The sequence below is a fragment of the Triturus cristatus genome, chromosome 10 (assembly GCF_964204655.1).
Source record: "Triturus cristatus chromosome 10, aTriCri1.1, whole genome shotgun sequence".
Classification (NCBI taxonomy): Eukaryota; Metazoa; Chordata; class Amphibia; order Caudata; family Salamandridae; genus Triturus; species Triturus cristatus.
The window spans coordinates 326,737,522-326,881,700 of record NC_140593.1 but is presented as its reverse complement, the minus strand read 5'-3'; positions in this window follow the sequence as shown (position 1 = coordinate 326,881,700).

Here is a 144,179-nt window from a genome sequence, read left to right as displayed (position 1 = left end):
ATTTGGGGCCACATGTACAAATATTCCCATTTGTGATTTTCTAGTAGTAAGTTTTTATGATTCACCATTAGGAAATCACAAACAGCTATGTGTGTTCAATACTGTTTGTGATTCCCAGTTGGTTGCAATTGACCTACCTCGTTAATATTGATGAGGTAGGTCAAAATGTGCAACCCATTCAAAATCAATAAAAATCACAGGGATGGTGGCCTGCTGGGGACAGCAGACCACCATGTCTGTGTTTGCTTTACAATAAAGTAAAGTTTTTTAAAATAAAAATGCATCCTATTTTCCTTAAAGGGAAATGGGATGTGTTTCAAAAACAAAAATGAAAAATTTTCTTTTAAGTTTTTTAAAAGAGTAGGCAGTATTCCGTGGAACCACTGACCAATATGTGTTTGTCAATGCTTTTCTTTATCAATAAAAACTTTTTTTTTTTAAAGGAATAAAATGTTTTTGCATATATTCGCAACAGGGAAGGGAGTCCCTCGGGGACCCCTTTCCATTTGGTAGTGGGCTACCACCAACTTTAAGTTGGTGGTACAATGCAAATGTTTTGCGACCGCATTACGGTTGCAAAACTCTCATACATACTAACCCTGGGCGGAGCTGGCGGAGCGGCACTACATGGAGGTCCATGGAGTTGGGGACCAACTCTGTGGAGCTCCACTCTGCTCCCCTCTGCCTCCCGCCTCCACCCCCCCTACTAAGAATGAAATAAATATACATTAAAAGTAAAATAATAAACACTTACCTTGCCTATGGTGTCCCCAGGCTGCTGTCCGCTTCTTCCTCAGCATTTCACAGAGATCTGCACAAGTGCACACGCCCGCGCATTTCTCACAAGGAATGCGCATGCACACGTGCATGTGCAGATCACCATGAAATGTCAAGGAAGAGGAGGACGGCAGCCCTGGGATGCCGCAGGCAAGGTAAGTGTTTATTATTTTACTTATAATGTATATTTATTTAATTCTTACTTGGGGGTTGGAGGCGGGGGCTGGTCAACTCTGCTCCACCGCAGAGTGTACAGAGATTTGTCACCTCTATGTTCTCCGCGGAACGCGGAGTAGGCAAATCTCCTCATACTCCGCGAGCGGAGAGGAGTTCTCCGCCCACAGTTAATACACACCCTTCTGAGTCGCTATTAGGAAGGGAAGCCCTTAACACACCACTTTCTAATACCAAATCGCTAACCCATTTAGCGATTCGTTGATAGATTACAGAATCGCAAAATAGGGTTTGTACATGTGGCTCTTATTCTTTAAAAATTCATATTGACTTCTACACATTGGATTTTTATCATTTGGTCTTGTTTTATTTATAAAGTCATAATCAATTTTTTTAACCTGGTAGCGAGTCTTTTTGTGGTGTTTTCAGTGTGTTATTGTATGAAGTGTTGAACAAATAATGTTAACATTGCCTCTTGAGTTAAGCCTTGCTGCTCTGTGCCAAGCTACCAGAGGGTGGCAAACACAAGGAGATGATGGACGGAGCGCTGAAACTTTTTAGACACTCACCCCCAGTCATGGATGTTATGTTATGTTATGTTATAACAATTTATATAGCGAAACAGCTGCCCCAACAAAGGGGCGTCCCGGCGCTCCTGACAAGGACTAAGCCCTCAAGACACCTTCCAACACAGATTAGACTTTGGGGAAGAGATGGGTCTTAAGGGCCTTCCTGAAAGGCAGATAATCCCTTAGACCACGAATAAATGCTGGGAGAGAATTCCACGACCTGGCTGCCTTATACCTAAAAGATCTACCGCCTGCCCTGGTATTCTTAACCCGTGGCACCTTCAACAGGTTTTGGCTAGAGGATCGAAGTTGGCGCGTGGGCTCATAAGGCTGGATCAGGTCTGTTAATATCTGTGGAGAAGCCAGCTTCCATGCCTTGAAGACCACACAAAGTGCCTTGAACTCTATACGTCTTTCCATAGGCAACCAGTGTAGTCTTCGAATTGCATCCGAGGCAGAGCTAGATCTAAGTAGACCTAGCAACATTCTAGCCGCAGCGGTCTGGACTCTCTGTAACCTGTGGACCTCAACCTTATTGGCCCCCAAATAGAGAGTCGAAGCATAGTCCAGCCGTGACAGGATTGTGGCTTGAATAATCAGCTGTCTAGTAGGGGCATCAAAGAACTTAAAAATAGACTTAAAGCTCCTAAGCAGCCCAAAACATGTGCCAGCCACCTTCTTAGTCTGGGTTTGGTAGTTAAGATTGCTATCTACCCAAACACCGAGGTTTTTCACCACCGTCTTTGGAGGGGGGCATGTCCAAGGCTCTGGGGCCACCAATCATTACTCCAAAGACCCTGGTCTTTCCCTGTCAGCAGAATTTCCGTTTTCACAGCGTTTAGCTGCAAACAGTTGATGGTAAGCCAGTCCGCCACTGCTGCCAAATTGGTGCAGAAGCGAGCGGCGTCTAGGCTATTACCCCTAACGGTATTGCTAGACAGGGCTACCACCAACTGTGTATCGTCAGCATAAGAGACAAGGGTCAAACCACGGCTCTTTGCGAGAAGAGCCAGTGGCAGCATGTAGATATTAAAAAGCAAAGGGCTCAAAGATGAGCCCTGAGGTACACCTTGTCTCACCTTGAAAGTCCCTGAGGAAAACAGGGGCACAGAAACCTCGAAAGTCCTATCCTCTAGGAAGGATGCCAGCCAGCGTAAGGCCAAGCCATTGATCCCAACCTCCTCTAATCGTCTCAGCAAAATGGCGTGGGACACGGTGTCAAATGCGGCACTCAAGTCTAGCAGGATTAAAGCCGCAGTGTGCCCATTATCCAAAGATGCCAAAAGATGTTCTGTCACGGCCAACAGTACTGACTCAGTGCTGTGACTCCAGAATCTTCGATGCCCAAGGTAGGCGGGAGATAGGCCTATAGTTCTCAGGACGATCTGGATCTAAGTTGGGTTTCTTTATTAAAGGCAGGACTTTGGCAATCTTCCAAGCAGTGGGCACGATTCCTGTGGTCAATGAAGCATTTAAGATGTCACACAGAGGGCCCTGAATTGTAGGAAGAAGCTTAAGAAAATGACCTGGCCTAAGCGGATCAAGGGGAGAACCAGATTTTATTTTAAAACAGAGTGCCTCCAGCTGGGCAGGCACGATCAGCGGGAACTTATCCAATAAGCAGGTCGTTGCCTCTACCGAATCAGTAGATTGTATTGACGCGGGAAATTGTTTATAAATCCTTTCCACTTTGGAAATGAAATATGCCGCTAAATCATCGCATTGCTTGTTGGATGAAATAAAAGGCTCCGTAGGAGCTGTCGCTAATGAGGCAACTAAGGAAAATATACATTTAGCCTTATTCCCACTGACTGCAAGTTGTGACGCATAGAAAGTGGCTCGGACCACCTGGATCCTTTTTTGGTAGTTCTTAATGGCCAAACGATATTTTCTTTAGCCATCAAGTCGTAGTCCCTTCTCCAAGTGCGTTCAAGTTTTTTGCAGTCCTTTCGCAATACGGCAAGTTCTTCGTTATACCAGGGGCTGTAGCTAGATTTGCGGGATGGTTGCCATTTTTCCGGGACTAGCTCGTCCAAGGGCTGTCTGATCCAGGTAGAAAAGGCAGTATATGCCATGTTAGGGTCCGCATTAGACATGGGGCAGGAGGTCCCCAATTTTTCAGCGTAATTAGCCCAGTCGAGCTTATGCCATGCTCTCTTGCATGTGAGTTGGCAGCAATCCTTAATTCTAGCCCCTTTGATTGACAGATACATCATGATCAAATAATGATCAGTCCAAAGCAATTTTAATGGGGCCGCTACAGACAAGAAGTTCAAGTTGGAGAACACTGGGTCTTGAAGATGACCCGCTATGTGAGTAGAACCTTGCACCAACTGAACCAATTGACAGGCCCAAAGGTCTGCTATAAAATTAGCTATATCAGGATCTTCTATATTATCTAGGTGGAGATTTAAGTCACCCACAATAGTAAAATTGGCCCACCCAAGTGCCAATCTGTTCACGAGCTCTACACAGGCTGCTCTAAATACGCTCAAGCTCCCTGGTGGTCTATAGATCAAGAGCCCCGCTACCGTATAATTTTGCGAGATAGTGATTTTGAAACTTGCACATTCACTACCCGCCAGAATTTGTTTCTCCAAATTACAAGTAAGGTAAGATTTAAAAACAACCGCTATACCCCCACCCCTGGTCTCTCTATTCACGGTCCTAATACTGTGACCAGCGGGGAGCGCTAAGAGAGTTTCAGGCATGGTACTATCGGTAAGCCATGTTTCTGCAAGAAAGCAAATATCGGGTGAATAGTCCTCCAAAAGGACCAAAATGTCCTTGTGGTGCTTAACCAGCGAACGACAATTAAGGGAAAGAATCGCTATCTTCCTCATCTTTTCAGCACGTCTGATATTAGTAGGACAAAAAATGGCAGTACAATGTCTGTTTAGTGAAGTATACCGACAGGCCCCGCAACTAAAAGGACCCTCATGTGCCTCTTGCCCAGAGTGAGTGCACGTGTCACCGATATCTCTTAGTGCTAAAATAGATTCGCGCCCCAAACGTTTCCTTACCGTAGTAGCTTCTACAGCATCTCTGGCACCTGGCAGCGGTCTGGCGCGGACGGGCGCAGACGGGCTTGCCTCTGGCGCGCCTCCTCCGCGCTTGCATCTGTCTCAATAAATATCTGAGGCCGAAGAAACACTAGTGCGCTAGTGCGATGGATCTGTGTTGAATCCATCATCATTCTTTAGCTCACTTCGCCACCTCTGTTCATACCCAGATATATGCAAATCAGTCTTGACCCTGTGCCTCATGGGAACAGTCCAGCCTGAAACTGCCAAACCAGGTCTTCTCTGACCCGGAAACAAGCATCTTGGGACAAGATAATTTAAGGCATGTTTTGACTGACCCTCACTAGGATTGTGGTTCTTGCTTGGACAGGGTGCATACCTCTGCCAACTTGAAACTCAATTTCTAACATTGTTGATCAATGGTGAAGATAGGACTTGTGTTTGTGCAGTGCCATATAGTAACTGAATGTACACTATCCAGCCACATTCAAGACCATTTTAGATTTGCCTTCAATTTGTCCCTGTTTTGCATTTTGATTCATCCTCTACATCATGTTTCTGGCTGGTTCTGCAACTGGAACCATGGTGTTTGAGCTGGTCAAGCTGAAAGATTACACAGCGGCACAGCTGAAAAGCTTCTGGAAGGAGATGGTGTACATACCCCAGGAGACACCAAGAAGGTTGAATTTCAGAAGGCCTTGAGGGCCTGGGCAGAAGCCCGCTCCCAGGAGAGTGATGTGATAAGAGAAACAGAGAATGGTTCTTCTGAGGAACCAACTGCAGCATTTGAGGATGACACCCTTGGATTTTAGATCCCTGTGAGAGCAGGAAGCAGTGTCCCCTCCCTTAGCCTATCCCCAGAGGAGCTGAGAGAAAGGAAGGAGGAGAGAGAATTCAAGCTACAGATGGACAAATAAAAAATAGAGGCTGAATAGAAAAAGGCTGAGAGGAAGCCAACAAGGCTGATGCTGACAGAGGCTTAGCAGTGAAGAAACTACTCTTGGCTCATGAGCTGAGTATGAAGGAGCTGGACATCAAGGCCAATCAGTCTGATTCCAGCAGTGATGGTGGCAGCATACATGCAGTACCTGATGGAAACAAAAGGTTATGTTTACCCAAATATTTGGTTCACAATTATGTGGTGGAAGATTACGTTGATAAGGTGTTTTCTGCTTATGAGGTTGCACTCAAAGGGTTCCTGAGGAGCACTGGTGGTGGGCGGTTGGGGGTTCTGTGAAAACACATGTCTACACATGGGTGGGACACACTTCCGACATTAGAGGTTGGGGACCAAACCAAGTACACCCCTATGACTGCCATTTTGATTGCTAAATGTGGGCCGACTCCTGAATAGTATCACCAAAGATTGAGGGACAGCTAGAAACTCCCCAACCAATCCTAGGTAGATGTTATTGATTACTTCAATAAGGCACTGTATGGCTGGGTGAGGGGCAGCAAAGTTATTGATTTTAATGTGTTGCAAAATTTGACCATGAGAGAGCACATGCTCAGTATCTGTTTTACAGAGTTGCATCAGCACCTAGTTGACAGTAAACTAAATGATCCCAGCAAGCTTGCTGAGGAGGCGGACCTTTGGGCTAGCACCAGAGTGTCCAAAAACCTATTTGGGGGGACACCCACAAAGAGGGTAAGCGTATCCAACAGAAGAAAGACGGGGGAGAAAACTTAAAAACAAGGGGTTCTCAAAAGGTCCTCAAAATAATAAAGGGAGTAATGCTAAACAAACCCTGTCTGATTCTAAAAAGAGAGGTTTCTATGATGATAAGACAGGGAGGTTTGTACCCCAATGTACAGGTGCTAGAGGGATGGGCACAACAATGGTGACTCCAAATGTCACAAGATGGCACAGTCCCACACTAGTGGGAAAATACCAGGGTCGGCGAGTGCAGAGCTCAGGAAGGAGTTAGTCCCAACTAGGTTAGGGGAATAGACAGAGGTAACCCTAGTTTCCCTGGGGGATATAGAAATGGTACCAAAAGCCCACAAACCTGCAAATACTTCAAATTATAGGCAGTGGGTCACCGTTAATGGACAATGGGTGGAGGCTCTGCGAGACATATGAGTCAGCTTGACAACTGTCAAATGTCAGCTGATGTCTGCAGAGCAGATCCTACTAAACACATTCCACCAAGTCACAGTGGCTGACAATCGTGAAACCCATCTACGTGCAGCTCTGGTTCCCTTTGAGTGGGAGGGGGAGTTTTATGTTCTCTAGAAGTTGCAGTGAGCCCTACCATGCCTGTGTATTGTCTATTAGGCAATGACCTGGAGCACAGCCATGGCTAGCTGGAAAGGGAGTCAAGGAGGTCTGGAACCTGGAACAATGGCCAAGACAGCTGTCAAGGTGAGGGGCAAGGTGTCCGGGAAATCAGCCCATGAAGGTTCCATGGTGGCAGTTGATGGGATCCCTGAGAAGGAAGCCCCCAAGCTACCGGGGAAGACATTGCCACCCTAGGTGACCTACCTGAGCTTGCCAGCTTGCAGTTTGAGGGTGGGCCCTCCAGGGCAGAATTCTGCCGAGCGCAGCGAGAGTGCCCAACTCTTGAGGGTTTGAGGCACCAGGCCTCAGCCCATCCAGCAATTGGAACCTCTGGAGATCACCTGAGCTACTGGGAGAACTATCTCTTTTACAGTGAGCCTAATGTTCCTGGTGTTGGGGCCCATGTGCTGGTGGTCTCCCAGTGTTACCAATCCTTCCTACTGGGCTTGGCTCATGACATACACCTGACAGGACATTTGGGGCAAGACAAGACCTTTTCCAAGCTTGTCTCCCACTCCTGTTTTCCCTGAATGAAGACAGCCTCAAATACATTTTGCAGGCCCTGTCCCACCTGGCAGGCCACTGAGAAATAAGGGAAAAAGCACAAAGATCTCCTGGTCCTACTACCCATAATTGGCACCCCCCTTGAAAGGGTGGGCAACCAACGTCATTGGACCTTTGGACCCCAAGACAGCCATAGGCAATTGGTTTGTCCTGGTCTTGGTGGACCATTCCACCCGCTACCGAGAGGCTACCCCTTTGACCTCAGTGACTGCACCTGTGGTGGCAAAAGCTTTGATGGGGATATTTTCCTGTGTTGGGTTCCCAAAGGAGGTAGTGTAAGAGAGAGGCACAAGCTTCAGGTCAGCGTACATGAAGTCTATGTAGGATGAGTGTGGTGTGACATACAAGTTCACCACACTCTATCAGTAGTGGTCCGTGGTGGGAGTGCTGCCGGGCGCTGACGTGGTGCGGGGGAGGGGCAGGGTGGGGGGTAGTAAACTACGGATTACGGCCAATTGGAGGTAAGTAAACATATAAATAAATAAAACATATTTTGTCACGCGCGCTGCATCGCATTTAGCGTTCATTGGCATCATTGTTACCCCCTTAACTGTGCCTACTTCTAAGGAGTAGCCCAGATTGGTGATACGGACAGAGGCTTGACAGAAAGACTTTGATTATCTCAAGGAAGCCTTGTGCACTGTACCTGTGCTCAGGGCCCCTGATTTCATCAAGGAATTAATCATGTAGACAGATGTTTTGGAGCATGGCATAGGGTAAGTCCTAGCACAGCTGAACGAGGAGGACCTAGATCAATTGGTAGCCTTCATTATTAGGAGGTTACCTCCACAAAAACAGAGAAGTGTTTGCTGTGGTCTGGGCACGGAAGCAGTTGAGACCATGCCTGTTTGGGACTCACTTCCTGGTTCAGACAGATCGCAGACCTCTCAGATGGTTCATGCAGATGAGGGGTCAAAATCCCAAACTGTTTAGATTGTCCATTCCCCTACATGAAATGAACTTTATGGTGAAGCATTACCTGGGGTCTGACCACGCCAATGCTCCATATTCTTAAGCCTTAGCGAAGAGAGCTCCCAAGAGGTTAGGTAGCTCACCCCACTTTCAGCTGAGGGGGGAGGGGGCATATGTTAGAACTGACAGCCTTACATTGGTCTTCCCACAACCTTTTGCCTGCCTTCCTCTATTTTTCTGAATTTATTTTTGTTGGTTTTAGGGCTCTGCACACTTTACTAATTGCTGAACAGTGCTAAGTGGTTGTGCTCTCTCCCCTAAACATGGTAAAACTGGCTTATTCCCAATGGGCATATTGAATTTACTTATAAGTACCTAGTAAATTGCACTACATGTGCCTAGGGCCTGTAAATTAAATCCTATTAGTGGATTTGAAGCACTAATTGTGCCATCCACTTAAGTAGCACTCTGTTCATGGCTCAGGCCTGCCATTGCAGAGCCAGTATGTGCAGTTTGAAAATGCTACTTTGACCTGGCAAGAGAACACTCTTGCAAGGCCAATACCTTCCCTATTCACACATATAATTCACCACTAAAATACTCCCTGTCTACTCACAGGGCAGGGGGCCATGTATGTAAAAGGCAGGACATGAGTTTTAAATGACTTGGTAGTAAAAAACTCCCAATTTTTTTTTTGCACTACTGGACATAGGGTAACATTGGGATTACCGTATGACATCTTTTCAATGTAATTTCCAATTGTGAAGAGGTAGACTTTTCAAGTTTAGGTCCATTAAACTCACAATTTAAAAACACAATTTATGGTGAATTTGGATTTTAAATTCCAGTTTAGCAAATGCAACGTTTAGAAAGTTGGCATTTACTTAGTTTAGACATTTGGTGCCTTCTGCCTGTCTCTGGAAGACACGCCTGGGGTGGGTGACAGCTGGCTTACTGCATTTTCTCTAAACAGTCAAGTAAGTATAATTTAGTATCTATGAGATTATAAAACAGTTGCTGTGGTAATCCTATGTATATATATTTAATGTCATTTATAGCACAAAACCACTATCCCACTAATCACTCAATAAAGTTATAAATGTAGCAATATATTAGAATATTGTCAATCAGATTTTAAGAAAGGCTGTTGCTGTTACATAAAATTCAAAATCACGTGTTGAAAAAACAAAAATCTTTACATTAACAGTAAGAAAAACCTGAAACATCATCTGTGTTAAGGGAGCATAAGGCAAAAAACATAACGCTGTACACCCTTACATCAGAGAAATCACCAACTTAAGACTGCAAATATCGCAGCTAAGACACAGGACAAAAGGAGATGATGAGAAGAAGATAGCAGAGAGATGGAGCGGTGAGACAAGATGGTCGCTCGATAGCGTTCCTCCTGAGGTGCTGAGGACTCTTTCGCCGGGAGGAACACTATATTCTTGTCAATGCTCCGTTCTGACCCCTTAGATGAAGTTGGAAGCTCCCTGCTGCCATTTTAGATGCTTTGCCCCTTTTTTTTTTCTCCTCAGGATGGAGTGCATATGTCTAAAACTTACCAACATTGGCTAAACAAGTTGTGCCTGATTCCTACATTGGCATATTTTACTACCTTTTCATTTATTTAAAAATGACTTTGCCTTCTTCTCCATAGGTGCTTAGATTTCAGTATACAGTCATATGAATATACTGTTTTGCACTTTCCACCCATACAGCGTCTTCATATGTTTTGCACTTCGGTTTTCAATGAATTCAACTATCAATGCACATTCTGCCATTATTTGACTGCCTTTCCTGACTGCATAATAGGTTACCCCCAGCAACTCCTGATACTCATCATGCAGTTTTATTCTTTCAATATGAACTAACTTATCTGAAATAGCTGGCCTCACTTTCTTTGCTGTGAGTTTCTGCTACCAAAAACTCTTGTTAGCTTGACTCAGATGGAAGTTTAACGTGTCATATCGTTTCTGCTACTCGTTAATATGGAGGCAGCGCAATCGTCCAAATCACAGGCTTCTACTATCCCTAATGTTAACGGACGCAAAGACACTGGCGGCAGTGTTAATAAATGGATTAAAAAAGACCCATCTTCTCCTACTAAATCACCACTGCCTCTGACATTAGATGATATTATGGACGAACTCAGAAATATGAGACCATTTATGGTGGAGACTAGTGTGGCACTTCAGGGAATTGTGGGGAAATGGTCTCATCTTGAGTCAAGCCTTACAGAAGTCGAACAGCGAGTTAGTGTTAGTGTTAGAGCGCAGGATGTTGCTGCTAAAGTTGACTTTCTTTCCAAGGAGGTAACTCAATTGAAAAAGTTTACGGAAGAGCTTGAAACTCAAACTCTAACAGTCCAAGAGGAATTATTGCTTTTTTTCTTCAATATTTCGATCTAATGATGGTTCTTCCAGCAGCTAAACAACGTAAGCAAATGCTCTGGTCTGGCCAAAAGATGTTTTTCAGTCAGGATGTTTCCTGAGCTACTCCTACTCGTCAGAAGGAATTCTTGGATCTCAGACCAACGCTTAGATCTATGAGCTCTCGTTATGCCTTATTCATCCTTGTTTCTTCATGGTTACTTAAAAAGACAAATCAACAACTTTCGAAGACCCGGCCGAACTTAGGAGATTCAGACACATTCATAAAGGAGAAGATATGGAACTCATTAAATCTTAAAATGGTTTCTGTATAATTTGTAACTTTTTCTCTCGCTCTTTCATACAGGTCCCCACTCTTCCCTTGTCTAATGGATTAAGATGTTGTGTCTTCTAGTGTCTTTTTTTTACCAGTGTTCACTTTCTGTCTATCAACTATCGTTACTTTTAGTGTTTGGTAAGTTCTCTTTTGTAACATGTTAGAATGGTCTTAGTATATTTTCCTTTTTGTCTTCTCTGTATTCATTGTTCCTCTATTAAATGTTCTCATTATATTTTCAGTTCCTTAGTGGTTCTTGTTGAGAACGGCTTATTTGTTCTCGCTCCCACATTACAGCAACATTATCATTATCCTTGTTGTTCTTATTTATTATGTCTAAAGTCCTGTGACTTTTCATCATCTTTCCTCTTCTTTTACTATTGGGGAGTCTTTTTACTCCCCATTTTCTTCTTTCCTCTTTCTTCACTTTTATTCTTTGCTCTTTCTTCAAATCTTTTTATCTATTTTTTCATACAGCTTCCTCTTCTTTATGCAGCTTTGTCCATTTTCTCTTTCACCAGTTTTTATTTTATACTTTATTCATGGTTAAGTGTTGTCTATGTTATAGGTTTATTTATGCTTGTTGTTTGATGGTTTTTATATATTCTTCCAATGAGTAGTTTATGTATTGTGTCATGAAACATCAAAGGCCTTTGCAATCCAGTTAAGAAGCAAAGAGTGTTATCTCACTTATCAAAATTCAAATGTCACATTGCTTTATTACAAGAAAAGCACCTTAAAGAACAGGAAATCTCTTCCTTCTGTAGACAATTGGTTGGGAGTATCCTTGGCTCTCCTGTTGTAAACAACAAAAATGGTATCATAATACTGCTCCACAAATCTTTATGTAGTCAGTCGTTGAATGAATTAAAAATGATGTTGGAAGATGACTTTCTTTCCAAGGAGGTAACTCAATTGAAAAAGTTAACGGAAGAGCTTGAAACTCAAACTCTAACAGTCCAAGAGGAATTATTGCTTTTTTCTTCAATATTTTGATCTAATGATGTTTCTTACAGCAGCTAAACAATGTAAGCAAATGCTCTGGTCTGGCCAAAAGATTTTTTTCAGTCAGGATGTTTCCAGACCTACTCCTATTCGTCAAAAGGAATTCTGGGATCTCAGACCAACGCTTAGATCTATGAGCTCTCGTTATGCCTTATTCATCCTTGTTTCTTCATGGTTACTTAAAAAGACAAGTCAACAACTTTCGAAGACCCGGCAGAACTTAAGAGATTCAGACACATTCATAAAGGAGAAGATATGGAACTCATTAAATCTTAAAATGGTTTCTGTATAATTTGTAACTTTTTCTCTCTCTCTTTCATACAGGTCCCCACTCTTCCCTTGTCTAATGGATTAAGATGTTGTGTCTTCTAGTGTCTTTTTTTTTACCAGTGTTCGCTTTCTGTCTATCAACTATCGTTACTTTTAGTGTTTGGTAAGTTTTCTTTTGTAACATGTTAGAATGGTCTTAGTATATTTTCCTTTTTGTCTTCTCTGTATTCATTTTTCCTCTATTAAATGTTCTCATTATATTTTCAGTTCCTTAGTGGTTCTTGTTGAGAACGGCTTATTTGTTCTCGCAACATTATCATTATCCTTGTTGTTCTTATTTATTATGTCTAAAGTCCTGTGACTTTTCATCATCTTTCCTCTTTTTTTACTATTGGGGGGTCTTTTTACTCCCCATTTTCTTCTCTCCTCTTTCTTCACTTTTATTCTTTGCTCTTTCTTCAAATCTTTTTATGTATTTTTTCATACAGCTTCCTCTTCTTTATGCAGCTTTGTCCATTTTCTCTTTCACCAGTTTTTATTTTATACTTCATTCATGGTTAAGTGTTGTCTATGTTATAGGTTTATTAATGCTTGTTGTTTGATGGTTTTTATACATTCTTCCAAAGAGTAGTTTATGTATTGTGTCATGGAACATCAAAGGCCTTTGCAATCCAGTTAAGAAGCAAAGAGTGTTATCTCACTTATCAAAATTCAAATGTCACATTGCTTTATTACAAGAAACGCACCTTAAAGAACAGGAAATCTCTTCCTTCTGTAGACAATTGGTTGGGAGTATCCTTGGCTCTCCTGTTGTAAACAACAAAAATGGTATCATAATACTGCTCCACAAATCTTTATGTATTCAGTTGTTGAATGAATTAAAAATGATGTTGGAAGATGGCTTTTACTAAAAATTAAGATTAATGATGCCCAGTTTTCTCTTTGCAATGTATATGTCCCCAATGGAGTAGATCCATTATTTTGGAATCAGTTTTCTACTCTTTTATCTTCTTGTTTATCAGAAAATCTTACAGTAAGTGTGGATTGCAACCAAGTGATGGATCCCATTCTCGATTGTCACTCTCAAGTAAAGTTAATTTCCAATAAAATGCACAAAACTTTTCAGAACACAAAGCTTTTCAGAACACAAATGTAAATATAGGGGTTCCACTGTTATTGGATAAAGTTCCCAAGTCAGGGATAAAGCAATAATGTATGAAAAACTACTTAAGCAACAACATAGAATGGGGGCATCAAAGTATAAATACAGGAACCCAGATCACAAATGACAATAGGATCTTTTATTTATATCATACAGAGTAAAAAATAGTCATACATATACATTTCAATTTATATACAGACAAATTAATTAAAAAAGACTTTCATTATTGATATTTGACGAAACAACCCTATCGTTCAGTCATACTTCTTCATTTAGCCTTCAATATTGTTAAACTGTCCATAGGATTTAGTATTGCATAAATATAACATGAAAAATTTCACAAATCTATTAAATATTCTCTTTCATTTCTCACGTAGAAGATATTTTCTTCTATATTTTCATATACTTGTAGTAATAACGTTTTCTAATAGGATAACAGATATTCTTATGGATTTGTTGGCAATGAAAAAAATCTCTGTTGTTTCTTCAACCGTAAGAATTGTTTAGAGCTAATTTTTCATCTTCATAATGGCTTATTTGCTCCCATCACACCACGCGCGTTTCGGATTGGCAGCCTTTATCAGGAAGCCATGTATCCTTAGAACCCTTTTTGGAAAAAATTTGCAGATCCCAATATTTTTCAGGTTTTCAATTCATGCATGTGAATATAAAATTCACAGCTTATGCTGATGATATTTTGTTATATGTATCTGATCCTGACAACACACTTCCTGAGTTTTTTCATTATTAAATAAATATTATGCAGTTTTAGGATACAAGCTTAATATAGATGAATCCGAAGTCTTGTCCTTGAATAAACATTGTCTTCCTGACATGTTCTAAAATACCGACTTCACATGGAATTGTAATAATATTAAATGTCTAGGTATTCTATATTGAAACACCATGAAGGAAACCAATAAAATTAATCTCACTGAAGTCAACTAAAAAATGTCATCTTTGGCAGAGGGTTGGTACCCTTTATACTTGTCCTGATGGGGTAGATTGGTCATGATTAAGATGATGACGCTACCAATAATCAATGTTTATTTGTCCATGCTCCCAATTGAATTCCGCTTACATTTTTTGAAACCATTAATCATTCTTTGATCAGATTCCTCTGGAACAAGCGTAAATCACGAAGTTCACTGGCAAGACTTCAGCAGTCCATGGGTAAAGGAGGGATCAACTTTCCGAATCTTAGGATATACCACTCTGCTTTCACACTTAAGCACATCTGGACCTTCCTTTGGGCTACTGCTCCTGATCAACTGTGTGGAGCCAATTGGAGCAGGCTCAGTTTACACCATTTTCATTCAGGGAAGCAGTCTATATGTATCAACCCCTGAAGGTTTTGTTTTTCACCCATACCAGCTCATTCTATTTTCATTGCTATACCCTTCATTACTAACTTTAATTCCCATTTAGAAAATATTGCACAAACTCCTATTTGGTACAATAAGCTCATCAAATTAAAAAATAGAATTCTTTCATGAAAAGAATGGATACATTAATGAATTACAACCATAGGTAATTTACTCTCTAATGTATCCTTTTTAGATTTTCAAGAAATTCAGCAAAAATAAGGTATTTCTTCTTATTATGCCACTCAATATCAGTACCTTAAGACTTCTCTTCTTCAGTTTCTCTCTCAATCTTCTACTCCTGTATCCCATACACCTCTTTTCCTTCAGATTTTCAAGTCAAATGCCAGCTAGCCACCATTGAGATATGTCTCCTGGTGGCTACTAGACAAAGATAAACAAGAATTACTGCGCTGGACTCGTAGGTGGTCACAGGAGAAAGGATTCAAATGAGTGATAGTCCATTAGACAACAAGGCCAAAGAAGCGGTAAACTTTGCGTATGAAGACCAGCCACAACAAAAGGCACTAACAGCCAACAACCTGACTATCCAAGATTTGTATAAATCCCTCAAGAGATGACCCAGTATTTTTCCCTTGACCTCTGACCATTCTATAGTCACTACAATAGGAAGTCTTCTGATGTCAGCGCATCATGTTTTCACTTGTTCAAAAGATGTGTAGTCAATATAACTTACAGTTTGACAGAGATCCAACCATTTTTCAATGTACTCCCATGTTACTTTTACTGGAAAACATTTTAAAGACTTCATGTGGCATAGGCTCTAATGGAGATCATGATGCAGAACCAATAACTAAATAAATAAATACACATCATCTCTCCCCCATGCACTCACACAGATACACTGAGGGTCTTTGGGTCAACCCTCTTTATTTCTTGGCCTATTCAACTGCCATTCACATTGTGCTTAATCCCACCACAGCATACAGCTTGGGGCAGTGGTTCATCCCACTTCAGTCATTGGCTCTTTTGCAAAAGGGATATTCTCCAAAAAGAAGTGTAGTGATGATGGGCCAACACTTTACTGTTCCTCATAGGCGGTCGCTCCCCTTCCACTGCTGCTACCTGACGCCTGCCTGCTGTCACCGCTGACACCCCTGACGCCACTTACCTCATCCGCCGCCGCTGACCTCTGCCCCGCCACTTCCAGGTACTGCCCTCCGCTCGCTGCCTGCTCTGCTGCCCATCTTCGCGCCAGCTCACCGCCGCCGCTGCCCCGGTCACTCACCTTCCTTTTCCCGCTTCCCAGTTCCGGTTTCCCGCCACTGACCCCGCAGTCCCGCCTCCCCTTCCTTCCCATTGGCCACCCAGCCTCCCGCCTCCCAGCTGACCCTCCCTCCCGGCTCACTACTTATGACGCCCCCTCAGCGACCGCGCAGCGGACGCACGCAGCGGGAGCGCCGACTGAGCGCCGAAGGTGCGCCAAAGGTAAGCCCGTCTGCGCCCGTCCGCGCCTGGCCCGTGCCCAGCGCCAGACCCCCTGGCCCCCGCGTCCGCCACCCCCCCGCAGGACCTACGATGCCACCACACTCATCGCACTCAACACCGCCCGAACCCCCGGGTGCCACCAAGCATCCCCGCGACACACCCATGGACCCTTCGCCTGCCGATCCTGCAAATTCTCCTGCCTCCGCACCGGCACCGCACCCACCAAGACGGACAACAGCAACCACCTGAAGTGCATCCTGCTCAACACCCGCTCCGTCCACAGACACGCCGTGGAACTCTGGGACCTCCTCGACACCGCATCTCCTGACGTTGCCTTCCTCACGGAAACCTGGATGAACGCCACCTCAGCCCCCGACATCGCCATCGCCATCCCGGACGGCTACAAGATCATCAGGAAAGATCGCGTCAACCAGACCGGAGGAGGCATCGCCATCGTCCACAAAAGCACCATTCGCATCTCGACTGACTCCACCGACGCTCTCAACGCCGCCGAATACCTGCATTTCCAGATCCACCTCAACCCCAAGACCACCCTCAGAGGCACCCTCATCTACAGACCCCCGGGACCACGCACACAATTCAGCGAAGACATCGCCGACTTCATCAGCCCGCACGCCCTCCCCTCCGCCGACTACATCCTCCTCGGGGACCTCAACTTCCACCTAGAGAACAACAACGACCGCAACACCACCACCCTGCTGGACAACCTGGCCAACCTCGGGCTGAAGCAACTGGTCAACACCCCCACCCACTACGCCGGCCACACGCTCGACCCCGTCTTCTCATCCAGCAAGCACGTCACCTTCAGCCACTCCACCGGACTTCACTGGACTGACCACAGCTGCGTCCACTTCAGCTTCAAAAAGAACACGGTCCACCACCACCCGAAGCAGGTTCCCCACAGGAACTGGAGCAATATCACCGTTGACCAGCTCGCCACCTCCCTCAGCCAGAACCCACCTGTCAGGACAACGGACCCTAACACAGCAGCCCTCAACCTCACTCAGTGGCTGACCTCCTGTGCCGACGACCTCGCCCCACTGAAGAACCCACTCACCAGGCACAGAAGCAAGAAGGCCCCCTGGTTCACCGACGAACTCAAGAACTCCAAGAAGGCCTGCCGCACCCTCGAGAAGGCCTGGCTCCTCGACAAGACCGCCGACAACATGACCGCCCTCAAACTCGCTACCCGCAGACATCACCAGCTCATCCGCACCACCAAGAAGAAATCTCTGGAGGAACGACTGGACAAGAACGCCCATGACAGCAAGGAGCTCTTCAACATCGTCAAGGAGTTCTCTAACCCCAGCACCGGCAACAACGACATCACTCCCTCACAGGAGCTCTGCGACTCCCTCGCCTCGTACTTCCACTGCAAGATCGCCAACATCCACAACAGCTTCGGCGTTTCACCCCCGCACCCATCGGTCGAACCTACGCACCCCGCCGCCATCCTCCAGACATGGACCAAGGTGACCCCCGAAGACACAACACGCATGATGAACACCATCCACTCCGGATCGCCGACAGACCCGTGCCCCCACCATGTCTTCAACAAGGCCGCCTCTACCATCGCACCCCACCTCCGAGACATCATCAACACCTCCTTCGACACAGCCACCTTCCCGGAAAGCTGGAAGCACGCCGAGCTCAGCGCTCTGCTGAAGAAACCAACAGCGGACCCGACCGACCTCAAGAACTTCCGCCCCATCTCGCTCCTTCCCTTCCCCGCCAAAGTCATCGAGAAGGTCGTCAACAAGCAACTGACCGCCTTCCTCGAGTCGAACGGATCCCTCGACCCATCACAGTCCGGATTCAGAGCCAACCACAGCACCGAGACCGCCCTCATCGCAGCCACCGACGACATCCGAGCCCTGCTTGACAACGGTGAAACAGCGGCACTCATCCTCCTAGACCTCTCCGCAGCATTTGACACTGTCTGCCACCGCACCCTAGTCCAACGCCTCAACGACACCGGCATCCAAGGGACGGCCCTGGAATGGATCATCTCATACCTCTCCGGCAGAACACAGAGAGTATGCCTCCCTCCTTTCCTCTCTGAGGCCACCGGAGTCATCTGCGGCGTCCCGCAAGGATCATCGCTCAGCCCCACTCTCTTCAACATCTACGTGAAACCCCTCGCTGCCATCGCACGCCAAAACAACCTCAACATCATCTCCTACGCCGATGAAACCCAGCTGATTCTCTCCCTCACCAGAGACCCCGACACCGCCAAAACCAGCCTACACGAAGGGATGAAAGACGTCGCAAAATGGATGGACATCAGCCGCCTGAAATTGAACACGGACAAGACAGAAGTCCTCATCCTGGGACCATCGCCCTCCGCATGGGACGACTCCTGGTGGCCCCCAGCCCTAGGCACCGCACCCAAGCCTACGGACCACGCACGCAACTTGGGCGTCATCCTGGACTCCTCCCTATCAATGACCAGACAAGTCAACGCCGTATCCTCAGCCTGCTTCCACAACCTTCGCATGCTCCATAAGATCTTCCGCTGGATCCCGACCGAGACCAGGAAGACGGTCACCCAGGCCCTCGTCACCAGCAGACTAGACTACGGAAACACCCTCTACGCCGGTACAACAGCCAAGCTTCAGAAAAGACTCCAACGTATCCAGAACGCCTCCGCCCGACTCATCCTGGACGTCCCCCGACGCAGCCACATCTCGAGCCATCTGAGAGACCTGCACTGGCTCCCCGTCAACAAGAGGATCACGTTCAGACTCCTCACCCACGCCGCACACAAATCCCTCCACGACCTTGGCCCAAGATACCTCAACGACCGCCTGACCTTCTACACGTCCACCCGCCAGCTACGATCCGCAAACCTCGCCCTCGCCGTCGTCCCTCGCATCCAGAGAACCACCGCCGGAGGAAGATCCTTCTCCTACCTGGCGGCTAAGACATGGAACTCCCTGCCTGTCCACCTACGACTGACCCTGGACCACCTCGCCTTCAGGAGACAGATCAAGACCTGGCTGTTCGAGCAGTAGCAGACCCCCTCCCTCATGCGCCTTGAGACCCTTCCGGGTGAGTAGTGCGCAGTACAAATTTCATGATTGATTGATTGATTGATTGATTGGCAATGCTTTTTTTAATTTCAATTATTTGCCAATAGAACCTTTTCTTTTCTCTAATAGGAATGATATTTTCAGGTTTTGGGAAATACAGCTAAAATGTTTTCACCCCTATTAGGGCTCATCAGTCGGGTATAGATTGATTCCAGTGGCTCAGTGTGCACTGGACCCATATCTGTGCATACCTGTCCCATGTAGAGCATCACACTGAAGAATAAAAAGAAGTGATAGATGGAATGTTAGACTCAATCTTAGCTAGTATAGTTACAAGGGGCTGCATTCAAGTCCATCTTGATTTTGCACACCATGCCACCTCAGTTTGGACCAAGCCATATGCAAATCAGTCTTGGCCTTGCTTCACTGGGAGCAGTCCAGCTTGAACTGCCAGGCCGCATCTTCCCTGAACTGGAACACAAGCAACCCAAGACCGATTTCACCCTTATTTGGTAGGGCTCATCCATCAGGTATAGCTTTGTTCCAGTGGCACAGTGTGCAAGGAACCCAAGATTGGGACCACCAGTCTCACCTAGAGTGTCGCACTGAAGTATACAAAAAAGTGATGGATGGAATGCTTGAATCAAATTTAGCCACTGGGAATTACTCAGGCCACTTCCCAGTTAATGGTTATTTTACACACCATGGTGGCTCAGTTTGAACCCAGCTATATCCAAATCAGTCTTGTCTCTGCTCCAATAGAAACAGTTTGTCCTGAACTGCCAGGCCAAGTCCTCTCTGGAATCAGAACACAAGCAACCCAAGCCTGGTTTCGCCCTTATTAGGATGGGTATACTCAGATGTGTGTCCAGTTCACACTGTGCCACTAGAACCAAGCTATACCCGAATGATGATCCCTAATAAAAGCTCAATTAGTCTTGAGTTGTTTGTGTTCAGGTTCAGGAAGGACTTGGCATTTAATGCTAAACTGGTCCCACTGGAGCGGGGTCAGGACTGATTTGCATATGGCCGTGTCCAAATTGAGGTGGCACGGTGTGCAAAATAACGTTGGACTGGAGTGTGTCCCAAGTAGTTACCAGTGGCTGAGATTAAATCAAGCATTCCGTCAATCACTTTCTCGTATACTTTTCTGAAAATTAGGCATACATTTCACATATAGGTTCAAAGAGAACTAATAGACTATTTCAATACTTCAGAGTGTGCCAAGATGCCCAAGACCACTGTTTCCTTCTGGCACCAACTCCTATACGATCTTATGAGACAAAGTGCTGTGTTCAGTGCACTATACTTGGTACACATCTTGCAAATACATGTGTGCCACTACTGAAGCAGTGCTGGGTTGTACGTCTGTATAATGAGCCACACCATCCGGATCTGTAGGGGAAGAAGGCTTTATCTCAGCAACCCTATCTGTGAAAACCGGAGGCCCGAACAAAATCTGACGGCGTTCACTACTACTTCAAATGTAAAATCTACACACTTTCCGGCGGAAAAAAAGCAGTAGGAAGGTCCATCTTAGCTACTTCTTTGTAGATCTCTGTTTACATTTCCAACCAAGCATTGCATACAATCTGTTGCTGCTCTTGCAGGGACAGGGGGAGCCGGCAACACAGAGAAAGGACACTAGTATCGTCCTACTTGCCTCGGACCTCTCAAACACCAATATTTTATGGAAACTGAATAAGGATGGCAGAAACATGATGGAATAATGACACATGTTTATACATTGCTTCCGCATTTCTAAGTGCTACAAATGGCAAGTGTTACTGTTACCTTATTTAATGGAACAAAATGCGATGACCTCAGAAAATGACAGACTGATTTGCAGGACCAACTCATGACGGTAAGTCACTGCTGATGTCAGTGGCAAGCACTGGCTTATGAGAATCTTCTCTGCTTCGCGAGTGAGACCCTAGGTGCAGAGGAAGCCCCTGGCCCTGTCTGTGGTTTTGGCCCCAGGGTTGATCATTGACCTAAACGGAGCTCATCATGAATGTCACTGTGATTGACCAGGAAGAGAAGGATGAGTGACCATCCGGGCATTGTACAAAGCCAAACAATGGGCTGTTCACCCCTGGAGACATGACTAGAGACTTGTTTTTCCATTGTTTTCTCTGGGGAACTATAGAAAGCAACCTTTCACTTTCAGGTCTAACAATCACACAAGTGATGACAGAGATGAAAACCTGGGGTTTTCCTATCCCAAATAAAGTTTGCACAGGAAAATAAAATCTGTGGCTGAGGTCGAAAATCTAAAATAACATGCCATTCAGAAACCATATTTGGGTGGTAAATATTAATTTCCATAGAGAAGTAAGTACTCTGTTGGTCTGGGAGGTGGTAATGGCAGGTGAACGTCAAGCAGTAAAATAGTACAAGATTTTGATACATTTATTTTTCGCTCTCGCTCCAAGTTATTTTGTGACTTTACAAAAAATGGGATGTAAAGAAATGCGATTTGCCACTTAATTCTGGTCAGTGCTGAAAGATAACCTTTCTTCTTCTGATGCATTAAAATACAGCGTTTAGTTTGGACAAAAATATCTTGTGGCTGCCATCTCCGACAGTAGCTAAATACGAACCTCTCCGCGTGACTCATAGAATGCGAAAAGCATGGGATGGGGTGTGACTTGCAGCTCGTGCTGTCTGCATGTCATGAATCACAAAAATGTCAGCAACTTTTTGCTCTCTTAAATTTAATTCTTTTTTGGAGTTATACCATTAAGTGTTTTTACTTTAGGAGTGTTTATTGAAGATAAACATCCATATGGCTAAATTTGTATCTTATGTATTGTAATTGTAATTGTATTTATATAGCGCTTACTACCGCTAACTAAGCATTGTAGCTCTTTATGGTAAGAAGCATTCTACTCCAAAACCCCCAGGGTTAGTGGTTAATTTAGTGGCTAAATGTTGGTTATTTCAATTAGTCATAAGCTCTCAAGAATTGATTAATGAGATGGATAGACTGGTAGACATTAGGTAATGCTAGGTTCAAGGGATAGGGTTTTAAAGCATGGGAAGTTTGTGATCTATGAAATTAGTTCTCAGCCCTATTGCAGAATTACAATAAGAGAGATTGAGGCAGACAGGAATAAGACTAATAGGGACTATACTCAGAAATAGAAAGCATGTGGAAGATGGGAGGTAAGAAGAAGGTCACTCTGAAGAAAGAAAGAAGAGGAATCAAGCTGAAAGCAAGCAAGTGGAAGTCAAGTTCAGTTTTTCCTTGTAGGGTTTCAGGAGTATAGTATTTGGAGGACCTTTCTGAGATAACAGGCAATCTAAGGAGGTAAGATGGAGGAAGCAATCTGAGGATGCAAGGTGGAAAAATAAAAAACATTTTACATAATGCTCCATATCCGGGGCAGACTGCTTAAAATGTGCAAGTTGAACTATACACATCACTTAAATATATAGGAGCTTATTTACAAGAAACTGACGCATCTGTCCAGATGCGTCAGTTTCCCTGTGCCTGCATGCGAAACCTTTGCGCCACCATGGATGCACCGTATTTAGAATGCAGCTCACCATGGCACAAGGATTGACAGATGCATCAGAAATGTTGACGCATCTGTCGGTGCAAAAGTTACGCATTGCTTAAGTCATGTCTCAAGCACCACACAACTTCAGCAATGCATGGCGAGCCCTATTACTAATACACTGTGTCACTCCTTATGCCTGCTCCAAGCAGGCGTAGGGTTTTCACGCAATGGAGTCCTAGAAGCGGCACCGTGAAATCCTGTAGATTTCCCTCCGTCACTTCTACAAGGCTTTTCCACTTGGGAACACCCACCCTGCATACATTAAACTTGACGCAGGTATAATGTGACGCAGGGCTTTACAAGGTGACGCATCTCCCTAGATGCGCCACGTTGTAAATGTGCAGCAACGTGGCGCATTGTTAATGCCGCTGCATCACAAAAAGTGACGCAGCGGTGGCGCAAAAGTGTCGCAAGGGGCTTGTAAATCTGCCCCTAAAAGTCTAGCATGCTGTGTGCCAACCCCAGAACAGCCCTTTTAAACATAGTCTGGAGTATGCCAACGTAGGTACAGGATCTGCACTATGCACAAGAGGATAGCGTTCTAAACATTGTTTATGGCCATCGAAACAGGCAGAGCTGTGACAAAGAGCCTTGGTTCTGCTTCTCTGAACCTGGCTATCATTGCCCACATGAGTTTGTCTCTATGTGCCAGTCTACTGCCCTCTATCAATGAAAAGTTTGACTCTAATAAGGCTTGTAGGTGCCAGCTTGCAGAAAATGCTGACATGCAGAAGTGCATCAGTATAAATATATGAGAAAGTACATGCTACAGTGGTTATATAGCTACACTGCCAGCCTCTCTCACAAATGTATCCAGTAGTATTTCTAGTGAAAGGTGATAAGTCACAAAACTCTCCTGTCGTCGGGGAAGGTATATGCATACAAGTTGTAGGGAATCGTGACAGGTACTCACCCCTATAGACACAGACTACAATATTAGTGTGGGAGCACTCGAACCAGTAAACAAATAAAATGTATGACCCTGGATGTCTTAAGATTCAAAGTAAAGCATTTAATGATATAACAATCCAAATATTACATAACATCTTTCACATAATCCATCCTCCTTCAAGTTCTAGCTGATTCAGTTTCTTGATTCTTAAATGAGTTGTCATAAAAATATTTAGCTTCTAATTGTAATATTATGTAACATGTCATTCCATATGTAGATAAAAGGATCATAAAATGAAGTTCAAAGTCATCTTGTTGTTAGTGAGTGAAAAGGTCCAATCAGCTTTCAAACGTGAATTGTTGTCCAACAAGCCATGTGAGTGGGATAGAAGGACAGACAGTCAACATGTTTCACTCTCTGAGAAACTTAGTGAGGGTCATTGAGGTAGATGAAGTAGAAAGGCATAATTTTTCAATTATTTCCACATGAAGGACGGGAGAGAAAGTGTCTAATAAAAAACATTGTCAAGACATATTACAAAATAATGTTGAAAAGATGTGCCGAAACCATGAGTTGGGTAAATGCAGCAGCCAGCATTAACCTGGCCGTTTGATCACCATTGAATAGCTGAGAACTTATGGATTCAGTGTGACTATGGGCCACATGTATGAACCTATTTTGTGTTCTCAAACAGACTGATTCGAGGAAGCGACCCGTTTGTGAATGCAAAAAAGGCTTTTCTCATGCATCAAACACTATTTTGCGATTTGGTAATCTGTTATTGAATTGCAAAATGGGTTTGCAATTCGGTATTTGGAAGGGCCGTGTTTAGTGCATCTCTTCCAAATACCAAATCGCAGCGCTATGTATGAATGTTTTGTGACGGTGAATGTGGTCGCAAAAGATTGGCACCTATTTGCGAATGGGAAGGGGTCCCCAAGGGACCTCTTCCTCTTTGGGAATGGTGGCAAAAACATTTTTTAAAGAGTAGGCAGTGGTCCCACGGACCACTGCCTGCTCTTAAAAAATGAAAAGAAAACTTAATTTTATTCTTTGAAACGCATCCCATTTTCCTTTAAGAAAAATTGGCGGCATTTTAATAAAATGTGTTGCTTTATTGAAAATCAATCACAGGCATGGAGGTCTGCTGATCTTAGCAGGCCACCATTCCCATGATTTTAATGATTCCTAGGGGGATCAAATTGTGACCTACTCATTATATTAATGAGGTAGGTCGATTTGCGATCCCCTATGAATCGCTAAATGAAACTCTTAGAGTTTCATACATTAGGAATAGAAATTACCAAATTGCGTTTCTCATACAATCGCAATTAGGTAATTGCTATTCCTAATGTTGATACATGTGGATCTATAAGCCTTTCCATGCACACAATCACTGTGCAGTTCATTTATTAAAGATGTTTTATAAGAAATCATCAAGGTGCGTTTGGACCGGGGTACAGGCATATCACAAGATATGCACTCTGCTGTCCAGCCTAGTTAGATAGACATTTTTCTCTGATGCACCCACAGCTTTGGAGTGCATGCAATGTAGCTGGGCATTCTGACAAGGGGAGGTCACAAATGACAGTGCTTAGACAGGCACTTCAGGTATGTGACAGTTAATGCTGTAAGCATCAGCTTTGGCTTGACTTTAGCCCTTGGTAGGTTGGGAGCAACAGGGAGTACTGCAGGATCTCCAACATGCCACGGTATTGCCTGGTGTCTCCAGGGGCCAGCCCAGCACTGCTCAAGACTATGACACTATTTATCATAAATATACTGTTGTGGAAGGTTCCTGTCAGTTCTTTGCCAAGACCTCTGCTTTTCCTATCTTCTCCCTTCTACTAGAATTTTAGATAAGTAACCAGTAAACATTCCTTCCATCCTTCCTGTCAGCATGCCCAACCCTATTGTCTTCTCCCAGGAAGAGCTTTTCACACCTCATCAAATTGCTTATTACTGCCACTGGAGGGAAGGGAGAGTCCAACAGAACTTGATTAATGAATGTACAGGTTCTCAGGAATAGACAAACCAGCTGCAATAATTTCTGCAATATAATTAAGAAAAGTCTTAATTATTATGAGTGATTGATTGATCTCATACCCTGACATAGCAGGGTTTTCTTACCAGAGTAAAAAGAATATCACAATCTATGCAGTGAACAGGAACTTTTTAACCTTTCAATGCAAGGACTATCATTCAAGATATTAAGCATGTTCTACGTTTGACCCTGTTCACCCCGAATTTGCAGGTTTCAAACAACTACCTTTAGAGGAATTAGTAAATCCCACAATATAGCCATAAATGCATGTAAAAACAGTTTCTGAGTTTCTTCAGTTGCCCTGCTCACAGCAGTGCTGCAATGGCAGTCCTGAAGACATCGCTATCACAACGGAGTGAGAGAGGCAATCAAAACAGTTGCACTCTCCCGCTGACAATACTCAAACACACGAGCAACTGATATTCTTGAAGAATTTCATCGGAAAGGAGAGGATGAACCCCTCTGTTCCAGGATGTATGTTCGCACCTCTGCAGTTTCCAAAGATATTGGAATAGACGCCTCACTCACTTACCGTGACATGCTTCATCATTGGCACCCATCCACACCCTGGTAGGATGGTACCACCAAAGCTGACTCAACCATAGATGGAATGGGAGTTCTTAGATAAAGTCAAACTGGACAAGCAGGGATCCAGAAGGGTCATTAATTTTTAGAAATACCTCTAGGTATACCCAAAGATTCTTCTTTATTTTGAGGGTACCTGGGGTATAGATAAAATCGCAAGATTGTGGGGTTTTATTGAATATAATCATTCAATCATACCCTCTGTGCCAACATGTTTTGGCCCACTCCAAGAGCACGATCGGGTCTGGGGCCTTCGTCAGGGCTGGGTTTTTTGTATCCCTGCTCTTATGTGAACACAGACCATGCACACTCATGAGGCCTAAAGCTCTCACCTGTCTTGGTCTTCTGTCCGGAGTTGTTTCCTGTAAAACAGAAAGGTCAATCAAAAAACACAAAAACAAGGTCGTTTAACTGAGTGAATTATCCTGAATTCCATTTGAAATTCTAGATCATATCTATTAATGGAAAAACAAACCTGTCTATATATATATGTCTATATATATATCCATTTTGACACTGACTATATCCCTTTAAAGTGATGATTGTGATGCTCCTAAGTGAACGTGAACGGATATTTACTTTTGTTTTAATTTTTATTTGCTATCACAAATGGTTGTTGCCTGGCTTTTTGAGACGTGGATCCAGTTTGGATAGACTTTTTGTGCTTTCAGGAATTTCTGCTAGGTGAACTGAATGATTCTGGAGAACCCACACAGTGTATCACACAAGTTTACAAGTTTTTTTCTTACCCTCTAGTCTTTTATGCCAAGGGTCATGCAGTCCTTGCGAGAGGCGCCATCTTATAGTCACACTTTTTTTTTGAGGGGTGGGGAAAAAGGGTGAAGACAGGGCACAAAAACATAAGTAGTGGGCAGTCCATTTGAGTTCATTAAAAAAAACAGCAATGTTCACTCTTACTTGTTGTTTGGGTGCAAACCCCTCATGCCATACTTGCGGTCCTTTCACTCTGCGTTTTTGCCGATCTTGGATAGTCCATCTCCATGCGACGGCTAAACTGCCAATGGTCATATCATTCATTCCATCACATGTTTATAGTGTGGGTGTTGTTTGTACACAGGCAGTTTTCGCTATTCACATATACTATACTGATCCCTCACGGGCGCATTCTGCGTCACAAACTGTAGTTCTTTTATGGTTACAATGTGTTCCCGTTATAGGGCTCATCCTGTAAACATATTTTGTTTATGGCCGTTTTAGTATATGCACTCGCCAGAGGATCTTTCAAATCATTGCAGTAATCTCTATGTTATCAGTATTAGCTGTTTATAATTGTATCCACTTGCATATTTTTCTTAGTTATGGGGTAAACCGACTCTCAATCCAAAATGCCCACACGAACGTGCTTAACAATGTCGTGGGGTATTTCTACACTCCTCCACATCACATCCTCTCTCGCATGTACATGTTACTTACTTCGTCAAAGATCGGACACCAAGGGATTACCTAGGTTCTTCTTCGCAGACCGCCGCTAAGTGACTAGATTCAAGGCGGTGGTCTGTTGTTACCGGGCATCCCGTTCCAAACCGGGGCTTCATGTCCTAATTCGTTGTGTTCGTGGCTAGGTCTTCAGAGGTCTTTTACACATGGAAGAGATTGGGAATAATCCCGGGTATATCGTGAATCTTCCAAAGATATTCCTTATATAGTTTTTTCATTGGGATTTGTACCTTTTGATCAATAGAGTTTCTTTTGATCAAATGAATCCGATCATGCAAACATGTCTCTTTTCCAAATAGCTGAGGGGTAAGATAACACCTCTGTATGGTTAGTCAGTACTATAAATCAAAATATGAGTGGTTACTCTTTTCTTGTTATTGACAATGGGGATAACACAATTAAATCAATAAAGTTTGCTTGTTCAAATGAACATGGTCATGAGACCCTGTCTGTTTCCAACTTTTTGGTGGATGGGAAAGTGTGTTTCTTCTGGGGATTCCTTTGACTTGGTTACTCCACCATTCTGTTCATTAAGGGGATCTCTTTTTAGTCATCCTTGGTGGTCACATCTCTTTTTTGATATTTACTGTATTTTATATCCACCCAACCTAAGCTGGGTCTTTATGATAATGATGTCCAAGGAATTTCTTAATTTAATCCCTCTGTGGTGCTGGAGACATACTTTTAAATTAATTCATGTTGGAGGTGCAAAACTACATTGCGGCCTAAATGTTCAGCTAACTTGTATGTCACTGGTGCTATGTCCACAGCATTATACTGTGGCCCTACATAAAAGTTAGAAAAGCCAATTGGGCCTAGCCAAAGGAAAATAAATATCACAGGGACTGTTTAACTGTTTCCTAGTGGTGCCCATGTCAACACATGGCAGTGCATTTAGTCCAGTAAAGCTGAAAAACCATATGGGAACCCTAAAAAATGTCAAGTTTCATAGCATTGTTTTCCTCTAAGCCTGTTACTTTGATGAACAATGATAAAGCTGAAGCTTTATTTAGCACGGGCTGCTGAGCCAAATCCTAAGAGAATACCTATACTCGGTTTCAATCAAACATTACCATCTATTTGGAACTGAATACCTCTAAAATGCCATTGCGTCCAATTGTAACAATGAAGTCCCGTAAATACCACATGATTTGTAGGATCTGTTCTTGACAGTCTTTAAGGTGCAGAATTTGTCTTTATATTTGCTTGAATGTGTAAACAAGCCAATTTGGCTTAGCCAATTGAAAATAAATACCACAGGGACGGTTTAACTGTTTCCTAGTGCCCATGTCAACACATGCCAGTGCATCTAGTCCAGTAAAGCTGAAAAACCATAGGAGAACCCTCAAAAAGGTCGAAAAGATCTACCTTATCTTAGACCTTTATTCCTCTAACCCTTTTACTTTGGTGAACAATGATAAAGTCTTAGGGCCTTATTACGACTTTGGCGCTCTTCTGCTGGGACCGCCACTGCCGTGGTACCAGTAAGACCGCCAAGGCTGTGGTGAGCCCACCCGCTGGTTTATGACTATAATCCAGGGTGGGTGGGCGGTGCTGCTGCAGTCTAACGGCAGTAGAATGTTAGGCTCATAGGAGAGTCTAACAATCACAGCGCCGCCGTGAGAGAGCCTGCCACACGTTCCTGTATGGCCCCCTTACCTGCATGTTTGGCACCCTTTTTATGGCAGGTCCCCGCCATGAAAAGGGTGGTGGATATGTAGGTTGGAATATGCCCCGTATTCAGGCCGTAATCAGACTGCCGGCACAGTGAGATCCTTGATCACGGAAGAGGCAGTAGTCTTGTGCAGTCCCACTGCAGCACTTGTACAAGGGTGGACGCGTGGTGGTAGTCAGACCGCCACCGCGAGTACTAAGGTCCCAGGACTGCCGTACTCGTAATAAGGCTCTAAGTTTGCTGAGCCAAATCCTAAGAGAACACCCGTACTCTAGCTCCATCAAACATCACCATCTATTTGGAACTGAATACCTCTAAAAAGTCATGCGTCCAATTCTAACAATCAAGTCCAGTGAATGCCACATGTTTTGTAGGATCTGTCCTTGACAGTTTTTAAGGTTCAGAATTGGTCTTTATATTTGCCTGAATGTGCACATGCCTACTTACCTATCTTCCTGATTTTAAGGATGGATAGTTCTAGGACAAATATCTGCAAGGTGTATGTTGGGCATACGCAGTACATGAATATGCTGTTGCCTGCCAATTTCTATCATTTTCTTTTTCAATAAAGAAACTATTTAGGAATTTATCAAGCACATTACTCCACTCCCTATGTACTATGCTATGCCTTAAATTACATAAACCATATCACTTGTAAAGCACAATTGGTTATATTTCTTATGGTGTTAAACACGAAAAGATGCTGGAAACGTTCCAGTCACCTGAAGGGTATGAGAGGTAGTTATAAGTAGAGTATGTCCTCCCTACAAGTAATTATATTCACAAAAAATACTCTAGATAACCACTTGATGGTAGGTGGTGCTAATGAACCCAAGAAAGGGGTCAGAAGGATTGAGGGGAAAAGGAAATTTTAAACACTCTCTAACAGAAGGTTGTGCCTAACCCAACCATGATTATGGGGAAAAAATGTTTTTTCTTTTAGTTACCCTCACACACCCTAGTGGTGTCATGCTTCATCATTGGGTCACCCCGACCCCTAAAAGTCGGGGTGGGCTCAACCACAGTGTTGGGAGCTCTTATAATATATAAATGACAGAGGGGGTTTAAATAAAATGCCTCAGGCAGATCCCCGGTTTCCCTTTATTATTGGTTCTGTCTGGGTAATTAAGATAATTTAAAATGGGTCTTTATTGGAGTTTTATGGTCCTAAGACCCTAGTGCCGACATGTTTCAGTTCAGAGTGGCCGTAAAGGTCCAGGACTTTCTTCAGGGCAAACCATAGACCCCTCTATGTGAGTGTGAGAAATAGGGAAGTCCCTATCCTGTCAGTAAGAAGGGGCAGAGTAGCTGCTCCGCATGAGATGTTTTTTGAAAAAAGTGTGTGTCAATTGCCAGGCTCCATCTGAAAAGAGAAATGGGGACAAACACCTAATAAAACATCACAGGCAGATTTGCTGCCGTGCTCACTATCCCCATGGGGTGTGGTGAATTCCGCATGGTGAACATGCCTGGATTCATATGCATGCTTCTAGTTAGAGGTAGATCCCCTCAATGTGCCACTCAGATCCAACTCACTGTAACATATTATTTATATGTGACAGGCCTACTGTGGTAGTGGCGAGTTTAATCGCATCCTAGTGTTATCAGCGTGAAGTCTGATTTTTTAAAACAGCGTGCACCATGTGTGATCCATCTCAATTGCACCAAATAAAGTCTATATTCAATTGGGTATCAAGTTTTTATCGGAAAATATCCGTGAGAAACAATGAAAACAAAAATAAATATAAGGGCAGACATACATGACAAACTCTCACACAAAATCTGTAATCATACTTTACCCAATTTGGGGAGGTTGACCGTATCACACAGGACCAGGAAGGCAATGAGGGAGGTCCTGGGGATGATTGTGAAAAGAGATAGTGTATGTGTCTAAATAGTAAAGATACTAGAATGTTATGTTTAGGAAAGATCCGGAGTCGTAGGATCACAGGAAGAAACAGGGGGCATACTGACGTGCCCTTGATTCATTGGATGAATCGGAAAAAACATATCAATGCGTGGGAGCGTAATGTGGTAATGCCAGAATAAAGTACTTACTACGATGAGATCAATCACCCAGCACGCTACCTATTCCGGTTCTGGTCCTCGCCTTTTTGCAAATAGAAGGTGCTGGTGTAGCGTTTAAATTTGAAAAAAGCGCAGAGTTTTGCAAGCTAATTGAGACACCCTCCCCGTGACTGAGGGAGGATGACGTGGAGCGTCTTGACATAAGCGGCGTAGGCCGTAGATGGGAATTGTAGTTACAAAGAGGATTCGAATGGTAGTTCATTGTTTTAGGAGTACTCAAAGTTCCGTATTAACTTCCTCGAGTATTGGAAAAATGCAAAGTCCATGCCGGAGATATGCTGGTGATATAGTTGACCAGATGAATTCTTACATTAGATTTTAGTCGGAAATTAGAGTAAAAATGAAGGGGCCGGTCATTTGTGCGCTCCGGGGCATATGATGCTTGACGTATTCAACGTTGGGAGGGTTGGAAGTGGCCGATGTTAAAATTACATAAGGTGTTGGTTCACAGGATATTTACTCCGTGCAGTGATGTTCAATAGAAGGGTGGTCAGCGGGCAGATGAAAGTATGCTCACATGCACTTGTAAACTGAAATGTGACTAAAACAGGTTGGAATGTGGATGCCAAAATGGGAATTGTAGGAACTGATGAAATAATATTCATCCTGTGAGTGTTTTTAGCAAAATTGTAAAATTTATTTATTTTATTTTATTTTGTATTAGATATTTTCTAATATTTGGACACCGTTGGACACGATAACTCTTGGAGATATAAGGGTTAGGTGTACTACAACTGGGCTTGTGATAAGTGCAATAGGACGGAAGAACATGCCCGTCTGGCCAAAGGATGAGAGATGGCCATTATGTAGTTGAAAAAAACATGGCCCAAGTCATACGGATTCAATTATTCCTTAGTGTGTGTATTAGAAGTGGCGTTATTGTACGTCTTGAAACTTGATGTAGTTGGCAAAGTGCGTTGTACTATTCAAATTTGATTATAAAAAGACTGGAACAGACATACTGACTGAGCGGGGGGATGTTTGTTATGTTCATCCATTTTCATCTATTCAGCTGGCTCCATGGTATGCCGTCATTGAGTCCCTTCTCGTGGGTTTTCAAACGATATACCCAATGCTGTTCTCTGTCAAGGAGTCTCTTCTGCAGGTTCCCGCTGCCATTGAGTTTCTCAATGATTGTCCATCGTAGGTCAGTGTCTTTATGCTGTTTCTCCATGTAATGTGATGTGAATCTGGTAGACGTGACCATACGTCTGATCGTGCTTCTATGTTCACTTATCCGTGTTTTGATTTTGTGGCTAGTCTTGCCCACATAAGACAACTCGCAGGGGCACTTAATGAGATAAATCACTGCTTCTGAGTTACAGTTTGTATGTGACCTTTGTTCCCACGGGGTGCACAAACCTAATTCGAGAGTCTTAGTGTGTCTAGTAAATTCACAGGCTACACATGATCCACATGGGTAGTGTCCAATTACTGGCGGTGTATTCCAAAGTGTCTTCTGAACGTCACCCTTAGTTCTATATGTGTCTGTGTGGACTAGGATGTTTCTTAAACTTTGATTTCTTCTGAAAGAGAACATAGGTTTTTCATATGTTAGTTTATTTGAGGTAAGTATGGACCATTTTTTGTTTATTATTTTCTTCACATCATTTGAAGATGAATTAAATGTAGTGACACAGATCATTTGTTGTGGCTGTTGTCTTTCCTGGGTTTCGAGAAGTGCCTCTCTGGGAGTATTTCGTGCTCTTTTCTTAGCTTGTTCAATGATTTTCATAGGGTAGTTTTTTTCTTTAAGTTTCTCTGTTAGTATTTTTGCCTCTTTTTTGTAGTCTTGAAGTTCGGAGCAGTTCCTACGAATCCGTAGGAATTGTCCCACAGGAAGGTTCTCCCTAAGGGACCGAGGATGCGTACTATCAAATCTCAACAAACTATTTCTGTCAGTAGGTTTTGTGTAGAGAGAACTACTCAGTGTACCATCCCTTGCAGTGATGTTAATATCTAGAAATGGGATTGTTTCTCTATCTTTGTTGATAGTGAACTGTAGGTGTGGATTTAATCCATTGATCCAGGTAGTGAAATTAGCAAGGCTCTGATCATCACTTTTCCATACCATAAGGATGTCATCAATGTATCGGTACCATTTACAGATGTTGTTGGTATATGGGTTAGCGTTCCATATGTGTAGGTTCTCAAAATGGCTCATGTATAGACATGCTATACTAGGAGCAAAGGTACTACCCATAGAAGTTCCGTGGATTTGCCAATACAATTGTGTCTCGAATTTGAAGAAATTTTCAGTTAGTGCCAGTCGCATCAGAGTGATGATCCAATGGCTGGGAGCAGTCCATTGCCAATCTTCATTTTTAAGTAGTTCATCAATGACTTCAATGCTTTCCGTCTGAGGTATACTGGTGTATAACGCCTCTACATCTAAGCACACCAGGAAGTATTCATTCGGGTTGTACTCAATGTTGGTAAGGAGGTTAAGGAGATGTTTAGTATCTTGTACATGTGACGGTATACGTCTAACAAGAGGATGCAGGAACCAGTCAGTATATTGGGATAGAGGTTCCAAGATTGACCCAATCCCAGAGACAATTGGTCTACCTGGAGGGGGCGATTTACCTTTATGGATCTTTGGGATCGTGTAGAACAATGGGATTCTTGGTTCATCTTGATTCAGAAATCTGTGTTCTTTCTTGGTAATCCAATCCCTACCAAGGGCATCTGATGTCAGTGTGTGTTGGAAACAGCCCTTTTTGCAGGGTTATCCCCAAACTTTTTGCTTCTTCCTCCTTTATTTTTTTCTGACCCGTGGTTGTTGGCAATAGGACCCTGGGCACTTTACCACTACTAATCAGTGCTAAAGTGCATATGCTCTCTGTATAAATTGTTATATTGATTGGTTATCCAGGATTGGTATATTTGATTCACCTGTTAGCCCCTAGTAAAGTGCACTGCGTGTGCCAGGGCTGGTGATCCAAATGCTACTAGTGGGCTGCAGCACTGATTGTGCCACCCACAGGAGTAGCGCTAAAAATGATGTCTTAGGCCTGCTTGCAGTGCCTATGTGCAGTCCAGGACTGCCATGTCGACCTGGCCAGTGCACCCACTGACCAGGCCTTATCCTTCCCTTTCTGTACATGTAAGGCATCCCTATGGTGGCCCTAGGTACCCCCCTGGGCTGGGTGCAGTGTATCTGAAAGGTAGGGCATGTACTGAGGTGTGTAACATGCCCTGGTAGTGAATTACAGCCATTTTCGTTTTTCACTGCTGAGAGGCTATCTTGCCCATAGGATAGAATGGGGAAGGCTGTTTACATGCCTATCTTCCCATAAGGGCAAGATAGAAAATCCAAGTTTGGTATCTCTGTGTTCAGAATTTAATTATACATCTTTTTAGCAAGATGGTTTTTAAATTCACTGTGTGAGAATAGCACTTTTTAGAAAGTAGCTATTCTCCTGTTTAACCTTCCTGTGTGCCTGTGTGCTGGTTGGCTGAAGGGTGTCATGTGATGGGCCAGGTGGCTCCAGGAGCCTGGATGAGTCAGCAGCATGGTGAATAGGGAGATCTGCTTTAGATGGGTGGGAGGAGTAGTCCCTGGGTTTGAATAGGGCTGTCCCTGCCAAACACAAAGCTGGCTCCACCCCCTGCTGGCCAGGCTGAGGACTCTGCCTCTACTGGCACAAAGAAGGCTCCAGGAACCGGTTTGAGCAGGGGAATCCCCCCACTGGAACAAAGAGAGACAAAGGCTTGGAGGGGTATAAGAAGAGGACCCCAGACACCTAAAACTTTAGATCACTTTGGAACTAAGAAGAAACCTCTGCCAAGGAGAAAGCTGGAAGAAACTGAAGAGGAGAAGACTGCCTGCTTGCTGTTTTGCTTTGCTGCCAAGGAGAGGGGAAGGACTTTGCTGTGTCCCCTTCTTTTGATTCTGATCTCCAAGGGCCTGAGAAGAGCTGGCTCCCTGTTAAGAAGTCCCAGGAACAAAAGGACTTCACCACCAGCTCCCCTGGAACTCTGCTGAGAGAGTTCTGACCTGCCTTGGAGTGCTTGCCCAGTCTTGGGGCTTCAGGAGGTCGTTTTTGCTGTGTTGAGGGAGCTGGGAAGCAGAAGCGTGAACAAGAGTGACTGGTACCCAACGCATCATCCGATTGCGTGTCGCAAGACGAGAGTGCGTGGAAAATTTCATCGCGGCACCATCGCAACACGCAGGGTCTCCGCATCGCCGAGTGCGTCGAGCATCGTCCCGAAGCGTGAAGCTTCCTGCCATTGCGAGGGTTGTCGCAGAACCAGTTTGCGGGCCGCACCACTGCCGGTGCGTGAAAAGTCTCCAATCGCTGCGTGCGTCGACGCAGAGTCCCGTTCCGTGGCGCATCGAGAGTTGCGGCGCCGGAAGGCAACACTGCGCTACGCATCGCACCACATCGAAGAGTGTCGCATCGAACCTGTGCGTGAAGCTTCCCCCTAAGAAACCTACGCAACGAAAGCCAAAGGTATCGCATCCTCCCCCTACAGATCGGAGCCGGCGCATCCACCTCTGCTGCGTGAAGCAGGGCTGCTGCAAAGCCTCCCCAGGATCTCAGGAGCATCGCATCGCCTTTGCCATCTTCCTTGTTATAGCTTTTGGGAACCTTATCGCAACTACAGGTACTGTTGGGCACGAAAGTGTCGCATTTTGTGCATTGAGAGCCGCATTGTGCAGGACACTGACTTTGACATCCTGGAGTACTTTCTGCAAACTCTTGAACTATCCTTAAAGTAACCTTTTTGAATTATATGTTGGTTTGTCTGTAATATTTGGTCTTGTGAAGTTTTTAGTAAAGATACCCTATTTTTCTAAAACTGGTGTGGAGTAAATCTGTGGTGTTTTCACTGTGTTACTGTGAGTGTTGGTACAAATACTTTACACATTGCCTTTGATAGCCTAGACTGCTCAGGCCAAGCTACCTAGAGGGTGAGCAGGGGTTATCTTAACAGTGTATCCCCCTTTCCCTGACTAGAAGCAAGGGTCCCTACTTGGACAGTGGTACCTACCCTGCCAACTAGAGACCCCCAGATCTAACATTGGTGGTCAGCGGTGAGGATTGAACTTGTATTTGTACTTGACCCACAGTAATTGGTGTACATCACTAGGAGTGCAGACCAATAGACAACCACATACTATATTTTTTTTTCTTGATTCTATTTTTGAGTAACTCTTCAAGAGCATCATGTCTCAGGTGGCAACAAGTGAGAAGGCAGAAGTGGAGTTTTCCATTACGGAGTTGTATTCGTACGGAGTGGTAGCACTCAAGCAATTCTGCAAAGACCGTGGTTGCCCCTTTAAAAGCGGAGCTAGAAAGGATGAGCTCCAAAAAGTCTTGAAGGCCTGGTGGGAGGCCCAAGAGGAGGATGATGCAGATGAAGAGGATGGTTTTTCTCCCCAAGATCTGCCCGTGGGCAGAACAGTCTCAAGGGCTGGCAGCTCCCATTCCAGTAGGGGGCTCACTCCAGAGGAGTTGGAGGAGAATCAAAGGGTGAGAGATCATGAATTGGAAATAATGAGAATGAAAATGAAGCAAATGGAAGTAGACAAGGCGGCGGAGGAGAGCAAGAAGATGTATGCCTTGGAAGAATTGAAATTGACCTTGGCACATGAATTAAGAACTATCCTTAAAGTAACCTTTTTGAATTATATGTTGGTTTGTCTGTAATATTTGGTCTTGTGAAGTTTTTAGTAAAGATACCCTATTTTTCTAAAACTGGTGTGGAGTAAATCTGTGGTGTTTTCACTGTGTTACTGTGAGTGTTGGTACAAATACTTTACACATTGCCTTTGATAGCCTAGACTGCTCAGGCCAAGCTACCTAGAGGGTGAGCAGGGGTTATCTTAACAGTGTATCCCCCTTTCCCTGACTAGAAGCAAGGGTCCCTACTTGGACAGTGGTACCTACCCTGCCAACTAGAGACCCCCAGATCTAACAGTGTGGATATAATTGCCCTGAGTCTTTGTGTAGGGTCTCGATTGATTTTCTTGTAAAATGTATTGTCAGCCAAAAGTGTGAGGCAAGCTGTTTTATAGGCAGTCATACTTTGGATCACTATTGCACCCCCTTTATCGGCGAGTTTGATTATCAATTCAGTTCTGTTTTTCAATTTGGTCAGGGCTGTTCGTTCTTTATTGCTCAAGTTGTTGTATGTGTTGAGTTTAGGTTGGAGTTCTTCTATCTCTTTGGATACTGCTTCCTCAAAGGCGAGTACCTCTGGGGGCATCACGCTTGAGGATGGATAGAATGTAGATTTCAGTCATAAATCAGTGTATTCACCATCTTCAACGACATCTTCTTTTTCATGGAAGAATGTCTTAAGTCTGATTTTTCTGAAGAATTCTCCGAGTTCGCATCGCAATTGGAATTTATCCAATTGGGTAGTTGGAATGAATCCGAGACCCTTTCCCAAAACTGCCATTTCATCTGTAGTGAGGGTTGTATCTGTTAGATTTACTACTAGTCCCTCATCATGCTTGTCCCCGGTTGTGGTTGATCCCTGGAGTTGCTCCTCGTATTCGGTCCCGGCCTGTCGTCCTCCCATTGTAATCTTCTGTTGCCACGCCTTCCTCGTTTCCCTCTCCTTCCGCCTTGGCCTAAAAAATGCTGATTAAATTCAGGTTGGAAGTAGGGACCTGATGGATATTGTGGAGGCCCTTGATACGGGACAGGGCCGAATGGGCCAGGCCATGGGTACATCTGTGGGTGTCCATATCTCTGATTGTAGCCTCCTCGTTGTGGTCTTCTAGGTTTATTTTGCCAGCTCCTGTAAGAACCATCACTTGACCAACCATCTTGCTCAGAATCAGATGATCCAGATTGGCCATTTCTTGAGGACCAAGAGTCTGAGTTCTCCTGTCCTTTATAATCATCCCTTATATAAGGGTATATTTTCTCGTGGCTGAATTTCTTAAGATCTTTTTGTTGTTTGGAGATCTTGTTTTGCATGAGGTAATCTTTATGTTCAGTGATCTCCTTATTCACCTCTTCAAGTTTCTTTTTATAAAGTGTTAGTTTAATTTCTGTAAGTAAGTGGTCCTCGCTGGTTTTAATTTTGATTAATATAGTATCTGAAAGGCGCTTGGCCGTGTTGATTATCAGGATTAATCAATCCCTAGAACAGCGCCATGCAATTAGTGACCACTCTTTCTTAAATTGGGGATCATCCAGGAATATCCTGGGTGCATTTGAAACCAACAAGCCTGTTGGTGCTGCATTGCCTCGGAGGTATTCTGTCATGATGGCTCCATGTAGGAGAATTCTCATCTGACAGCGTTTAAGTTCTTTTAATTCGTCCCAGTTTTGTGCTTGAGACAGACTTTGACTGATATTTGTATCTGGTAGCAGGGATGGTCCTGCTAGAATGGCAGATGCAATATCATCTGTGTAACCAATCCCCAATTGTTCAGCCATGGCAGGTGTGGAGTGTACATGTTTTGAACAAGTTATACAACTATATTTAGATATGACGATATTGGTTGCAAGAAACTAAAGGAAATGGTGCTGAGCTATTTTAAAAGGATGTAAGAGACAATTTGGCTCTCAAGTCAAAGTATTAGAACCCACAGCTGTGCGCTGCTCAAATACCGTTAAACACGCAAAAGATGCTGGAAACGTTCCAGTCACCTGAAGGGTATGAGAGGTAGTTATAAGTAGAGTATGTCCTCCCTACAAGTAATTATATTCACAAAAAATACTCTAGATAACCACTTGATGGTAGGTGGTGCTAATGAACCCAAGAAAGGGGCCAGAAGGATTGAGGGGAAAAGGAAATTTTAAACACTCTCTAACAGAAGGTTGTGCCTAACCCAACCATGATTATGGGGAAAAAATGTTTTTTCTTTTAGTTACCCTCACACACCCTAGTGGTGTCATGCTTCATCATTGGGTCACCCCGACCCCTAAAAGTCGGGGTGGGCTCAACCACAGTGTTGGGAGCTCTTATAATATATAAATGTCATGTATATATTATAAGAGCTCCCAACACTGTGGTTGAGCCCACCCCGACTTGTAGGGGTGGGCCAATGATGAAGCGTGTGTGAGGGTAACTAAAAGAAAAAACATTTTTTCCCCATAATCATGGTTGGGTTAGGCACAACCTTCTTTAGAGAGTGTTTAAAATTTATTTTTCCCCTCAATCCTTCTGACCCCTTTCTTGGGTTCATTAGCACCACCTACCACCAAGTGGTTATCTAGAGTATTTTTTGTGAATATAATTACTTGTAGGGAGGGAATATATTTCATACGGCTCACCCTCTTAAGACATCCCCTGCCATTTTCACTTGGTCCACTGAGCAGAAACGTGTAATCTATCTTTGGCAAATGCCTGACAGATACTAGAAATGCACTCAAATATCTGATCCCGTGATTGCCAGCATGAATACGAGTTTTACTTCAAAAACCATCAAGTGTGATATTTCATCCTACAGCATTATGAATGAAAATGTTTTTGTCACACCAGGTGCGTGACACTGGCAACACTAGCACAGCATCTTTTTTCTTAAGTTATTGTTACTTTATGCTGCTGTGAGTCTCTTTTACTCCGGATTTAATGCTAAAGAGACAAATAGCCATCTATGGGGCATATCAACAACAACCGGCGATAATTATCTCCAAGCGCACTTAGCGCTAGGATAATTATCGCCGGCTAGCGTGAATTTTTATCGCTGAGATAGCGTGCTATTAGCAAAGCTTATCTCAATAGCGATAAAAATCCTCACGCTAACAGGCTAACGTGAGATTATCGCTGGAAACCCAGCGATAATCTCACGTTACCTTGTTGATAGGGACAGGCAAACTTAGCCATGATATCCTCCTTCCATAGGATATCATGCCTAAGTCTGAAAAATACCAGACGTAAAAAAGCAGCGTTAACCGCGGTTAGCGCTGCTTTTTTTTGTCTCTAACAGGGTTAGCGACATTCTTGATACTAGGAGAAATGTCGCTTAGCGACATTTCTCCTATTATTTTACTCTGGAACGCCCCTTTGCATCTCATTAGAGATGCAAGGGGAAGCGTAGAGTAAAAGGGTGCTAACATGCAAAGTTGCATGTTAGCACCCTGTTGTTGATAGGGCGCTAGCTTTATCTCTCCTTTTTTGGCTTTTAAAGCCAAAAAAGCAGAGATAAAGCCCTTGTTGATATGCCCCCAAATCTTTCTTAAAATATTAACCGTGGGCCATTTTACTCTAAAATTCCACAGCTCCTTCTCGTCTGTTCTCTACTGCGCTTTGAGGTGGCACAGGAACACGAGTATTTATTTGTGTGAACCGAACTTGGATTTTTTTTCTTTGCTAAACTTCGCCGTTCTTCAGTTCCGTCTCCTTCCTGATGTTCGAGCAGCATTACTCAGCATTTAGAAATGGATTGGGATGAGTGATGGAAAATATGAAGCTTTTTTGGCAGTGATACCAGTATGAGACTGGATGGTTAAATAATGAAAGCGACAGTGATCCTCGTCTTCCTTCATTTCCTTCCTCATCGTTAACCTTTGCTCCAGATTCCTGAAATACGACAAGAAGCTGGCAGGAACAATGCGTGACTAAAATGCCCGACATTTCCAAAAACTCTGGTCTCTAAAGCGGAATAGGGGAGCTGAACATGTTTTTCATTTGTGTACAGTTTGAATATCCTGGTTTACAGGCTGTGTTCGCATCTAGGACATGCAGGATAACAGCTGGCGTTGGAGTGGAAAGAAAACTAACACAAAATTCGTGCAGAATATCAAATCAAATAAATTAACCATAATTAACAAATGCCAATAAAAGCAACCCATAGAACCAGAAGGCTGGTCACAATTAAGAGGCAACGTGATGCGTTGTAAAGATTTGGCAGATATATTCGTTTGCTGGGTGGTTTTCCCACCCGTGCGATTTTCAGTTTTCTTTTGATAATTGCAGGATATTAAATTGCATCGTCTATAAAAGACGCCCTTCGCCCATCATAAAGCTAGGCTGAAACCGAGCAGCCGGTCACAAGTTCACAACTTCTACTTAAGAAGTAGGATGCGAAGGCCAGCTCAGGGACAGCAGGCCAGGAGCCACCAGGGGGCGGGAGTAGAAACGAGAGTTATGTAGCTGGAAGCTAAAAGCGGTGGAAAACATTCTTTGCATAAATTACCTCCACCAGTAATCCCTACACGTCTGTATGTGGAAGTCGTGCACGTCAGTAGACTTAGTTCAATATTTATTGTTTTGCTACATTTAGCCAAACTTAACATTGCTCTTTCCAGATTCACAAATGTGCATAGTTCCTACCCTGACATTTATTTATTTGTAATGACCTCACTTAGGACTTAGACATCCACCAAAAGTTAGCGGATGCCCCATCTAACATCCAGCCTTTCCCCATCTCATGTAAACATGAGGGAACCCATCGATTGCAGGTAGCAGTCTCAGTAAACCTATATTTGATTTATTTAGACCTTTGGATAGCAGGTCATTTGCCATAGGCCCACCGGAACGTATGACCTATTTAGGTGGGGCTTTCCAGTCCTCTGTTTTCCTGTTCATGGTCGCCCTGCAAACCACGATTGGGAGTGTGAGTAGCCATGGAGTGGTTTATGTGGGCAGCATAGTGACATGCGCAGATGCGAGAAAGGTGCTCTAATGATGCCACAGTGGGCGTGGTGCTGTGCATATCCATACAGAAAAGTGCATGGTACATCGAATCACGCCTGTTACATTCCATCCCCGGCCAGTCTCTGTGGGCAAAGCTTTCGGTATTGGCTTATAAGTGAGATAATGTTATAGGTTCAGGTTTCTTTATTTTTGCATAGTTAAATAAAACCATTGCAATATTAATGCTTAAAACAAAACTAAAATTTTCAACAGACAGTCGGTGTGATTTCATCCATTTTTGCTGCCTTTTTGATTTTTGAAATTATGAAAGGCAATCTTCAGATAGAACCCAGTTAAAACCCAAAGGTAGAAACTTATTTACAATATAAAATCAGAATTAATTGTAATCACAATGAATGTCATTAAGTAGCTGGATGCTGTAAGTTGCAGTCTCATACTTTTTTAGCTCCAGCCATGTATTCCCTTTTATCAAGTCATAATAAGTATGTCGTTCAAAGTTGTCTCCACTTGCTACAGGGATTATGCCTGTACTGCTGGCAGTGTGTCCTTGGAGTGGTCCGTCTTGAGACATATTCCTGTCAAGAGAACAACCTGTGGTATCAAGGCCTGATAAAACTTTTGATGAGTTCGTGCCTTTTTTGTTCAGCCAGCATGAGGAATTTTACCGCTCTGCAGTTTAGTTGTATATTTTCTGGATATAAGCAGGCTAGCACTGCTTGCATCCTGGTGCGGATGCCTTTCTGTTTGAGGGGTTCTTGTACAAGCAGTTGCCGTGCTTGGTGCAGTTCCTAGCATAAGCAGATTAGATGTAAAATGACGACTTGCTTGGTGTTAGACAACTTGAGCTAATGTCCTCAGCCATGGTGGAAAATGCTGAGCACACAGGAAGATTCCCAATCTGTGCCTCAAAAAGTTAATTTTTATGGATTTAGGGTAACCATGGTTGAAAAATATTAGAGGAGCAAGTAATTTGTAAGAGTTGGCGGTCATGCAGGTATGAGATCTATTTGAGAAACGTGCCTTGTCCTCCACCAAGGAGATTTGTTTTATGGTCTTCCAAACTAGTTTTTTAAAGTTCGAATAGCCAATTTGCGTATCCCAGAGTCCCGTGAGTTTGGTATATTCTAGGGCTAGCTGAAGATAACTTTTAGCTTGGGAATGCTCCCTATGCTGTATATCATGCCACAGCAGATAGTTTAGCGTGTTTGTAGTGGCACTTCTGATCTTGTGCCAACAGATGATATAAGCACCATACCTGGCTAGAACTTGTCATAGAAAGCCAAACTCCAACCTTATTTGAGCAGGTGATGTAGAGGGCGGAAGGCAGAACAAAGTTCTATAGTCTTTGACCTGCGTGTTATCCAGCTCCTTTGCATCTCTTCCCCGCATTGCCTCACTACCATATGCGATAGAGGGGAGTAGTTTAGCCTGAACTACCTTCAGAAGCAGAGTCAGAGCCGGCCCCATCAATTTATTTGCAAGATTTTTCATCGTTAAAGCAATCAACAGACCTTTCCATCTTGCTTCCTCTTTCTGGTGCCAAAACGACCCTTTCTTATCGAATATGACTCCCAGGTACTTGTATTCATGTGCTGGGTCGAGTTTTGTGCCACCAAGGAACCAATTTCTCTGGAGGTTCTTTTTGTGGTTTATTGACATTGTCCGAGTTTTGCTCAGATTTATTTTTAAGTTGTTTTCTGTGGCGTAGTTCTGCATTTCCGTCAGTAGATGCTGGAGACCAACGTGAGTGTGACTAAGCAGAAAAACAGTCATCTGCGTACATGAGATTGGACAATGATTTTCCTCCTATCCTCAGTGAGTGAGAGTTGCAGGCGTCAAGCACCTTTGGAAGGTCAGCCATGAATAGATTAAACAGGGTTGGTGCAAGCACACAACCCTGTTTCAATCCTCTTGTTGTGGAAGCTTTCGAGGAGATGTGGGTGCCGCCACCAAGTTTTACTTGCACCCAGGTATCTGTGTGTAGAAGCTTCAGCATGTTTAGAATAGGATGTGGTATGCCCCGTTGCGCCAGTTTCTCCCACAGTCTACTCCTCTCTACATTATCGAAAGCAGAGCTAAAGTCAATGTAACATAGATAGTTTAGAGGCTTTGGCTGCATCGATTATTAGCGAAATTGTAAGGATGTTTGTAGATGTGCTGGCCATTTTGCGAAAGCCGGTCTGGTTCAGCGGTATTTTCAAGTTCGCCTCAGCCCAGTTTGTAAGCTCCTCTAGTATTGTGCCCGCAAAATATTTTGCTTCATTTTCTGTCAGAACTACTAGGCGGCAATTGTTGGGCTCAGCCTTGTCTCCCTTTTTAGGTCTCGGGACCATCCGGTTTGCCGAAGGCAGAACCGGAAGTCGAGAGATTTAATGACTTGGAGAAGAGGGGCTTGAACCCGCCCCTCTTCTCCCCTGTTCTCCATTGGCTGGCCTCTTGAATGCTGGCCAGCCACTGGAGAAGAGGTCAGTCATTCCGATCAGGCCCCGTCCTTTTCGAATCCGAAAAGGACGCTGCGTTTCTCCGAGGCATTTCTGCTCTGCCTCGGAGAAAGGCGATGGTGTGTTTGTTAGCAGGATGTCTCCTACCGCTACACCTCTCGCACTGCTTCTCACTGCCCCCTCGTATGTAGATTCCCCCTTGGGCCCTCCGCAGATGCCAGTGAAAGACACCCGCTCTGCCGATATTCTCAGGCACCCCCAACAGGTCGTAATGGCTCCCAGGGCCCTCTGATGGCCACGTACATTCGCAGCGCACACTGCACGATCCTCAGCACAGCCTCACCTCATATAGGTAGCAATGGCGGTGTCCCAACCAGAGCGGGTCAAGGTGGGCGGGGACTCCCGTGCAGGCGCCTGGCCTCACCTCCGCTCCGTGCCCAAAGCCGCCTGAGTGCTCGGGACACCTTGCCGCCATCCACACCTTCTGTCGCTGAAGCGTGGATGTGCCACTCCCCGCAGCCGCCCTGTCATCCACCGATCTCGCGGATGGAGGGACGCAGCAGCGCCAACCGGTGTGAGTGGCGGCTACAGGCCCAATTTCAGCGGAAGGCAGACCTCCGCACATCGTGCACGGCTCCGGCTCAAACATTCACCAGGGATGCAGCAGACAACCAGTCGTCACTGACGGCTACGATTACCACCTATGTTGTCTCGGTGGTGCGAATTTTGAGAGGATAATGTGGGCGGCTGCCGGAACACGCTCAGACTGCTGCCATCTTCGAGCCAGCCAGGCAGACCACCCCCCCACCTTCACTTAGAATTAACATTTCTGCCTCTGATGAGTGATGTGTTTATGAGAACATAATCACATGAGAGGATTCTACATCATTCCTATAACCGAGGCGCCTAGGAAGCTATCAGTGAAACAAGGGAGCCCATAGGCCAATCCACCAGTGCAAGGAAAAATGGCTGATTGAAAGCACAACTGATAGGGTCTCTAGTTTGTAACTATTTATTGCCCTATAGATTCTAGTGAAGGTTCTATGACACTAGAAGTACCCGACTCTGGCCACACGATAGCCTATTTGACATTTTGAGGTGGCGTTTGTGTACTACTCTTAACTGTATTCTGCTATGTTTTGTTTTTTTCCTACTCCCTAGCACGTGTATCCTAATCTATTTTAAAATATTCAGCGTATTCACAGTAACACTGTTGTGGTCCAGGGCTGCTATATATATGGTAAAATAAATACACTATAAAAATTCTTGTTGATCTCCTGTCTTAGTTCCAAATGGCTAAGTATTGATTGTTTCCCCTACAACAAACATAGAAAAGAACATTCATTTGCAAATCACAATAACATTGCAATAGGCAGCAATCGGGGCTTTTGTTCATGCTTCGTCGATACATCCCTTCCCCTCGGGGGTGTGAATAGTTAAATGCACAAGAGTTTCTTTATGGAGGTACTTAACAGTCATTTTGAACTCTGTTATTGTTCCCAAGTTGGTTGAATTTATTACATCACTTGATGCATGAATAGAAGAATCCAATAAACGTTTTTTCTTCAGTGAAATGCGCCGATTCGGTGAGGTTGCTTTTATAAAATTTATTTTTTAAAGCAGTGAAAACATAAACATTAATAAACAAGCATTTACAATGCAACGGTCTCGGCATTGTTAAAGTTAGAGCTATTGGCATTGCTCATGACAATGCCGTTTCTTTAAATGTTTTAAAAACAAAAACATAAACAAAAATAATGTCATGAGCAATGCCAATAGCTCTAACTTTACCAATGCCGAGACCATTGCATTGTAAATGCTTGTTATAGATTGGCACTATTGTCGAGCCCTTCCAAGATTCCGGTATTCTGTTTAGCCGCCTGACTTCCAGAAATAGAGGTTGCAGAATATCAGCCCAGTCTTCACTCTTTGCTTTAAACAGGGCAGGTGGAATGCCATTCAGTCCTGGAGCCCCTTCTTTCCTCCCTTTAGCAATCTGCTTTTTGATTAAGAGGGACAGGGGCAGCTAACTGCGCCTGATGGACTGTTTTCTTTGGGTGGAAGCTCCTGCTCCCTCATCTCAGTTATACTTGCTCCGGCTTGTTCTTCTGACATCCAGCTGTTGGCCATTTGTGTTCCAGCACTTTCTATTTGGTTGTTAAAGTGGGTAGTAAGGAATTTTACCCAGTTTAATTCCGAGATATATGACCCAATGCCCTTATGATGTGGATGGATAATTCCGTTCACAGTTTTCCAGAAGCGGGCGCTGTTTTTGCAGTTTGTGTCATGTAAAAGTTTTTCCCAAAATGCGTTCTCACGATCTCTGTTGATGTTTAATTTCAGCCTTTTTAATTTTGCCCTTTGGTCCTTCAAGGATACTCGTGCACTGGCATTCCCTGGGAGTCTTCTCAGCCTACGCAGAGTTGCATTTATTGATTTCTTGAGGTGCTTGAGCTGTACTCTTTGATCTTTCAGATTTTTGTTTTTTTCCACGTGCTTTCTGGGCGTTATTTTTTATAGCAAAGCTATCTGCCTGTTGTTCTAGTAGTGTAGCAGTAAACTGTTCCCAGCACTCTATTTTGTCTTCTGGACTAAATAATTGCGAGCTAAAGAGTTGGACTGCTGCTTCAGCCTTAGAGTTTGTATTGTTTATTGTACATTTGATCCTTCTTAGATTGGAGGTAAAGATAGACCCCAAAGCTGCATATGGCCTAATTTGTCTTGCTGCAGACACCGTTATATGAACTTCTTGAGGGCGATGATCACTATCGCCCTTGTCCCCCATTCTGTACCCATGAGATATATGGGAAGAGAGCGAGGCTTACAAAGGTGTAATCCAATATAGAACTTGTTGTAGGGAAATAATATGAGTCAACTGGTGGAGAGTCGTCCGGAAATCTTCCGTTTAATGCTCGGAGGTTTAGGTGTTCTAGATCTGCAAGTAGGCGACTGTTGCAGCGTTTCTTCTTTCCATAGAGTGGAACGCATTGTGTAGGAATATTGTAGATTCCACTTTGTATAGCTACTTCCTCTCCTTGTGGTGAGACTATAAGATATTGGTTTAGGTACCCTGTCAAGATAAACATCGGATTTTCCCTCTCTGTAGCATACTTTGCTACTTGGTTTACAAGTTCTATTGAGTCTTTTGCGTTGCGTTTGGGGTGGACAAACGAGTTAATTAGGCACACCTCCATTTCTTCGTCCTCGAGGCAGATGGTGATTGTAACTGCTATTATTGCATTTGACGTCGAGCCCATAGGAGTTGCTGAAGGTAAGCTTGTTATAGAGACGTAGGTGGCCAGCCCACCAGAGCAGTGGCCAAATCTACCAATCCTACTTGCTGGTGTAGTGAAGCAAATATAACCCTCAATGTGCTGAGGAGCCATAAGCCAGATTTATGTCAAAGGTTGTAACATACTGCACAAAGTCTGTATCCTCTATTTTTGTTGCTAAGCCAGTTATGTTCCACAAGCATAATCTGAGAAGGGTCTCCTTTACCCTACTATGGACTCTGTCTCACGAATCGCGTCAATCCTCCTCTGTGCGTGTAGTTATAGTGCGTGATATTGCTTCCTTGTTGAAACCTTGGCTTGTTCTAGCAACTGCCCATAAAGATAATTCTTGCCGGTCCCTATAACTGCTGGCACTCTGTTGACAAGATCTTCCCTGTGCGCCTCTAATAACACAATTTAAGTGTACTTGGTGTGTTTTTGGTCCAGGGCTTGTATTGCTTAGTAATGGAGATGGATAGGCTGTTTTTTTAAAGGGGCCAAGGTCGATGCCCCAGCGTTGAAATGTGCCCAGTTCCGCCAAGATTGTCTCTGCAGTTTTGCTTGTGTTCCATGTTGTTTTTGTGGCCTCTGGACATTGAGGGTTAGTGGTATTTATAAACTCTATGAAGAGTAGTGTGGAAATATGGATTTTTCTGATCAGTTATGTCCCCTATCTTGGACCCCAACGGTTTCATGTATGAATCACAAGTACATGTATGCTCCCTCCAGTTCCAGTTATGAAGATGCAAACCCATGTGCGTCCACCGTCAACATGTCCTCTTTCAGATCCGCCATGAATAGGCCGGATATTCCATTCCTAAGTATGAAAGGCCACCGGCTTTATATGGTTCACTTATGCCATTTTTCAGTCCAGGCAAGTAGGCCCGGATTCTGTCATCAAGCTTTTCTTGCTTTCTGCCTCTGAAGCTCCAGTCTGAGCCTGCATCTGTGACCATGAACTTTGTCTCATTCCCTGCGCGGCTCACGAAGCCTGACATCAGCCTGTTGCCTGCCAAGAAACTGTATTTTACCTTCGAAATTATCTGCTCCGTTCCCTGCCCGATGCATTCCTGTCTAGTAGTTTAAGTAAACATTCTTCCAGCTACCGAGCAAAGGCCCGGTTTCTCTGTCTTCATGCAAGTAATTCATAGCCCTGTTACTATGGAAGATTCCTGCCCTCGCATCTAGTGTAGACACTTAGACGCTTGTACACGCACTAACAGTCAGTATAGTCAGTATAGAATAAGATTCTACTCTAAGAGACCTCTCTTTTGGATAACATGGTTCTTTAAACATAGGATGTTAGATATGATTTGTGGATTAGGTTGACTTGACCCTCCAGACTTCTGTCGCCACATGTAGAGCTAAATGTCAAGTCCCCTTCACCCCCTAGTCGCACGTCAATCACACGTCATACTGCTGCGCGCGCATCTCTGACAAGTATTTCTGCTGACATTGCGAAATTATTTCATAGGTCCACCCATATGTGACATCATAACCAATGACGTTTTCCTTGTTACACCCAATTACGCCTCCTTCAGCTACGCATGTGAAATGTTATCTTTGCTATCAATTGTTACGCCTCTTGCATTGGCCTCACTGTAATGCCTATTGTATAAAAGTGAATAATTATCAATAATGTATGTACTTCACTTCCTGAACCTTCGTGGTGATGGAACCTGGAGCAACCGATTATAATCGACCATTGGAATAAAGCCCATTCCGAACCTCTAATACCACGGATTCTGCCTCTTATTTACTGAGCTATTTTATTATGTTTCTGTATCAAATTAAGTCCCGGTAATTAAATTATTTACCACATGAATGGCGCCCGAATAGGGACTCTTTCTCATCTCACGCGCCGGTGGTGCGTTGCAGGCCCGGTCTCCTGCCACAGCTGGACGGACAACAACGCGTACCAGCAGGATTTCCTGTATCTCCCTCCGGTCAAGCGGGGGCGACTGAGGCTGCGATCAACACCCAGACGAGGCGGTGAGAAGTGCGAAGTATCCCGACCAGAGCCTAGCTGAGAGAGCAAGATCCGAGGTATACAGAGGCCCACCAGTTTCCGAAGTCCCGAGTCGAGTCCAGTTTCCGAAGTGTTCGAGTCGAGTCCAGTCCGGTTCAAGTTCAGTTCAGTTTCCGAGGCCTTCCGTTCCGAGCTACCCGGTGAGTACCATTACTGGGGAGGCGTTCTGGCGTGCACATAAGTTGTGCCGGTCCAGACGGGTTTGGGTACACAAATCCGGTCTGCACTGTTTCAGCAGTGTATCTGTACTGTTTAGCAGTATATCTAGTATATCAAGTATATAAATTCAGAATAATTCAGTTCAAGTCGAGTATTATGTTTAGTGATTAAGTTTTCCTTAGATCGTCATCATCATTGTTGCTCAGTTAAAATGTTAAATGTTAAATGTTTTTAGTACGTTCTGCATATTGTGGTATGAATGACTGTTCATTATTGTGATTACTGTATTAAGTTTGTTCAAGATCAAGTATCAGATCAGTTCTCAATATGCCGCTCTTTTCGAAATTAAGACAGATCACAACTAGAAAAGGGGTACTCGAAGAAGCTGTTCCTATTCCTCCTAGGGACACTCCAGGGTACTTCATGTATCATAAACACGGCTTAGACGCTATATTATTTCTTGATTTATGGGTAGACTACACTAAGGAATTACCAGAAAGTCAGAGGTGGCCCGCGGCTGGGACCTGGGATGCAGAGTGCATCGTGAAAGTAGAGGAAGAATTATGGAAAAAGAAAGCTAGACAATCACAGAAAGACGCCATTGAATTATGGCGTAAAGAATCGTATAGACGTACAGAAAAAGCACGTAGACAGGAAGAGAAGAGTAAAGAGAATTCAAATGAAGTCCGAGAAAATCTATTAATTGAAGAAGGTGCACGAGTGAAATCAGAACAAGTAGACAGACAAAGACATGCCCTTATGAAGGGTATGTATCCCCTTCTGGCCGAAGGATTACCTAAGGCTACTCCGGGGATACCAAAAGACTTGCCACCCCCATTATTTCCAATAAAGATACATCCCAAGGGGCATCCTAGAACCGCAGACGATGTTTTTCTTTCCTCATATTTAGATGACGCAGCTCCCGAGTATGCTAACCCCGCCCCACATAGACCGTTGGCCGGGGAGGTTCAACGCCAAGATCCTGTATCTGTATCTCTACAGCACCAAATCCTGACACAAGTTCCGGCAAGCACATCTGTTTCCACATCTGTTCCTACAGCTACTTCCATAGCTGTGTCCACACCTATAGTTGCTGTATCGCGTTCAACGAATCCTTTCACGCCCGATACCCCAGATGGGGCTACGGGAGGTGCTACCAACATTTTTTCTACGCCACCCAGAATAAATAAACTTACTTTTCAAGAATCCGCACATTCACGTACCCCCAAACTCATAAATGCCCGTACGCTTAAGGAACTTCTTATAGATTGTAGATATGACCCTGTGCCCGGAAAAGAGGACGAAATGACCCTGGCATCATTACGTATCAGACGAGCCGCGGTGTATTTAGGGAAGTTACCAGGAATGATAATATATACCATTTTGTCCAAACAGGGCGAGATTCTGAATGTATTAACAGAGCTATGGAATACCAGAAAGTGGAAATACAGGGGGAACTGTTACGTTTCCTCATAAATTGTGTGATCAGAAATCAAGACCGACCGGGGGTAGACCCGGAAGCAATGCAAATTCTTACCAGATGGAGCCAGAATATATCAGAAGGGAGACATGATAAGCAAAACTGTATAATAGCCATGTGCCGAAAGATCCGTAAAGAAATAGAACGCCTACACGAAGAAAGATTAGCGGTAGACCAGTTTGAACAAAATGAGGAGGAGGAAGGATCAGGACTGCCCACAGGACAGTCAGAAACTATAGCCTATGTAGGTAGAGGAAGATCTTGTAATAGTACTAGATGTCTTACTGACCCGATACGTCCGATATGTCTAGAAAATAACAGGAATTTTCAAACACCTATAATAAATATAAGGTCCCCCGAGCATTCGTTCCAAGCCGCTGACAAATTACTGCGAGAACGAAGGGGTTATCATTTTCTCGATTCTATGGATGAACAAGAATTAGCCAGGTCAGCCGTTCGTTGGGTTGACAGTCCCGGAAAGTATGATGATGATACAGTAGCACACACATTTTTGAATCTCACCCCAGATGAACAGCGTTTAGCTGGGATTTATATGATTCAACAACTTCTTATACTATATAAAAGCCAACATTCAGATCCTGGTCCCTTACCTGATATATTGACTGAATTACTCACGAATAGATGGAGAGGTTCAGGTACTAAGCTAATTAAAGAAATACTAGAATCAAGAAAGCAGTACATTCTTTTTATATGCCCAGAACATGTCTCACTGCCCATTAAGGAAAGAACCACGTATTACATGGACAGACAGAATCCCTTACGAGAAGTACACCCAATAAAAGGCGAGGACAATGAGTTTAAACGTGTATTTGTATATACGCCCATATCGAAAATAGAATTGTTACAAATGAAGAAAGTGGTACCCAGTCATGACAAAGACCCAGCGGGTTTCCACCGAGAAATTAAAGACATGTTACTCATGGGAGAGTATACCTATCCCGACATTATGACCATATTAAAGGTATTGATGCCTGCTGGCATTTATGAAAAACTCAAGGAAAAAGAGTGGGAGGTGGGAGACCAAAAGATAGACTGGACAGCATTAGAAAATGAAGAAAAGGCCCGAGGTCCAGGTTCGGGGCTTGGGGACAAAACTAAAGCACTACCAGGTTTACTAGTACAGGTACTGCCACGTTTATTAACCACGAAAAAGGAAGACTGGGGTGCAATTTCAGCCTGTAAACAAAAGCAAGATGAAGACACTAGTGATTTCTATGCACGATTTGAAAAATGTTTTGGTATAAATAGTCCGGCGATCCTGGAGGCACGTAGGTGTTCAGAGCAGAATACCCGGGGCGTGATTGGCGCCCTCCGCCCCAGCCGATCCTTATCCGGTATAGCCTGGACCCATTAAACATTGGGTTCGCTCATAGGGACTCGAATAAAACGTGATCCCTATACTATGGACATATAGGATACATTCTGACCTATATCAAATTTTGTTACCACTTTCCTTTTGGTCCTGACGAAGCGCTACGGATCCGTTAGGGACCGCTGGGAAGCGCGAAACATGTTGACCACCCACCTCACGTTCTCACTCTCACTCTAACTTTATCACATACGGGTCGAGAGTAACAGAACTATCTACCTTTCCCCTACCTTTTTAGAGTGCTATTTAGGCACCACTCCCCGTTAGATTTTAACCAGACCCGCAGGACCCATTAATAAACCGTTTGGGGTTCCTACAGGTCTTTTTAGCCTCACCACACCACCCACCATCCCCACACACCCGCACGCACAACTACGGCTACTCCAGTAAAAAGATCTCCGACAGAGAGCCCTCCTGAAGGGCCCGTGAGGGACTGCAGCGCCACCCCCACGAGGAGCAACGCCCGATGATGATGCTTTGCACCCGCAAGGGTGTGTGAGGGCACTTGGAAATCCACCCAGGAGTATCTGGCCTACACGTTAGACATCACCGCGAACCTTCACAATCACCATTATTTTCCCAACCCCCTAGCAGTTCACCACTTTGGGACTGCCCACCATAGGAACTGGTACCATTTTGTGTATTTTGGTATAAATAGTGGCATAAAAGCAAGTAGCGAATCATACCCACATCTGTTTGTGACAAAATTAGTTGAAAATTCCTTGCCCCAAGTGAAGAATAGAGTATTAAAATTCGAGAGTACCTGGCAAGGTAACACCCCATCACAAATGTTACAAATGTTACAGTATCATCACAATAGAATTAGAGAGGAACAAGATCATGAACAAAGACGCATGAAAGACACGAAAATGAAAATGCTAGTCTCCCAGACAGTTCCAGCTGAAGGACATAAAAAGGGTACGACACATTCCGGTGATTCAGCAGGACCTGTAAAAGGGACATGCAACTATTGTAAACAACCAGGTCATTATGTACACGATTGTCCAGTCCTGAAGCGTAATATCGCCACAGGTATTACAAAAGAAAGACCACGGCCACTTAGACAGGATCAGAATGAACAAGGAGCCTTGCAGCATGCACAGTCCATGCCAGCTCCACAACAGTCTATACAGTTTGTGCCAGCTGCACCTGCGCTGCCTGTTGCTGCCACGCAAACCACGACACGACAGCTGTACCAGACCGCACAGTATGACTATCCTGATTACCAACGATATGCATGAAACAGCCTAGAGAAGGAAGTTGACTTACCCCTTATCGAGGTCTCTGTAGACCAAGAAGGACCTTATGTACATAGTGAATTATTAGGTCAAGATAGAAAATTTTTACTTGATACAGGGGCAAGTCGAACAACCATAAAACGTAGTGAAGTTCCAGGGGCACCCCTCTCAGGCTCACAGAATATTTCCCTTGGTTTTTCAGGAAAACCTATTGTTAATGAAGTATCACAGCCTCTTCCACTTACGATAGGACCTTTGACCCGAACTACAGATTTATTGCTCACTAAATCCTGTCCAGAAAACTTGTTAGGTATAAAAACACTGAAAGCTCTAGGAGCTATAATATGTTGTTCTCCGGAAGGAGTAAGATTGTTTTTACGTGATTTCAAAGGTCACTATGTGTCTAGAGACATGGATCCCCGACTGCAGACTTTATCTACACATCTATGGGCACAAGGCCCTACTGATGTTGGTTGCATGAATATTACACCATATCGAGTTACACTAAAGGCAGGAGTGGTACTACCACGAATGCGACAATACAAGTTACCACCAGATGCTGTAGTGGCTTTACTACAAATCATTGACGAGCTCATTGCCCAAGGAGTGGTTGTAGAAACAGACTCCAATGTATGTAATTCACCGATAATTCCGATTCTTAAACGAACAGATCCGAAGGCCTCGCCAGTATATCGATTGGTTATTGATTTGCGCGAATTGAACAAATGCATTGTGCCACAATTCCCTGTGGTCCCAGATATCTCGTCATTACTGACAGCTATTGATTCCGAAGCAACATTCTTTACTGTAATTGATCTCAAAAATGCCTTTTTCAGCGTCCCAATAGATCCGGAAAGCCAATATTTGTTCGGATTTAGTTTAAATGGACGTAGCTTCAAATTCTCACGCGCACCTCAAGGATTTACAGAAAGCCCCAGCATCTATAGCCAAGCACTGAAACGAGAACTCGACAGTATCCACATGCCAGTTAACACTGCCTTGCTTCAATATGTCGATGATCTGCTGATCACCGCTAGAAGCGAACCCGAATGTGAGAAAGCATCACTGACAGTTTTACGATTTCTAGCCGAAAAGGGGCACAAGGTGTCCCCTTCTAAGCTGCAATTCTGTGTCCAGCGAGTTGTTTATCTTGGACACTCGCTGTCCAAGGAGGGAAGGCAGCTTACACCCGACCGCATTCAGTTAATAGCTAACATGCCAATACCCAAGACACAAAAGGAGGTGCGGGCTTTTATAGGCCTCACTTCATATTGTAGGCAGTGGATCCCTCAGTATGCATTTCTAGCAAAACCACTCATTCAGTTGACAACACAGGAGGCAGCCACATCGACTGTTCTCCCTTGGACTCAGGAACATACACAAGCTTTTGAAAGCTTAAAGAAAGCTCTATGCCAAGCACCTGTTTTAGCAACACCATGTTACAGAAAACATTTTACACTCTTTGTTACAGAACGAGAAGGTACTGCTTTGTCAGTACTCACACAGGAACAAGCAGGATCACACAAACCGTGTGCTTATTTTTCTAGTACATTAGATCCCGTAGCTCAGGCTCTGCCTGCGTGCCTGAAATCAGTGGCAGCGACAGCTTTAGCAATCAGACAAAGCGATGCCATAGTGTTAGGACATCCATTGACAGTACAAGTACCACATGCAGTGGAGGTTCTTGTGAATCGAACGCAAACACAACATTTGACTATAGCAAGACTTACAGGGTACGAACTAACACTGTTTCAGCCACATATAGAAATCAGACGTTGTAACACATTGAATCCTGCCACACTTTTACCTGTAAATGGAACAGACCCACTAGCTCATGACTGTATTGATGTTATTACAATCACGACGAAACCCAGACAAGACTTGACAGATGTCCCATTGTCAGACCCAGACCTGACGTTGTATGTAGATGGTTCATGTATGAGAAAAGGTACAGGAGAACTAGTGGCCGCTTACGCAGTCACAACAGACACTGAAATCATTGAAACAAATTGCATAAATACCTTGTCCGCTCAAGCAGCAGAGCTCGTCGCTCTGACACAAGCCTGTATTCAAGCCACAAATAAAAAAGTCAACATATACACTGATTCACGTTATGCATTCGGAGTTGTACATGACTTCGGCGTGCTGTGGCGAGAGAGAGGTTATTTAACTTCTCACGGTGCCCACATTCAGCACGGACCCCTCATTCATGCTTTATTAGATGCAATACATCTACCCACTGCAATATCAATTATGAAATGTAAAGCTCATACGAAAGTTACTGATATCATTTCTCAAGGCAATGATTTAGCTGACAGAACAGCTAAACAGACTGCTCAAACTCAAACATCCGACATGACAAAGACAATAGTCCCGACGCCAACACATTGTATGACGGTTAAAGATCCTACTCTTGACGTAATTGATATACAGACACATGCTACACCAGAAGAAATAAAGAAATGGACTGAATTAGGAGGGATCCAAACGGATCAAGGATGGTTGATGAAGGAAAAGTCTGTGTGGTTCCTTCCTGATTCAATGGTCCAGGTTATAATTAACACTGTACATAGTCCAGCACATCTAGGAGAAAAAGCTATACTAGACAGCATTCAACACATTTGGTTCAATAAACATTTACGAGCTGCAGCCAAACAAAAAGTTTGTACCTGTATGATCTGTTGTCAGTTCAACCCAGGAAAAAGCGTTCCCGTAGAACAGGGTGGATTTCAGCCTCCTGATCACCCTTTTGAAGTCCTCCAGATGGATTATATCCAGATGGAACGATGTCGAGGATTCAAATATGTTCTCGTAGTTGTTTGTGCTCTTTCCCGTTGGACGGAGGCATACCCGGTTTCAGATTACACGGCCCCGACTACTGCCAAACAGTTAGTTCGAGAATTCTTCCCACGATACGGTTTACCACGTGTTGTTCACTCAGATAACGGCCAGCCGTTCTCATCCGAATTAATGAAACACGTTTCACTTTTGTTAGGCTATCAGTGGAAATTCCACTGTGTCCGACACCCCGAAGCAGCAGGTCTCGTAGAAAGACATAATCAGACCCTGAAAATTAGATTGTCCAAAATATGCAGAGAGAAAGGTGTCGACTGGGTAGTAGCGTTACCAGTTGCACTCTTTTACACAAGAATGGTAGCACACTCTCGAACAGGGCTATCCCCGTATGAAGTGATCTTCGGCAGACCACCAAATATGTGGGGGACACCTATACCACGCAAAATAACTGATATTGACTGTAATATGCTGACAGATTATTTGGCTTCCTTGATGTCTGCACTACAATCTTGTCGTTCACAGGTAGCTGCAGCTTTTCCTGACAACACTGAGGTGAAACCCCATGACGTAATTCCGGGGGATCTCGTTTTAGTGAGGAACTTTGATCGAAAGACTCAGCTGGATCCTAGGTGGAAGTCACCGAAATTGGTCTTGCTCACCACAAGGACAGCCGTGAAGATCGAGGGCAGAAAAGGCTGGATACATTCAAGTCATATCAAGAAATTTCATGGACTACCATCGGACGTAAACACCACACCTTGTGTGTCTTCACCCATTGACTCAAAACTTCCTTTTGTTGAAAAGAGAAATTCCGAACTTTATAAACTAAAACTCAGGTCCAATCAGTCAAGCAATTTGATTGTTTAAGTCCTCTCCGAGGTGAAGCGGTTGAATTGTCTCTGACATGTATCCCTTGGACCTGAATAGAGAATGCACCCGAAAAATGTTGAAACGACAGGCGTACTGTAAATCACTGCGTAGTCATTGTACAGTGACGTTATTAATTTTGTTTTCCTTAAGTCTTTTAATAATTACTGCAAGTATATTGTTGCATATATATTATCCTATTTTTAGACACGTTTATAATGTTACTGCTGAACATTCTTTTAGTGAATTACCTCCGCTTGAGTTGTCTTATAGATTTGCGCTGCGCAATAACACGTTTATTAATATGTTACATCATTCCCATCAGGTTAGCAATGCTACAAAATGTTGGATATGTGGCCGACTCCCTCCCTATCAGAATTATAAAGGAATTCTACCTCTCTTTCCATACCCGTTCACACACAACGGCTCCTGTGGAGCATGGTTTAGCTTAATCAATTCTGCAGTTTATCAAGATAACTGGGTATGGGGAAATTTGAATTTAGTTTTACTTAAGGTCTGCTATCCTAACAAGGAGGGATTTCCCCAGAGAACAGGAACTGATCTCGAAAATGAAGTGTATGGATTAGGTAATTTTACGCTTAATCTTATGATCCTAAATGTCGAATCCGAAGCTACTCCAATTTTGCCCGCTATGTCAATATTTCCAGTAAAAGGTGAATTATGTGTAAGAAAGAATGGTTCCATACATATGGGCCATAGTAGATGCACCACTGTAGTAGAATTTAGTGATCAAGGCAAGTCTACATTTAGAGCTTCCCGCCATTCCTATTTCATATGTGGTCAGACGGCATATGTACGTTTGCCTCTAGATTGGGATGGTACCTGCTACATTGGATTTCTTTTGCCGCCTGTTTTTCTAGCTCCTCCTGATTATCACAGAAATACTCATTTAGTATATACTAGAGTAAGGAGAGATCTCCCGATAGTTGATTACACTGAAACAGCATGGGAAAAATACACAGATTTCAATAAAGGTCTCTTTCCCTATATAGGTACAGTTACTAATAGTAAGCTGATACGTAGATTAACCAGAACCCTTGAAGCAGTAGTGAACGAAACTATTTCCGCCTTAGGCAATTTAACAGAAGAGCAGTCTGCTATGCGGATTGTTGTGCTTCAAAATCGTCTTGTCCTTGACGTCATCCTGGCCGATAGGGGCGGAGCTTGTAGGGTCATCGGATCAAGTTGTTGCATTTTCATACCAGAAAATTCGCCATCTGTATATAAAGCCATAACTCGCCTTCATAAGATTGTAAGCCAGATACACCAGAATCCAGGCACCTGGACTTGGTCCGTTTGGTTTTGGAATGTATTATCTACCTTTGGATGGAAGGTCCTATCCTTCCTAGGTATTGGCTTTCTCATACTATTCAGTTGCTGTCTATGCCTACAATGTGGACCAGCGATTTGTGGTCTGTGTGCCACATCGTGTGTCCCATCACCAAGATTTCATTCGTCCCAGAAGAAAAAAGAAGAACAAATGATGCTATATGAACAGATCAATGGATTGATGAAGATTGATATCTCTTGACGGGCAAGTAGGGGACAAGGAGGGAATGTGGAAATATGGATTTTTCTGATCAGTTATGTCCCCTATCTTGGACCCCAACGGTTTCATGTATGAATCACAAGTACATGTATGCTCCCTCCAGTTCCAGTTATGAAGACGCAAACCCATGTGCGTCCACCGTCAACATGTCCTCTTTCAGATCCGCCATGAATAGGCCGGATATTCCATTCCTAAGTATGAAAGGCCACCGGCTTTATATGGTTCACTTATGCCATTTTTCAGTCCAGGCAAGTAGGCCCGGATTCTGTCATCAAGCTTTTCTTGCTTTCTGCCTCTGAAGCTCCAGTCTGAGCCTGCATCTGTGACCATGAACTTTGTCTCATTCCCTGCGCGGCTCACGAAGCCTGACATCAGCCTGTTGCCTGCCAAGAAACTGTATTTTACCTTCGAAATTATCTGCTCCGTTCCCTGCCCGATGCATTCCTGTCTAGTAGTTTAAGTAAACATTCTTCCAGCTACCGAGCAAAGGCCCGGTTTCTCTGTCTTCATGCAAGTAATTCATAGCCCTGTTACTATGGAAGATTCCTGCCCTCGCATCTAGTGTAGACACTTAGACGCTTGTACACGCACTAACAGTCAGTATAGTCAGTATAGAATAAGATTCTACTCTAAGAGACCTCTCTTTTGGATAACATGGTTCTTTAAACATAGGATGTTAGATATGATTTGTGGATTAGGTTGACTTGACCCTCCAGACTTCTGTCGCCACATGTAGAGCTAAATGTCAAGTCCCCTTCACCCCCTAGTCGCACGTCAATCACACGTCATACTGCTGCGCGCGCATCTCTGCCAAGTATTTCTGCTGACATTGCGAAATTATTTCATAGGTCCACCCATATGTGACATCATAACCAATGACGTTTTCCTTGTTACACCCAATTACGCCTCCTTCAGCTACGCATGTGAAATGTTATCTTTGCTATCAATTGTTACGCCTCTTGCATTGGCCTCACTGTAATGCCTATTGTATAAAAGTGAATAATTATCAATAATGTATGTACTTCACTTCCTGAACCTTCGTGGTGATGGAACCTGGAGCAACCGATTATAATCGACCATTGGAATAAAGCCCATTCCGAACCTCTAATACCACGGATTCTGCCTCTTATTTACTGAGCTATTTTATTATGTTTCTGTATCAAATTAAGTCCCGGTAATTAAATTATTTACCACAGTAGATCCGTTGACCTTATGCCGGCAAGATTTGGAATTGACTCCATTAGTCTTAGAATATAACCTCAATTTAGTGCATCCTGCTGGCCCTTGGAGGTATATAGAAGATAAATACCAGAACCTCTGTATTCTTGTGTTTAATTTGCATTGCCGGCAGCTATAAGTTTAGTATGGCCATCGATTCAGTTTGAAATGTGCTGCTGGTTGCTTCTTTAAGCTGTGTTTCCACTTTGATACTTGATATTTCAGCCTAAGAGTTTCTTGGGATGAGCTTAGGTGTTCTTAACGTGGGGAAGGTTTGTTTTGTTTCTTGCCACCCGTGCTGTAACCCTTTGTCCGGGAACCTCCAGCTGGAACTGACGTTAGTTGGTGTGATAGGCCATTTGAGCTCTCTGAGCCATGACTCCTGGTTTGGCCTATCTGGCCTATCTGTTGTTCCACAAGCTTCTCTTCTGAGCCCATTGTTTGAGCTCGTATTAATGTTTTTTTTGCTTTATGTTGATCAGCTTTTGAGCCCGGGAGTTACACGCCTCTCCACTTGTCTCTTATAAATATGCTAGTTTCTTAGATGAAACCCCTATCTCAACCCTCAGATCTTGGCATTGTTTTAGCTGTTGGTTTTGGCCTCTGTCAGGTTTTGTTGTTAGAGGGATAGTTGTGGAGCCTTGTCTTCTCCCTTCTTTTGGTTCTGTGTTGGCCCCAGGTGAGAATCTTTGTTCATTTTCTTCTCCAGTTTCCCCTTGTGCCCTAATTGCAGATGTCTGGTTTGGGGCAACTTCTTGTTCCTGGAGATGTTTGGTGATGGTTGGAGATGATTGTGCTTGATTTAAAGAACTTACATCACCTGCGTTAATGTCCCGTTTGTTGTATGAACCTGAGAAGAAGGGGAAGTAAGCTGTTGCATCTGTGTGAAGCTTTTGGTTGCGCCTTTCCTTTTCTGTTGGCGGCGTTGCTTAGCATTAAGTTTTGGTAGTCCTCCGTTTCCAGACCCTCCCATCTTTCAGTGTCCCCATTGGCATTTCCTATATGCATATTACTGATTGTTGGATCATTGATTGTTCCCTCCGTGGTGTTAAGATTGCCCTTGGATTTTGTTGTTTTTCATGCTGTTACGCTTTTAATGTCCTTTATCATGCTACTTAGAACTGAGGGCAGGGTGGATAATTTATCAATGACCTGATCGCAGTTACAACTGAAGTGGGAATTAGATTGTGCTCTTGTTATCAGTCTATTCAAATTCCCCAATTTTTCGTTGATGCCAGCAGTCAAGACTGCCAGTGTGTTCAGTAGTGTTAACTGGATCTCCATCTTGTCTGATTGAAATTGCAATGCATTGACGGTCAGTTGTATAGTATTTAGTAGGGAAGCCCAAGCGCCAGCGTTTTGTTCCTTTGTTTGCGCACTCATTTTTTAGCTGTTTTCAATCTGTTCTGTGGAAAGTGAATTCCCAGAGAGCTCTTGGGGGATGTCCACTCTTTGTTCCTGTTCCTGATCTGGTGAATAGGTTGCGAGCATGTCCTCCCATTCTTGTGTATTTAAGTAAGACATAATCGCCCTCCCCTCTTCTTTCTGATTTAGTTTCGGTATCCCTGCGCCTACTACTGTTCCTCTTTGTTGTGTGAATGGGCTCCCTTGAGCAAGGAGTGGTGGGGTTGTTGGTGATTTAGTGCTTGCCGAATCAGTTATTTTGATGGGGGTACTATGGCAGTTGGTCATGATATTAATTGTAGGGATGAAGTTAATTACAGTAACTTGATCATCGTCTGCTCTCCTTGAATCTTCTTTAGTGTCGCTCGCAACCTTGATTATTTGGTGGACCGATCTCTGTCCCTGACTTCTAATTGTAGTAGTAGTACAGAGGTTTCTTGGAGCTTGTAATCTGTGGTAGGAGTCCCTTGAGTGCTGGCCTGTTAGCTTATTTTTATTGGGGACAATCCAAAATTCCCGGACACACCTGCAGGAGATGTAATTTCTGTCACTAGCATCCCTTGAGGTTGAAGCTTGAGTTGCTGGCTTAGTTGCTGTGATACCCTGCCTTCCTCTTTCGGCACTGCAATTGGAATAGATGCTTTGGGATTTCAGGGGTAACAGCGGAGATTACAGACCGTTAGGGGTTGCGTTGCTTGAAAAAAGGGCTGACCCTGGATTCCTTAGGAAGTTCAACTTTGTATAGATCTTGGTTTGGTTGGAGCATATAGCACTCATAGATTTTATCCGTTCTGTAGTGTCACTTTGTCTCTGATATGTTGTAATGAGTTTTGATTCAGCACTGTGCTGAGCTTCGGGGTTTTGTTTCTTGCCTTTTCTCCCCCTTGTCCTGGGCGGCATTGCCTCTCTCATTCTACCAGACCTCATTAAGCCTGTTTGATTTTGGACAACAGACAAATAGATCAGGAGCGGCAGCAGCAGATCTGCAGGAGATCTACAGCGGTGTCCAATGCGCAATGTCCAATATGCAATATCCCCTGTAGAGCGGTGGGAAGAGTGCGTAAGGGTCTGAGGCCAAAAAAGGGGGGAGGGGTAGGTTAATTCACCAAGCGATGCTGGCGCAGGCAACTTGCTGGCCTCGCTTCCCCCCTTCCCCTTTCCCCATACTCACCCGCCGCCAGTACTGAGCTCCCTGCCAGGGTCCGCCTGGATCCGATGGATTTACAGCAGGCCAGCAGGACTCCCCGCCGAGTTTCAAGCCCTGTTTTCAGACAGTACCCCCAAAAGCACCCCGAAGCTCCGGTTCCTAGCCTTCCACAAAGATGCATAGATGCAAAGGTGCAAGGGGCGCCACATAGGAACTGAGAAGCACTAGGAGCTCCTTACTTGCTCCCTGCTGTGAGCCCAGACATGCCGATCCGTCCACTGTGTGCTGTGCCCAGAAAGTCAGACTCATGAGCCATGGGAGCCACGGGAGCCATGGGAGCCGCGGGAGCCGAGACTCAGCAGAGACGCAGACGCGGCCGCACCAACCCGTAAGAGTAACCACCGCCCCCGCGGCCATTGACAATGGCAGATGGCAGAAGGCAAAAGTCCAGCGGGTCCGCGGCAGGGAACAGCGAGAAACCGGTGGGAGCTGCAAGCCGGTGAGACGCGAGGTGAAGCGAGGCTCGGCGTCCTCCTCGGTCTCGATGTCAGCTCGAAAACGTGGCGTGGAGCTCTCTCTGCTGCAGCTACAACTCATAACGCAACACTGGGTGAGTGGGGAGCGGAGGGGGCAGAGTTAGAAACAATCTATGCCCTGCCCTTATGTTATAGGGTAATCTAGGATGGACTGAGGGTCAATTAGTTGAGAATGGGCAGGTATTTCAGCTCTTTTATTTTGCAAGTGGTTGGGGAGGTTTCTGATTCTTGCTGGGAGAGACTTCCAGAGCTTGGTGGTTAGTACCACAAAGGAGATCAAACTAAAATGTAATGTGAGGAGTGGGCCCAGTTGAGCCTTCATTTATCCTAGATTTAGAGTTTGAACTGAAGGAACATTGGTTTTGCACTGAGAATGGACCGAAGAGCTATACAGAGTGCTTGCGGCGATGTATCTTGTCATTAGGAGAAATGAATAGCTTGTAGAACAAGGGTGATGACATTGTGGATGTGAAGCTGAAGTAGCTTTCCAGCAGCCATTTTCTGGAGGCTATGAAGTCTTCACTTCCCTATAATCTGTGTTAATAATCTAGTGAGAGAAATCTAAGATAATGCTGGTCTGTACCCTGTAAGTGATCCTTCCAGAACACCGTTGCAAGACTCATACATGACCACATCCACATCACACCGCACCTTAGGGAGCTTCACTGGCACCCTATTCACAAGCGCAGTCAACTCAAACTTCTCATGCAGTTGTTCATGGCCCTACACAACACAGCACCTGAATACCTAAACAGCCACATACAGTTTCACCAACCCAACGGACACCTATGCTGTACATCACTCTCACTCGCACACATTCCCCGCATCCTCAAAAGAAAAACTGGTGGTCACTCATTCTCCTACATTAAACCCAAGCCATGGAATAACCTCCCTCAGCACATCAGAGCCTCTTCCTCTCTTCTTGAGTTCCGCAAGAAGGTGAAGAACTGGCTCTTCATAAAATTACCTTAGGGACCACAAACCTACACATCTGCCAAAGTGTCTGGATACCCTCTCAGGTGATTTGCGTGCTATACAAATCAATATAACATAATCTAAAATAATGTAACATAACATCTAACACAGCAGTGCGACCAAAATGTGGAAAAAGACATATAATGGCAACATGATAAAGAAGAATGTTTTGATAACCTTATTTAATGAGTGAAAATGAGAGAAGTCGTTGTCCATTAACAAGTTCATCACTTTGCTGATCTGGGTATCACAAGCATGGAGTACATGAGGTTGACGGATCAATTGATGTTCGGAAGGGGTTAAGCTAAGTGTTTAATGGAGAAGGTGCAACAGTGGAACCTTGAGGAGCATCTGCATCAGCAAGGGGAGAAGAGAATTCAAACAAACAGAAGTAACAAGACTATATGAAACGTCTTGGAGAGATAGAATGAAATTATGTCAATGAAGCTATTGTATTCCAAGGTTACTCAGTCTCTGTAATAAATGCTGTATCAAAGTTAGCAGAGAGATCCAGCTATACGATGTCAGTACCTCTGTTCTAATGAATGGTTGACTTCAGGTCATTACTGTTGGTGAATAAGGAGGATTTAATGCTACCACCAAGGCATAGTCCAGTTTCAAAAGGTAATGATGCATGGCTTACTGGTCAGGGTTCAGCAGGCACAGGGATGTAATACTCCAAACCCGCTTGTGCCAAGATCATTTCAAAGAAGGAAAGGCTAGCAGTGTTCATTGAATGTAGATTCTGTTTGTCGAAAGGTTTTGTGTCTGTCATGAATGGCACACAAGAAAACAAAAATTTACCCGGAATCCTTAAATTCTCACATTGTTTAAAGATGGTGGTGGTCATCATGGATCCATTGGTACAATGTCCCTTTTTTCACTGTCTCTTTGTTAGTAAGACAATGTGTTCATTTCTGCCTAACAAGGTGGAAATAAATTCATTTTTTGTTCATTTGGAGAACTTAATTGTCACAAAAGACTACTGAAGGAGAGTTAGTATTTCAGAAAATTATTCAGAAATCAAGTTGTGTTGGGAGAAAAAAAAGTTGAACTCTATTGATCATTTGATTGTCATTGTTCCACATGAACGTCTTGTGAAGGAGCAGAAATAGTTTTTGCACTACAAAAAAACTATCACTCATGATATGTATATCTGATTACGTACAAGTTACAACAGATGTTTATTGAATAGTTTAGATATGTTGCCTTCCATTTGGAACACCCGAATATTGATGGCCTATCGATGCAGAAATCACTTATGACTTCAATCTATCATCTCCAGAGAGTGTGCATTCCAGATGCAGAAGGTAATTTCCTTCTCAGTAAAGAAAAAGGGGAAGTTAACATTCATGTAGTATTGAGTCTTGTTATGCTGCAGTTTCAGAAACATGAGCTGCAATTCAAGAACACAGACAGTGGTTTATACAGAGATATTCTTAAATTGTATCAAGTGTACTGTTCGGTTAGAAGCCATGCTCTTAACAACAGTTTATTAAAGATAGCCATTTGACTACAGAGATCCCTCTTGACCTGCAGACATCAGTGCTCAGTAGAGTGACAGGTCAGAGGGTGATGGCCAGTGTCTCTTTAAGCCATTCTGCTTTCCCCAATTCGGCTATTTGCCCTCTTATACTTACTGTGTGAAGTTGATGGCGGTGAGGGGCTAGGGGTGGACTAGACCTCCTGTTGGATTCTGAGTACAAGATCAGTGAGTGCTCTCTGCCAGATTGCCTACCACAAGCTTGTTCAACCTGATTGTCACTCCTTTGTCTCAGATATTGGGTATTGTAGCTAATTTAGAGGAGGCAATTCATTTCAGTTAGCATTACTAGCCTGTTCAACAAGAGATAGCTAGTATGTTAAGCCAGAGAAGAAAGGTGCTCCTCAAGAACCTTTACCTGTAGATCCCAAGAATGCTGATTCTTGGTGTTACCACTTCCATTACCAGAAACTACATTTCTTACACATCCCTGTTCTTTGCTGACTCTCCTATCAAATCCTCCTCATCAGTACCTCTTTTTACTTGGAGATGTGAGGGAGACCCTCCTAGATAACCAGGCTCAGACACACTAAGGGAGAGGAGAGATCCATCTTTGACCATGTGAGGTGGAAGAGCTAATCCAAATAGGACAGTGTCTAAAGAGCTGAAAAAACCCATGTTTGATGACAGAAAAGTTCTGCCATATTGAAATGAGGCATCTTGAGAAATCTTACAGTGAGGCAAAGAGGAAATGCTGAAAAAAAGAAGTGGAGGACTGCATAACGTTAAGATTTCTTTAATTGTTGACTAGTGCACTGGAAAATCTGGCACATCAACCATCACTTGTTTAGAACTTTGCTGTATGTGGGAAGATTACACCTGAAGAAGAAGGCCCCATTGGAAGAAAGAAGGTTACTGACTCCTGGTGGAACAAGAGACTCACTCAAGGACTCCTGCTGTCAAAGGCTCAAGTGGTTGGCCTTGTGTGTGCCTGTTTCAGGGGCACACAAAGTAGGTCTCTTGACTCCAAAAGAGTCCAGCAGACCCCAGAGAACTAGACCCTACAAAATTCCTGTCAGGAGAGAGGCCTAGAGAAGCCTGTCCTGAGAACGTGGGGCTGCAGGACTGACCAGAAAGACTAAATCAGGTGGTAAAAACATTTAACAGATTGACCCACTTAGTGTATATAGTCTCTGCTCCATCACAGTCCACCTGAAATTGCATTTATGTCTCAATCAGCTGCAAACTGTGATTTGTCAATTACATTTTACTTTTCCATTCACTTTTTAACTTAAAACCTAAGGAATTCAAATCTTCAGTTTCCCTTTACCAATTTTGATGATCTAGGTGTCTTTTTGCTTATTAAACTTTCCCCCATTGTATCTAAATTGGTTTGGGAATTATTGTGTTATGTATGTGACTTTATAATTGTTGGCGCTGGTTAAACTTAACAAGCTCAGGGGGACGTGTGCTGCCCGCTAGCTCCCAGAAGTTGAGCAGTCATCTTCTCAATACTGTGTTTTGTTTTAACCCGATTGTTTTTATTAAGTTAGTATAGACAACACATCTCTCAAATTACTAACCCAAATTCTGACACCTGTATTTAAGCAAACGTTTTCTGAGGAAGTTAAGGCCATTGATAGTTCAGTTTAGTTCTCAGGCCTGGTACAGTTTGATACACAGATGGTTTGTTTTTATCTGCTTTAGAATTTACCAAGACAATGTTTGCCTTGACATGATAGTTAACTCTCAGATTAAGATGTTATTATGCATGCCCTGGCTAATGATTGTTGAGAGGTTAGTTGTTTGGCTTCATTCAAATGTAGGGAGAGTCGTCTTTTTAAGGGGTTTGCTGGAACTTGTATGTCTCCAGTTATTGGTTCACCAACATTCCTACCCTCTTGTTATGAAGAGTTTAGTTATGATGTATTTGATAAGAAAAAAAGTAAATGTTTTACCTCTATAAAGAAGTTGTTATTGCAGATTTATTTTGAACTAGGTGTGCCAATGCTCTGTCTTTGAGTTTATACACTCACTGAAACAGAAACAGACTACCTTAAACTGTATTTAGATGAAAACCTGGCTAATGGGTTTACTGGGCCCTGACTGTCTTCTTCTTTTTTCACTGTTGTGTTTGATTGCCAAGTGTAAGAAAGTGGATTTTTTATTGGGGTGTATATAAGTCCACCACAAAGGATAAGCCACAAACTTCTCAGGGTAAACCATAGTTTAAATAATTTAAACCTGGGTTTCACCCCCTGTTAGCTATGGCACACAGCTGACAGGCATACTTAGGAAAATGTGTACATTATTTATGAGTAATGAAATACAACGCAATAAAAATCCTCCAACTAATTTAGAAACTTGGGAAAAAGGTAGTGAGTAAAATGACACCAAAAGAAGAAAATGTTTAAGAAAAATGTAATATGGGGAATTGGTGATATGTATTTTAATGAATTTGTAAAGATTTGAGTAAAACTAAAACAAGAAAAAGTAAAGCAGCAATCAGCAGACACTGTTCTCAGTTGACTGGGACAGAGATGAGATTTCATGCCAACTGCAATGGAGAGCAGGTCAGATACACCATGCAGGCTCTTCCTGGCCAAAAACTTTACCTTCTGACTTACCCTCCAAAATTGAAGCTGAAATCCTTCAGGAGACAAAGCTGAGGGCAGTATTTGACCAAGGGTCCGATTTATTTCTTGGCGGATGGTTCCAGATAGTTGAAAATTAACATTGCATCTGTCTGCCGTGATGAACCAGATACACTGCCAAATCCCTTTCGCTGACACATAAAACCGATTATGACACATCCGTGAGGAAAATGACGATGTGCACCAATTGTATTAATTATATGTTAAAGAATCATGAGAAACAAATCAATGAGAAGGCTTAGTTACTGAATCGTAAAAGCATGCAGATAAAGTGTATGGTAGATGGAAACATACAATCAATATCATAGCAACTCGTTTCAGTTGCTAATCCAATGTGTAACCATCAAAGGTAAATGTGAAGTATTGGGGTGTTAGAAGATTTCTTGACCATTCTTATCAAAATTAATAATGTGTGTGAAGAATTTAATGAAGCCTAATGTGATTTAGAGATATTTACGTGTGATATTGAAAGGTTTTATTTTTAAATTCCATATTTTGCATATGAGAAATTGTGCACCAAGTGTGAAAGGAGAAAAGGTTGGTGCACGTTTATACTAATGCCAATTGCTCTGAAACGTTTAGGGAATAATCTTCATATATGTACCAATATGAATCACCAGAAGCAATATTAATAGTTTGAAATAATCTTACACGTTGATAATTGGAAATGCAGTACTATGACATAGTTACATGTGCTATTTACAATGAAACTAAAATGCTTTATTATGAGTGCAAATAAGTTGAAAAGAAAGATATAAGGTCTCAAAAGATTCTAAATGAAATGTATATTTCCCCTTATTTTATGTTCTGTATTTCATGAGCCGAATTCAATTTAGGCCTGCATTTTCCGTACTTTGCTTGATTCTGTTCTCATGGAAGGCTCTGTAAACGTACAATGTGAAGGAAACTATGTTTCATTGGGGGAGTTCCCATTCACATACTAGGACTGTTTGCAACATCTGCCGTGAGAAACTGTTCTCTTGAGCTCACTCATGTGCTTTTGCCAAAGGACTATTGAATCTAGTACACACTGGATGGTTCAACAGTTTATGTGATCATAACCTTTTCTCTATAAAATGTGTCTTCTTTATACTGAATGACAATCACCCTATACAAACTGACCAATGGACTGAGTGGTCTGACCAGATGAGGTGACCCAGGAGATGTCACCACGGAACTCGAGGATGATATTACACATTGATGTAACTGAAAGGAAACTTCTTCCCTTGTTTTTTATCGTGGACTGAGAGACACATCTTTTGCTTCCTTGCGGACTGTATTGGCTTTCCTTGGCTAATGCATCTGCTGTGTGAGCTATGTCCAGACTTCTTTCCCACATGGGAGATTATGGGGGATGGGAACTCAAATAGAGAGATCTCTGGACAGCAGATACTATTCTGCATAGCTTTAACTGAATTATTAGCGTACATGATCTTAGTGTGACTGAATTTCTTCAAGAGATTTGGTCTAGCCATGATAATACTCTACTTGTATAGCTTAGTTCTGAGAGTTATATATATGCATCTAATTACCAGTTTGTAGGTCAGTTACCTAATTCCTGGTCCACATTGGATAACTGGAGTGGATCCCCTATGTCCAACCCCTCTCGACACAGAACAAGTTCCATTGGAGGACCAAGTAAATAAATACAAAGTGTAAGGATAGGAGATAAAAGGGTTTATAAAGACAGTGGGCCCAGTGGCGCTACAGCAGTTATTCTGGTAGCAGAGAATGCTTTAACTGCCCGATGAAGTTAGGATATGGGGGGGGGTCCCTACTCAGATTCCTAATGAAATTCCCTTCCCAAGGATTGCCCATCCCAGCTCAAGCTCAAAGTTCATCTTCTGTTGAAGGACACCAAGTGCCGGTACTGATGGAGGAGTACGACGATGACAGGTTAAAGCAATGGTGTAAGTATTAATAGGGTTGCGGTAATGTGAAATGGCTGTATGAGGTTATGCGAAGTAGTTTATATTCAGATTTGAGTGATGTGATTTATGCAGAAAATGTGAAGTTGTTATTGGGTACGTCGTGACCTAAGATCCTGGGATATACACCTACGGGTGGTCTCAGTGTGGCATAGACATAGTAAGTTGTCTGCTGTGTTTTGAAAGGACTGTTCGTGAGATGTCATTGGCAGTGAGGGATATGGTTGTCACAATTGTTTTCAGTGCACGGGGAACATAATGCATCTGCCTGAGTGAGTTTGCGCTGGTCGAGGTCTCACATGAAGTGTATGTAAGGGCAGATTAGATCATTGTATTTGGTTAGACTTCCTGTATAAATAGGATCTATCATTTCTTTAGTGGAGCAGACTGAGTTTTTTTAAATAGCTTGCATTGTGTAAAGGTTTTTGCTTAGAGAAAACGTGCATGAAGGATTGTAAATGAGAGTTAGCCGCTGCGAGGAGTGAGATTGACGTAACAGTGTGCCGCGCTGGTATTGGTTGGTTGTTGTAGCGCCACGATAGGGTGACTATCTCACTGTGCGCCGTGCTGGTATTGGCTGTGAAAGAACTAAATAAAGAATTATAGGAGAAATCGATTGAGGAGAGTAATTTGTAAAGGACAAAAATAATAATTAGCAAAAAGGATGAAAAGTTTGAAAATTTGAAGAGTTTGATGCAGCGGTATGCGCCTATGCCCACTCGAAGATGGGTACCAACACCACCCTAGGGTACACCAGCCTTGTACATGTCCCAAGTGAGAGGATATCACACATGTATATGGCTTGAAAATTGGATGAAATACACTGAAAATGATGGACTATTAGCTTTCCTGCAATATGGAACTTTTAAGATTAGAATTCTTTAAAATTTGAGTAGACAACTGTATGAGTTTAAACTGCCTCCTAGACCTATGCAGTTTGAGGCACTTAGTGAATGGGATCATATCGCCCTCCAAAAAGAGAAACAGAAATATCAGGGAAGGTACAAGAATACTTTAAACCGATATGTCGAGGCTAGAAAGGAGGCACAAGAAAAGGCTTGGACAACAGATATAGCAGAGGGAACAAGAATGTATCCCATGATTGTTTCAGAGAAAGAAGACAGAGGGAAGTGTAAGGAAAAGAAAAAAAATCTTGAAGAGCCAAAAACACTAGCTCTGGCTGGAGACAGTGATCATAAATTTGACTAATTCTTAAATTAATTATTATTGACCAGTCTACCACCTTGTAATGAAGATCAACCCCAGAGTTTAACAAATTCATACTTGGGGATAATTCCGGATGCACCTGCTGTGCCGGTAGACCCAACTCCACACACTCCCTTCACACCAGCGGGTGGGAATATAGGGATACCTAGGGGCCGATTCCGATCAGGGTCGGAAGGGCACCGAACGCGATCCGCCCAGAAAAACTAAAAGCCGTACGTGTGGTTTCCGGCCGACTCGTAGAGCTCTACGAGCGAGCAAGTACGATGCGAGCTATGTGAGATTCACCGACCGAGTTGTTTCCGGGTCCGAACCGCTCCGTACGTCTCGGTTGGAAGCTAACCGTGGTGTGCAATGGATGCGATTTACAACCGAGCCAGTACGATGCACGCGTCGGACAGCCTGTGCGAGCCGGAGTGTCCGGCTCGCAAAAGCTCCCGGAGTCGGACTTCGGGGGTCTGCGTCGGATCCCCTGACACCCGCAGCCCTACGACTCGGAAACAGGGGAAGACCTATGGGTCTCTGCAACACAGGCATGTACGGAGCGGATGGCACCAACGCATACCCACTGTAGGGGGCGCACTTGTTCGAGACGTACACATTCAGTCAATGGGAGTGCATGTACGCGTCGTACAACTGGCTCCCATTGACTTCTATGGTAGTCCGACCGAACCGAGTCCGACAGCATACGTGCGCATCGTACTCTTTCGGTCGGACTGTAGGTGTCCGGCTCGGTCGGAAAACACCCCGGATCCGGCTCGGTCGGAGTGCTTTCCGACCCAGATCAGAATCGGCACCCTAATGTGAATAATTAGACTCTTTTTAATGCACCCGATGCTTTGACTGTCCCATTGACCATAGGTCCTGTAGTTTCCTTAGAGCATCCTGGGCATAGAGGGAAAAACTTGCATATATTGTCTGTCCCTGCTGGCATAAATGGTTCAACTTCTACTCCTGCTGATTTGAGATTGGGACAGTCTACCCATGTGCCTTTGATTCCAATTCCAACTGATATTCCTTGTAGAGTTAGCGCTGGCTCAAGTGTACATTACACTCGATTAAATTCTTCAAGTGAAAGATCAGGACAGACGTAAACTTTCTATGTACCTTGAGAATGGTATGGTAACTCCACCACGGGTTACTCTTCTGATGGGAATGCCAGACTCTGACGTATCCCTTTTACATTCTACACCTATTGCAAGAATGAAAGGTCAGAATGAGAATGCTAAGAAATACAACAGAAGGACAAACAAGTCCTACCTCTCAAGAATGTGATGATTGGCTTAAAGGTACAGCAGCTCCTGTAAATAAGACAGGTGTTAGGAGAAGAAGTAAACAAAAAAGGTCACTATGCAGATGTCACCGGTCATCGAAGGTGAGGGAGTGAGGATGCTCTTTATGAGAGAGGTACCTGGAGGAGGATACATGCATGTTCTTTGGACTAGACCAGACATATTGTCCTTTACAAATGATTTTCCAAAATTGAGAGAAAATCATGTTGAATGGTACAAACAAGTTTATCTGTTTGTGAAGGTTGCAAAGGTTTTGCTGAAAGATTTGGATTCCTTATTTGACATTGTGGTCCCAAGTGATTTGTAGTCAGAGTGTAAAATTGCTTTTGACTGGCCTGACAGAACCAGCTAGGAATGCTTGCACAGGTGCACCATCTCCTGAGGTGATAAAGAAATATAACCTAGCCGCTAACTATTTGAAAGGCAAAATTTCTCCTAAAGAAATTTATTGGGTAGAAAGTGACAGGACAACTCAAGAATTGATGGTAACAGTTCATGCCTACTATGAGAGGTTGTTGCAGGCATTCAGGCAGTACAGTGGGATGGAGAATGTGTCTGAAAAGAACATGGGACATTTTATTCATCGGTTTGTGTATGGACTGAGAGCTGAGTTTAGTAGCATGATCCAGCAGCATTTAAATTGTTGGTAAAGTAAGCTTATAGATGAAATTCTCTAGTATGAAAAATATTGTGAGGACGAAATTGAATCAAAACATAATAAGCTCAAGGAGAAACTAATGATTGCCCAAATGAAAGCAGTTCAGAAGGGTCAAGGTGGAACAGGTGTTGATCCCAAGTATATGGTCCATAATGGTTATCATCAGACCCGAATGATGCGAGAGGTAAGGGAAGGACAACAGCAGGGTATGCAGCCCCAAGGTAGAGGTCGAGGTTTTTCAATTGATGTGTTGAAGAGGACAAATCTGTGTCACATTTGCGGCAAATTAGGGCATTGGAAGCGCAAATGTGGATTTAATCCAATTATTCAAGGAAATGGGGGTCAGATTCAGAATGTTGGAACTAGACAATCGCAGAGAAATGGAATGGTGCAGACTCAACAGGTACACAGACAAAGAAATCAAACTCAAAATGTGCCCTGCTGCCCCAGATGAATGGTCAGGTCCAGAAATACAATCCCATGCAAATCAGAATGTGTCCCAGCAATATTTTTCTTTATCCAAATAGATGATGCTGACTCAGACCTGTCACAGTGAAGGTACCTGAGAGGGGAGGAGGAATGCGTGCTTGGCGCATCCTTAGTGGTAGACCAGAGGGGTCCCTATGTGGATGGCAAGGTAAATTGTACTCCTATCTCATTTCTTGTCCATACTGGTGCCACCCATTCCACTATATGAACAGTGGAAGTTCCAAACCTACCCCTCTCAGGAGAAAGAATTCAAGTTGTAGGAATCACAAATCAACAAATGTCAAACCCAATAACAAAACCTGTACCTGTGCAAATAGTTTCTTTTGAGAATTTGCACAAATTTGCTGAATGTGATTCAAGTCCAGTAAACCAGCTGGTGTGGGACTTGTTGTGCAAAATCAATTGTTCAATTTATTGTACTCCAAAGGGAATAGAATTTCAGACAAATGATGAGGATTTTGTCTTTAAATTGGCTAAACAAAAAAAAGAGATTGAAGGATTGTTTCCCATGTCAACCAAAGATGATCTGCCTATTGAATTCAGAGACACCATATTTCCAGAGGTTTGTGACTTGATAGGAAAAGATATTGGGCCGATCAGAGTTGTGGCTCCCGTAAAAATTACTGTGAAGCCTAATGCTGAATTTACACGAATCCTGTAGTACAACTTGAGTCCGGAAAGCATTGTAGGGATTTCGTCTTTGATTGATTCGATCACTGAGCAAGGAATCCTGCAAGAAATACTGGTGAGCCCAGGTAACTCTCCTATTATAGGTTTGCAGAAACCCAACAGTAAATACCGTATTGTTCAGGATTTGCACAAAATTAATCAGATTGTTGTCCCAGGTTGTCCAGTGGTACCTAATCCAGCAGCGATTCTATTTCAGATTCCATGTGAAGCTGAGTGATTTTCTGTCATTGATTTGAGGCAAGCCTTCTTTTGCATTCCGTTGCATGAGGACAGTCAGTATCTTTTTGCTTTCCAGTTCGGCAGTCGTGTTTTGGAATGGTGCTAATTCCACAAGAGTAGACGGAAAGCCCATAAATATTTAAACAGATTTTGAAGAAAAATTTGGAGGCCTTGGAGATACTCAATCATTCTGTTCTCGTCCAGTACATTGATGACTTGTTAGTAGCGTCAAGTACTCAGGAGGCTTGCACACGAGATACCATCGCTTTACTGAATCATTTGGCTGTAAATGGACATAAGGTGTCAACGTCCAAATTGCAATTTTTCTGTATCTTGGACACCATACTTGAGAAAGGAGCAAGTAAAATGTCTCTAGACCGAATTACTGCGATTTTGAACATGAGTCAGCCAAGAACACATAAGGAAGTCCACATGTTTTTGTGAATGGTTGGCTACTGTTGACAATAGATTCCCAATTATTCTTTAACAGCCAAACCTCTTCAGAGGCTGACACACAAAGACGTGTCAGACCCGGTACGTTGGGATGATGACTGCATGTGCTCTTGTACTGAACTGCGAGAGAGACTTTGTCGAGCTCCAGCTTTGAGAATGCTCAACTATAACAAAAGCTTTACTCTGTTTTGCAGTGAGTGCGCGGGCTGCGCATTATCAGTACTAACTCAGATGCATGGTACTGCTCTCAGACCTGTAGCATGCCTTTCGGCAACTCTTGACCCTGGTGCCGATGCATTGCCTGAATGTTTCAAATCTGTTGCAACAACGTGTGTGAGTTTGGAGTAGAGTGAGAACATTGTGATTTGACGTCCGCTTAGAGTATATGTGCCACACTCTGTTGAGGTCTTGCTTACTCATACTCGAACGCAACACCTCACAAACAGCTACCTTAGAAGGTATGAGCAGATCCTTTTTGGGAGCTGGGAATGTGACTTCCTGGAAATGAGGTCGTGATTGATGTGGCTAATTATGATTGCATGAACGTGACTGAGCTGTGTACTAAGTATAGGCCGGATATCCAAGACACCCATTTGCCTGAATCAGATCATGTGCTGTTTGTTGAAGGATACTGTTTGCATGATGCAGAAGAAAATGTAAAGGCTGCTTATGCTGTATGTATAGTAGAGGTGTGATCGAAGCCTCATGGTTGCAAGGTGTGTTTGCTGCTCAAGTGGCCAAGTTGGTAGCTTTAATGCAAGCCTGTAACATCTCTGACCAATTGCGAGTCACTGTCTTCACCGACAGTCAGTACAGATTTGGGATTGAACATGATTTAGGGCAATTTTGGTCACAACGGAGGTTCATGGTCTCGTCAGGGTCACCCATCTGTAATGGAGAGAGTGTGAGAAACCTCTTGCTGTCACAACAATTGCCTGCTCAAACTGCCGTGGTGAAATATGCTTCCCATCGGCAGGGCAATGATAATGTCATAGTGGGCTACCGCTATGTGGATTAGACTACGCATTATAGTGCTCTAAATTATTACACCTTCAATGGAGATCCGCTGAGAGAGAACACTGATGTCACAGATTGCAAACTGTTGTTATCTACTGTGGGAAGAAGTGAATCCATTACAGGATGAGGTACCAGATGCTGAGAAACAAAGGATGGGTTAGAGCAGGTTGCACTAGAAGGCAGGAAGATGAGGTGTGCATGTACACTGATGGGAGACCTGTATTACCAGATAGTTTGCTGCCACCAATGGCGCAATACTATCAAGGTCCTGCACACGTCGGGAGGGATGCTATGATGTGTCCCCTTCATCAGACATCGTTTATCCCAAGGTTCAGATCGGTAGCAAAAGTTTTGTGTCACCACTACGTAGTGTGTCAACTACAAAATGTAGGAAAAAGAACACCAGTCAAAAAGAGTCATGTAGGGAGGTCAGGAGGGCCTTTTACCCAAATGCAACTTGATTTCATTGAGATGCCTATGTGAAATGGTTTGAAATACATTCTTGTAATTGTTTGCATATTCTCGAGGTGAGTAGAGACTTACCCAACAAGATAAAATGACAGTCTAACTGTAGCAAAGTTACTGTTGAGAGATCTGATACCGCGTTTCGGATTCCTGACTTATTTCAAATCAGACCGAGGGACACACTTTAACAATGATGTCCTAAAGATGTTATGTGCAGCACTGCAAATTGACCAAAAGCTCCATTGTGCCTATCATCCAGAAGCCCCTTGAGTTGGGGAGCAGATAAATGGAACGGTGAAATCTAGGTTGGCAAAAGTGTGTGTTTCAACTTCTCTGACATGGCCTGATGCATTGCCTCTTGTGTCGTTGAGTATGAGAAGTACCCCAGACAGAAAAACAAGACTATCTCCTCATGAAGTGATTATGCGGAGGGCTATAAAACAGCATGCAGTTCTTTTCAATGCATTGGTGAATATTACAGATGATTTGGTACTCGATTACTCTAAAGGACAGGCTGACGTGGTACGTTCATGTCTCATCAGGTTGGGGAAGCTGCTACTTCACCTCAACAGGAGCAGTGCCAGGACCTCAGTCCCAGTGACTGGGTCCTGGTGAAGAAAAACATACGCAAGTGTCGTGGTCTTCCAAATTGGATGCATGCTTCTCGTACTCACAGAGTCACATGTCCTCTTGAAGATACTGTGCCTATTTCGGATATGCCGTGAAAGAACCTTCTCAGGATAGCCAAGTTGTAAAGAGGGCTGCAGCTTCTGGGATTCACTGCACTGAGGCAGGTCTGAGAGAGTTGGCTCTTGTAGGTACTGAAGGTTCCCGAGAGGAAGGGCTGACTATGCATGTTTATGACCTCGCTGAGGGGAGCAGTGCACTTGAAATGTGAGTAGCATCTGGAGACTGCTGGTCCAGAAGACAAGACGGGTAGAGACACATTCTAACAGGAGGAAGAGTACCACAGACAATTGCAGAAGTCTCTAGTCAGTCTGAACAAATCGACAGTGATGATGAAAGAACATCAGTGAGAAGGTCCAAAAGAGCTAGAATACCAAGTCAAATACGCAGCACCAGAATGGACTTATTATGCACTGAATTATGGTGAAAAAACATATCACGTCTTTTGCTACAACAATCCAAGTTTGCATGAGCCACCTTGAGAGAACTTTGTGTTGCAAATGAAATACCTGAAATAGACTTCTAAATTAAAGAAGTGAGTCAATTTGTATTGAAAGATTTTACAATACACAAGAATTGTGTCTTTGCTGAAGATCTGCAATTACAAGACTGTAAAGAAACGTAGCTAAAGCCTTGCAAAGGACGAGCTTCCTGAATCGTACTTGTGCTGCTAATGCTATTAACATCTAATCCAATTTTTTATCAAAAGGTCACAAGGTCTGATTCTGGGAAAGGCAAGGGATCCTAACGCGATATCATCAAGACGCAAATGTATATGTGCAGTTATACTTGCAGTAATGCTTGTAGTATTTCTTATAGTTTTGAATTTGCCCCATCAAATATGTGGTGCACAGACAAATTATCGAGTTTTTTTATTTAGACCTACATTAATATCGAGTTTAAAATATCGTAGGGACAGAATATCGACATCAAGAATGTCGGTGACCAGAATATCGACCTGAAGGTAAGAAATATCGTTTGTGTTAATATCGAAGTTAGTAATATCGATAGTAAAAATATCGATGTTAATAATATCGATGTTTATGTTAGTGTAATGTATTTTAGTATGTATTTTATATGTATGTGTTCCTTTTGTTTTGTTATGTTTTGTATTATTTTTTTAAATATATGTATTAATTGTTTAAAAGTTAGTCATTTTTTTTAAAGTAAATTTTGCGTTTTAGTACCATAGCGGGTTGAGGGCTTAAAAAAAAGCTCCGTACGACCATTTGTACCCGGGTTTTACAGGATCGGAATCGGCACCTATATGTATCAGTTTTTGTTTAAACATTTTTTAATATCTTTAACTATGTTTCTTTTAATTATATCTATTATTTACTTTATTTTACATTATTTTATTAACATTTAAAAAAATGATATTTTTTCCAACAATATTTTTGACATCAATATTTTCCCCCCGATATTTTTGTAATTACCATGATGGTGATAGAATGTCGATATTCTTGACTTCGATATTTTTGTCACAATATTTTTGTACCTGGATATTTTTGTAGTCGATATGTTGTCAGTGATTCCATAGATATGACAAAACTTGAGCCTACTTCTGTGTCTAAAAATAATAAGGGTGGGCGGAATTTGCGAAATTTAGCAAAATCTCCGCGAGCATGCGAAACTTTCGCGAAGATTACGAGATTGCTTTTCCCGCCCGTTTGCGATGTGTTTTTGCGTGCTCGCGGGAAAATATATCTCCAAGTTGCCCATGCGGTCACTAATGGGCGAAGCCATCTTGCCTTCGAGGCTTATTTCCTGTTCGCGATCGCAATGACGTGTTCGCGATCGCAAACTCTCGCGGGATAGCGCGACCGGCTATCAACAATCCAACATCTTGAGGTGCACGTGAACGGATAGGAAAACTCGTCGGCGAACGCAGGGACCCGGTAAGTTGCGACCGCGTGAGCGAGAATGCATTTTTAAAGCGCGAACAAGAAAAAGCTTCCGTTTCGCGGCAGGTTGCGAAAGTTTTGACATTTTCGCGCTCTCCGCGGAACGCGAAAATGTCAAAATATCGCAAATTCCGCGAGCGGAACGAAATTTACTGCCCAGGCCTAAAAAATAACTTAGTGAATCAAAATGGACTAAGCATTTCAAATGATAAGATATTGCATGGAGATCAGGCTGCTGGTGATTGTCCAATGAATGTATTTACAAAACTGCTGTATGAGTATGTTGAAACCATGGACGCTAGAGATTGTCATGTGTGCTTGCAACTGCCTACATCAGTTTCTGAGGGAGTGACCTATCACCATCTGCCTTTAACATAAGGAATTTCTTGCAGTGTATTAACAAGCTTATTTTATGTCAAGGGACAATTTCAGTACCACTATTCCAACTATGATCTAGTCTTTGAAGTGCCTGTGTGGAAATATTTAAATCCTGTGCCTAATACTAGAACAGCCGAAATGACGGGAGAATTCTTAAAGCCTATGAAAAGTTTAGACACCGCTTATGCGCACCAACACAATTTAACCTGCCTTTTACATGATGTAGAAAAGGAATTTGTTGAGTGAGTAGAAAGTAGACGAAGAGAGATCATGGTTAAAGCTGCAAATCATTCTAGAATACCATCTAGGACACTTAGGGAGCCACATCTCAAAACAATGGGAAAGCGAATATGACCATTCATTCCAAGTCCTGGGAAATTGGGATTTGTTTTTGGGAGGTGTTGATACTGTGTTGCCTGGAGTTTATTACATCTCTGGGTAAAGCGCCTATTATAGGCTGCCTCAAAAAAGTTATGGATCTTGTCAAGTGGGAGTAGTCTTTCTGAAAATGTATCATGTGGGTCAATCTGCTGAAATCAACAAAGTGATGCGCTGAAGACTTAAGAGAAGTGCAAGTGTCAGAAAAATAGTGAGAGACATTTTTGGAGCCATAATACCATCTTTTGTGGTGATACTAAATTATCACAAGATGCAAAAACTTTCTTTTGTTGTAGACAAGCTGTCTACTGACACTGCTGGAGGATTTTTAGCAATTAACACTGAAATGATTGCCATGAGATCTATGGTTCTTAAAGATCGTCTTGCTTTAGACGTCCTTCTCGCAAAAAAGGGTAGAGTCTGCCGAATGCTGATGGTGCAACATTGTTGCATTTCCATTCCAGACAAAAGTAAAGAAAAGGGCACATTAAGAACATTACATCATCTTGGAAATGAATTAAAGGATTTAAAAGCTGATGGTGCTTCGGATTCATTTGGGAAAAGAAACACAAGGCTGTCTGAACTCCCATGCCCATGTCACTGGAGGCGACCTAAGCTGCCAGCAATAGTATCCCAGCAGTGTGAGAGGCAGGTTAATGAAGAGATAAAGGAAAGGGGCCACTGGCTAGCCATAGAGCAGTCCAATTAGGTGGGTGAACTTGGGGCTCACTCCAAGGGGAAAACAAGAGTGTAAAAAGGTAAGTCCATTTGAGCGAATCAAACACATTAGTGGCGTCCAAGAATACTGCTGCCGCACTAAAGTAGGCGTCAACAGTGTGCAGTAGGGCAAAAAAAATGTACAGGTTGTGGGCCGTTGACCGACCGGGTACAAACCCGGTTGGTCTGGCCATTCTATCAGCAGGAAAATTGGGAGTAGTCGCAAGGCTATCAGTTTTGCTAGGATTTTATTATCCATGTTAATCTGTATGATTCACAGCACGGGGGTTCTGGTTTTAATATAGTCACTATCAATGCTTGTCTCAGGGATGGAGGGAGCATTCTATTAGACAAGGATTCATTGCACATTGCAAGGAGGTGAGGGGCCAGTATTTTGGCATACACTTTGTAGAAGGCAGCGGTGAGGCCATCCAGGCCAGGGTCCTAATCACGAGGCAACGCGTTTACAACGTGAACCGCCACCTCCTCTGTGTTTATCATTTAGCCCTCTAATGTTCCAAGTTAGGCATTTAATTAACGGCATTTAGAGCTACATAGGGGTGTGAGATCATCATGCGCACATGCGGTGGTCGCTATTCCAAGAAGCAGGCGTCATTGTGCTGAGTGACAACAGGAGGAAAGAACATCCAAATATATTGCAAACAAGATGCATCCTATATCAACATTACCATAACATACCACCCACCTCTGACTTTGACTCCCCACAACTGGGCCAAATGTCACCACCCGACCCTTCATACTACACCGAATTTGTATTTGAAGAGAACAAGGGAATCATTCCGAGGGGACGAATCAGAGTCCCAGCATTCTCCCAGCTGGGCCGGACCCGGGGCGGAGGTGGAGCATTGAATGATCAAGGGGGTGAAAGCCTAAGCCAGCCCAAGCAGGTCACCTAATACACCCATAGTTCAAGGCACTGCCACTGGCAGTCCAGGTATTGCAGTAACTCAGCTCATAGTTCAGGTAGTTATCCACGGAGTGGGTACTACCACTGACTGTCTGGCAGGTCATCTACAGACCAGTATTCGAGGAGGAGGCGCCACCTCAGTCATTATCGCTGAGATGCCTCCGCTCCATGTCTTGGGTCGCTGACGGAGAGCCTGTGTCAGTCACTGGTATACTCTTGAAAAATTTGGCTGCCACCTTCGGATCAGCGAAATAATGCATCTTTCCAGAATCGTGTATTCAAAGCTTTGCAGGATATATTAGAGAGGGTGGAGAGGTGTGGCTCACTGGTTAGAGGCGGCAGATCCGTAAGCAGAGAATTGGCCAGGGACCAGGGTTCAATTCCCGACGCGGCAGGGTCGTGGACCAGGGTCAAAACGGACTCGATAATTCTCGCCTCGGTACCTACTCTAACCAGGAACACACTCGGCAACTCTGGGCATTAGCTTGCCTCATCTCCACAACGGCCCCCCACATTCGCCGGGGATGCCTGGTTTCACCTTGGAGATACCCTGGAGGGACCATCTCACAGGGATAGCCAGGACGGGTTCCCCAGCGGTCTACAGCGCCAGGACGCCTCAGGGCAGCAGTGCGCTTTACAATTTACATTTACTTGGCATCAGTTCTCTTCATCGAGCGTTTGATTGGAAGAAAATCCCTCCTATCCACCTGTACAGCAACCGTAAAATCTGGGAAGAAGGAAATCAAATTTCCCTGGTATTGGAGGGGCCGCTGATCTCTCACCACTCTAAAAGTGCTCTCCCTGTCCATATAGTTTAGCAGTCAGGCAATTAGCCAGTCAGCCGGTGCACCAGGGAGAAGCAACCTATGGGTTCTTTCAACAACGAGCATGGCTGATAGTGCATCTCCAAATAGAGTCTGAAGCATTGTCTCAAACGTAGTACTCCATGCAACCCATCACTGTCGATTCCAGGACTCTTAGAATATGCAAATTATTCCTCCTTGAGCGTACTCCCAGGTTTTTATTTTTGTTCCGGAAGACCTCTAGAACCTTTTTAATCTAAAGCAGCTTCTCCATAGCCGAGGTAGCGTATCTTCCATATCCGATATGTGACACTTGATTGATAAATCTGCTCCTCGGTCTTGTCCACCTTTTGCTTAAGGCAGTCAAAACTATCAGCTAGCATATCAATTTTAGAATTAATAGCAGTCAGGCTCTGCTTAAGGTCCAGAAACATAGAACAAATGTCTGACTCCTGGGTTGAGCTTTCTCCACACCCCTGACTCATCTGGTGGTCGTCTGGTGTTGAATCCGTCGTGTTCATCTGCCTGCGATATTTTTAGGCTGCCGTGTGGCAGTTTTCCCCATCTTGTACCATGCATAGATCAACAAGCTCAAGGTTCACAATGCATGTGTGACCAATGGGGAAATCGCCATCCATTCAGCCATTCAGGGTCCTGCTACAGCTCCAGCGGGATACAAGGGCAGGCACAAGCAGACTCCACTGGACCCAAGTGCCCAGCACAGGGAGCCACTCGCAAAACTGGCGATCTCAGTAAGTGGATCTGGTACCTGGTGCTATAGTCCACAGGCAGGTAGTGACACCAGGCACTGGTCAGGGGCTTGCCTCACCCAGTGGGCCCAATTACAGGGGGCACGAGCAGGCCCAGAGATGCTAGCCATCCACTTTGCTCTCACTCCAGAGCAGGCTAGTTTTCCACTCACTTTTCTCTTTGCAGGCACAGGGGGTAGGGGAGCTTCCCATCACATACACACCATGTGTTAGCGCCAAGTTCACAAACAGGGCCCAGCACTGAAAGTCACTCCCCTGGGGCATGCACAGCCCGCCACTCACACCTCTCACCTCTTCCGGCCCAGGTGTGCACTCCCCAGGTCAAAGGCTCACCGGCACAATCCCTAGGTGGCCACAGAGTCAAAGCACAGCAATCCCTTGCCTTCTGAGACTTGTAGTGCTTGGCCTCGCTATAACCAGCCCACCGCACACCGGAGAAGCAGGCCGAGCAGATGCAGATTCCCTCGCGTGGGATGCCTGATCCCATTGAACTCTAGCTTTGCCTTTGCTCTGCTACCCTCCTCCACCGGTGAGACTGTCGTCGCCCGCTATGTTCTCCTCCTCCGCCAATCACTATCAGCAGAACTCCTCAACAAAGGTATCCATCCTTCGTGGAGCCTTCTTTCACTACAGCCTAGTCCCTGTAGAGGACTTTGACTTCTGAAATATCTTCTAAGTCTTAAGGTATAAATCTTCACAGTGACTTTGTCCAATGGTTCCCCGACTACAATTACCTCTTCTCAGACCCAGCTTGCTGGATAGATGTTGCATCACTCTACACAATCATGCACATGGTCACACCGTATCTAATTGTCCATATATCTTAACAGAATTGCCTTAATTAATGGCATTAATATAGTTATGAGCAGGTGGATGTAATGTTATATATGTATTACTGACCATACAGCATTCCTCACATTACAACTCTGAAGAACAAAAGGGTGTCTACATTGTTAGAGTTGTGCCTTGAGTAGCAATACTCGAAGCCAAAAGGGCCTCTCCAGCGTCAGTTTAAATATGTTTGCCCCTGGAAGGTGGTGGTCCCCGGGGCATGGGGGGTGCCGCATGGGCACCCCCAAATTATTATAAAACATGCCCCCAGGATTTGGCTCACCTGGGGCTTAATGAAAAAGACGGGCAGGAGACCGTCCATCTTTTTTTTAAAGGTTTGCTGCATATTTACAGATCTGAGGCCAAAGAAAATGCTTATAAACCCCAGCAGAGTCACTGTGGGAGCCACCCCATTATATCTGTCTCCTTTTCTTATTTTTCACTATTTCTGTGGGACTCAGTTTCAAGCCAACTCACAAGATGGCCAGCAACACTTCCTGGTTGAAGTGTTGGCAGCCAATCAAATTTTAGTAGGATCCGCGAGTTCACTTCAAGGACTCGCTTCCCCAAATATCTATATTTTTTTAAGTGAAATATCTCAGAAACTACTGAGCGGATTTACACCAATTCACAGAAAGATGCTTTCTGAACTAACATCTAGCTTTTTACTAAATTTGGTGTAATTCCGTTCAGCGGTTTGGGCTGTAGTCATGTTCCAAAAACGAAAAATCCCACTAGTCACAACATGGGGAAAACATGAATTAACTATTACTTTTGAATAAGATTAGTAGGATGAAATTGCAGCTCTTTGAAAGCCATGGTCCAGAAATAACAGCTTTATTAATAGCTAAATATATTCAAGAAAATGTCCAAAAGCGAATGCCAGTGCCTCACATAAGAAAATTAGCAGTGGTCTTGTTGGAATTCTCTCCTACTGGTCCAGACAAACAACTGCTCCTGAGGGGGACTGATGTCTCCTGAGTTGCAGGCTTGGAGTTGATAACAAGTGTCTTCGAGCTTTGCTGGACCACTCTTTCTGTAGATGAGCCTTGTTGGATGTTGAAAAATCTTCACAGAAAGGGGTAAATGACTCCCTAATAGCCCTATAAATGTCTCTAAAACCATCCTGGACCACCCCCGAAAGGGAATACCAGTTTGATATCTGATGCTCAATAAGGTCATTGCGCTCATTCTGCAGCTGAGTTTGCTCCACCAGGAGCAGGAGGTCATTGAGAACTACCATCTGCCCAATCTGATCTTCATGTCTGGGGGCACCAATGATTTTCTGGGTCATAGTTGTGTGTAAACTATGGGCATCTGTGACCTTACTGAGCTAAGGCAATTCAGGCCTAATCCTAATCTTATTAACCTGCGACCTTTACAGTGAGTCCTGGCTCAAAAGTAGATGTAGTTGATGTAGTAAATACAGAAGGTAGACAGGGGTGTACACTACAGAACAGGTAATGGCCGTAGGGCCAGAGGGAGCAGTTGGAACAGCAGATTGTTGAGTAGGGGTCTGGACTACACTATGTGATGTTGCTGTAGTAATTGGCTGAGTGAGGCTCACCCTTGCAGCTTGACCAGATGAGCCAGATGGGCCAGGCTGTTCATCTTCACGGTCAAGACCAGCAGGAGATGTCTGTCCACTGAAGATTTCTGCAGGAGTTGGAGTAGTGGGTGGAAGATTTTCAGTGGTTCGATGGGGTTCACCTCTGGCTAAGGGTTCCACAATGATAATGTAAATAACAAATGAATTAATATCGAAAGACAGACATTTGTTGATAAACATTTAATACAGGATCTTCTGTGTACATTGCTTTTTGCAAAGACCTGCTAATCTGTAGATATTATTATGCTTCTTTATGCGTTTCTATGGGACAGATATGGCATAGTAGGATATGGGGAAGCAGGGACTGATTTTGACTTTATCCGAATACTCCATCAAAAACATAACATATGTACCATTGACTGTTACAAGTTTGTCACTGAGTATATTGTTAACTTTGGTAGGTTACAGAAAATATTTTTGCAAAATTACACCATTTGTTTCAGTACCTGTTATGGAGAATTCTAAACCATTGTACAATGTTAGTACATGTACCACAGGTGTAATATGACAAATGCATGTGCGCTCACCCTAAAAGACAAATCCATTGCCTAATATATGAATGCCATAAGTCATATAATTTACCAGTAACTTACCAAAAACCAGCATACATGAACCACTGCCGGAACTTTCACCAATCACCCAGAAACCTTTGCTCCACCTCCCTCGCCCTTGCACAGACACCGTACACCCCCAGTAGCCACAGTGGAGGTCGCTCTTTCTCCCACCTCGCTGCCAAGTCCTGGAATGCCCTCCCCCTCCACCGATGGACTTTAGGAATAGATTGAAGACCTGACTTTTCGACTAAGCACAGCAACCGAGTGCCTGGATACCATCACGGGGGATAAGCTGTGTTTTACAAGTATGGATTGATTGATTGAGTAATAGCTAAGTGAATGCTAGTTTTTAATTTTGTCCACGCGAGGGGTGCCATACCTACTGGTATTCCACTGGAATGACTACAGAGAATAAGACAAAACTGATGCCCTTCAGGCTGGTAAAAAAGAAGCAAAATGATGTATTTAATAATCCAAGATTGGCATAGCAGAGTTTTTGTAAATGCTCTAATGTGGTTATGAGGGTACCCCTGAGTGGGCAACTATAGTCATAATTGTGACATTCACCAGTAAATGTAACAAGCCACAGTGACCAATCAACACACAAATTCCAGACAAACATCGGAGACTGTCAGAACCTAAAAAGTGACACATCTTTAACATGTTACCACATTGCAAAGTATATATTTACAAAATTGTACATGTAAAATATCTCTAAAGCACTTATATGTAGAACTTTTGGGAGGTTGAAGTAAAATACTTTATATTAGGAACATGGCCAACCTTGGGGCATTATGGTAGATGCAGTCCTTGTCACAAAACCATGTTCACAAAGATGTAGGCCCTAAAGATGAGTCACACAGAATAAATAAATAGCATTTTATTCAATAAATGTTTTATTGAATGTAAATACATAAAGGCATTCAGGGTTTGTACAAGAGCATACAAACAATGCTACAACAGCAACTAGGTCAACAAGAATGATGATGCTTAAAACGAATAAAAAACATTTGATGACACTCTCGGTTGCTGTGACTAGATCCCGTCATTAGCTGGTCAGGAAATTTATGTTTTAGTCATGCTTACACCATTACTGTTTAGAGTAAAGCAAATATAATACTTAAAGTACAGTTCAGACATCAACCTGAGGTACATTATTCATAACATTATGTCATGAGAATGGAGATAAGATATCTCCACTTCCACCCTCTATTTTTAAACATTGTAGGCCCCAATGTTAAATTGAATCATAAACTTTTATTAACCTGCTAAATAAAATTTGAAATTAACTAAATTCAAAACCCATATAGACAAAACTGTAAATAGGAATATGTAGCATTTGGGTGATGACATACAGTGAATTTACTTACCAGTCTCTACTCTACTGGGGATTCCTGCAAAACGTTTAATGTGTAGGATTCCATATAACTTCTCTCCCAGGGAAAGAGGTTCATTGGCCTGGGAGAACTACCTCCCACCTGCTGGGCATCCAGGCACGCTTTTGAGGCTCAGGAGCACACTATCCAGAGAAGATCATTCCAGCTCTTCCTAATGTCCTCCTGTGGGCGCCTGGTGTTAGATACTGCATTAATTTGTGTTACAATTCTGTCCCACACTTTACTTTCTGTGTCAGGGTGGTAGTCTGAACAAGGGCACCAAACAACTGTGGCTCTATCCTAATAATCTCATCAACCATGACTGTTAATTCTGTCTCTGAAAATCTAGGGTTCCTTCTGCCTGCCATGTTGAGAAAAAATTATAAATAAAATAAAAAGCCAAGTTAACAAAATAAAAATAGGCAATAGAAAAACTAAGGGCAAAAATTCCTGTATCTCGTGCTGCTTGAAATGTTTAAGGCAAAGGATTGCTGGTTAGGACAGGGTGTGGTCTCCAGGTGTTATTAATGTGTACATCGAACTCACTTGTGCTTGAAGTACTCGTTTATCTTTAAGATAGAAGGATACATCAATTTAAATATCATTCGATCTGAAATTACTCAGTTGTAACACCCCTGTAATCCTGTTGATATGATTCTGGTGGTTGGTAAAGCATCACTCCAATGCCAATGGAGTACTATCCAGCAGCGGATGAATGTATGCTGCTGATGGAGGACAACAATGGACTGGAATGGGTCCAGACTAATTACTAGTGGCTGTGATTAATTCAGACATTCCACACATCACTTTTTTGTGTACCTGAGTTAAAAAACAAAAATTCAAATAAGAAAGTATTAGGGTCACTATGCAAAAAAAAGGAGTGTCATTAAAATGTGGATATATGATAGAGTCCTTAATAGAAACTTAGTAAAATAAACATTACCCATTGTGATTAATATCTGTTTGTTTTGTTAGATCAAATCCGAAATGCAAACATTTTCGTGCAACTATGACTCAAAAGGAGATTAACATCTAGTCAGAATCCGAGATGGTGACATTCAGTACGTTTGGCTTGTTTGAATGCCAGGTCATGCCTTTCTGACTCTGCAATGTTTCTGCATAGTTTAATAACTTTCTTTTTTTTTTTAAATAAATTTCTTTATTGAAACATATCTCGAAATACATAATACAGATTCATAAGGTTTAAAAAAAAACATGAGCAAAAGCTCAGAGAGCAATAAAACAACCAAGTTGAAAATAAAAGACAACAAAGAGTTACATTATTATATTAATAGAATCCCAAAGCGATTAATATTACTTTACATTATCACAGTTTCAACGCAGATTTCCCTAAGCTAATATCCTAACCTTATCCCCTCCTCTACTCAATCCTAGCTTCCCTACTCCATTCAGCCATAAATGCCCAGATCTTTCTCCCTCGGCATGCATAAAGAAATGACTCTTGCTTATAAATTCCCAACATTCTAGCAAGCCATATATGGAAACTTGGTGGCTCAGCATCTTTCCATCTTGCAGCTAATAATATCCTAAATACCGCAGCCCCTAAAAACAAACCATATTCTTGTTCAATACTAAGAGCCAATGAGTTATCATAACCAAGAACCATCAAAGTTGGTGTTATTTCGAACCTACAACCAAACCGAGATTCCCAAAAGCGCGACAAGCCTTCTTTCAAGGGGGCGAGCTTCTCGCAATCAAAAAACATATGAAGCAGGGTAGCAGGTCCTAGCCCACATCTCGGACACTTGTCATCTGCCCTTTTTCCCCATAAGAATAATTTAGCAGGAGTAAAGTAAAGATTAAACAGTGTTTTATAAACTTGTGATTTTAAACTTGAAGATACCAAAATATTTGAGGATAGGCAGAGGCATTTATAGATATCCACATCTGGGTTCCCCAGCTTAATTACCCAGGATGCCTCTGTCTTTTCCAAATCATCGGGGCTTTTTTCCAAAAGTAATGTATAGAAGTCTCTAATTCTGCAGGAGTCCTTTGCTGTTATTTCCAAAAGTGGTAGTTTAGCTAAACTAATTTTGGGGCGCTGTAGCTCAAGGATGTTTTTAATCTGTATAAATTTGAAATATTGATTGTCTGAGAATCCAAACATCAATTGCAATCTAGGGAATTGAAAATCTTGTCCTTCCCCGCAAAAATCCGCTATTGTTCTTACCCCATAATTTTCCCACCTTTTCCCCATGTCATCATTAACCAAACGGGGCAGCAATTGCGAGCGCCAGAGAGGGGTATATCTAGAGAATCTCGGAATCTCCATGTATTTAACAATCTGTTTCCAAACTTTCCATGAGCTAAGAATAACTTTAAACCGGATCTTCTTGTAGTAGCTGGGTTCCAATTGCCATAATAAAAGCCCCCACACATCCTTCCCCATGGAAAGCTCGTAAATTGTCGGAATTCTCTGTCCCTGAGGTACCTCCTGAATATTATTAACAGATAATAGTGGGGTCATTTGCTGTAGAAAAGCTGCCCAAAAATATAAAGTGATATTATGAACTGCAAGTCCACCCCTATCAAGAGGTAATGCTATATATTTCCCAGCTCTTCTGATCTTCCCATATTGCCATAGGAAGCTGGAGCAGATAGATTCCAATGCCCTTAATAGATTATCCTCTACGAGCAGAGGAATTGCCCGGAACAAGTATAGTATTTTTGGTAAAACAGTCATTTTTAAGTAGTTCCCTCTTCCAATAATAGATAGATGTATCCCATTAACCCTCCTTAATTCCTTTCCTAAATTATTGATCAAAGGTTCAAAATTGATTCTAGTAATTTGTTCCACATTTGCGCTAATTCGAACCCCCAAGTAGACTGCGGATATTGCTCGTTTAGTATCATTAAAGACAGTGTTATTAGTGCATAAAACTATAGTTTTCCCCGCATTCAGTGCATACCCGGAGAAGAGGCCAAAACCTGTTGTAATCTTATTAATTTCCTCAATTGCCTCAGCAGGGTTCGTAGTTAGGACCGCAATATCGTCCGCATAGGCCAATACTTTAGTCTCAAACCCCCTAGTTATTACCGGTTCAATTTTCGAGCTCTGTAGCAGAGTAGCCACTGGGGGATTAATATACAACGCAAATAGAATAGGGGAGCAGGGACAGCCCTGCCTAGTCCCCCTTGAAATGTGAATACTTTCAGACTCACCCCCCCATTAATTGCAGTCGTGCATATGGCTGGCAATACATAGCCTTCACAGCTTTTATGAGCTTAGGGCCAAAGCCATAATTCCAGTATCTGCCACATGTACTCCCAGGCCACCCAGTCGAAAGCTTTTTCGGCATCGAGGAGGATCATAGCCATCCTGTCCCCTTCCCTGGCCGCTATATCAAACAAAGAGACAACTCTTCAGGTATGATCTGTTGTTCCCTTGCCAGGGATAAACCCGTGTTGCCAAGGGGAAACAAGACGTTCTATGACCCTCCCCAGCCGATTAGCCAAGATCTTAGAATACATTTTTGTATCTGAATTGATCAGAGAAATTGGCCGATATGAAGATGGATCATCGACCGGCTTCCCTTTTTTAGGAAAAATTATGATGTTAGTCCCTTTCCAGGATTCGGGAGGGATTCCACTGTGTTGTACACCCTTGAATAAATCTAGGAGCAGAGGTGTAATAACTATGCCTAGGATTTTATATAATTCAAGGGGGATCCGATCAGGACCAGCTGCTTTACCTAGAGCCATTCCTGACAATGCAAGCTCTACCTCATCGAGCGAAATTTCTGCCTCCAGCTCCTGTGTGGTTAGCCCATCCAACCCTTCCCCAGCATTAATATCGGTAACCAGTCCTGCCAGGCCTTGAGAAACCTCTTCCCTACTTTTATTAATATCATCATGATATAGCTTCTGATTGTAATTCTGAAACCCCCTAGTTACCTCTTGTGGGGTAGTGTAGACATGCCCGTTTATTTTAATCGTGGATATAGCGTTAGACGAGGTCTTCTGCCGAGTACGGAGGGCTAGCCTTCTGCCAACTTGTTCCCCGGTTTCATAGGCGCTATTCCGGTGAGCCTGATATTCCTCAGCCGATTTCTTTATAAGCCAATTTTTTAGTTCCGCTCGGAGTGCAATTATTCGCAGCTGTATTTGTTCTCCCACCTGCCCCTGTGCTATCTGTATAATATGATACTCTTCTGCCCTGGCTAAATCCTCCATTAATTGGTGGTTCTCCTGTTCCTGAAGCTTCCGGGTTCTGTTGACAAATGAAATAGTCTCCCCTCGGAGAGCGGCTTTAAAAGAATCCCATACCACCCCCCTACTGGCACCAAACCTGTTTAAATCAAAAAATTCTTGTGCCCAGTTTAATAACTTTCTTAATGAATTGTGGAGAGGATTCTTGGATGTCTGCTTTATTGTTTTTTTAGATGACATTCTGATTGATTCAGATTCCTTTGAACTCATGCAACACATGTAAAGGCAATTCTACAGCGGTTGAGAGATCACCATTGTTTTGCTTAGATGAGTAAATGTATTTTCACCTTGTTTAGAGTTTGGGGGATTCATAATTACACCTATTAGCATTCAGATGGATAAAGTGAAAGTGTCATCAATTGCACAATTGCCCACCCCAAACTCAGTCGACTCAACAGTAATCACATTTTTTGGGACTTTGCCAGTTTTTATAGGAAGTTCATGCATTAGGTTTCTTTTTCTTTTTTAAATACTTACTTTTTCCAATTTGCAACAACACGGTGGACGGACACACGTAGGTGGCAGCCCCACCCCAACGCAGGTTCAATATACCATTAATACATGGTATTCGGGCAATTGTAGACACCAATAAACATGTTCATACAGTTATATGTACATATATGTGTCAGTGGGGCTTATACATAGTAGCATTATGAGTTATCGCTCTCTCCACCGACTGACCCTCTCTGGTATTCAAGTTACTGGGTTCATTCACATTCAAATCTGCAGTTATGAGATTCCTGCATAGTTCCCTCCACATGCTAATGTCCTCTTCCAATTTCTCATCCTTCCTACATGCTTTCATGTGTATCTATTCCACAAGCGACCCTTCAAGCCCCTCCTTCATCCAATCCTCAACTGAGGGGAAGCGTCCGCTCATCCATATTATAGCTATCCTTTGTCTTGCTAAAACCAGGGTTAATTGCTGCAATTTGTACACCATCTTACGCTTTTTGGGTCTCGCTACAAGTCCCAACAGACAATGCATTGGAGTAGCCTCCACCCAAAGGCCTGTTCTCACACTCACTTGTTCAACCACACGCCGTCAGGATAGGTGTACCTACGTGCACCCCCATGATAAATGCGGGAAATCCGCATCTTCCCCATTACAGCTGATGGAAGCGTTAGAGCGACATGGGTCTATGAGGTACAGTCTCACCGGTGTCAAATACACATGATGCAGGAAGTTGCACTCCCTATCGCAGTAGTTTAGCATTTTTGCTATTATGCCATGGGGCTGTGCACCCGGGTGTGGAGGGGGCACCACTGCCCTGTGAGCCCCGTCGATCGCAAACATGTTAGATAGGCCCTTGGGACGGAGTTCTGTGCAAATCCAATGTTCAAGGAATTGCTCGGTTGATCCCTGTTCTACCTTCTCCGGGATACCCAAGATGCGGATGTTACAGCGCCTATCTAGCCCTTCCGCATCTTCCGCCCACTGCTCCAACGTCCTCGCGGCTATCGTCATCTGCTCTACTTGCTGTTTAAGTGTTGTCACACCACCCCGTAATACTACAATATCACCTTCAGCTGTTGTGATCTTGTCCACCACCTTTCGCAGGTCCACACGGAGCACATTGACGTCTATCAAGACAGTCTCTATGCAATCATCCAATGCCTTCCTGGATCCCTGTATAGCAGCCAGTAGTTCCGCCTGAGTTGGCTTGGGGCAGTCGTCTTCATCTTCTGTCCCTGCTCCCCCAGCCTTTCTAGTCATGAACTTGGGGAGATTCCTTGGTGTTGTATACTGGGTTATAGTATTGGAACCTACTGCCCTTGCCACCTTGTTTTTGCCCATGTTCACAGCCGTGAGAGTGTCTCACTGTGCTTGCCTCCTGTGCCCTGACTAATCGGGGGACTCCATCACAGTGTTCAGCAATTTGTTCAGTGGGCCCCAACTCCCAGCTTCGGACCTTCTAGTGCTCTGCCCCCATACTCTGGGATCACCTTAGGAGGTATTGCCTGTGTCGGTGAATCCTCTTGCGATTGGATTAACACCCTATTCGGGCTGGCAAAATGTCAGGCTAATGGTCCCCTTGCAGCTTCACATGCAGAAGTGTAGCCCGTCCTTTCCAGTGACGGGGGCTGCAATAAACCAAAACCACAACTCCCAATGGCATAGGCCCACTTACTTTAGGAGATGCCCGTATGTCATGGGCTAGCTGCCATCCTCACCTGCCTCTGTGATGCATCTGGGACCCAACTCCGTTTCTTACAAGGTGCACTCAATTACTATGCCCCTTCATGGAATCAGGAGCCTTTCCCCACACAGCATGCCACCACAGGCCGGGAGTGGAGGGGAAGCCAGCAGCGTGGACACTGCAGTCTTCCTCTGTGCCTCCTTTCAATACCGGGAGCCTTCGACCGCCCCTCCGTGCCGCCCAGCAAAGGGGTTCCTTCTGCTCCAGGACTCGCCAGAGCAGGGGTCGCCTACTGCGGACCGGCAGACCTTCAGGCCCCAGAGCGGGGGCCACTGGGGCAATATGTGCTGTCTCACATGCATCCCCAGAGGATTCGAGGAGTGTCTCCTCACCGCCTTCCTGTCACACTCAGTTCTCAGGCCTTTTCGTGATAAGCCATGGGCCCCCAGCTCCGATGCAGTGTATTGCGGTCCAAGCTTACTTCCGCCTCAGCTGCTCTCAGTCTTCCTCAGGGGCAGAAGGCCAGCCGGTCACCTACGGCCCAACTGGCAGCCGGCACAGCGGCGTCCGCCTCTCCGATACACCCAGCAACAGGCGTCCGTCTCAGGCCTCGCCCTGTAGGCTCAGGCAGCTGCCCCGGCATGGCCTTGGTAGCGATCTGCCTGATGACCTGCACCAGGCACCCATGCAGCAGTTAAGCTCTACAATAGTGGTATGCAGATCCTAATTTCTAAAGCAGGAGGTTGTGTGTGTTCATGGGCTCCACGTTGTGGTGTAGAGTCAAAGAAGTACGGAGAAGAATCCTCTCCTTTCGGAAAAAGACCCTCACACACCCAGCCAGCTAGGTGTCTTGCTTCATCATTGGGTCTGTTCCTTACAGATTGAGGTGGCCTTTATGGATTATTGGTCATATCTTTACTAATTTTCACAGCATCCCTGCTAGGCAGTCATGCTACAACATTGCTGCAGCCATCAACTTGAAAGTGGATTCATGTTTGTTCATTTGGAGAAGCTACTTGTCAGAAACAACTCATGAAGGACAGTTTGTATTTAAGAGAATTGTTCAGAAATAATTTTGCCTTGCGAGAAAAATGAACTTTGAACTCTTTAGGGTATTTGATTATCAGTATAAACGTTTGAGACATTGTTTCATCTGAAGTCTGAGGTTCTTATTGTAAAGTAATGGGAAGCATTATCGCATAACAAACACTTGATTACTCATGATGTGAATATGTGAGTATGTGCAAATAACAATAGGTATTCATTGAATAGTATATATTTATTTCTGGTACTTAAAACCTCGGAATATTGATGGTTGTTAATTGCCTTACAGCTGCACATAGAGATCAGTTAGAACTAATTTTATCATCTCCTGAGAGTACTCTTTCTTAAAGCAAGAGGTAGTGTGCTTATCTGCAGAGGAGGGTGGTTTAACATTTATGTATTATTGAACTTATTGAACTTTGGTATGCTTCCATTTCAGAAATATCAGATTCATCTCAATAGCACATAGAGTGGGTTGTAAGAGATATTCCCAAAGTAGACCATATCTACTGTTAGATGAGATGCCTTTCTCTAACAATATCTATTTGCTTTTAGATATACATCTTGTTCTGGAGATGTGTGTGCCCAGTACAGTGTGGAGTAAGAGGGTGATATCCAGTGTCTGTGTTTTTTCTCTTATCCTATTTCCCTCTACCATTTTCACTTTTTGCTTTCATATCCCTACTTTGTAAGGTTAACGATGGATGCGTTGAGAGAAGGAAGAGTGCATCACTCCTGTTGGAAGTTCAGTGCTTTCCGACACCAAGTAATTTTACACAAATATGGTTAATGCTTTTGACGAATTTGCCTACAAATGATCCATTAGCAATTGGTAGGATGTCTGTGAACTCCATAAGGGTAAGATATTTCTTCTTGAGGATGTTTTGTGTATGAGAATTATTGAGGTGGCTAAGAAAAAGCTGGCGATGAAAAAGGGGGTGATGATGATTTTGGTTAGGTGGTGCTGCAGAAGTAGAAGGTTGTATATTTGAAGATCTGCAGATGACCTGGATTCACTGACGTGCCAGCAGTGTCACTGCTTTTAAGAAGCTCTGTTACATCACCATCAAAGAGCAGTTTTGAAGAGAAGAGGCTATTTTAAACAGTCGTCAGAGATTTGGCTTTGCGCTAGGAGTACAGGGTGTAATTTGCATATGAAGGGGGTGGCTTTGCACAGCCTGCTGTGATCTGGGAAATAAAGCTTGTTATTCTTGTCTACTATTCTACCAAAGCATTTCCAGGACTCTATTTTCGATTTTATTTCTTTCAGACCTTTAGAGAGCCGTCCTGACTTGCTGCAGTTTCCTGAGGGAGTGACGTTTTTGAGAGGGATCAGAATGTCAAAGACAGAAGTTAGCAAGTGGTTTAATTGCTTTAAGGCTTCGTACTGTCGTTTAGTAGGTAACTGAAAAATCTTAGTTCAGGAGGAGTTTCTTTCAATGGTATTAATGATCAAGGTTACTGCATTTTCAGAATGGGGAGCTGCCTAAGGTGGATTCAGTTTGTGTCAGTAAGGCGTGGCTCCCTTTGACGTTAACGGATCATGTGGTATAAAAAATTGTGTGCAGAATATGTACGACAATGCTTGAGAGGCCAGGGAGCAGTTAGTGTAGGATCAATCATTCTATATTTGGCATGAGTGATCTAGGATGGGGTAAATCGTGTTTGTCAAAATGCTGTGCTTGATGTAGATGTACGTGAAAGGAGGCATGAAAAGCATTTGTTAATGTTGTGTTGTGTTGTGCATCTCTGTAGATTAGTTGGATCATCAAGGATGTCCGCTCTAGTGGAAGGAGAGCACTTAAACAATATAGAATCACATCCTCAGCCTGAGAACTGTTAGAGGTGGTGGTGGATAACAAGATCTTCTGACAACTGCTAGCTCTTTGCCTCTTATCTTATCTTGGTGGGTTGGTCTGCGGAGGATTTTGTAATCTGTAGCAATGGCATTGAAAAGGGTCCTAAGGCAGTAATATGAATCGGAATTGGCAGGTGGAAACCTGATCTACCAAACCCAGGACCAACTTCACCAGCAACATATCAGCTTAATTGCCCCACTAGCTATCAAGTCCAGCCCCTACATCCTTCTAGGAGATATTAACTTTTACCTAGAAGACCTGACTGACCCCCAACTCAACCATACTCCTTGAAAGTCTCAGAAACCTGGGACTCACCCAACACGTGTCAGCCACCACCCATGCCACCAGATATATCCTGGACCCAGTATTCCCCCCCATTGAAAGGAATCATGTCCAACACACCCACTCCCATCACCTGGATCGGCCATGCCATCCTCAGCTTCGTAATCAGCATTTCCCACCACAGAAAACCAGCACAAATGGCATTGACTACTGACACTGGAAAAAACTATCTGCGGTAGATTGGAATCCGTCCTCATCAAAAGTCAACTAGAACTCATATGCCACCTATCAAGCAACATCAGCAAATGGTTCACTACCTGTGCTGATGCCTTGGCCACGAGAAAAGACGGCAAGTAGCAAGACTGCAAATGCAAGCCAGCTGGTACACAGAGGAACTCAGAAGGACCAAACAACACTGCAAACAACTAAAACAGAGATGGAGAGAATTGGACAAGGAATATTAAAATCTACCCTGAGACACTACCACCATCTAATCCAGGAAACCAAAAGAAACCCCCCAGCTGAGCGCTTTGGCAACAGCTCACACAACAGTAAGGACATGTTTGCCATCATCAAAGACTTCAGCACACCCGCAGCAACCACTAGCAACATCACCCAATTTAAAGAACTGTGAAATTAACTCTCAGACTTCTTACCCACCAATATCACAGCCATCTACACTAACTTCAACCCACAACAGGACACCAAAACCCTTGCAGTAAGTCTTCCAACATCGAACAAAAGCGCCACCTTGATAATATGTAACCCCATCACCACAGAGGAAACCACACCTATCATTACGACCCTCCTCTCTGGGGCCCCGTCTGACGTGGGACTCAACCTGGTGGCCGACTGAACTTGGACTCACCCCAGCACACAAGCGGAAACCTCAGGATCATTATTCACAATAAGCTGGATAGGAACACTAGATCAATGCCGCCATGATGTTCTGCTTCCACACCTTGAGAATTATGAAAAAGATATACAAGTGACTACCTAACAACACCAGGGAAACTGTCCCCCAAGCCCTCTTCAGACCTGGCTTTTTAAATTAGCCCAGAGGCAAGTCCCAACAACATGTAAAGTGTCAGAATACCTTCACGAGTAATAGGCGCTATAAAAATAAACATAACATAACAAATAGTCAGGTCAGACTTGAAGGTAGAGCACACTGTTAGGTTAGGCAAAGGAAGGCTCAGATAATGACACAGCTGAAATACTAATATAGTTAATTAATATGTACTGAGTTACTACTACAAATGTAATAACTTTGTGGAGGTAATACATAATAATTTAAAAGGTTTTGGTTTAAAAGTAAAAGTTAATAATTAATAAGATAATAGGCAAACGTTTACAACTTTTGAACCATAAAAGCATTTAAATAATGCTCTATTGCAATTAAAGAAACTGGATCCAGCGGAAGGCAGAGTACAATGCTCCATGTGGTTCATTCATATACTAGATGGCAAACTTTGTATGGATGATGGGGTGTCATCGGAGAGGGAGAGGATCAGCTGGGTGTCCTCGGCAAATAAGATGATACTGATTCTTTGGGCTTTGATAATGTAGGCTCGCATAATGTTGGCAAGTGATGTCATGTAGAACAGCATAAGGGCTGAGCAAGGATCCCTGGGGGACTCCCCAGATCAGTTTGGGAGTTGCAGAGATGTACAGGGCATGGCTGACCGACTGGGTGCCCCCGTCAGAGAATGGGTATTCGTATGGCCATTTTGTAGAGCCGTTGGATAAGAAATGTGTAGGATACAGTGTTGAAAGCAGCTGAGAGGTAGAGCACAATGAATGCTTCTGTGCCTCTTTTATTCGTGATAAGCTGGATGCCGTATGTGGCAGTGATGAGGATGGACTCAGGAGGTGTTTGTCAGTTGGGCGATTGGTCAGTCATTTGTTGACAAGTTTTTCCAAGACTTTAGCAGGGTAGGGAATCGCAGAGATTGATTTGTAATTAGCCAGAGTCTTGGGATCTACTGAATATTTCTTAAAGAAGAGTTAGTATTGTGACGTGTCTAGGCATCCAGGAAGGATGTTCTTCTCATCTGTTTGGGGGGCGATGTGGTTGGAGATGTCCAGGTGGGGAGAAAAGTTGTTGCACATGGTGCAAAGTTTGTCACTGAAGTAGCTGGAGAGCTGGATGAAGAGATCATGTGATGCAGTGACAGTGATGTAGCTGGCAGGGGCAGTTGACGTCAATTCACTATGGCAAAAATGTATTTGCCATTGTTGGAGCTGTTCTCAGTTTGTTTGGTCAGGGCTGAGCTTTTTGTAGATCTGTGCCCCACCCTGTAATCCTCATTCAGGACTCCTGCTATATAGGTTACAGTGAGAGCCTGCACACCAATTAGGTGGAAGACCTAAACTCGAAACCTCACTTCCACAGTGGGTATCATTTCTCCATGTGAACCCGAACCTGCATGCAGATGCATGGCTTGCCATTCAAGCTACCAAACATCAACTACCCAACATGGCCAGGTGCTGTGCTTTTGGCAAAGTTAGGAATATCTTTACATTTAAAAGCCACTTGCTCCTTCAGAAGATCCACAAGGTTTCCCAGATGAACCACAGATAATGGTCACCATTGGCCAATGCTCCATGGTGGCTGGCAGCCAGTCAGCTGTCTCTTTAGACTCCTCATAGCTGTACTTGCTCTTCAAACTCATCTCTTCTCCAAGTTCTTTGTTCTTTGTGTTCCTTCCACCAAGGGCTGTATGGATGTAAGACCATCACCTTAGCACAGGGCACAAGATTGGCTTGAGACAGTCTCAGAGCAGACCACCAACTGCAAAGCACGAGCTTTGAGCTTCGGAAATCACCAGCATGTGTCAGAGAAAGTGCAAGGGAGAGAGAGGAGCATCACAATGCCAGATGCAATCATAAAGCCAAGGGTTTTAGTAGAATCAGTCTACAATGTTACACTGCATTCCCATGCTGAGCCCTACTCTGGGACAACACAGAATAGTCACCAATCATCCTGTCTGACCCCACAGTGGCCACCACCTCGACTCATTCCCTTAAACATCAGTCATGGATAATCACATCATAGCCTCACTTCAACGTGGCCCTCCCAAATTTACTACTAAAATGTATACTTAAGGGTGTGGATACTCCTCAGTTAGGGCAGAGATCTCCACACAGAAAAAGAAAGGACAGATGGAGGCGGAACCACTGCATGCATGTTGGTGAATAGCATTTATAGTACTATTGTAGTACTACACATGCACTACAAAATGCATTTTGAGAATAGGCCCTGTATTGCATTAAATATTTGTGTGTTTGCTCAATGAAGAAGGTAAAGCCAACTCACAAATACTGCTTAGGCACGTCTTATTCTAAGTTTCTACTCTCTGGTATGACTTGAGGTAAGGACTTGTACAACTCTTGGCAATTTCCACTGTTCAACAGGGCCCATAAGGTATAACTGTGGGCTCAATGGGCAAAAGGGTTCTACTGGGTATGGCCAAAATCTTAGCACTGATCACCAATAACCTCTGTAGCAGTGATTGTTTTTGAGACTGTTTACAACTGACATACAGCCTAGAGTATTAAAGGGTTTTGCCCATTCTGTGTCTGTGTCAATGCTTTGATACTTAAGGTCTCTAGTTATGATTGCCAAAGTATTATACTTAATTTACTGATCTAGAGTGGGGTACTAAACACCTAGGGGTCTATTAGGATGGCGGGCAGTGGCACCACTGCGGCGCTGGCATTGCGGAAAAATGCATTTTACCGCCCGCGAGCAGCAGACCTCACGTCTGCCATATTAGTATGGCCAAACATAGCCCATTTACCGTCCCCGCGGTGCAACGTGAACCGCCGTCAAAGTGTGCCCGCTACCGTGGCGGTCTGAGCCAATGTAGACTCACCGCTGTGCGTAATGATGTCCGCCCCGCCCTACAAATTGGGATGCCCCAAACAAGCAGTCGCACCGCAGAGGAGAAACCGCCCAATCACAGACGGCGCAAGCTCGACAAAGGAGCGCGGAACCAGAGTCCCGGTCCACACCACCCGGACACAACAGCAATGGATCCAGCCATATATGTTTTTCCTGTGCTGTACCTGATACATCACCAGCAACTCATGGACCGCCGCAGACGCCGCCGCAGGTACGCAATAACAGTACCACAACACACAACTCATGGGCTGCCACAGGGTCCAAATCAACATCAGACATGCTGGTGGGGACAGGAACACATGCACACATGTACCCACACATGTACCCACACATGACCCACCTGCCACCAAGTCACCCCCCCGCATCCAGGACACACATTTTCTGCGATCATGCAGCAATGTCCCGGTCACATCACCGCAGCAGTGAAGACAAGGGAATACATGGGCACAATGCAGAAGGCAGGGCCAGTGCCAGGCATGGGCAGGGCACAAAGAGCACAGGGCCACACCTCCACCCTCCACACACTAGCCCCCCTTGAAGGCACATGCCATGTGCCCCTCCTGTGCACCCCCACGCACAACAACAAGCCAGGTGAATTCACACCCTGCACCACACACCAAACAACCAGGGAGACAGCCACAGCAGGAGTGGCTGCAGAGGAACACACAGCACAGAAGCACAGGGCCAGGGCAACACACACACACCACAACAACGCCACACTCATGGCAAGAAAAATGAGTACAAGCTGGACACACAGCCTGCCAAGTCACACAGATATACCCCACAGACACATACACAGACCATATGCCACCAGCAATGGAGCACAACAAATAGGAAAGTGAAAGTGAGGTGCACCCAAATGGAAGGCTACGGAAACAACCAACAAGCATGTGTACATCACATGCAAGACAAGGAACATAGAACAACACCCTCAGCCCATCAAAGCACACATGGCTGGCACAATAAGTGAAGTCAAACCACAGACAGCTCAGTGCAACAACCCAGGGAGACAGCAAGGCAACCCATGTATAGGTACAAGGATGAAAGGAAGGCCCTGAAGTCAAACTGTGAACAACCACACATATGTATACAACTACTTCACAGGAGTACGCCAGCAGCACAACACACAGGGCACATTGAAACACTCCACGACTGTCAAACACCAGTAGGAATCTACACACATACCCCCCTCACACCAGCAGCACACAATACCTGTGTCAAACACACTCAAGGGTGGCAATATTTTCCAGTCAATACACAGACAAACAATCACACACCCTGGGAGTGGCCACAAACATCACACACAGGGATGCCAGAACACATGTCTGCACAAAAACAACAGACAAACACATAACCCAACAGAAACACACACATAATCACAATAAGAACAGACATGCCCTGTGCAGCTAAACTGTGGAAAGGCAATGGCAGCACAGACACAACAGGAGTGCCCAACCTCATCAGCCAGGAACAATGCACAGACAACATACCACAACACAGACAAGAAGTGCACCATCACAGAAAAACACAGCCACATCAAACAAACAACAGATGCACAGGCAAAAATATCACATAGCAAACACAGCAGGACATCAGGGGATGCACGCCAGGCAATGACAAGGCAACATACACCCACAGCACTGCATGCACAACAAGCAGTGTGTGCACACCAAGCATACCAGCCCCACACAGATATGAGTGACTTAACATTAATCCACACAACACCAATCATCACAGCACAAAGACAACACCACACCCAGGAAGTGAAGCAGTACCACAGCAAACACACATACATTCAACACAACACCAACAGATGCACAAGTCTGGGACAAAAAGGTGGAAACAACTTGACCAGAGGACTGGGCAGCACACACAGTTGAACTGCATATGAGCAGCCATGACTGCCAAACAGCACAAGAACATCACATATAACCTATTGGGGAAATGTCCAGAGTGACACATTGCTCCTGGCCAAAGAACTGCACCACAAAGCACAGTGTCACAAATGAAGTGGTAGGGAAGTGATGGGGAGGCACACATGTAGTAAACCAAGGGGACAGCTGACATCAAAGTGAAGTGTTTTGCATGTCAGTAGGGTACAATGCAGGAGTGTGCCATACACACAATGGGTAGGCACCTGAAGCACAGATAGGGGATGGTATGACACCATACACAACATGCCATACTGGAGGCAAAAAGGCACCATGTGACAGCAATGCATGAGACAACACAACCACAATGGCAGTGTGCAGCAGCAGGTCTGCATAGTCTCCACAAATAGTATCAAGACACATGGATGATCAACAAAACACAACACTTACTTGCCAGTTACACACTCTGCATACACACAAGTGACAAAAACAACAAGTAGGAGTCAGCCCGAACTGCAAGAACACACTGCACAGTGCACAACATACAACTCACACATGTGCATACAACCACATCCACAGGGCTGAACAATCCAAACAACAGGCACTCAACTCCTGGGTGACACACGTGTGTAGTTGACAATGCAGGGGCACACACACATCAACACTCCCGACAAAGTCACCCCCTTCACACTGCACACTTCTTGACCACCCAAGAGCACACATTGAAAGTAAACCATGGGACTAGGATGACTGGCCATCAAAAGATGACCACACACATACACTACTGGGCACACATAAAGGAAGAACACACATACATGATGAGCCTGACCTGCCTGCCTGCAATCCTGTGGATCGAATCCCACTCTGTGCTGGCAGTGCCCCCCAACCTGACATGTGTACAATGTAGCCAACATGAACAAAATAAGAAAATGACAACTGTTTTCCATTTAAAATTGACATCATTGCCCCCACAAGTATCAGGGTAAGGAAGAACTGAAGTCCCTGTCACCCCTGTAAAAAAAGAGTAAGTGAACCAAGACATTGGCTATGTGGAAGTGACACACGGCGCATGTGGCAGTAAACCATATACACACAGCAAAATAACTTTATTCAGTAAGGACACTGACAAAACAGACAACAGGAGCAACTGTCTTTATTCACATATTGCACAGATAGGCCCCAAGAGTAGAAAAGCGCAAGGCACAAAAGGCAGAGTATGTCCATGAGAATCTGCACAGGCAAGGGGCACACAGCAGTGAATGACAAGGCCAGTGGGCAGGGCAAAGTGCAGAGTCAGTATATGAGAACCTGCACAGGCAAGGGGCTCACAGCAGTGAATGACAAGGCCAGTTGGCAGGGCAAAGTGCAGAGTATGTCCATGGGAAGCTGCACAGGCAAGGGCAAAACAGCAAGGCCAGTGGCCAGTTCAGGGTGCAGAGTATGTCCATGAGAAGCTGCACAGGCAAGGGCAAAACAGCAAGGCCAGTGGCCAGTTCAGGGTGCAGAGTCTGTCCATGAGAAGTTGCACAGGCAAGGGCAGAACAGCAAGGCCAGTGGCCAGTCCAGGGTGCAGAGTATGTCCATGAGAAGCTGCACAGGGAATAGTTGAACACAACAAAGAGTAACAAGGCCAGTGGGAAAAACGAAGTGCAGAGTATGTCCATGAGAAGCTGCACAGGCAAGGGGCACACATCAGTGAATGACAAGGCCAGTGGACAGAGCAAAGTGCAGAGTCAGTACATGAGAACCTGCACAGACAAGGGGCACACAGCAGTGAATGACAAGGCCAGTGGGCAGGGCAAAGTGCAGATTATGTCCATGAGAAGCTGCACAGGCAAAGGCAAAACAGCAAGGTCAGTGGCCAGTTCAGGGTGCAGAGTATGTCCATGAGAAGCTGCACAGGCAAGGGCACAACAGCAAGGCCAGTGGCCAGTTCAGGGTGCAGAGTACGTCCATGAGAAGCTGCACAGGCAAGGGCAAAACAGCAAGGCCAGTGGCCAGTTCAGGGTGCAGAGTATGTCCATGAGAAGCTGCACAGACAAGGGCAAAACAGCAAGGCCAGTGGCTATTCCAGGGTGCAGAGTATGTCCATGAGAAGCTGCACAGGGTATAGTTGAACACATCAAAGAGCAACATGGCCAGTGGCAAAAATGAAGTGCAGAGTATGTCCATGAGAAGCTGCACAGGGAATAGTTGAACACATCAAAGAGCAACAAGGAGAGTGGCAAAAATGAAGTGCAGAGTATGTCCATGAGAAGCTGCACAGGGAATCTGTGCGACTGTACCTTTCCATGGTCAGCAACACAGTCCACGGGTAACAATGTGCAGTAGAGGCCCACCTGTGTGATAGACAGGTGTGTGAGGGTGACTACCACTCAGACTTGGCTGTCAGGCAGACTGGGAGCTGGCTGTGTCTCAGGGACTGTCCGAGCACTTGACCGGGGAGAGAGCGGACCAGCTGAGGTAGAGCTATAAGTGGCTTGGCAAGCCGGAGGACTGCTTGGACCAGGTGGTGTAGTGGCACGTGGAGGCGGAGTCATGCAGACGTGAGACACAGTGTGGCTGGGAGATTGTGGAGGGGTGCCTTTCCACTTCTTGGGGATCCTAACTGGCCTCCCTGCCTTGGGATCAATTAGAAGTGGTGTGGACACAACAGGCACACTCACCACCAAAGCTGCATCAGGTGCAGATGCTGGCACTCCCTCTGGGGATGTGCTGGATCCAGTGAAACTCTTTGCCTGGCTTCGCCTTTGCCCCTCCATCCCCTGTTTACTAGGTGTTACCCCTTTAGTGCCCTCCATTCCTTGCTTCAGTGGTTTTGGAATGGGAGTCGAGGTGGTGGATGAATCTGCCTTTGAGCCCTTCCTAGGTGTACCCTTGGCATGCACCACCTCCTCGATGGGCACAGACTGTATGCTTCTCTTTGTGAGATGCTTTAGGGACAGGAGAGTCCTTGGCTGGGGATGCCTCTGAGGCATGTGAGCCTGAGGTCTGCTTCTTTGCATTTTGGCCCCTGGTGTCACCTGACCGGCTTTTGTCTTTGCACTCTGGGGTGGCTTTGGTCTTCTGTGGGGAGGGTGTCTGCGCCCGGGACCGCTTGGGTTGTTGCTGCTATGTGCTTTGTGTGCTGTATCGTGACTTTGAGGTATGTGGACCGTGGTTACTATCGTCAGACGTGGCCAATGCCAGGGGTGTGGACAAAGGGACCGGAGCTGGACTGTGAGAATGTGCCTGTTGAAGGGCTGCCGTCACTGTGGAGGACAAAGACTGGACAGTCCGGTGCAGCCCACCCACGTCTGAATGTATGCCCTACATGAAAGCAACCACCTGTGCCAATTTGTTGTCGTGGTCAATGAAGGCATTGAGGAGAGCTGTCTGGCCTATACACAGCTGGCGCAAAAGGTCCACAGACTCAGCACTCATGGCAGCAGGGGGGACAGGGGCAGGGGCAGCAGTGCCCTGGGTGAAGGACACTCTTCCCCTCTTACTGGGGCAAACATGGGCAGCTCCAGAGGAAGTGGCTGGAAGGGTGGGCACTGGCCGCTGTGTGGTGGAAGATGATGCAGTGTCCCCATTCCCTGTTCCCACCTACATGGATGCTTCCCCGCTGGCATCAGATGATGTGGAACTTTGCGTCTCAGGCTGGGATTCCTCCAGCAGGCTCCTGTCCCCCTCTGAGGCGCGGGTGACATCTGTGTCACTGGGCTCCTGTGCAGCTGCTGTGCTTGTTTCACCCCCACTGGTGTCCGTCTCCTGTCCCTCTGTGACCACAGGAGATGCTGCATGAGAGAAAGAGATGTAGGGTCAGTTCAGAGGCAGCAACAGAACAAACATATGCAAGCAAAACATCACATTGTGCTATCACATTGTGCTAACTCACTATATTGACTCAAACAGTGCGTGGAAACTGGTAATTCAGGCATTAGTGAGTCATGTGATGACCACACAGCACAACACCCTGCTAGTGGCTCCGTTCAACCAGGCACACAAATAGATCTCTGCACACTTAGGGACATGATGGGGGCATACTACTTGTTGCCACTGACAGATCTAGATGGAGCAGGGGTGGACAACACAGACACAGACTACAACATGACATTCCACAATGGCCATGAGCCCATGCCACCCACCATGTTGATCTTTGGGGCCCAAAGACTGGTGCACATTGGTGTCAGATGCCTAAGCCTCCCAAATCTGAGTGCAGGCAATGGACGCATTGATGAAGGCACACTCAGATCGGGCACACTGCCGTTCCCTCCCATGGGATTCCCCAGACTACCAGAATGCAGATGATACCTGAAGACCACGACTCAATGGGAATGCACAGTACTCAAATTACCTTTGAAAGTACAGGTAGGGCAAATACATAACACCTGCACCCAGCCCAGCAGCCACTTACAAGCCACTGCATCACACTACCAACATCACATAGGCCAGTGCTGGCACAGGCTCTGTACACATGCAGCCACTCACAGCCAAAGTCACCCTTCCCAGAATTCTCACCCCTGGCTTGCTGCTGATGGTCCTTCAAACGTGCATCCAGCTTAGGCTGTGTCACGGACAAGATGCGGCCCATGAGTGGTGTCATGCTGTGGCGTGCCAACCGCCCAGTGTGAGGAAGCAGCCCCAAGGTCATCTCCGCCACGTTTTTTTCCAGCCGGCTGATGTCGTCCTACCTCTTGTGGCAGTAGATGCGTCGTCGGTTTGAGACACTCAGAGCCCGCACCTTGGCCGCAATGGCCCTCCACACGGCCTTACGCTGGTGTACCTTGAGCTTCAGGCATGGGAGACAAGAGGAGGAAATGATCAGTGACACAGTGTTATGTACCTACATCTCTCAGTACAGTAGCATGGTACAAACTCATCCCAAATCCACAGATATGTCTAACAGAGACAAGAATACATCTCACATGGTACATCTGCATGGGAAAAGCTGATGTAAATGCATGCAGGTATGAGGGGGGACACAGTCCCTGCACATCTCACACACATGCAGGATGCTAGCACTGAAACCCCTGTGTAGCCTGCCCACATCTCCAGTCTCTTTTCAGGTTAAGCAACACATACATTACATATCAACTTGTGTTTGGTGGTAGACTCACTGTGTCCAAGACTGCGTAGCCCTCAATGTCCCTGCCCTGTGAATAGATAACTATGTCATGGATGTCACATTGAGGGACATGATCTCACAAATCCAAAATCCTTTTCACAAGGCCGGTCGTGTGCAATCTACAGTGCTGAGATGGCTCATAGCTGGAGTGCAATGAGAAAAGACTGATGTAATACTCTGTAAGTGAAGTGATGTGTCCTTGTCTTTTTGGGCGGGGACTGTGCAGGCCAGCTGGGCTCACACTGAGATGGACAACAGGGGCACACACAGCCATTCAGCCAAGCAATCACTGTCCTGACTCCTGCATGAACAACTTGCTGCGTCACTGTATGGCTGACAACACAACACAGGTCACTCAAACATACATGTGCAGCCAGGGAAACCTGTGGCATAGGGTACACACACCTTCCCCCTGGAGAGAGCATGTTAGGCAGTGCATGACACAATCCCACACTCTCAGGCACATACTGCAGCAGTCCAACTACATGTGTGCCCCCTGCCCTCCCTCCCACTTTTGAGGACTTACCACGACATTTGGGGCACCATATCGCCTTGGGTACTGTGTGAGCACCTGGTCTACCAGGACCTCCAGCTCCTCGCTTGTGAAGGGACTGGCACAGATCTTCTCAGTCCTTGCCATCACAGTGGACATGAGACAACAGCGGTGGAATTGGGTGGTGAGGGGTATCTGGCAGCAGTCCCTGGAGGCAGCAGCAGCTGGGGTTTCCATCACTGTGGACATGAGACAACAGTGGCGGAATTGGGTGGTGAGGGGTCTCTGGCAGCAGTCCCTGAAGGCAGCAGCAGGTGGGGGGTCTCTGGCAGCAGTCCCTGGAGGCAGCAGCAGGTGGGGGATCTCTGGCAGCAGTCCCTGGAGGCAGCAGCAGGTGGGGGGTCTCTGACAGAAGTCCCTGAAGGCAGCAGCAGGTGAGGGGTCTCTGGCACCAGTCCCTGGATGCAGCAGCAGATGAGGGGTCTCTGGCAGCAGTCCCTGGAGGCAGCAGCAGATGAGGGGTCTCTGGCAGCAGTCCCTGGAGGCAGCAACAGGTGAGGGGTCTCTGGCAGCAGGCTCTGGGAGCAAAGGAAATGTGAGGCTCCCTCCCACACATATATAGCCCCCTGGGGTTGTTTCAAAGGTGCCAAGCTGCAGCAATTGGTGTACCAGGTCTGCCTTTTTCAAAGGCATCCAATGACCGCCTCTGCGGTGGCGGAGCACGCCCTAACGCGATTTTCAAAATTGCATCATGCCACCGCAATTAGGGTACCCATTGGCTGTAAGGGCATGCTCCATGGCGGTGACACACCGCCGGGGCCAGGCGGGCGCTACCGCGATGGTGCATCTTTCAATTCCGTCCAATGACTGGCTCTGCGTTGGCATCTGAATAATATGTCGCAGAAGTCTGCTCATTCGTTTACATTGATTACCTTTCTTTCCCTTGCAGTGACACACGGCTTACACCTCCCGGTCTTAATGTACAATACTGAGCAATTTGTTTTTATTTAAGATAACAATAATAATGTATTTGCCCATTTTCCCGTGCATTTGTCAATACTAGCCATTACATTTGTCCCTTGACTGTTTTAATTTTGATCGCTATTGTCACCACGAACATATTTTACAGTGATTCCATTTCCATTCTGGAGCACCATGTCACTTAACGGTGCTTTAACGTTTATTTCATTTAATAATCCTCCTTTTAAGTGAGCCATATACGACGCATCTGTATACTAGATCCGCTCATTCGTCTGCATTTTTTTCCCTTGCAGTGATACTTACACGTCATTCCTCCCCCTCTCCCCCATTGGCCATTCTCAGACGAGCCCCTCACGCAGCACCCAGCGGCTGCACCGCGCGGTGCACGTACGCATGTCATCACTAATCCCTTAATAACAAGTCTTTTGACAGCCGCGCTCATTCACGAGCCGGACGGCCGCTGCCCCGGTAAGTTTCTCACTGACTTGACATTGTTTGTTTTTACATTGACCGCCACGATCTTCCGATCGTTTTCAGGTGCCGCTTTTTAAGTGGTTTCACCTTACGCTCGCATGACCTCTAACACTTTGTTTCTTCTTTCAACAACTAGACGCGCCACTCCCACGAGCGCTCGCACCACATTATTTATTTCACCCAGTTTCGCCGCTCTCGTCTCAGATTGAGTAACAGTCCTGCATGGATTTTTTGTACGAGGCATTCACAGCCCCTATTTCTAAGCGATTGCACCCTCGGTTTCAAACTTACGCTCCTCCACTCGGGCCCGTTCTATATGCATTTACTCACTGTGCAGCCTGCCATCACGAGCTTTCTCCTCACACACCCCCAGGTCCACGTGGCTACAGCCTGCCTTGATACATTGTTGCAGGGATTCTGCTTATACACAGAACTATGCGTAGAACCCCAGGACCTCAGTGAATTGTGGTGTACCAGAAACTCACCTCAGAACCCAGAACCCCGTATCCGGCTAGCATAAGTGTCCCATTCGTTATCCGAGGTTTAGCTCGGCGGTCCCAATGAAAAGACAACCCAGAACAAGCGACAGTGTACTCTCAGGAATGGTGGGAATCGGAAATACCTGTTCGTATATTATTCTCACATCAGTCCACAACAAGAATAAACAAAGACACGGTGAAAATAAAAAGAGTTTATTTTATAGACCACATGTCCTAAGATGCAGTACTTTGGCTAATACAAGCAGACAAATGATTATAATTAAAACCATCAGCATCGTTACAATACCATAGAATATAAAGGGAGTGATCATGTTATAAATGACAGTGGATACTACCACCTTCCCTTTACTAAGAAGCTAATATTATTATTATGCTAATAAAAGGTCTCTTAGGCTTGAATAGGGGACCCCATACCTCAAAGATCAGCTTAGTGAAATCACATCACAGGAGCATCAGAAGTCTTCTCGCAGGAAGGCTCGTCTTCGGTCTGAATATTAAACATGATGTCTGCAATATTAAAAGCACCAACTTTCAGGTATTCGCAGCTGCCTGTATGTTATGGCTAAATAGTGAGTCGATCAACCTAGAGTGGAAAACATGCATTGTCTAACGACCCAGACTGTTCCTGTTACACCATGTACAGACCAAGGTCGCTGCGCAGAGCTCGGGATGGTAACAACAGATTGCTCTCGTGTGAGGCGAAGCGTGAGCCAGCAGTTTGTTTGAACAATAACATGTAGATGCAGTGTCGTGCGCAAAAGCAGCAAGATGGCTTCCTAACATCTAACGTGGTTATGCTAACTTAACAATGTATGTACGTATTAAGGGAGTCCTTACTACATGCCCCCTTGATCGAAGCACTAACCAGTAGGGAAGAAATGAGAGAACGCAGAGTTCAAATTCGACAGAGCTGAACAAGGTGTACTCAAATTGAAACCAAGTATCGGTGCAGAGAAAGTCCGAAAGAATAAAGAAAAGCAAAAAACCTCAAAAAGGGAGAAAAAAATGAAAAATGCTGCTTTAGCTAGCAATCCAAAGTCATAGGTAATGTCTAAGACATGGTAGAAAAAATATAGTGGATGACAGTTCACTCAATCCATGAACGTGTATGCAGCATACGTAGCAACAGCTTCCAACAGAAAATCGTTGGCACGGCCACTAAAAGTTTCAGCCATCCAGTTAATCAAAGAAAAGGAACATACATGTTCTTCAATAAGCGGAGCCTCTAGCACCATCAGAGGGCAACCGACGTGTTCTTCCAGATAACTCATATCCAAGAAGTCATACGCAGCCCTTGCGATGTCCCAATTACCCAGGATTCCATGCGCCGCACCACAGGCCATAATCCGAACACCAGAACAGGCAAACTCGTGAGACACTAAGGGACTCATCAGTCGATCATAATCCGGGACCGGAGACACCGTGTTGGTTAAGCACAAATCCAGAGGCCATTCAAAGGGACAATCTAGGCAGTGAAAGACAGGTTGCACGCAGGTAAAGTAGGAATACCGGAAGGATGATCCATACGCCAGGCTCAAAGTCGCCAATGGCAGCGTACCATAATATTCAAGCATCCTGTCACGAAGAAGATGCAGACGGGGCAGGTTGTCATGAGGCACAGAAAGTGCAGCCATTTCGTAGTATGAAAAGTAAAAGTAGCACACCTGCCACCAGCCCCAGAATCAGCGGGACACCGCCAAAGACGCTCGAAAAAATCGAATAAAAAAATGCCGGAATCACACCAAAAATAGTTTGGAAGGAGGTCACGAGGCCCGAGCCTACAAGTTTAAAAAAATGAGCCAGGCCAGTTGTTGACGAGGCATTGAAGATTGTTTGGATCAAAGCTCCAAAATGCAGGGGGAGGTCAGTATTCAAAAGCGCCTGTACCTCAGTGCGCGTATTTGCCACGTGAAGGACAAATGTTTCACGGGAGGAAGTCAATGGCACCTCCTTTTGGGACAATAGAGCTCTTATTCTGCTCATCTTGTTGAACTCTGCTTTCAAGGTCGGAATCGAAGGCCAGATGAAAACATCCAGCCGCTCATGCGGGGGTGGAAATAGAAGATTATTACAGCAGACCACTCTCTGCGATACAGTTACTATATATGGGATTCCAACTAACATCCCGCAGCAAGCTTCATTATTCAAAATTAAATAACTACCGTTTGCAAGCAGCGTGAAAGATGGTGTAATCACTGGCACTGGGATTCCTTTGAGGACGCAGGCCAAATTCGGGGCGTGTACATTGCATGCACCGTGTAACTGAATGTGTCTACACACTACAGAATGATCAGGTGTCGAGGTGCACTCCTCACCTTTCAGGTAAACCTCTTGACCGTCTCTTGTACATCTATACGTAAAAGGGAGAGACCAAACCTCATGTAGGAACGCGGTACCCAACTGTTCATATCTACCCAGAGCATAGTGTTTCATGCATGACGTAAATTTAAAAAGCGCGAAAGGGAGCGTGATCAACCCATGTACTAACCACACGGCTGAATTCAATTCCGCCACTGAGAAAGGTAACGGCTCCAATTTTTCAATGTGTAACAATGAATATGTAGCATCTTTCATGGACATGAACTGCTGCTTTACAGTAAGGTTAAAGGGAAGGAATAATGATGTCGTATTCATATAGTCCCAGGGGACCTTTCCTTCCTTTAACGTCTGTAATGTCCATGCAAACTGCACAACAGAACGCAACTGGTTTTGACCATGATACAATACAGACATATCATCATGTACAATATCAACAACCGAAGAAACAATATTGTCTAATGTATAAATTCTGGAAGAAAGAGTGTTAATGCTGTTATCTATAACGGCCAAGACCTTTTCCATATTTGCTTGATCAATAGCCCTCAATCTTGAAGCCGCTTCAATCTGCGACAATTTCCATACTTCGTTGTAAATAGCATACGCCCACCTCTTGGATCTGCCACCCACAGGACCTTTAACAAAATCATTCAAATCTATTTTGTCATGTAATTTTGATAAATGAACTTTGACAGACGCCAAGGTGGAATGTCGCAGCCAGGATTGACATAATTTCCCTACAGAGTAGGTAGTTACTGTATGAGAGGACTCAAACCGATGGGTCTGCGCGTTGCTGCGTATACCCCGGTTTCAGACCTAGAAAACGACGTTGACAGGCATCTGAACTGCTTTGCCAAATTAACCATCCTTCTCGACTAAATTTCGAAAGATTGAAAGATGTATTAGAGACTAATGACTGCAAAGCATGAAGGGACAGATCCGTGTGGTTATCCCAATTTGGGTAAGTTCCCAGATCTGGAACAGAGGGGAAATTTAGTTTTTTAGAAGTGGCCAATCCGAAACAGGTGGTCTGGAAGATGGTTGAATTTAAAAACAACATATGATTTGGTATAAGACAGGCACGATGTAAAGCTTCAGTTCCCTGAACCTGCCACGGTTTGGAACCCCAAACCAATTTAAGATCAATTGTAGCCTTCCACAGATCATAACCTTTAATTGACAACTCATCCATGAAGGACTTAGAATATAGTAATTTGGTAGGTGTCAGTCTAACCTTCGAGGCAGACTCAGCCATCACTTTAAAATAAAAGGATGCTGGGCTGGAAACACTGAAATCAGTAAAATAAGTATATTTATCAACCAATGTAGGTGAACTGCCTAAGGACGGTGTAGGACAGTGTTCCCATTGGGTAAAATTTACAAAATTTCAAAACGTATTTGCTTTATGCAGGAAGTGATTGCCATAATGTTGAAAACAATACTGTTCTGCATAGTTAGCCGCATTTTCATATAAATCTTCTGCATCAAAAGCGGCATAATATTTCAAATCAGAAATCAGTGCTTCAATGGCATGAACATCCCAATCATCAGAACGAATGCTCTGCTTAACCACATCACCCATAGAAACACGAAATACATTAGGCACATTGATGACCTCAGTAGGACCATGAATTTGGAATTTAACAGCATCCCACGCAATTCCATCCAAAACGGGCCAGGCAGTAATATTCACAAAAGTCTGGTCCCTTTTCATGATGTGGGACGAGAAGTGGGGGCCAAAGTTCCATTGATAAGTCTAATTGTAGATCTCTCTTTGAGATAGTGGCCATTCACCCGACGGAAAAATACTATTACAAATCCAATGGACATAAACAAAAAAATACTTATAAGCACCAGCCAAATGTATGTCCAAGGGGGAATCAAAAAATGTCTTTTGAACCAACTAACAAAAATAGCAATGTTCAAAGGGGAAGTGGAAGGCAATGAGTTAGTGTCAAAGGAGAAATGTGACTGGTCAACCGCCGTAGATTGTAAAACAGGCGATTGACCATTTGTAGGATAAGCATACTCAGTCTCTTCGGGCAGACCACCAGCCGGCGGTATTAACAAGGGATCAGTAACTGACTGCATCTCGATGGCAACATCAGACAAGGTGGTTGAAGCAGGAACCAACACTGAATTTCTTTGCATCGTCTGGCATGAAACTGCTGGAGTCATACTAAGAAGTATCGGCCACTCGCTGAAGTTTGACATTGTCAACAGAGATGTACCTGTTATCCTTGCGACAAGGAAGTGGAGGTAAAATGACTGTTCTTGTACCCTGCACTCCAAGCACTGGAACCGGTGCACGATAAGAGGGGCCGAACTCCTTCTTGTTCTCCACCTTCTCACGGACCAGGTCTCCAACTCGGGGTAGCCAGCCGACTACCGGAATCTGAAGCTCAGCATCAGATGTGGAGGGCAAGTGTTCCTTCGATAGAGTGTCCCTGGCTTCTTGTAGGGTCTGCAAAACAGCACAGTGATCATCTACGTCAAAGGGTGCGGCCGACGCCGCCATGTCTAGACCATCAAGGTCTGGGACAAACATTCTGATTCCGAAGAGCATCATGTATGGGGTCCGCCCACCCAGAGACCTTCTAGTGAGCCTTCGGGCTAAGTAGCGCGATTACAAGTTTCCATTCATTCATTCATTCATTATTAAGTGCACGTTGGACGTTATACAAATGGGCCAGCCAATTCAGGCCTATGCCTAAAACTCGTGCTGTCAAAGATTGCTTTAAGTCACGGTTCATTCGCTTCACCACACTATTACCCTCAGGTCGGTAGGGGGACGAAAATTTGACTTGGACCCCCAAATTTCTCATAGCCTCCTTGTAAGCCTTAGAGGCGAACGCAGGGCCCTGATCAGAATGGAAGGTACCACACGCAAAAGTTCCCACAAAGCACACTCCTGAGGCGGAAGCCGGGAGCTTTACGAGGCTGTTATTTTAAACATTGTATTGTCACAAATAATCTTGTATTTTAACATTGCACTGTCTCCTGGCATATTTTGGACCGCAGTGTTGGAACCCCTCACTCACCTCACAGCGGATTTAACGCTGGGTGTAGGATCGAGCGAGGACACAAACAAGATCGCCATTGCCAACGAGGCGCGAGGCGACGCCCACTCCGAGGCCACGCCCCCCGCCCTCACAGAGTATATAAACACTGATTGAGAGTGTTTTTACCTGGAACCTAGCACACTCCTGAGGCGGAAGCCGGGAGCTTTACGAGGCTGTTATTTTAAACATTGTATTGTCACAAATAATCTTGTATTTTAACATTGCACTGTCTCCTGGCATATTTTGGACCGCAGTGTTGGAACCCCTCACTCACCTCACAGCGGATTTAACGCTGGGTGTAGGATCGAGCGAGGACGCAAACAAGATCGCCATTGCCAACGAGGCGCGAGGCGACGCCCACTCCGAGGCCACGCCCCCCGCCCTCACAGAGTATATAAACACTGATTGAGAGTGTTTTTACCTGGAACCTAGCACACTCCTGAGGCGGAAGCCGGGAGCTTTACGAGGCTGTTATTTTAAACATTGTATTGTCACAAATAATCTTGTATTTTAACATTGCACTGTCTCCTGGCATATTTTGGACCGCAGTGTTGGAACCCCTCACTCACCTCACAGCGGATTTAACGCTGGGTGTAGGATCGAGCGAGGACGCAAACAAGATCGCCATTGCCAATGAGGCGCGAGGCGACGCCCACTCCGAGGCCACGCCCCCGCCCTCTTTTTCCCCCTCAAATAATGTGCAACACCGTACGCGCAGCGGACGGGCGCAGCGGGCGCGCCATATGCGCACCGAAGGCGCGCCTAAGGCAAGCCCGTCTTCGCCAAGTCATCGCCTCTCGCCAGTCATCCTGCCCAACAAATAAGGTCGGATTATCACTATGACAAAGATCATCTCCTTTCACTCAACCTAGGCCAACGCTGTGACAAGTTTGAGGGCTACATTGGTCAGACTGCCCTTCAGTGTAATCTCTGTAACTTACACACCCCTGAGCCACAACCTACCCGATACAAAGCCATTAGAAGGAACCAAACTGCGCTCATTATTTCCCAGCTAAATGTCCGGTCCCTGGTCAAACACCATGCGGAGGTTAAAACTCTACTAGAAGACGAAAACCCAGACATTATGTTCCTGAGTGAAACCTGGCTCAAGGACGAACTGACTAGCATTCCTAACCTAACGTTACCGGAGGGGTTCTCTATGACCTCCATTAACAGAGATTCCAGAGGAGGCGGCATTGCAGCCATTTATAGAACATCTTACTCTTGCTCCTTCTCAAAGGAAAATATTACGGGATGTGAATGTGCCCGTTTTAAAATCACCATTAGCCCTCATTTTTCCCTATCTGGCCTTTTTATCTATAGACCCCCTGGACCCTCCTCCAAATTTATTGAGGAGCTCCTAGAGTCAGCTCATGCGTTGGTCGCTAGCTCCGCTAATTTTACGATCTTAGGGGATCTAAACCTTCATTTTGATGCCATCTCGGATCCTATCATCAGCAACCTCCTGGCTGACCTAGCAGCCTTGCAACTCACCTCCCTTATACAATCCTCTACCCATTCCGCCGGGCACCTACTTGACCGGGTCTTTACCAACATCCCGGGAGCTAATGCGGATCCACCTAAACCCATGGGCTGGACGGACCACTTCCTCGTCACAGTCGTGACATCAGTCGCTACCCAATCCAACAGGGCGACGCCTACCTCTTGCCTCAAATGACCCTGGCACAAACTCGAAAACTTAGACCTTCCGGCCAGACTAGGAGAACTTAACTTTGATACCACAAATGACGTTAATGCGTCATATGCCGCCTTCCAAGCATGGATTACCAAAGGACTTGATATTCTCATTCCGAACAAATGGACTAAAGGACGTTCTACTCCATCTAATCCATGGTATGACGAGAACTTAAAAACATTGAGAAAAAAATGCAAAAGAGCGGAACGCCAATGGAGGAAAGAATACAAGGACGAGGACAAAAACTTATATCTGACCACACTCAAAATATATCACAAAGCTATACGCATCGCCCGCGCTTCCTTCTATGCCAAGGAAATTGATTCCAGTTCTAACCCCACAAAAACAATTTTTAAATTAGTCCAAAAGCTACAAACAGGGGGCAACCCTGCCTCGATTATTTCCTCCACCCAACAGTGCGAAGACCTCGCTACATTCTTTACTGACAAGGTGAGGAAAATTTATAATTCCTTTTCACCAAACTCCATCATCTACACCAGCCCCCCTAACAGTCCCTTTAAGGGATCCAGGCTTACACATCTGCCAGCTATCTCTCATGATGATCTAGCTAAATTTTGTAGAAGGGTGAAATCGGGGGCCCCCTCTGACCCCATGAGACCAGCTTATTTTTTAGGAGCCCTAGATTTCTTTCTCCCCTCACTGGCCACACTTCTTAATCTTTCCTTTTCATCGGCCACAGTACCCACCTGCTGGAAACAAGCATGGGTAAAGCCTATTATTAAAAAACCCACCCTAGATCCCACTAAATCGGAGAACTACAGGCCCGTATCACTGCTCCCTTGGGTATCCAAATTGGCAGAGACCCACGCTAATACAGTACTCATGAACCACCTAGCAGAAAATAACATCTTAGACCCCTCCCAACACGGGTTTAGGCCTGGGCACAGTACGGAGTCTGCCCTCCTTTCCACCACTGAACACCTCCGGAAGATTATGGACTCCGGTCAGAGTGCTGCGCTGATACTACTCGATCTCAGCGCAGCCTTCGACACGGTCTCTCATAATATCCTTCTAAGCCGTTTGGAAAGTTTTGGAATACAAGAACTGGCACTGGAGTGGTTCCGATCATTCCTTACGGGCAGGTCCTTCCGTGTGTCAGCCCCCCCATTTATCTCCCAACCTCAGAGTATAGGCCAGGGAGTCCCGCAGGGGTCTTCCCTCAGTCCATCCCTTTTTAATCTGTACATGCAGCCCCTTGCGGCAGTAGCCAGGGAATGGGGTCTCACGCTGGTGTCGTACGCCGACGACACACAGCAGGTTATCACCTTGACAGAGGTGCCCTCCACTTCCACCACAAGATTTAGGGATGGACTGGCCGCAGTCGCCAACTGGATGACAGCAAACTGTTTACAACTTAATGCAGGGAAAACCGAAGTGCTACTCCTAGGCAAGTACTCCAGCTGCTGGAATGACCACTGGTGGCCCCCCCTGTTGGGCCCCACCCCCCCTCCTAAATCTTCGGTCAAAAACTTGGGTGTATGGCTCGACTCTGCACTGAACTACCAGAATCACACAAAAAAAGTAGCGGCTACTTGCATCGGGTTGCTGAGAAGCCTTAATCCTATTCTAGGCTTCTTCGACCACAAAACACGGCAGCTCATTGTCCAATCTACCATCCTGGCTAGATTGGACTATGCAAGCGTCCTACTCTTGGGCGCCAATAAAGCCGAGACAATCAGGTTCCAGCGAATACAGAACGCTGCGGCCAGAGCAATAATAGGCCTCCCTAGAAGGTGTTCGGCTAGAGCCACAATACACAGACTCCACTGGCTTCCTGTAGAAGCCCGCATCCAATTTAAAGCCTTGACCACGGCGTTTAAAATCCAGAAAATGGATGGCCCTGAACTCCTCCGCCCGCTGTTAACACCGTACACCCCCCAATGCCATCTACGCTCTACAGGGCAGCACTTAGTAGTGGTCCCCCGCACGAAATTCTGCCGCATTGGGGGCCGCTCCTTCAGACTGCTGGGAGCAAAACTGTGGAACTCTCTTCCCCTCCACATCTGTTGCCTCGACAACCTAGCCGCCTTTCGCAAAGCAATCAAAACCCACCTCTTCCCACCCCTATAAACCTTCTCCCCCCCCAGAGGTCATGCTATGGTTCTTAGCGCCGGGACGCCCTGTTGCTGGGGCAGCTGTCGCGCTCAACAAACCCTTAACATAACATAACATAAGACACGCAAATCCCTGATGACAGTCCGTGAATCAGCACTCCTTTGTGGCCATACCCAAAGAAAACGTGTGCACGAATCCACTGCAACCAAGATATACTTGTACGCAGTATCAGAAGAAAAAGTACCGCAGTGATCTAGATAAACACAACCAAATGGTTTATTAGATATGTACAACTGTGTTTGTGGTGGGCGCGCAACAGTGGAAGGTTTAATCTGTTGGCAAATGTCACAATCAAGAACATAAGCGCGCGTTTGTTTGTATAAACCGAACCACCAGTAACGTTGTTGTAACAGAGATACTGTAGCCGACACGCCGGCGTGGGCAGATGCCAACCCCTCGTGCGCTGCCAGTATCAGAGATGGTCTGCAGTCCGCGTTGGGAATAATTCTGTCACCAACGTCGTTAATCCTCACTAACGGAACGTTATCAGGACTTAAGTGATAAAAATAACGAGAAGGAAAACCCTTCGGGTAATCACTTCCCTTCTCTGTAGCAGCAATAGCTGCCAAGATGTCATCATCAATCTTACTTTTAGATCTTGTAACTGCTGCCACTAAGTATGTAGCCACTGCTGTTTTTGCTGCCTCGTCAGCCAAGCTGTTACCGACAGCATGGACACCAAGAGTGTGAATAACATTCACGAGAGGGAGACGTTCTTTAAAGTCTGCCACTCGAACCCAAAGCAATTTATGCTTAATTGTGCTACGTTTGGTATCGCGATATTCGTTTTGAGACCAGAAGTGTAAATTGTCATTGTAGGACTGGACACAATAAAAGGAGTCACTTACTATAAGAGTAGTGACCCGGGGATCAGCAAACTCCAGTGCAAGCACCAGAGCCTGGAGCTCCGCCAGTTGCGCGGTACAATCACCCAACGACTGCATATGCACGGCATCAGATTGGAATTCACCATTTACGAATGTACCCACTACAATAGCGCAAGCCGCAGAATAGGCATGCTTCGATCCATTCGCCGGCTGCGCCGAGCCGTCAGTGTATATGACACAATGGTATTCTTCGAGCGGGCGCAAAGACAGAGGAGCCGGATGAACAAATTCATACTGTAAGTACTCCTGAGTCTGCAAAGAGGCGTCAAAGATATAAGTGACATCTGGTGATGTCAGAGTCGTGGCCCATTGTATCCACCGTGGATGCAAAGCTTTAGAATTTGGTACACTTGCTTTTGTCACTGCCTCCAGGGCAGGATACGGTGTTACAACCAGTATGTGTTTTCCTTGTGACAGTGCGCGTTCTTTAAGGATCGCCATCTGTACTGCCGTCAGAACTTTCTCGACAGTGGAAAAACGCAACTCAGCAGAGGTGTACAAGTGTGATTTATACGCAATGGGGACTGTATCGCCCTCATTGAACGTCAAGTACGTGAAACCCACTGCGCCTGGTACTATTCTTATTACCAGGTTAGTGCGGTTATCACGCGTCAGTAAGTATTGTGAAGCAAGAAGATCAGCCTGTAAAGACTGTAGAATAGCAGAATGTTGTAGCTGCCAGCTAGACTTCGAAAAAGAAGGTTGTACCAAGGCATAAAGCGGCTTGATACGCTGGGCATAATCAGGAATATACGTACGTCCGAAATTCAGAAAGCCCAGCAAAGATTGTAATTTTTTCAGTGTTGTAGGAGCACGCAGGCATGCGCACTTCTCCAGAAAGTGAGGAGCCAATCCCTTACCTTCATTGTTGAGCTCGTAGCCCAAAAACAACACTGTATATTCCGCGATGTGAGACTTCGCAAAATTAAATTTGTAGCCATAGTCCGCAAAACTCGTAATGATATTGTCGACTCGAGACAGATGTGGCATCAGCTCATCATCCGTGAGGTAGATATCGTCAACATAGGAGTATGCGTCTGGGTCTATTCTTTCTAAGAGAGAGACCACGCGTGCGGCAAAGACGCCAGGGCTGTTTTTATAGCCCATAGCTAATCTTGTGAACTGTTTTTGTTTGCCGCCTGAAGTAAACGCCGTCCACTGGCTACTCAGTGTGGACAGGTTATGGCTAAAAAAGCCATTGGAGATGTCAAGTGTCGTTTTAAATCTCTTACGCACGAGACTGTCGACAAGAGCCGAACTGTGAGTATTTTGTACCGCGCAGGTCCGGCAATGCGAATTTAAGTGCCGGTAATCCAAAACTAAATGGTACGACCCGTCAGGCTTCGTCACAATGAATTAAGGGTTATTCATAGGGGACACACAAGTTTCAATAACACCCTGATATTACAATTGGTCAAGGATTGCAGCGACGTGCGGTCTAGCTTCACGACGCATAGGATATTGGGGCTGTGGCTGGGGCATAGACCGCAATGGAATCTCATGGCAGGGGGACAACCGGTCCCATCCCACCTGAGTACGATACAATGCCGGCGCTAGCACCAGTGCCCACTCCTCAGCGTACACTTCAGCCCGGTCCTTAGGCACTGTGTGCGCAAAGGACGGGAGGACTATCTCCTCCCCTCTAGGAGCTTCTAAAATGAAAGCTGGGGGCCAATCTGCCTCCGCTAGGAGGATATCATAGGTGGTAGTCAGATTATCCCAAAAAATCCCTTTTATTGTACGTTGTATGTCACCCTCAATTAGTAAGACTATTTCATAGAGTCTGTCAGGGGGAGCCACTCTGGTGTCAGCTGTCTCAACAGTAACCAATGTATCAGTTGCTGTCGCAGCCAGAAATGGACGCAGAGCTTGACGGACTATGGTAATTTCCGCTGCGCTGTCTAGTAGCGTCAGCGCCCATGTCCGGTTCCGAAGCCGTGTCCGCACTATCTGAGGCATACTTTGCCGTCAAAGCAGCCACTTTCTTCTTCTGAAACGGGGGTCTTTGTCTTGCGAATTCTTCTTGCTTGCCTTTACCTTCAGTCTGTCGGGGTTGGTCACGTGTTTGCGGAGCACCCCGACCTTTGCCACCGCCTCCGCCACCGGACTGTGAAGCCGATGTTTCCTGTGAAGAACGAGGAGAACGTTGTTCAGAAACCTGAAATCTATCAGGAGACTTAATAGTAGCACGATCACGCAGATCATAAGTGCGCTCACTACCTGACTGAACGGGAGAGGCAGGCAGAGACCCCTGTTTCTGCTGCTGTTTTCCCTGTTGTTTTGCCCGCCAACTCTGTTTCGGAAAGTTTGGACGGTCATCCTTACCAGAGGCTTCTGCCTTACCCTGCTGCTTAATTTCGGGAGTTTTTACAACTGGTTTAACTCCTAAAGAGCTACGACCCACATCCTTGTACGCCGTCGAAATTATTTTCGCGAACTCACGCAGCTTATCCTCATCAGCAACTTTCTTCAGTTCATTACGAACCTGGAATTGCATAGCATCACCCTTAAGGTTACACATCACCATGGTAACCACCAGGTCAATCTGTCCGAGGAGCCGCATGCCCAATTCTATCGCAGACTCCGCACCGTGATTATCTTGAACACGTTTAATAACGGAGGGCAGCACCGACATAGACGGAGTGCCAAAGCACTGCGAGTACGTCGCTGCAAAGACCTTGCCCCAGTTAACACAATCATCAATGTCGGGGACCAAGTCTTTAGGCAAACTAATGGTAAGGATCCTGTGTTTCTCCACAGGAGATGTATTCGGGTAAACCGCTTCTATTTGGTCAAATTTTTCAGCAAGCCAAAAAGGGAAATCATCCCTATTTGGGGGGCGCTTGCCCATAACAGAATTAACCATAACAGGACTAATGACCACTGCGTGGTGGTCAGTAGACTGCCCCGCAACAGCAGGTGCCCCCACCTGCACATTGCGTGACACGTACTGCACTAAAGCCCTATGTACTGTAATAAGGGCAGTGTGCAGTAAACGCAAATCAGCCACCGGCACCGTTAGGTAACGGGGATGAGGCGTATATCCGGCTAGTACCGGCCAAGTGGCCCCTGCAATTGACAAAGGGCCCATTCTCGGCGGTATAACCGCATGGGGAGGGCGCCATTAAACCAAATAAGATGCTGCCAAGCAGATATTGGTATTTCTTGTGTCCTATACGGTGTATAGTTCGCTGGCACGGCAGTGGCAGTGTAAGTATGAAAAGAGTTATCGTCCTCACTCACCGCCGGAAGCGTCACCCAAGAGTAAAACAACTCCTAAGGATGAGCCGCATCGGCTCCTACCACAAAGATTACGTTCATACCAGTGTCCGGCACCCCATACTGCGTCAAATGACGTCTCAGAGGTGCCCGACTGTGCGCCGCTATATCGACCGCCATAAGGACAAGCTACACTCGAAGTAATTAGTAGCACAAGGGTTCAATAACCTTTTTAATGATCAAGCTTGAAGAAACCTATATCAACAGAAATAGGTAGGTTTAAATCTGTCAAACTTTTTATCCGGAAACAAGAATGAGGGTGCTGTGGACTAATATAAGCACTACTAAGGCGTTTCAACTCATAGACCAAACGTTAGGTGCGCCATGTTGCAGGGATTCTGCTTATACACAGAACTATGCGTAGAACCCCAGAACCTCAGTGAATTGTGGTGTACCAGAAACTCACCTCAGAACCCAGAACCCCGTATCCGGCTAGCATAAGTGTCCCATTCGTTATCCGAGGTTTAGCTCGGCGGTCCCAATGAAAAGACAACCCAGAACAAGCGACAGTGTACTCTCAGGAATGGTGGGAATCGGAAATACCTGTTCGTATATTATTCTCACATCAGTCCACAACAAGAATAAACAAAGACACGGTGAAAATAAAAAGAGTTTATTTTATAGACCACGTGTCCTAAGATGCAGTACTTTGGCTAATACAAGCAGACAAATGATTATAATTAAAACCATCAGCATCGTTACAATACCATAGAATATAAAGGGAGTGATCATGTTATAAATGACAGTGGATACTACCACCTTCCCTTTACTAAGAAGCTAATATTATTATTATGCTAATAAAAGGTCTCTTAGGCTTGAATAGGGGACCCCATACCTCAAAGATCAGCTTAGTGAAATCACATCACAGGAGCATCAGAAGTCTTCTCGCAGGAAGGCTCGTCTTCGGTCTGAATATTAAACATGATGTCTGCAATATTAAAAGCACCAACTTTCAGGTATTCGCAGCTGCCTGTATGTTATGGCTAAATAGTGAGTCGATCAACCTAGAGTGGAAAACATGCATTGTCTAACGACCCAGACTGTTCCTGTTACACCATGTACAGACCAAGGTCGCTGCGCAGAGCTCGGGATGGTAACAACAGATTGCTCTCGTGTGAGGCGAAGCGCGAGCCAGCAGTTTGTTTGAACAATAACATGTAGATGCAGTGTCGTGCGCAAAAGCAGCAAGATGGCTTCCTAACATCTAACGTGGTTATGCTAACTTAACAATGTATGTACGTATTAAGGGAGTCCTTACTACAACATTGGCCATCCCTTTGGTGTATGAACCGGCATGTCTAACACCACTAAGTTTACACCATTCTTCCATCTCTCAGGCACGCCAGCCTTTATTAACGCGACCTTTTCCAATTAGTTAGTCGACTCCTTTCTCCTTTGCCATTAGATTGACTGCGGATTTATTCCCACATGTGAGAGATTGATGACCTCACACCTGGACAATCTGCTGCACACAAGCATTGTCCCTTCCTGGATTACACACCCAACGTGCTTTTCCTCAATTAGGTATTTCATGTACCTCTAGCATTCACCCTTTTCCAATATTAGCTTAGCTCCTCACACGTTTTCCATTCCATTTAGTTTCTCTTCATCACATGGTCCTGAAGAAGACCCCCACTTGAGGACGAAAGTTACCCTCTCCATCTGGGGTCGAAACGTAGACTACTTATAAACCTCTACACAAGCTCAATAAACTCAATGTGACGATTAACATGTATAATTGAGTATTGTTTTGATACCATGAACTATTAACCTTTGTCAGGCCGAAAAAGGTTCCATTTCATGCGCAAAAATGTATATATGTCACCTTACCTTTTTCTTGTCCCTCACTCACTGATTCAACACTCCCTATCCCACTCTTGTCTCTTTTCCAACTTTGAGAGCGCTCATTAATATTGTTATCATCTTCATGAGCAACTGTGTTGCCACCAGAATATTTGTTTTTGCATATAATGCTTGTTAGAGCTCCCTTGAATTAAATATGACTAAAGCATCTAAGAAAAATGAATAGTGAATGCGATTTTTCATTGATCTATATAACGAACTTGTTACCATGACCATATCTTTCACTGTACTGCCTATTGAGACCCAGGTCTGGTAGGTTTAGGTGGGCCACCCCATTAAAACTCAACACGGCACACCACTGGGGCCAGGCGGTAGCTTCCGCGATTTGGGTGGCGGAGCATGCCAACCGCCATTTGGGCATGTCTCTATGGCTATCACTACTGCACTTGTGTATATGGGGATTGCTGGTGACACACCGCTGGTGCCAGGCAGTAGCTTCCGCGATTTGGGTGGTGGAACATGCCAACCGCCATTTGGGCATGTCTCTATGGCTATCACTACCGCACTTGTGTATATCTGGATTGCTGGTGACACACCGCTGGGGCCAGGCGGTAGCTTCGGCGATTTGGGTGGCGGAGCATGCCAACCGCCATTTGGGCATGTCTCTATGGCTATCACTACCGCACTAGTGTATATGGGGATTGCTGGTGACACACCCCTGGGGCCAGGTTGTAGCTACCGCGATTTAAGTGCCATACATTCACATGAGGCACCGCGATTTGGGTGGCGGAGCATGCTAACCGCCATTTGGCAATATATCGATATCTATCACTACTGCACATGTGTATATGGGGATTGCTGGTGACACACCGCTGGGGCCAGGCGGTAGATACTGCGAATTGGGTGCAATACAATCACAATGGCCATCTGGCAAACATCAGCAGTGCACAGTGGCCACATGGTCAATGGCACATCATTGTGCATACAATGCCAATATTCCATTTACTCCACTGGTGACTACACATGCCATGTTTGTGTATGTGATTTCGTAGATTGGCATGTACTCCCTCACATGTCACTTGTGATATTGATGGTCCTGTACACAGGACAGTGTTGTTATGGACTCTACAATGTGTACACATGTCAATGTGTTGAGGTGCAGTGACAATCACAGCAATGTTTGTCTCAATGAATGATGTTCTTTTTTGCATGTCCTCTTATGTCTGATCATGCACACACTCGTCATTTCTGCTCAGACTGTGGTCATTGTGTTGTTGATGTGTGCCAGGTTCAAATGACACATGAAGGTGTGTCAGGTACAGCAGCTAGGTATGAGACAGTGGGGTTGATTTGTTACACCTATGCTGGATGCTATACTCCCAGGCATGCCCATGGTAAATGTGGCCATATCCCTATGTGCATTCACATTGACTGAGGTGGTGTTTGATGTACTTGCTTTGTGTAAGTTGACAAGTGTGCCATTTGTGTAGCTAAAGGTGTCTCTACATGTAAGCTGGTCTGTAACCCAATTTCGATGAAAGTCATTGTTGGCATTGTGTCATCCAGAATGTGAGATACTGTGCCCATCTCATGATTTATTGCATTGACATGTGTCCACTTTCATCTCAACTAGGAGGAGACCAAATCTGCTTCGTCACTTGACAGTGCTGGAAGACATGGAGGATGAGGAGGTCATCCGGAAATGCCGTCTGGATAGAGCCACCCTAAAAACCCTTTGTGATATGTTGGAGCCCCACCTGCAGCCTCGCAGAACATATCCAACAGCTTTCACCCTCACGTATAAGGTGATGGCGGCCCTGCTTTTTATTATCCCCGGATCATTCCAGCACAGTGTCCAGCACAGGTGGGATGTCACAACCTATGTTCAGCATGGTGCTGCGTGATGTACTGTCCCCCATGATGATCTACAAGGACAGATATATCCATTTCCCCAGGGGGCCTGAATTGGCAGCTGTGAAGGGAGATTTCTATCCCCTCGGGCACATCCCCCATGTTGTTGGTGCCATTGATTGCACCCATGTTGGGCTTGTGCCACCACAGGCCCGGGAGCACATCTACAGGAATCGTAAACATTACCACTCCATAAATGTGCAAGTTGTGTGCCAGGCAGATATGATCATCTCACACATGTGTGCCAAATTCCCAGGCTCAGCCCATGACTCATACATCCTGTGTAACAGCATTGTACCCCAGCTGATGGCTAATCTGCTTCCCGAGCGTGCATGGATTGTGGGTGAGTATGCCTAGTCATTTGGCGTGCTGGGTGTGCGACCTGCTGTCCTCTGCCTCAGCGACATAGCAATGTTTATTTGTGTTTGTCACACCTAGGTGACTCTGCATATCCCAACCATCCCTGGTTGCTGAGCCCACTACGGAATCCCAGGACCCCGGCTGAAGTCCACTACCATGATGCTCATGGGAGGGCACGTCGTGTGGTGGAACGTACTTTTGGTCTGCTGAAGTCACGTTTCCACTGCGTGGACAAGACCGGAGGTGCACTGATGTACTCGCCCGGGAAGGTGTGTCAGATTGTAGTGGCATGCTGCATGCTCCACAACCTAGCCATTCGCAAGGAGATTCCCCTGATCCTGGATGATGATGAGGACCCAAGGCACCCGCCTACAAACCAACCCGTGTCCAGTGATGATGACAGTGGAGAGGAAGAAGGTGTTGACCTGGGTCAACAGCTCATCACCCGCAACTTTACTTCAAGGTGGGTGACAATGTACAACGTACCCATTGTCTGATGATGTTGCTGTTGTTGTGAAGGTGCATGTGAGATTTGTGACAGCAGCCGGTTGTAGACTCAGTGGTGGCTGACAATGTTTCTGGGACAGTTCATTTAGGAACATCTACAGGATGTGTACGTTGACACTTGTTGCCCATTGTGATGTGTGCATGTGGAATTCTCTTGTTGTGAAGTGTTGTGTGATGTCTGTAATGCTACACCCAGACTAGTGAATGTTGTACAGTTGTGTTTTCCTAGGTGCCTTCAACCTCTACTTGCCTACATACACTCCAGTCTCCCGGTACATTGTAATCATGGTGAAGACTGTACATCCTGGAATAAGACGGAGCAGGTACTACAACATGTGTGTAAGGAGTTGTTTATTTGCAATTGTGATATGTGAGGGGGGTTGAACATTTACAGTGAGGTGATTAGTGCAGCAGTGAGTTGACAGTTATGGTACATGAGATAATCGAGTAGTCACCACATAGATGTGGTCACCCAGTCCAACAGACAGATGCCATTCACAAGGCAGTGTGGGGAAGGAGAGTCCAAAAAGTCAATGCAGTGGGGAAGAGGGTTGCCATCATGGCTGGCTCCGTGACTGGCGTTTGGCAGGTGCTTTGCCAACAGATACTCCCTGGGTTTTCTTTGGACGGCCTCTTCACCGCTTGGCAGGTGAGGCCTCTGCTGGGGGGCTAGTGGTGTCTGAGGACTCACCCCTCTCTGTGGCTGCAGGTGAGGATGGTGAACTGTCATCCTGCGGACCACCAGTGGGAGGGGGGGTGTTGGTTGTGGTGCAGGCCTGTTCCTCGGTACGGCCACTAGCTAGCCCAAGAGGTCCACAATTTGTCCCATGCGTGTGTCCATGGACCTCATCACTAGGAGGAGCTCACAGGAATCTTGTTCTGACCGGCCCGTTTGTCCCTGGGCCCATTCATATGCCCCAAGGACTCTGTGTATGTGCTCCAGAAATTTGGTCCCAGGCTCAGGTTGTCTGTGGCTGACCCTGCCCCTCCCACCTGCCCTGCTGCCACGGACCTGTTGCCTCTCCACTGTCAGCAGCCGCATCCTCTCCCTGCCCTCCTCAGTCGGTGGGGTGGGGCAGTCATCCTGTGGGACAGGGAGAGTGTTGCAAGCAGCTCTGGTAGTGATGGTGGTGGTGGAGGACGCACCGGGTCTGCATGGAGATTGTTGTAGCTGCAGATGTGGTGGGGTGACAATGGGGTCCTGGGACCTGTTGCGCCCTGGAACAACAGATGGGCCGGCTTCGGGCTCCTCGTCCAAAGAATCCTTCGAGTCAACATCCGAGAGTCAATGTTCCAGGTTGGAGACTGGCTCCGCAGGTTGCTGGTGGTGTCCTCTGGTCACCTGTGGGTCAGATGAGAAATGGTCATTGTAGTGCACCCCGCAAGCTTTGTGTTAGCTGTGTGTCATTCACTGTTTGTACACTGCACAGTTGACTGATCATCACATTGTTTTCTATGTGCACTACTGTGCCTCCTGAAATGATGGTGTGGTACATGCATTACTTGTCCATGGTGTGAGTTGTCAATACATACCATGCGCCACGTGCATAATTGTGATTACAGGGACATGTTGACATCTAGGGACTATCGCAACATATTATTTCAGTGAGGACTCTTTGTTGATTTGTCTGACCTGGCAGACGTCACATCTGGCCCTGGACTGGCCATTGTCATCTCCTGCATACCTTTGTCTTGTCATGTGCATATCAGGATTTGTACCACCAACCATGCTTTCTTATTTTTCAAATGGTCCTTGTTGCTCTGGCCCCATGGCACTGCACATGTCAATTGGTGCTGTGCATGATTGTGCACAGACTTTCTTCTACATGTGCTTTGTTGTGTTCACACTTTGGTTGCTGTGACAGTTCCCTTTGCTTAGCTGTGTGCGTGGCAATAGGATCGGTGTGCACATTTGTGCAATGAGAGGGCTGGTTTTGTCATATGGCACCATTTTCTTTGTGACGAATGGCTAGGTGCACGTACTGGCTACTTACCTGTTATGTATGTGCATGGTGGAGGCTTACATCCTGCTCAGTGGTGGCACTAGACAGAATAATATGTCTATCTACCTGTTAGTTTGTTTGTAGTGATCCATTAGATGCCACATGCATCTGGGTGGTATAGAGAGCTCCATCTTGCTGTACTGGGGGACAAGGGTGCATGGTGGGAGTAGTGGTGCAGGCCTCCCCACACACACCCTCCCAGGGAAGATGGCTATCTACCTATTAGGTGAAGGTGAACAATGCAATGGATGCCATATGCTTCTGGGTGGGAGTGAGTGCTCCATCCTGCTCAGGTGTGGGACAGGGTGTATGGTGGGAGTAGTGGTACAAGCCTCCCACCCACAAACACCCTCACTGTGAAGATGGCTACCTACCTGTAAGTTTGATGTGGGTCATGTAATGGCTGACATGCTTCTGGATGAGGTGGGGGAGGGCTCCATCTTGCTAGGCTGTGGGACAGGGGGCATGGTGGGAGTAGTAATGCAGGCCTCACACCCACAAACACCCTCACTGTGAGATGGCTATCTACCTGTAAGTTTGTTTGGTGTACTGCAATGGCTTCCAACTGCTTTTGGGTGGGGGAGTGCTCCATCCTGCTCAGGTGTGGGAGAGGGGGCATGGTGGGAGTGGTAGAGCAGACCTCCCACCCACAAACACCGTCCCAGGGAAGATGGCTACTTACCTGTTAGGTGAAGGTGAACAATGCAATGGATGCCACATGCTTCTGGGTGGGAGTGAGTGCTCCATCCTGCTCAGGTGTTGGACAGGGGGCATGGTGGGAGTAGTAAAGCAGGCCTCCCACACACAAACACCCTCCCAGGGAAGAAGGCTACCTCCTGTTAGGTGAAGGTGAACGATGCAATGGATGCCACATGCTCATGGGTGGGAGTGAGTGCTACATCCTGCTCAGGTGTGGGACAGGGTGCATGGTGGGAGTAGTGGTACAGGCCTCCTACCCACAAACACCCTTCCAGGGAAGATGGCTACCTACCTTTAATTTTGTTTGGTGTACTGCAATGGCTTCCAACTGTTTATGGGTGGGGGTGTGCTCCATCCTGCTCAGGTGTGGGACAGGGGGCATGGTGGGAGTAGTAGAGCAGGCCTCCCACCCACAAACACCCTCCCAGGGAAGATGGCTACCTACCTGTAAGTTTGATGAGGGTAATGTAATGGCTGACACATGCTTCTGGGTGGGGTGGGGGAGGGCTCCATCTTGCTAGGCTGTGGGACGTGGTGCATGGTGGGGGTAGCGGTACAGGCCTCCCACCCACAAACACCCTCCCAGGGAAGATGGCTGCCTACCTTTAATTTTGTTTGGTGTACTGCAATGGCTTCCAACTGCTTATGGGTGGTGGTGTGCTCCATCCTGCTCAGGTGTGGGACAGGGGGCATGGTGGGAGTAGTAGAGCAGGCCTCCCACCCACAAACACACTCCCAGGGAAGATGGCTACCTACCTGTAAGTTTGATGTGGGTTATGTAATGGCTGACACATGCTTCTGGGTAGGGTGGGGGGAGGGCTCCATCTTGCTGATGCTGTAGGACACGGGGGCCTGGTGGGAGTTGTTGTGGTGGCTGCCTGTACACATGCCCCATGGTAATGTTGCTAGCTACGTTTGGGGTGAATGGTAGTGAGTGAATGTTGGATGTGTGAGACATGTTTTTGGGAGTGTGTGGTGCAGATGTATGGAATTTGTCCTAGGTGGTGTAGCTTTGTAGTTGTGCAAGACAGTACATAGCAGTGTGGTCATAGTCATTTGTTTGTGCTTACCAGCTTCCACTCCCCCGGGTACTCCTGTGGGACTCTATGGATGCAGTATGGCAAGCACCTTCTCCTCTCATGGAGTGAATGGTTTTGGTGGAATGGGAGGGCCACCGCCAGTCCTGTCAGCCAGCTCACGGTTCTTGCTCCTCCTCTCTTTGACAACCCTCTTCAAGTTATGCCACTGCTTCATGATTTCCTTTTTTGATCACGGGGTGGTCCCTACTGCATTGACCATCTCGACTATCCTTGCCCACATTTGTGTTCTTGCGTCTAATGGTGTCTGTTGGACCAGGCTACCAAACAGTTGTGGTTCCACACTGACTTTCTCATCTACCATGACTGTCAACTCACTCTCTTTGAATTGGGCATTTTATGTGTTGACATGGTATGTGGTGTGCAAAGTGGTTGTGGGTGCAGGGGTTTGAGTGGTGGGTGTGGTAGTGATGTGTATGGTGTGTGGTGTGCAGGGGGGTTAATAGTGCAGGTGTGGAAGTGGTGGTAGTGCTGGGTGTGGTGTGGTGTGGATGGTGATGTTGTGATCTTTGCCTCTCCTTTCAGCTGTGGTGTATGTCCCTTCACTTCTGGAGTATTGCAAAGGATTCTGGTCAGGGAAGGGGCTGGTTTTATATGGGTGTGTCCAAATGGGGGAGTGCTGTCAGGTGTGTTGTCCTGGGATTTGTATTTTTCTTTTTGCCATGTGGTTGTGTCATTGGGGTGTGTTTTGTGTTTTGGGGGGGCATGGCTAGTTTGCTGTGTGCACTTTGTGGCCTTATCGGGTTTTTTTTCATTTGGCCGTCATATTTGTCACGGAGCATCAGCAGCGGTGGCAATGCTGCAGCTCTTCCGCCGGCTCTCCCATTCATCACTGTTTGCATCTGCGGCGGTCAGAAACAGTGGAACATACTGCAGGACCATCGAGGATATCCTAATTTCCCGTGCGGTGTCTCCGCTATACTTGTGGCGGGTTGGTGTTTTTCCACCGCGAATCCAACCACTGCGGACCAATTTTGGCCCTGTCCCCCCGCTACGGCGGTTTTTCTTGGCCCCGTTCTGCCGCGGTTGGTGTTTTTTGGCAGTTGATCCTAATTTGGCTGCCGGTTTTTCCACGGTACCGACGGGAAGTTGTTTCCGCTTCCATGGCAGTCGGGTGGTTTTCCGCACGCCATCCTAATAGACCCCTTAGTGCTGATATCTTTTTTCATACTCTCAATAGATTCAACATCCAGTTGCCAACTGCACAAATATTTATTTTCTTATTTCTGTTTTTGCAGTAGATCTTTTCTCCTCATTATAACCTGTGAATGCATCCAACAAACTGTAACATGATGACAGCATGATTAGGCCCCTGCTCTAAAAGGTTTACTGATGTGTTATATACAACATTTTATCGAAGTATTATTAGTTTTGATTTTCCTACTAGTGCATCCTTAGATAGTGTATAACATTTTAACCAAGTTGAAAGTACACATGGACAGCTAGTAGTCCAGTTAATGTCCAGTTCTCGTAGTAAAGGCCACATTGTTCAGCCTAAACAGGGCCCTTTCAAGAATCCCTCCTACCAAGATCTCAACTTTACCTGCACCCATATGGGCTAGATATGTTTATGATCCAACCATAACATTGCAACCTCACTCACACAATGAAACAGTGGAAGCCAATAACATTTACAAATTCCATATGATATAAATCAAGAAAGAAGAGGCTCCATGCCACACAATGGTTTGAGGTAAAGTTTGGAAGATTTAACCCTTCATCTAAAAACACCATCACATGCTTTGACACATACAAGGTAGTAAGCGTTACAACAAACAAATGATGGACGGAATGCTGACAATGCAGACATTCTCCCCCAGTCAAGAGATCTGGGTTAAATCCATCGTTCTTTTGCCCACTACACCACCCCAGTTTAGACATGGCCATATGCAAATCAGTCTTGACCCTGTGCCTCATGGGAACAGTCCAGCCCGAACTGCCAAGCCATGTCTTCCCTGGACCGGAATCAAGCATCCTAGGACCGGTTTCTGGCTATCAGCCGTCATCAGCCAGGATAGCTTGACTCCAGTGGCGTAGTGAGCACGGGTCCCACGTCTGGGAATACCCATCCCACTTAGGGCGAAAAGCGTTACAACAAACAAATGATGGACGGAATGCTGACAATGCAGACATTCTCCCCCAGTCAAGAGATCTGGGTTAAATCCATCGTTCTTTTGCCCACTACACCACCCCAGTTTAGACATGGCCATATGCAAATCAGTCTTGACCCTGTGCCTCATGGGAACAGTCCAGCCCGAACTGCCAAGCCATGTCTTCCCTGGACCGGAATCAAGCATCCTAGGACCGGTTTCTGGCTATCAGCCGTCATCAGCCAGGATAGCTTGACTCCAGTGGCGTAGTGAGCACGGGTCCCACGTCTGGGAATACCCATCCCACTTAGGGCGAAAAGCGTTACAACAAACAAATGATGGACGGAATGCTGACAATGCAGACATTCTCCCCCAGTCAAGAGATCTGGGTTAAATCCATCGTTCTTTTGCCCACTACACCACCCCAGTTTAGACATGGCCATATGCAAATCAGTCTTGACCCTGTGCCTCATGGGAACAGTCCAGCCCGAACTGCCAAGCCATGTCTTCCCTGGACCGGAATCAAGCATCCTAGGACCGGTTTCTGGCTATCAGCCGTCATCAGCCAGGATAGCTTGACTCCAGTGGCGTAGTGAGCACGGGTCCCACGTCTGGGAATACCCATCCCACTTAGGGCGAAAAGCGTTACAACAAACAAATGATGGACGGAATGCTGACAATGCAGACATTCTCCCCCAGTCAAGAGATCTGGGTTAAATCCATCGTTCTTTTGCCCACTACACCACCCCAGTTTAGACATGGCCATATGCAAATCAGTCTTGACCCTGTGCCTCATGGGAACAGTCCAGCCCGAACTGCCAAGCCATGTCTTCCCTGGACCGGAATCAAGCATCCTAGGACCGGTTTCTGGCTATCAGCCGTCATCAGCCAGGATAGCTTGACTCCAGTGGCGTAGTGAGCACGGGTCCCACGTCTGGGAATACCCATCCCACTTAGGGCGAAAAGCGTTACAACAAACAAATGATGGACGGAATGCTGACAATGCAGACATTCTCCCCCAGTCAAGAGATCTGGGTTAAATCCATCGTTCTTTTGCCCACTACACCACCCCAGTTTAGACATGGCCATATGCAAATCAGTCTTGACCCTGTGCCTCATGGGAACAGTCCAGCCCGAACTGCCAAGCCATGTCTTCCCTGGACCGGAATCAAGCATCCTAGGACCGGTTTCTGGCTATCAGCCGTCATCAGCCAGGATAGCTTGACTCCAGTGGCGTAGTGAGCACGGGTCCCACGTCTGGGAATACCCATCCCACTTAGGGCGAAAAGCGTTACAACAAACAAATGATGGACGGAATGCTGACAATGCAGACATTCTCCCCCAGTCAAGAGATCTGGGTTAAATCCATCGTTCTTTTGCCCACTACACCACCCCAGTTTAGACATGGCCATATGCAAATCAGTCTTGACCCTGTGCCTCATGGGAACAGTCCAGCCCGAACTGCCAAGCCATGTCTTCCCTGGACCGGAATCAAGCATCCTAGGACCGGTTTCTGGCTATCAGCCGTCATCAGCCAGGATAGCTTGACTCCAGTGGCGTAGTGAGCACGGGTCCCACGTCTGGGAATACCCATCCCACTTAGGGCGAAAAGCGTTACAACAAACAAATGATGGACGGAATGCTGACAATGCAGACATTCTCCCCCAGTCAAGAGATCTGGGTTAAATCCATCGTTCTTTTGCCCACTACACCACCCCAGTTTAGACATGGCCATATGCAAATCAGTCTTGACCCTGTGCCTCATGGGAACAGTCCAGCCCGAACTGCCAAGCCATGTCTTCCCTGGACCGGAATCAAGCATCCTAGGACCGGTTTCTGGCTATCAGCCGTCATCAGCCAGGATAGCTTGACTCCAGTGGCGTAGTGAGCACGGGTCCCACGTCTGGGAATACCCATCCCACTTAGGGCGAAAAGCGTTACAACAAACAAATGATGGACGGAATGCTGACAATGCAGACATTCTCCCCCAGTCAAGAGATCTGGGTTAAATCCATCGTTCTTTTGCCCACTACACCACCCCAGTTTAGACATGGCCATATGCAAATCAGTCTTGACCCTGTGCCTCATGGGAACAGTCCAGCCCGAACTGCCAAGCCATGTCTTCCCTGGACCGGAATCAAGCATCCTAGGACCGGTTTCTGGCTATCAGCCGTCATCAGCCAGGATAGCTTGACTCCAGTGGCGTAGTGAGCACGGGTCCCACGTCTGGGAATACCCATCCCACTTAGGGCGAAAAGCGTTACAACAAACAAATGATGGACGGAATGCTGACAATGCAGACATTCTCCCCCAGTCAAGAGATCTGGGTTAAATCCATCGTTCTTTTGCCCACTACACCACCCCAGTTTAGACATGGCCATATGCAAATCAGTCTTGACCCTGTGCCTCATGGGAACAGTCCAGCCCGAACTGCCAAGCCATGTCTTCCCTGGACCGGAATCAAGCATCCTAGGACCGGTTTCTGGCTATCAGCCGTCATCAGCCAGGATAGCTTGACTCCAGTGGCGTAGTGAGCACGGGTCCCACGTCTGGGAATACCCATCCCACTTAGGGCGAAAAGCGTTACAACAAACAAATGATGGACGGAATGCTGACAATGCAGACATTCTCCCCCAGTCAAGAGATCTGGGTTAAATCCATCGTTCTTTTGCCCACTACACCACCCCAGTTTAGACATGGCCATATGCAAATCAGTCTTGACCCTGTGCCTCATGGGAACAGTCCAGCCCGAACTGCCAAGCCATGTCTTCCCTGGCAGTTCGGGCTGGACTGTTCCCATGAGGCACAGGGTCAAGACTGATTTGCATATGGCCATGTCTAAACTGGGGTGGTGTAGTGGGCAAAAGAACGATGGATTTAACCCAGATCTCTTGACTGGGGGAGAATGTATGCATTGTCAGCATTCCGTCCATCATTTGTTTGTTGTAACGCTTTTCGCCCTAAGTGGGATGGGTATTCCCAGACGTGGGACCCGTGCTCACTACGCCACTGGAGTCAAGCTATCCTGGCTGATGACGGCTGATAGCCAGAAACCGGTCCTAGGATGCTTGATTCCGGTCCAGGGAAGACATGGCTTGGCAGTTCGGGCTGGACTGTTCCCATGAGGCACAGGGTCAAGACTGATTTGCATATGGCCATGTCTAAACTGGGGTGGTGTAGTGGGCAAAAGAACGATGGATTTAACCCAGATCTCTTGACTGGGGGAGAATGTATGCATTGTCAGCATTCCGTCCATCATTTGTTTGTTGTAACGCTTTTCGCCCTAAGTGGGATGGGTATTCCCAGACGTGGGACCCGTGCTCACTACGCCACTGGAGTCAAGCTATCCTGGCTGATGACGGCTGATAGCCAGAAACCGGTCCTAGGATGCTTGATTCCGGTCCAGGGAAGACATGGCTTGGCAGTTCGGGCTGGACTGTTCCCATGAGGCACAGGGTCAAGACTGATTTGCATATGGCCATGTCTAAACTGGGGTGGTGTAGTGGGCAAAAGAACGATGGATTTAACCCAGATCTCTTGACTGGGGGAGAATGTATGCATTGTCAGCATTCCGTCCATCATTTGTTTGTTGTAACGCTTTTCGCCCTAAGTGGGATGGGTATTCCCAGACGTGGGACCCGTGCTCACTACGCCACTGGAGTCAAGCTATCCTGGCTGATGACGGCTGATAGCCAGAAACCGGTCCTAGGATGCTTGATTCCGGTCCAGGGAAGACATGGCTTGGCAGTTCGGGCTGGACTGTTCCCATGAGGCACAGGGTCAAGACTGATTTGCATATGGCCATGTCTAAACTGGGGTGGTGTAGTGGGCAAAAGAACGATGGATTTAACCCAGATCTCTTGACTGGGGGAGAATGTATGCATTGTCAGCATTCCGTCCATCATTTGTTTGTTGTAACGCTTTTCGCCCTAAGTGGGATGGGTATTCCCAGACGTGGGACCCGTGCTCACTACGCCACTGGAGTCAAGCTATCCTGGCTGATGACGGCTGATAGCCAGAAACCGGTCCTAGGATGCTTGATTCCGGTCCAGGGAAGACATGGCTTGGCAGTTCGGGCTGGACTGTTCCCATGAGGCACAGGGTCAAGACTGATTTGCATATGGCCATGTCTAAACTGGGGTGGTGTAGTGGGCAAAAGAACGATGGATTTAACCCAGATCTCTTGACTGGGGGAGAATGTATGCATTGTCAGCATTCCGTCCATCATTTGTTTGTTGTAACGCTTTTCGCCCTAAGTGGGATGGGTATTCCCAGACGTGGGACCCGTGCTCACTACGCCACTGGAGTCAAGCTATCCTGGCTGATGACGGCTGATAGCCAGAAACCGGTCCTAGGATGCTTGATTCCGGTCCAGGGAAGACATGGCTTGGCAGTTCGGGCTGGACTGTTCCCATGAGGCACAGGGTCAAGACTGATTTGCATATGGCCATGTCTAAACTGGGGTGGTGTAGTGGGCAAAAGAACGATGGATTTAACCCAGATCTCTTGACTGGGGGAGAATGTATGCATTGTCAGCATTCCGTCCATCATTTGTTTGTTGTAACGCTTTTCGCCCTAAGTGGGATGGGTATTCCCAGACGTGGGACCCGTGCTCACTACGCCACTGGAGTCAAGCTATCCTGGCTGATGACGGCTGATAGCCAGAAACCGGTCCTAGGATGCTTGATTCCGGTCCAGGGAAGACATGGCTTGGCAGTTCGGGCTGGACTGTTCCCATGAGGCACAGGGTCAAGACTGATTTGCATATGGCCATGTCTAAACTGGGGTGGTGTAGTGGGCAAAAGAACGATGGATTTAACCCAGATCTCTTGACTGGGGGAGAATGTATGCATTGTCAGCATTCCGTCCATCATTTGTTTGTTGTAACGCTTTTCGCCCTAAGTGGGATGGGTATTCCCAGACGTGGGACCCGTGCTCACTACGCCACTGGAGTCAAGCTATCCTGGCTGATGACGGCTGATAGCCAGAAACCGGTCCTAGGATGCTTGATTCCGGTCCAGGGAAGACATGGCTTGGCAGTTCGGGCTGGACTGTTCCCATGAGGCACAGGGTCAAGACTGATTTGCATATGGCCATGTCTAAACTGGGGTGGTGTAGTGGGCAAAAGAACGATGGATTTAACCCAGATCTCTTGACTGGGGGAGAATGTATGCATTGTCAGCATTCCGTCCATCATTTGTTTGTTGTAACGCTTTTCGCCCTAAGTGGGATGGGTATTCCCAGACGTGGGACCCGTGCTCACTACGCCACTGGAGTCAAGCTATCCTGGCTGATGACGGCTGATAGCCAGAAACCGGTCCTAGGATGCTTGATTCCGGTCCAGGGAAGACATGGCTTGGCAGTTCGGGCTGGACTGTTCCCATGAGGCACAGGGTCAAGACTGATTTGCATATGGCCATGTCTAAACTGGGGTGGTGTAGTGGGCAAAAGAACGATGGATTTAACCCAGATCTCTTGACTGGGGGAGAATGTATGCATTGTCAGCATTCCGTCCATCATTTGTTTGTTGTAACGCTTTTCGCCCTAAGTGGGATGGGTATTCCCAGACGTGGGACCCGTGCTCACTACGCCACTGGAGTCAAGCTATCCTGGCTGATGACGGCTGATAGCCAGAAACCGGTCCTAGGATGCTTGATTCCGGTCCAGGGAAGACATGGCTTGGCAGTTCGGGCTGGACTGTTCCCATGAGGCACAGGGTCAAGACTGATTTGCATATGGCCATGTCTAAACTGGGGTGGTGTAGTGGGCAAAAGAACGATGGATTTAACCCAGATCTCTTGACTGGGGGAGAATGTATGCATTGTCAGCATTCCGTCCATCATTTGTTTGTTGTAACGCTTTTCGCCCTAAGTGGGATGGGTATTCCCAGACGTGGGACCCGTGCTCACTACGCCACTGGAGTCAAGCTATCCTGGCTGATGACGGCTGATAGCCAGAAACCGGTCCTAGGATGCTTGATTCCGGTCCAGGGAAGACATGGCTTGGCAGTTCGGGCTGGACTGTTCCCATGAGGCACAGGGTCAAGACTGATTTGCATATGGCCATGTCTAAACTGGGGTGGTGTAGTGGGCAAAAGAACGATGGATTTAACCCAGATCTCTTGACTGGGGGAGAATGTATGCATTGTCAGCATTCCGTCCATCATTTGTTTGTTGTAACGCTTTTCGCCCTAAGTGGGATGGGTATTCCCAGACGTGGGACCCGTGCTCACTACGCCACTGGAGTCAAGCTATCCTGGCTGATGACGGCTGATAGCCAGAAACCGGTCCTAGGATGCTTGATTCCGGTCCAGGGAAGACATGGCTTGGCAGTTCGGGCTGGACTGTTCCCATGAGGCACAGGGTCAAGACTGATTTGCATATGGCCATGTCTAAACTGGGGTGGTGTAGTGGGCAAAAGAACGATGGATTTAACCCAGATCTCTTGACTGGGGGAGAATGTATGCATTGTCAGCATTCCGTCCATCATTTGTTTGTTGTAACGCTTTTCGCCCTAAGTGGGATGGGTATTCCCAGACGTGGGACCCGTGCTCACTACGCCACTGGAGTCAAGCTATCCTGGCTGATGACGGCTGATAGCCAGAAACCGGTCCTAGGATGCTTGATTCCGGTCCAGGGAAGACATGGCTTGGCAGTTCGGGCTGGACTGTTCCCATGAGGCACAGGGTCAAGACTGATTTGCATATGGCCATGTCTAAACTGGGGTGGTGTAGTGGGCAAAAGAACGATGGATTTAACCCAGATCTCTTGACTGGGGGAGAATGTATGCATTGTCAGCATTCCGTCCATCATTTGTTTGTTGTAACGCTTTTCGCCCTAAGTGGGATGGGTATTCCCAGACGTGGGACCCGTGCTCACTACGCCACTGGAGTCAAGCTATCCTGGCTGATGACGGCTGATAGCCAGAAACCGGTCCTAGGATGCTTGATTCCGGTCCAGGGAAGACATGGCTTGGCAGTTCGGGCTGGACTGTTCCCATGAGGCACAGGGTCAAGACTGATTTGCATATGGCCATGTCTAAACTGGGGTGGTGTAGTGGGCAAAAGAACGATGGATTTAACCCAGATCTCTTGACTGGGGGAGAATGTATGCATTGTCAGCATTCCGTCCATCATTTGTTTGTTGTAACGCTTTTCGCCCTAAGTGGGATGGGTATTCCCAGACGTGGGACCCGTGCTCACTACGCCACTGGAGTCAAGCTATCCTGGCTGATGACGGCTGATAGCCAGAAACCGGTCCTAGGATGCTTGATTCCGGTCCAGGGAAGACATGGCTTGGCAGTTCGGGCTGGACTGTTCCCATGAGGCACAGGGTCAAGACTGATTTGCATATGGCCATGTCTAAACTGGGGTGGTGTAGTGGGCAAAAGAACGATGGATTTAACCCAGATCTCTTGACTGGGGGAGAATGTATGCATTGTCAGCATTCCGTCCATCATTTGTTTGTTGTAACGCTTTTCGCCCTAAGTGGGATGGGTATTCCCAGACGTGGGACCCGTGCTCACTACGCCACTGGAGTCAAGCTATCCTGGCTGATGACGGCTGATAGCCAGAAACCGGTCCTAGGATGCTTGATTCCGGTCCAGGGAAGACATGGCTTGGCAGTTCGGGCTGGACTGTTCCCATGAGGCACAGGGTCAAGACTGATTTGCATATGGCCATGTCTAAACTGGGGTGGTGTAGTGGGCAAAAGAACGATGGATTTAACCCAGATCTCTTGACTGGGGGAGAATGTATGCATTGTCAGCATTCCGTCCATCATTTGTTTGTTGTAACGCTTTTCGCCCTAAGTGGGATGGGTATTCCCAGACGTGGGACCCGTGCTCACTACGCCACTGGAGTCAAGCTATCCTGGCTGATGACGGCTGATAGCCAGAAACCGGTCCTAGGATGCTTGATTCCGGTCCAGGGAAGACATGGCTTGGCAGTTCGGGCTGGACTGTTCCCATGAGGCACAGGGTCAAGACTGATTTGCATATGGCCATGTCTAAACTGGGGTGGTGTAGTGGGCAAAAGAACGATGGATTTAACCCAGATCTCTTGACTGGGGGAGAATGTATGCATTGTCAGCATTCCGTCCATCATTTGTTTGTTGTAACGCTTTTCGCCCTAAGTGGGATGGGTATTCCCAGACGTGGGACCCGTGCTCACTACGCCACTGGAGTCAAGCTATCCTGGCTGATGACGGCTGATAGCCAGAAACCGGTCCTAGGATGCTTGATTCCGGTCCAGGGAAGACATGGCTTGGCAGTTCGGGCTGGACTGTTCCCATGAGGCACAGGGTCAAGACTGATTTGCATATGGCCATGTCTAAACTGGGGTGGTGTAGTGGGCAAAAGAACGATGGATTTAACCCAGATCTCTTGACTGGGGGAGAATGTATGCATTGTCAGCATTCCGTCCATCATTTGTTTGTTGTAACGCTTTTCGCCCTAAGTGGGATGGGTATTCCCAGACGTGGGACCCGTGCTCACTACGCCACTGGAGTCAAGCTATCCTGGCTGATGACGGCTGATAGCCAGAAACCGGTCCTAGGATGCTTGATTCCGGTCCAGGGAAGACATGGCTTGGCAGTTCGGGCTGGACTGTTCCCATGAGGCACAGGGTCAAGACTGATTTGCATATGGCCATGTCTAAACTGGGGTGGTGTAGTGGGCAAAAGAACGATGGATTTAACCCAGATCTCTTGACTGGGGGAGAATGTATGCATTGTCAGCATTCCGTCCATCATTTGTTTGTTGTAACGCTTTTCGCCCTAAGTGGGATGGGTATTCCCAGACGTGGGACCCGTGCTCACTACGCCACTGGAGTCAAGCTATCCTGGCTGATGACGGCTGATAGCCAGAAACCGGTCCTAGGATGCTTGATTCCGGTCCAGGGAAGACATGGCTTGGCAGTTCGGGCTGGACTGTTCCCATGAGGCACAGGGTCAAGACTGATTTGCATATGGCCATGTCTAAACTGGGGTGGTGTAGTGGGCAAAAGAACGATGGATTTAACCCAGATCTCTTGACTGGGGGAGAATGTATGCATTGTCAGCATTCCGTCCATCATTTGTTTGTTGTAACGCTTTTCGCCCTAAGTGGGATGGGTATTCCCAGACGTGGGACCCGTGCTCACTACGCCACTGGAGTCAAGCTATCCTGGCTGATGACGGCTGATAGCCAGAAACCGGTCCTAGGATGCTTGATTCCGGTCCAGGGA